The sequence below is a fragment of the Malania oleifera genome, chromosome 6 (assembly GCF_029873635.1).
Source record: "Malania oleifera isolate guangnan ecotype guangnan chromosome 6, ASM2987363v1, whole genome shotgun sequence".
Taxonomy (NCBI): domain Eukaryota; kingdom Viridiplantae; phylum Streptophyta; class Magnoliopsida; order Santalales; family Ximeniaceae; genus Malania; species Malania oleifera.
In genome coordinates this window covers 44,733,627-44,846,981 of record NC_080422.1, presented here as the reverse complement: position 1 = coordinate 44,846,981, position 113,355 = coordinate 44,733,627, and the positions used below count along the sequence as shown (strand labels likewise).

The following is a 113,355-nucleotide window of genomic DNA, read 5'->3' as shown; positions in this document are numbered from 1 at the left end:
CCGTAACGTGTGTGCAATGGAGATGCATAGTATTTGATTTAATCAACAAAAATTTTCACTATTATAACACCTATCTACAATGGGATATTATAATGCCGTTGTGTCGCGGTCTGACTATTTCCACACCCCTGTGAAGGGCCGTGTGGCACTAGTTAAAGCACTCTTGCTTAACTAGCTAGTCTATCGTTTACCAACATTCATCCACGAAATACTTTCATTAGCATTCATTCAAACAGCAGCAGAAACTGTAATCAATTCATGAAAGTCGTGGCAAGCAAGCAGTAAACATTGAAGCAAACGTAATTCATTAACAACACCTCTGTTGATATTGTGTGCTTAGCGAGGGAGCAAGTAAGCTAAACACGTTGACAAAAGCTAGTGAGTTTTACAATGACTAATGAACACTTACCCTCCCCTAAGGAGGCTTTTATGTAATTATCATCCTGACACTAAGAAACATCAAAGTGACCGAAGAGTCATATTGCCCTATTTGGCATACAAAGACACTACTAGCAGAAAATAACCCTACACTAGTATTTACATGATGGAAACTCATCCCAAGCACACGAGATGAACAAGCTTAGCTCGTGACATTCTTCCCCACTTATGCGGTCGACATCCTCGTAGACTTTGGCGGTAGGTACACTTCAAATTTGTCCACGAACAGTTGAATATCTTCCGTAGAAATCCAGCTGATTTCTTTGTCTTCAAGGAATTTCCACTTCACTAGGAACTTCTGCCGCTTCTTCCTTGAGGATATGAACTTTCTATCTGCAAGGATCTCTTCAACTTCACGTTTGTCAAGTTGCTTCAACTCTGCTATGTTGAACTGACTTCTACTCAGGTCATTGCTGTTGGCGTTGAACAGATTGAGGCAGCTAACGTGAAACTGCGGTCTTCTCCCCTGATCTGCCCACTTCTTCATCTTCTTAGAAGCTTTCTCTAGATTGGCTCGGGCAAACTCTGTATTTTGTCTCCATTCTCTGGTGAAGATGTACACCCTGGGACTCTTTCGTCTGTATGGCTCGCCCACTATGCGAGGTAATAGTGGCATCTGGCCTGTAACAAGCTCAAAAGGGCTCTTGTTGGTTGTTGAGCTCCTTTGGGCATTGTCATAGAATGGACCCACATCAAGTAGTTGCATGTCATTCTTCTGGTTGTTATTGACAAAATGGCGCAAGTACTCATCTAGCAGCTCTCTGAATCTCTTCATCTGTTCGTCTTTCTGTCGGTGATAACTCAAAGAGATGTTAAGATGTGACCTGAATATCCTGAAAAATTATGTTAAGAAGTTGTCAGTGAACATTAAATTTCAGTCACAAATAATAACTTAGGGAACACCCCAATGTTTCACAACAGTTATAAGGAACAATTGTGTCGTCTCCTCTGCCGAACAATACTTTGGTGCAGCCATGAAAGTACTATACTTCTTCCGCTCCCCCTTGTCTTGTTGGCAAGCGAGACAAGTTTTGGTATAATCAACCACATCATCCCGCGTGTGCGGCCAATAATACCTCCCCAGTAGTCTTGTCATTGGAGTCATTCTCCGTGAATACCCCTCAACGAACTTCCTGCAATATCTCGTAAGGCCAAGAAAGGAACGCAACTCTTTCACTGTCTTGGGGATCTTCCGCTCTTGAATCATCTTTACCTTCTCCATACCCCTCCGGATACAACCTTGTTCGACCACATGACCAAGGAATTTGTTGCTCTGCTGAGCAAAAGAGACCTTACCTTTCTTCACATATAGATTATTTCCCCTCAACCTATCGAACACCTTCGATTAATGCTCTTCATGTTTCTTCTGAAACAACACCGATGCTCCCAAAGGTGTTTTGGAAGGCGAACACATCCCGCTTCCAATTCATCAAGTTGTTTCCTCAACTCTACTATCTCAAGAGGCGCAATCTGACATGGCCCTTTAGCAGGTGGTTTCACTCCTGATAACAACTCGATCTTATGCTCCACAGTCCATTGTGAAGGCAAATTGTGAGGAAGCTTATCTAGCAACACCTCCTTATCCTCATCCAACACCGCTTGGATGGTCATAGGCTCCAACTCCAAGCCTACTTCTTCGTCTACCACCACCATGGCTAGACATGTCTGCTCACCCTGACCCAATCCCTCATTGAGTTGTATGGCTTAAAGGGACTTCCCGTCGTCTCCTTTCATCATAACGACTTGCACCATGCACGAGTGATCTCCCATTAGGCACAGGGAACCAGCCAAAGGCATCAGCACTGCCCTCGTCCCCCTTAGGAACTCCATTCCTAGAATAACTGGAAAGTCATCTAATGGCACCGCTCTGAAATTCGCATGACCTTCCCATTGTCCAAGCTTTACAACCACTTGCTTGGCTACTCCCAGAGTAGGTTGGGCTATAGAGTTAACTGGTTTCATGCGTCATGTATCCTTCTCTAAGGATAAGTTAAGTCTCCATGCTTCCAACTGCGAAACAAAATTATGAGTAGCCCTCGTATCCACCATAGTGCGGGTACTCTTCCCATTGATCCTCAAGTCCACAAACATTAACCCTTTTGCTCATGTAACTTTCGATGCTTTTGCCTGCTTTTCCAATGCCCTCACCAACCGCACTAAACCTACCCTCGGGGCGTCGTTCTCTTCCTCCTCACTTTCCACCACTTTTCCTGAAGTGGAAGCTTGTAAGGCATTGAGTAATCCTTTGTGTTGAAACTCACTCACTCTGTGAGATCCACCACACAAGTAGCACAAAATTTTACTCTTCCCCTACACAAAATTTTTCTCTTCCCCTTTCCATTAGGTGTGTTGAACCCTTGAGACGACGAAGCTTCCATTGAGGTTGATGATTTAGAGTTAGCTCCCCCACTCTTGGGTTTGCCTTTCTTGAAAGACTTTCCACTATTACCCTCTCTGCCAAACTGTTTGGACAAAGCAATATCATTACCAGCATAGTCAGTCAAGCGTTCTGCAGCAGCTTGTGCAGTTGACAAGTCTTGAACCCTTTGCCTATGAAGTTCACTTCTTGCCCATGGTTTCATCCCCTCTAGAAAATAGAACAACTTGTCCTTCTCCGACATATCCCGAATATCCAACATCAAAGTAGAAAATTGTTTCACATATTCCCTGATCGACCCAGTATGCTTGAGGTCTCTAAGCTTTTTCCTTGCATTGTACTCAACATTCTCAGGAAAAAATTGGGTCTTGAGCTTTCTCTTCAAGTTTTCCCAACTATCAATTACACAGCTTTTGTTTTCAATGTCATTGTACTTAGCACGCCACCACAATTTGGCGTCGTCAACCAAGAACGTGGTTGCAGTATCCACTTTCACCTATTCTGAGGCCATCCTCACAGCGCGAAAATAATGTTCCATATTAAACAAGAAGTTCTCTAACTCCTTAGCATCACGGAGGCACCCCCATACGTCTTGGGTTCTGGTACCTTGGTCTTGCTAACTCCCAAAGTGTTGGAGTTCCCTATAGCAAGAACCATTAGATTCACCTTTGCATCCAGATCAGCCATTCGGGTCTGCAAAGTTTCCACAGTGTGGTGAAAGTCCTTTGACATTTCACTTATCAAACTTGCTTGATGCTGGTGTGATCCCATCACTTCATCAACAAGTCCCCTCAGTTGGGCCATCTCGTTGGCCATATTGTTGGTTGTCTCTTCAACTTGTGCTTCCAGTGCACTGATTCTTTCAGCATTGTTTGGTGCCATGGTCACTTACCAAAGCTTCCCAAATCCCACAACAAAGGTAACTGAATTCTCGTAGCAACTGAGCCTTGGCTTTGATACCCAGTGTCACAATTCGACTATTTTCACACCCTTGTGAAGGGCCGTGCGATGCTAGTTAAAGCACTCTTGTTTAACTAGCCAGCCTATTGTTTACCAATATTCATCCACGAAACACTTTCATTAGCATTCATTCAAATAGCAGTGGAAACTGTAATCAATTCATGAAAGTTGTGGCAAGCAAGTAGTAAACATTAAAGCAAACGTAATTCATTAACAACACCTCCGTTGACATTGTGTGCTTAGTGAGGGAAGCTAGTAGGCTAAACACATTGACAAAAGCTAGTGAGTTTTACAGTGACTGATGAACACTCACCCTTCCATAAAGAGGTTTTTATGTAATTATCATCCTGGCACTAGGAAACATCAAAGTGACCGAGGAGTCATATTGCCTTATTTGACATACAAAGACACTACTAGCAGAAAATAACCCACTAGTGTTTACATGATGGAAACTCGTCCCAAGCACACGAGATAAGCAGTCGCAGGCAAGCATAATGACCTGAACAAGCTTAGCTTGTGACATTGCGCTGCTTTTGCTTCTGCTGCTCCCTCCAACTCTACGACAACTACTACTACTACTACTATAAAACTAGCATGTAACCACTACTACTAATAAAGTTGATACTTGTCTTAAATGACTCATTTTTTATTACTTTGAAATGAAAGGTAAGTAAAATGAGCCAAACCATTGGTTCCTTTACTTACCTTTGTTCATAAATGTTCACCACTTCATTTTAATTTTTGAAAAGATAAAGTAAAATAAAATAAAACCTTTTTTAGAAAAGATCTAGTTCGAGAGTATCATTGTGAATAAGAAAGGTAGATTTTTGAATTTTCTTGGAATGAGGCCTAAAAAACATAACACCATAAAGAACATTTCAAGAATAATTATTGCACTTACCTTATGTCAGAGTGTGTGCATCTCTCATTTTAAAGTTTAAATTTTGAAAAAAAAAAAAAAAGAATTGAAAATTACTTTAAAAAAAAAAAAAAAACTCTATATGTTTTGTTGGTTGACCACTTGCCGAGGGTGGTTGACCGCTTATTGCAATTTCTTTTTTTATTTATTTTTAAAAATTAAATTTCTGACCCTTAATCCCTTTTGAAAAGGTCTTCATAAAGTTTGTGTAGGGACATTTGTCCCATCAAAACTCTATTGCTTTTAATACATTTTTAAAAACCTCAAACAATGCACACAAAACAAAAAAGTGAAAGAAGAAGGGAGGAAAAACTTAATGTTTAAAGTTGGGACTGAATCTACTAAAGTAAATGATGTTGAAATATTTTCTAAATATATTTAAAGTTATGTGGGTTTGTCCCACATTGGAAAGAGTGAAAAAAGAAAAGTCATTAATAAATGATAAGGTGGAATATTCTTTTAAAATTGATTAAAAGAAAGTGCTAGTGTGTAACCGTCCACATGCGCGCGTGCCTGCGGTGTGGGCTATAAGGCGATAGTGGCACATTTAGATGGCGCACAAACACTTAGCACTTAGCAGGCTTGTATCGTTGCGAGATTGTAATCGTTAATCATGATCGGATGGCTTAAAATTAATCTTATATTTTTATAAGATCAATTGGTGCGATCGAAACCGTATAAATAATCTAACGGTCATAATAGTTGACTTTCCAAAATGTTTCGACCAAGGCATGACCACGAGGCCTTGGAAGTGCAACCAGGTCTTTTGAACATAAAGAAATAATTGGTTTTCCAGAAATTTTCAACCAAGGTTCGACCAGGGCGCGACCAGGTTGACGCTTGGTGCGACCAGGTCGACGTCTAATGCGATTTTAGAAATCTGTTTCGCAAATGAACAGATGTAACCTTCTGGAAAAGAGTTTTTTCCCGTTTTATCTTTAATTTTAAGTAATATATTCATTAATACCCTATTTGGGAAAATATTTCCTAGAATGACGCTCACGTAATCTCGTTGCTTGGTCTAGCGAGATTTAAACAAATCTCGCTGGAGAGCTAGGAAAATCGGGTGTTGACGCGTGTTCAAGGCAAATCTCATTGGACCAAGCAGCGGGATTTGCCTGGGGAAATGAAATGACGGATCAGTTTGTGACGTGTGGCAAATCTCATTGCTTGGTCCAATGAGATTTGCCTTGACTGCCTTCAACTCCTCCTTTCTCCTTCGCTTCACTCGTGAACACAGGGAAGGCACAGAGAGTAGGGTTTGGCAAGGAGGAGGACGGTAGCAACAGAAGGTGACCGTTCGGGGAGTTTTGCAGGTGACCGTTCGAGTAGGCTATAAAAGGGTAGAAATGGGGTATGTATTTTACCCTAAATCTATTTTATTTGCATTGAATCTTGTTAATTTTTTCGTGGCCATTTGTATTGAAGATTTGTTATACTATATTCACAATATAGTATTTTGCATTTCGATTTGTTGTTTAGAAGGTGCATTCGGAACCCCTGTCTGAGGTAACACTTTTATTTCATTATTTGTATTTTATGAAATTAAAATTGTTATATATTTATTTATTATATATTGTTGAGTAAATTCATCTCCATCTCCATGAATATTACACTGCCTATAAAATTTTCAAAAAAAAAAAAATATTTTATCATCTCAAATTTTGAATATGGCAGATTGAATTCGGCTATTTGAATATGCTTGAGCTTTACATTTATTCTCAATATATAAATTTCATTAGGGTTGAAAATTTTATATGTATATTTTTAATTAACAATCAATCACAGATATTTTAATATTAATTGTAATAAATATTTATTCTTAAATTATGTTCAATTAAGGTATAAACTAAGACAAGATAAGCTTTTGCTTCGGACTTTGAAGTAGTTAAAATATTAAAAATTTATTATTTTTATTGTGATTAATGGAGTCATAAAATTTGACACGGATATATGGAAATACTACAAAAATAAATAAATAAATAAATAAGCAATGTATAATGAAGTAATTTGTTGTCTTGGAACCCACTTGTTGTGTTTTGGAACATGTCTTTTTCAGATTTGAATTCTTTTGAGTTCATACACAATTTATTTCAACATATATAGTATATATATATATATATATATATATATATATATTATATGTTATTCAACTTTACGTAAAATTAAATTTAAGATCTGAATTTTAACAATTATACTATCACATATTTGTTTGATTTGTAAGTATAGAATTAAATTGTATAATTATATATATTATATAGTTTTTCATTTTATTTCACTCCCAATTTATTTTATTGTAAAGTATTAAATATTATGTTAAGATTATAGGAGCATAGGCAGCAACTATTAGGTAGGAGGGAGTGAAAGATGTGGATGTAAATAGTTACAAATAAATTGCAAGTGTTAAGGCTGAGATAAATCTATAATATATATATATAAATAGAAAACCTAGCTGCTCTAAATAAATTTAAACAAAAAATAAATAACTATTTGAAAAACTAATTCTTAAATAAATTGACTAATAAATATTAGTTAAATTTTTTTACAAGCATACTTATACATGTTTACAAATATACATATGCGAACTCACATTCACGTGCACATATATGTATTGTTGTTAATTAGAAAGTAATAACAAAAATTAATAACAAATATACAGTTGAATATACTGTGTGGGCATGATTAATCTGGAACGTCAACTTCATGATTGATGCAATATTGTGAAATGCATGCTGGTTGGGGATTAGGAGTGCATGCTGATTGAACTGAATTCCACTTACATGGCAGTTTCAGTGACTTGTGAATTGCATACAGTCGAAACTCATTAGATATTTGGTGCATGATTTGTGATATGCAGGATGGGAAAATGTTTTTTTTATAGAAGGTATGCTGCCGAATTTTTTATAAATTTTTTCCCACCCAAAATATTCAAAGTGTATAAATCATATGTCGAATAATTAACAAATGTTGCATGCTAGAACTGTTATGTGGAAGCCTCAACTAAAAAGGCGCAAAAAGCGTTCTTTTTTGTAAAAATGCATTGGAATATGGTATTTTAGATTGAGCCTCAATGTGTTTTAAACATGCCTTGCGTGCGTTGAGGCGAGCCTTGATTGAACCTTTTAAACAATAAAAAATACGATTAACAAAAATGAATAACAAATATACAGTTGAATATAATGTGTTCTGATGATAGTGTTTGGTGCATGGTTTGTGATATGTAGGATGAGAAAATGTTTTGTTTATAGACAATATGCTACCGAATTTTGTATAAATTTTTTCCCATCCAAAATATTCAAAGTGTATAAACCATGTGTGCCGAATGATTAACAAATGTTGCATGCTAGACTTTATTTTAAAGGATTACTGCATAATTAATGCAGTCATGATTATACTTGATTAGCTTACCATGAATGAAAATAGTTGTTATGTCATGCGCTTACATATATAATTTTATTTTTTGTAGGTCTTCTATATTTCTTGAGGGTCGATCTAAATGGCAGGAAGCTCAAGCAGTGTTCCGATAATGATGTTGTTGTATAAAAGGAGAAATTATCACCAGAGTAAAAGGTGTTAGTTATAGTACTCAACCGGTTCGACCAATTCGAATTGGCCATAGGTGTAAATTAAATAAACTATATTTGAAGATATACAAATATTTGCATATTGATCCAGATCAATATGCATTGCGGGTGACCGCAAGATACCCTATGTAAGCGTTCAATGGTACAGTCTTCTATGAGGTTGTTCCCGTAACTAATGATTACGATATGCGCATTGTGTTGGTTGCACACTGCATAGGTCCGACTTATTTAACTGTGCAGTTATATGTCGAAGTCATTCCTCAAATGGGTGTCGCCCTGAATAGGCAGCCAGGGGCGCCCCTGGAGCATTTGGTTGAAGTGGAAGAAGAGACCCAACAAACACGTCATATTGATATGCGTGCAGAGGTTGGTGGTATGCCTACAGTGGATTTCAACAAATTTTTGGGATCGTCGTTCGAGCCGCCGACGTACGAAACACCTATTCTTGACACGGATGATCGGGGAGGCTGTGAAGAAGTTCCGATAGAGGGTCCAGGATCATTGTTCGCCATTACAGACGACGCATTAGACGAGGGGATGAACATTATGAACGATGTTAATCTTCAAGATGATGACACGTATGATCAAGAAATGGGTGAAGGGTTAAATGAGTTCCCCAATGATGTGAACCCACCCACCCTTCCGGTGAAAGGAATGATGCCATGTACGACGCCCAGTTTATGGACGAACCTCTGATGTACGGTTACATTGACATAGATGCTGAAGATTTAATTGCAAAAGAGGAACTTCCTATATGGGTGACTCGTTGGGATGAATCCTCTAAGCTGAGTAAGGGGATGCTATTCATGTCGAAGGATCAGTTGATAGCGGCAGTGCGAATCTATCATGCTTGAACCCACCATGACTTTCATGTTGTGCGATTTACCCCAATGTTATGGGTTGTTAGGTTTAAGGAGTTCAATTACTAATAGAGAGTGTGTGCAATGTATCAGATGAAACATCGATTATTCGAAATCACCCAATATGGTGGTCCGCACATGTATTTGAATGAACTTCTCTCGCAAGACCATAACCAAATCACATCGCTCCTCATTACTAAGGAGAGAGTGAATATGATAAGGGTAGATGCATCGACATCAATCATCACATTGAAAGAGTTCATAGATCGTCACTTCGGCTATTCAATCTCGTATAAGAAGGTTTGGTTAGGCAAATAGAAGGCAATTGCCCAAGTATTCGGCGGTTGGGAGATGTCCTACCTAACATTGCCGAAGTGGATGGAAGCGATGTGCGCGTACAATCCTGGGACTATAGTCAAGAGTAGGTGGACTTTTGTTCCAGGTAGAGGGAACATTGCAACATTTGTATCCGTATTTTGGTTGTTTGTAACATCTATTCAGGGTTTTCGTCACTACCTTCCCGTCATATGTGTGGACGGGACACACTTGTATGGTAAGTACAAGGGCAAACTCCTAATTGCGATGTGCCCGGATGCAAATAGGAAAATATTTCCCCTTGCATTTGCTATTGTCCAAAAGGAAAGCCTGGACACATGGAATTGGTTTCTATGTTGTCTTTGTTCCATTACCGATAGGAACGACATTTGCCTTATGTAAGAACGACATCCAGGAATTCTCGCTGCAGTGCAACGCAATCCTGATTGGCAACCACCACGTGCCCACCACTGATTCTGCCTTCGACACATGGTCGACAAATTTAATATGAAAGTACGGAGTGTCAATCTTAAGCGTATGACTGAGCGAGCGGGAAGGGGACATCAGATAAGAAAATTTGACAAGTGGATGGAGAGGATATTCGATGAGGGTGGAGAACTAGAAAAGTCATTTTCGATCAGATCCCTCCTTATATGTGAACTCAGTGCCACGATGGTGGAAGAAGGTATGGGAATATGACCACTAACCTTGTGGAATGTTTCAACGCTGTCTTGAAAGGCGCTCGTAGCCTCCCAATAACAGCCCTTGTGCAACCAACATTTTATCGTGTTGCACATTATTTCAATATCCGACGGGAGGCTGCTCGTAACACAATATCTAGAGGATTAGCATTCACTCCACATATCCTGCTAACGATGGAATGAAGGAAGCTGTAGTCAACCGGACATCAAGTCACAATGTTCAATCGGTCTAGGGGTAGTTTTAGTATCACAACCACGCAATTGGGGCCACATAAAGGAAGCAACCTCCAAACTTTGAGCATTCATGGTAGACATGAATGCTCATGTGGGAAGTGGCAAGCGTTACACTTTCCCTGCTCCCACCTTCTCGTTACATGTGAAGAGACACGGCTGAACGTTGTCTAGTATGTTGAGTCATATTGGAGCACTGTCAAGCACTATGTGACACATGCCGTAATTTTCATCAGATTATGCATGAGGCATATTGGTCAGCATCCTCGTTGCTGACTTTACAAGAAAATCCTGCATATGATCGACATAAATGTTGGCCTAAAAGCTTATGTATACACAATGAGATGGATGCAATGGAAGGTAGGAAGAATATCACGTGCAATATATGTCATCAAGAAGGACATAACCGCACAAGGTGTCCGATAAGGACACAACCTGGGGATGCAGTTAGGCTTTCGCACTGACTTGTCACTTATAGGGGTTCGTGTAGATGTCATATTATTATTATTTATTGATTGTATTTCACTGGTACCTTTTGCAGGATCGATCTAGGACCATCTGATGTCAGTGTCCTGACGATGGGCGATCAGCACCGGTCCAGCCAAGCGTGAGTTGATTCTCACGCAGACCCTTTATACTGCCGAGGGGGCATGCAGTTAGTGCACAACTAGATAGAAGTAGACGCCTGCATCATTAGATGGATACGATATGCGGGCTTCTATGGGATATATCAGATTGGCCATATCCAGTTGGACTAGCATCTGGTGACTACCTTTTTGGAGTGATGGAGACCAGACACGCACACGTTCCATCTACCGCACGGGGAGGCGACTATCACCCTCCAAGACGTTGTGGTTTTGTTCGGGTTTCCGATTGATGGGAGGCCCGTCACTGGTTGTATAGCTGGACCAGTAGAGCAGGGGGCAATTGGTCAGGGAGGAGCACTGCATAGTATGTGCGAGCAATTGTTAGGGGTGGTGCCACTTGATAGCGAGATGGTTGGTGTCCGTATCCGCATTCAGTTTCTTGAGGGGGAGATGTTTCGCTAGCTCCCGAAAAATGCAGATGTGCATACTGTAGCATGCCACGCATGAGCCTACTCGTTGCATTTGTTATGTGGGACACTATTTTGCGACCTTTAGGGGAGTTATGCGTATATGACGTTCCTCACACTCCATGTAGAGCTGATAGAGATACGCTCGTACAGTTGGGTGTCTGCGACATTAGCATAGCTTTACAGGGAGATGTGTCGCGCTGCTGACTAGTCGCGGCGGGAGATCTCTAGCCCACTCCACTTAATACAAGTTTGGGCCTGGGAGAGATTCACTTCTTTGGCTCTTATGCATCGTGGTGTACTGCGTATTAAGAGGGATAAGGACAGTCGTCCGATTGACCCAGTCCCACTCGCATTCCGGTTAGTAACTTCATTCATAATGCATTTGTGGTATGACTACTATGAATACTAATTCATAGTACGTACTAGTCGTTACACCTATTAAAATTACTTATTATTTTGTACAGATGGAGGGATGAGTTGAGGGCGCCGTTGGTTGCACAATATACATTGCCCTAGTATAGATTCGAGTTGGACATGCACTAGGAGCATAAGGTATAGTCCGATTCAAGCGTAGCACATCATAATCATTTTCTATCAGATACATGACCCACCTCTTACATTTTACTTATGTTTAAGTGCAGTTCTTATGGACGTCCTACACAAATGATATTCTAGTCGACCTACCCACTGATTATACAGTAGCGAGGGACTTGTGGGTAGCCCGAGTGCCACTTATATGCTTTCATATTATTGAGTGGTATCTTCTTAACCGAGTTATGTGTCAGTTTGGTTATCCGCACGGCATTCTCGACCGCTTTTTGACCTCGAGGGTAGATGTACATGGGGATAACCTACATGAGATTGATGGACACGGTCGAGGGGTCATGGATTGGGCTACCGAGCACCAGATGTACATAACTACATGATCATCATCAAGAGTACATTATATAGAGAGTGGCGGAGGCCGCTCTGATGCGTCCAGATGACCCATACTATACGTGGTATAGGTCCATCACATGACGATTCATGGATAGGACCGCTGTTGTCTACATGAGCCTCGTAAGAATACTTTAATGCACACCTACTTTTTTTACTTTCTACGTTATGATGTTAATGTGGTAACCAATTTTTTTTGTATGATGTAGGCGGACGTACTATACGAGGTTGATCTACTATCTTTAGATCCCACTATTCAGAGTCTAGCGAGAGCTGGATTGGACCTTGTTGATGAGGACACCCGACGGATCCCTATACCTCGACAGGCCCTGCCTCCACGAGAAGGTTGACCAACTCTTGTATGAGGAGGTTGAGTAGCTTCCTCCAGTCGTCCATCAAGTCCAACCTTCTCGCCGCTCGTTGTACAGGCGGAGTATGTATTCGGCTCGTCCGCACCATATGTGTCTTCGACAGGGGCCGATATTACGAGTCCATCTAGTAGACATGCAAACACCCTGTTTGAATCTGCTACTACCCCCTCGATGTCATACCTATTAGACGACCTTCTCGATGTAGTGGAGGTGGATGCACTTGCTATGCCACCTCGATCTTGTCTAGAGCCTTCATATGCGTTATCTCCCCATCCGCTTTGCATTAATGTAAATGATGCAGTTCCTATTGGCAGAAATTCTAGACATACATCACGTCGATGGGACAGGACACCAAACGTGGATGAGGTGCTAGGAGAGGGCAGACGCAGACAGCAACCACCCCGAAACTAGAGACGACCTCCATGCGGCACGGAGTAGTAAGATCGATTATTTTCATTTCACTTGTACAACATCTATTTTTTTATTTTTTCATTGGTATAAATCGTTGTATTATTTATGTATATAAATAGGAATATTTATTCATTTTTCACAGCGTGTATATGTGAATGAAAGTTGTATATGACATGTGTGAATAAAAGTTGTAAATGAATGTTGTGACCATTCCCACCTTCTCGATTAAAATTATTTTCTTTTAGTAGTTGCATGGATTTGAACAGGTACTCTTTAAACATGTGCATGGATGAATATGATCATTTTTATAATAAATACAACCAAAATTTTTACATTAATTTGATACTTTGAATGTGTATGAAAGTTGGGAATGAAATTTATGAACATACTGGTATCGATTGTCTAGGAAAAATGTTTTCTTTGAACATGTGCATGGATGAGATATAGTCATTTTTTTAAAAGGAGACTCTGTCGAAATTTTTACAGTAATTTGATACATTGAATGTGTATGAAAGTTGTGAATGAAATTTGTGAACATACTGGTATCGATTGTCTAGGAAAACGTTTTCTTTGAATAGGTGCATGGATGGGATATAGTCATTTTTTAAAAGGAAACTCTAACGAAATTTTTACAATAATTTGATACGTTGAATGTGTATGAAAGTTTTGAATGAAATTTATGAACATATTGGTATCGATTGTTTAGGAAAAATGTTTTCTTTGAACGGGTGCATGGATGGGATATAGTCATTTTTTAAAAGGAGACTCTGTCGCAATTTTTACAATAATTTGATACGTTGAATGTGTATGAAAGTTGTGAATGAAATTTGTGAACATACTAGTTTCAATTGTTTAGGAAAAATGTTTTCTTTCAAAAGGTGCATTAAAATGAGACTCTGTCGAAATTTTTACAGTAATTGATATGTTGAATGTGTATGAAAGTTGTGAATGAAATTCGTGAACATACTGGTATTGATTATTTAGGAAAAATATTTTCTTTGAACAGGTGCGTGGATGGGATATGGTCATTTTTTAAAAGGAGACTGCTGAAATTTTTACAGTAATGATTCTTTATATAATTGGACGCCCACACCACGCTAAATGATATTATTCATATTATAGAATGTTGGTTCAACAACAAATAAAAATTATAATTTAAGTTTTGTAACAACAAATGATAAATTTATAATTTAATTTTCATACATTAATGATAAATTAATTATATTTTAAGAATTAGTTAACTAGAACATGACCTTGTAAGTTGTAAGGTGAATATGTGTATCAAATTTTGACATAAATTCTTACTTGATATTATTTATATTATAGAATATTAGTTCAACAACAAATAAACAACTCAAAGTGCATGACTGAATATGGGCAATGGGAGTCACTAGTCAACAATATAATAGTCATACGTTATAAATATACACTAATAACAAGTTTATTTTTAATTAAAACTATTTAATAATCATCATTTTAGTAGCTACAATGGCCCAAATCTACTTACACATATGACAAAGAATGAACAAGATCCCGCAGGTCATCTGTAGAAAAACCAACCTCATCTAACAACACATGGTAATGTGTTGGCATTGTGGTCCCTTATAAATTAAAGCAAGCAGTAAAATAATTACAATTAGAATATAAGGTTGAAAGGCATAAATAACTCTAATTATCCCACCTGAATAACATGTGAAAACGTAATTGGGATTCTGGATCGTTAATGTAACGACCTCAAAATTTACATCATTATATATATATATATATAAACTGTTATGATACCTCCTGCTATGGAATTTGAGCCTCGGAATGCACCGGGGTAAATCTGAATATAAAATCATACCTGCAGCGAAAACGTAATCCATACATCCATACACATCATACAATACCAGGAATCTATATTTCTAAACCATAACTATATAATACATCTCTCTCCAAAATATATGTCCCAAAATACAAGACCCTACACAAACTTACCCTCTAAACCAGGGTAACCAACATACTCTCTATCCGCGAGCCTGATCTGCTCACCCAACTGGCTCACCTAAAAAATGTTAAAGTCATGGGGTGAGTCAACGCTCAGTAAGTGGAAATATGCTATTACTAGTGTGTGGCAACTAAGTTAGGAATACTGTTTAAATAACAACTGAACTATAATACAATAGTAAATCTATAAAGCATATCTTTCTTTTCACAATTTAAAATATACTGTATCATCTATATTTTTCTACTTTTCATACTGCTAATATCATACTATACTCATCAAATACTGTAAAGCTGTATACATATACATAACTGTGATTTATCCCTGGAACTCTGTATGTCATGATTCGACCCCTCATGACAGGGTTGCATCGTCCGTAGGCAGGACTTAATCTGGTCAGCCCTCCAGATAAGTCAATATACTCTACACTACCTCAGCCCGGCCAAACTCCAAACTCTCCTAGGCGCGGGACTGGCTGCAATCTCGTCAAACCGGACCCCTCAACCCAGTGAACTGGGGAGCTGCATACTCTCCAAGCACAATTGACGGTACCCACACACTATCTAAGATATGTGGTTGCACTCTATCTGTATCTAGCAATGGTACCATGTTCTGTATTATTTATCTGTATTTGTTTGTAATCAATCCTCAGGGATCTGATACTATATATATACATATATACTCTTTTACTATTTTCATCATGTTTCCAAAATTACCATAACGCTATCTTTCTGTACTGTAAATTATGTAATCTCTATATTCTATATCAGTAGCATCTTGAAGCTATCTCTATATATATGTCTGTATACTCTGTATGTTATAATAATAGGAAACATGGCAAACTATAAATACTGTATATACTGTTCTGAATAAAGTTGTAATATACTGATCTGAGTAAAACTGTAATATACTATTCTGGATAAATATCTGTGATATACTAATTTGTATAAAACTATAACATATTGATTTGAGTAAAATTGTAATATACTATTCTGGATAAATATCTGTGATATATTGATCTGTATAAAACTATAACTAACTGATCTGAGTAAAACTGTAATATACTATTCAGGATAAATATCTGTAATATACTGTTTATATCTGTGTAATCGGTATAATATGATATACTGTAAAAACTATAAAAGATTTTCATCACATAAATATCTACTCATGCCACACAAGCATTTAAAACTCATATTCTGTAAACTCAGTAATATGCTGGTATATACATATGTGTAAAATCTCTATTAACATTATAAAAATTCCTAGCATAACATATTTCCCTTACCTTATCTTTGAAAAGTCCCTACTGTACTCTAGCCTTATACTCGCAGGGTTCTCCACTCAACACCCTGAAAATCACATCCCCCAGAACAAAACATTAGTATTTCTTCGTGTATTGTATTTCTTATAACAGAGGGAAAGACAAATACCAAATAAAATGTCTTACCCTGAGATTGGAATGAAATCCAAACCAACTCCACCAACGATCAGTTCCAGCAGACTTGCAGAGAACTTCGCCAGGAGCATTGTGGTGGCTTCAGATCGTCGATCCGGCGTGAAATAGACCCAGAATCAAAGAGAGAAGGAAGCAGATGCGTTTTAGAGAGAGAAAGGGGTAATTTGCTCTAAAAATCTGATAAAAATTCGAGTTTTCACTATTTGTAGGGCTGAATTCGTCGATGAGACATGTCACCTCGTCGATAAGTCTTTTAATAATTTCGTTGACAAACTTCCCCCCTCGTCGACGAATTTCAGACTGTCCCAAAAACTTTTTTCGGTATCTTCTCGTCGATGAGGCGTGGCTTCGTCGACGAGGTCCCCTTGTGCGCTCATCGACGAACTCCCTGTGTTCGTCTACAAGGCCTTGTGTGTTACCTCCGGGTTATTCCATCCAAAGTTCACGTTCGTCGATAAAGTCTACTGCCTCCTTCTGTTTTTGTTTCCATTTCCCTCTCTCTTTATTATTTAAATACCATTATTCTTCGGGTCGTTACAGTTAAATAGTCAGTTTAAGAATTTGTTTATATCTCCCAACCCACAGGACCTCAGAAGACGGAAGAAGAAAGAAATAGCGGTGTTTTAGTTAGGCACTACTTCACATTTGAAAACATGGTCTCTACAGCTACAACATTCCTTTGGACTATAGCAGAGTCCTCCCGAGTACATCTTATATGGAGATGACCTAGTTGATCTCACAGATTAAACATGGAAGGGATTAAAATGCATTGATTTTAGTATTAATTAGAACCAATCCAACCAATAGGTCAATATGATAGGGGAAGATAAATGAAAACTGAAGAGATAGAACCAATCCATTCCAGCATGTGTGCTTACCAGGAGGAACATTGTCTAGACACCCACCAGCTTGGAAGGACTTAGTGTGATGATTCTTCTAAGCAACAATTACCACAAATTTGGGACACCACTTCTCATCAAGGAACTTACATGCCTACACATATGAAACATTGTTAAAAAAATTTATGCGAGCAGATCTATTTCAAATTAATCCAAGGAAATAGTGGGGGTAACAAATGTAAAAAAAAAAAAGGACTTGGATAAGCACAAACACCTCTATAATTGGATCCAACTCAATGTTCAAAACCTGGTTGAATCGGGATTCATTAACCCCATCCCTAAATCAAACAATTAATTAACTAATGAGTGAAGATTAATCTAAGATAAATGAAGAAAATAATTGGTAAGCAAATCATCCTTTTAATACTTGATAACATTAATATTTTGGATCCAAAGGATATGGATATTGATATTATTAAGTATTAAAAGCCATATTTTTGTTTCTATTTAGGCGAATGATTCAAGAAACAAACTTGATTTTTTGGGGGGGTTTCAACATGCTAGTAAGGCCCAAAGATTATCTTTGTACAATGCTGCAACTTCTCTAATATCTGCAAGATAGTTAATGAACCGTACAAGCCAAAGAGAAAATAAACAAATCTCATACACACATGGCGTACAAATCTAGAAGACCACATCAAATGAGAGATGCAGTTTCAGGACTTCCAAAATGTATAGTCTAAAGTAGGTTGGAGCTTTTAGCTTTTCTAAATAATTATGAGAAGAGAAGCATATATATATATATATAAGTGCTAAAAACGACGAATAAAACAAGATCAAAGCTGAATGTAATTACTTGAACAAGACAGATCAAGCACCCAAAAAATGCTCTAATCAAAGCCACTTTTGATGATCTCCCCTAGTACACTTTAGCCATTAATTAATTATATCTTCAGAAGAAAGAAGAAGGGAAACGATAGTTAGGAAAGAAGCATATAGTGACTGCTATGTGGCTCATTCCTATTGAAGGTTGGTCATTGTACTTGAATAAGGATCAACCAATGCAAAATATATTAAAGCAAAAGAATCCATTCATCTATTGCCTCTTACTGTTACAAGTTCACATTTTAGAAATTTCATTAAGACATTATTTGACAAATAAATAATGCTTGCATGAAAGCAAATGTTATCGATAACGAATATGAAACTACTAAATTTGTTCTTTCTTTTACTAGTGATGCATGCTTTAAAAATTATTAGGTGATAGTTAGCATCCTCGTTTCACATGTTTCCCAATAGAGATTGGTTTCCTCATATGAATCAAGCTTTAGTGGGATTGCATTGATAGTCAATAATATAGTTTGTAAAACTGTTGGGATTGGAATGGTATGAATAAAAATGCATGATGGTGTTGTGAGAACTCTCACTGAAGTATGACACATTCCATATTTGAAGAAGAATCTTATTTTATCTTTGAAATGACACATTCCATATTTGAAGAAGAATCTTATTTTATCTTTGAAGTCTCTGAATCCAAAGGTACAAGTACTCTACTAAAGGTGGAGTTATGAAGTGCAGCAAAGGTGCCCTTGTTATTCAAAAAGCAAAGAAATTACCTCCTATTTTATAAGTGACATTTGATTGTATTTAAATAAGTGTTATTATTATTTTTAAATATAATTTAAATTAGAATTATTAAGATTTTTAATTTTCAATTTCAATAATAATTATTTTCAATTAAAAATAATCTTGTTATTAGTATACATTTATAACCTATGACTGTTATATTAATTTATGATAAAATAATATTTTTATTAAATTAAAATTTTTAATTTGTTCTATGTGAAAATTTAAATTAATAAATGATTCTTAGCTCCAAAAATTTAATTTATTATTATTATAATAAATAAATAAATAAGGAGAACATAAAGAATCAAAACAATCCATGTTTTAATTGTAGTTAAATGGATTTTTGAAAATGACATACTTTGGATTATTAATAAAAAAAATGAGTGCACGGTAAATCTCGCTACTTGGTCCAGCGGGATTTGTTTAAATCCTGCTGGACCAAGCAGCGAGATTTAAATGGTAGTCCAAATAATTGAGTGACATATGGCAAGCAAATTCACTGCTTGGTCAAGCGAGATTTGCCTCGGAGATAAGTTGGGGTTGACGCGTGGCAAATCTCACTGCTTGGTCCAGCGAGATTACATGAGCGTTATTTAGGAAAATATTTTCCTGAACAAGGTATTAGTTAATATATTATTTTAAATTAAAGATAAAACGGGAAAAAACTCTTTTGGAAAAGGTATAATTATGTCTATTTAAAGACAGAATTCACTCCATGAAATACATAGAAATTTCATCACTCTCTCCTTCTCTTTCTCACATAAAACTACAATAACTTATATCTTTTTCAAATCTGGGTTCTGTTTTCTACAGAAATAGAATACCATAAATTTATTTCAAATTCTTTTAAGGGTGTTTGTGATCAGTTTTCATTTGTGTATAACACAAACTGATATCAGAATTATATTTTGGGCTTTATTGTATCCTGGAAATGTATTTGTTGACTCAATACACACTGATCTAGTGGGGGCAAATAACGTTTCAAGGAAAACGATATTGTAACGTGCCTTGAAGCATATTCTATTCTGCAATATTTTCTCTATTTAATTTCTTACAAATGACCAACATATCCTCCATAGAAAGAATCTCGCCATTTGTAGTTTGTTGACCCCATGGGTCATACCTTGTTTTGATTATGACAAATACTCAGGTATTTAATGATTTCCAAGTTTGTGTGTAGGTTCTTATTGGCAAATACTTATATAATGGCATGCGGCAACCTGAAATGAAGCCTGAAGACCCTGAAGATTCTATTTCATGTTGTAAAGTCAATTAATGTAATATTGGTCTCTAATAGTAACTAGGGATATGGTCTATAATAATCTTTGCATGTCATGCATGCAGGTTTGCAAGCTCAGAAATGTCATAAATTGACCATAGGGACCGAATGACCTTAGGTTCGGTCGACCAACGCTGGATTTTTGGGACTATCTCAAAATGGCCCTTGAAAAGACCTTAATGAGATTTTAGGTCCCCACACTCATGTACATATATTATACAAATTTGAGGAGTGTTAAAAATGAATAAAATTGAATAATATAGGGAAAATTAAGAGAGCTCAGACGACCGAACCCCAGGTGTTCGTTTCACCTCGAGCACTTAAACTATTGAGAAGTGAATAGTTTGACCATGCTTCGGGTAACCGAACACATTTTGACCATACCTTCCCCAGGCGACCGAATCCCTGACTTGACACCTTTTCACCAACCTGGGCGCCCGAACATTACGTTCAAATATGCCTCAGGTGACCAAATTGGCAAGTTTAGGCTACCAAACTTAGTTTCGGGCACCCGAACCGCGAACAGAAACATTCTATCTTTTGTTCAGCCGACCAACCCCAAACTCAGGCACCCAAACTTCGAAAAAGCACCTTTTTGGTTGAGTTTGTTCGGGCGACTGAACCTTGAGTCGGGCACCCGAACCACGCCGGTTAAATTAATTTTTACTGAAGTTAAAAATAGTTAAACAGGGTTAATTTTGCTAAACATTTTTAACAAATTTAAGAATGCCCTATGTGTCCCCCAACGGTTATAATTTTGCCATTCTCTATATATAAGGGCTCATTTGCAAAATTAAGAGGTGATTAGCAAAAATCATTGGTGGAAAATCCTCTCTTTTTCAAAAACTCATATTGCCCAAAATACTCTCAAATACTTATTCCCTTGATACATATTAGCATTGTAAGAGCTTATTGAGTGGGCTGGTGCTTATTAGAGGTTGCTTCTACTCCCATTGTTTTTCTTGATTGATTGTCACCGTTTTTGGGGAGCCAAGTAAGAGTTTTCCCACAAATTTTTATTTGATAAATCTAGTGTTGGGAAAAACTCATTAGCTTAAGGATCTTTGCATTGTCATTGCAAAGATTCCTATAGCTTGATTTTGTTGTGCAAAAATATTTTTCTACAAGTTATATTATTCTTTCAAACAACTCTTGAGCATATTACACTGAAGAAAATATTTTGAGTTGTTCTAAATATTTGCAGCATCTTTGAAACCTTGATTTATTATTGAGATTTGATATATACTGTTTCAAAAAAATAGCTTGATTAGAACACTCTTGAGCATATTAGTGATAATACCTTGTTGAGTGTTGCTTGCACAAAATCACATCACTGAACTTACATTTCCTATATTGTTGATGTGTGATTGATTAAGTATATTGTGCGTATGGGGTACATATCTACTTTACTTAAGAAGCATAATCACTGTACCAGTTATGTTGTGAAAAATACTGTTGTATTTCCAGGCGTAGCCTGAGGGGGTTTGATCTAGCCCGAAAGGATCAGATTGGGATCAGCCCTGTGAATTTGACCTAGGGTCTTCTCTACCCCACAAGGAGAATTTGTAAAGGTCAAGTTAGCCCTGTACTAATTGACCTGGTTGTAATCGGTACCACTCCACCCGTTAAGTAAGCATTAGTGGAATTCTCGGGCTTGGGAGTTAGAGGCGGGGACGTAGGCACAGTTGGTTGAACCCCGATAACATATTGTGTGTATTCTTTACATTTTCGCAATATATTTACTGCATGTATATGTTTTATTGTGAATGATTGGGTTTATTTTTGCATAGATAGACCCTAGGTTGAGTAATACTATTGATCTGGTTTAACCTAGGCAATAATTTTTAAATACCCAATTCACCCCCCCCCCTCTCTTGGGAATACACTAAGGCTAAATAGTTCACTAAAATATTTTCAAAAAAAAAAATTAGCAAACATTTTGATGATTTTAGAAAACACTCGAATCCTTTTGAAACTACTTGAAGCTAACGTTAAAAAAACCATTTATTTTTTATTAGAAAATCAAGTGTTCAATGAAAATTCTATAAAACGGATATTAAAATCAAGTAAAACTTTCAAGAAAAAAATTTATTTTTTCACCCTCAAGCCACTTCAAAGGTGATTGCTTTGAAAAATATTGTTTTACTTGTTTAAACTTAAAAAAGAGTGATTTTTTTTGTGGAAGAACCAAAAACCCATCTTATAATTTAGTTTGAAAAAGTTTTGAAGAACATCCGAAAACTATATCATAAATGTATGATCCAAAATTTTGGTTTGAAACTTTGTAAAACTTAAAAACCTTTTGAAAATTTATAAGAATACACTTTTGAAATGAAAACTTGATTTTATATGAAAAAACCTTGAAAACTCTCAGTAAAACATCTAACCAATGTTGGATAATTTAGGAATAGATAAATTTTGATAGTTGTCATTTTTTATCTATTTCATATTTGTTGGAATGATATCATTTTTTTTTTATGTAGTCAATTTACCTTAGAATAACATCTTAGTTTTTTCTTTTTTCTTTTTTTTTTGTGGCAAACTATTATGTTTCTTTACAATTGCTATGCATCATATTGTGTTTCATTTTTTAGGGCAAAAGACAACAACCTCCTCTGAGGTTTCAAAAATCTCATGGACCTTCATTAAGGTTTTAAAATTTCAACAAATCTTCTTTGATATTTGGTTTTTGGAACTCTTACGCTTTTCTAAAATCTTATCCTTTTGTAAAATATAAGGGAAGGTTAGTGTCTTTTTGAGAAATTTCAAGGGAGGCTTGTCGAATTCTTCAAACTTCAGGAAAGGTACTTGAGATTTTTGAAATCTCAGGAGAGGTCAGTGTCTTTTATCTTTCTTTTTTTTTTTTAATACACTTTACGAACCAACGAAGATAAAATTATTATATAATAAATTATATAAATATTATTAAAATAAGTAGCAAAATTCAATGTACTATGATAAAAAAAATATGAATTTAAATTCTATAGAACATGAAACATACATATACCCCAAATAATATTTCATGTGACACACGTAGAGAATCAAGTTCTCACCCTATAAGTAGAGCTTAATTATAAAATATAATTATTAAGAGTTGTAGATAATTCATTATTAAATTTTCCAAAATAAAAGAATGAATAGAAATTCGCTTAAACAGGATTACTAGATCACAAGTTTGAGTAAATTCCGTTACACACACAATTAAAAATTAGCATTTGTTTTAGCTATAATAGCAAATATTATTATATAACTTTTTAAAATTAAGAAATTATTATTTGGCTTACACTGTCATAAAGTTCGATTAAATTTTTTAAAAAAGGTATAGGTATATCCATACATATGCTTCAATTCTCTCCTCCTTAAAAATATTACTATATAAATTTTAAAAGTTAACAAATTATTATTATTCAACTATACTTTTATAAAAGTAACTAATTTTTTAAGAGAAAACAAAGGCATAGCACATATACTACACGTGTATTGTAACGCCCCAACCTAGGTCTGTCAGGGAGCACTGCGTCTCTCCTCCTCCACCTGGATCAGACAATAGGGGACGTACATGTATATGAGCATCTTTATACTTGAAAAAATAATAATAATGCATGTTCATATTTAGTCATAAATTAATGCTCTATTTTTTAGTAGAATTTCTTCCTTACAATGGGAGAAAGTATTGAGTATTAGCTATGATTGTGAATTAGATCAATGGTAGTTTTTTTAGCTATTATATTTAGTTAATGGACTGACTAAATGTAGTCATTCCTATACAAAGGAAAAAAAAAATGGAAAAAGTGTAACATGTCCTCTACCTCTACCATTGGTTAAGAAGGGAATATATTATAAATGATATTATATTATTGGTAAAAATATACGAACTCGACTCTTCTAATGAAGATAATTGAAGTACTCTATGGCTCGGCTTATACACGAAGAACTTGGGTATTTGGTTATATGCTTTTTAATGTTTTTCTTATTCTTGATTATTATAATTTATGTGATGTTTATAATTGAAATTTTCAAATGAGCAGTATAAAATATCTCATTGGTATCTCAACGATGATTATTGGCATTATATTAGAAGTAAAGTGTAATGTATTAATATTTTATTAGACTTTGACTTAACTTCAAAGTTTTAATGATATTAGTGATGCTATACTTTTATAATTGAATTCTTATATTACACATAAAGTGAAGATCATCATATTAATTGTGATTTTAAGACAATTTATCCTTACATGAACTTTGGAAATTTTTGATGTATTTATAACATTGTTTGACAAAAATTGTTAATTTGATTATAAATTATTTATTTTCATATAATTTCATATAATCATATGAGCATTCTGATAATTCTAAATTAGTTATGAAAAGTCTAATGCATGCATAAAACTATATCAAGTTATAGGCACATGTATAATAATCCTACTAATGTTAAAAATAAAAATAATAAGTTGTCCAACCTAGAACTCCTCATGGTAATTGTCTAATTCATTGGAGTGAGGCATAGGTATATCTAGTCCTTGAGCACATGGGACCTTATAATTCTTGCCTCTACACAATTTCTAAGTAGAAGAGCCCAATGAGGTTCGAACAATGGTTCCTTCCCTCTCCAAGATTCTAAGACTTAGCCAAGCACTTTTGGCCTACTCAATGAATAGATTTGTTGTACTATATCAGTATTGGCATTGAAACTGGCGAACTCCCATGGTTGGTGGTATAAATTGGAAGTTGACATAGAACTAAGGTGTGCTTGTAGCTAATGCACCCCTTAACTCAAAAAAGTGTCTAGGTCATATCTTAACACCTTAAAAGCATGGATAACATAATTATCCACTTAGCTAACCATTTGAATTACTTCCCTTCCAAGCTTTCCAAAGTAGTTGTTATGTTCATCTTTTGATGTTTGATTGCACAATCTAGCAAAGTGTTTCTTCATCTCATAAAGGCACTTCAGAACAATTTAGGTGCTACATTTCTGAGGAACCACGCGTACAAGAGTTGAGAACAACATAGGAAAGCCCCTTTTCCTTTCTCCCAACAAAAGGTAAGTGAGGACAATGATGGTTAGAACCAATGTTTGCTCCTGCCGCTCCATCTCTGCAAATACCATAGTAGCTTCACAGTCACGTATGAAACTAAAGGAAGGAGGAAAAGTCCACACATTGCTCAAGCCAATAGTTGAAGTCTAAACTTGGAGTCTAGTTAATCAAAATGCTTCTTGAAAAGTTTCTCTATCTCATTCCAATGCCATCTCTTAATCTCACATCCAACTCCTCTGTTTTTCCCCCTCATAGTTTGAATCAATGCTTACACCAGATCAGTGTTAAGGTCATATATGAAGACTTTGCCATGTGTGAACTTAGGAACTTGTAGCAATTCTTTATATTCTTAATAAGTGGGACCGTGTTAGTTATTCCAAAGGTGAAGCATTGGTAGGTTGGATCCAATGTTGGATCATGAAATCTAGGACCTTCCAATCTACATCCACTCTAAGAACATCAATAATACGACCATAGACATCCCTTTTTATTACATGTTGTCTCTAAAAATTATGTCTCTTCTATTACATTTATTGGTCTCACTGGCATATTGTATACCTATGTAATTCAATTCTACATAAGTCAATATGCAATGTTGTGATATGTTAACATGCCCCTAAGGATTATGTTTATGGCCCTTTGTGTCTTAACATGCTATTCATCACCAAACATTAGGTAAAAGCCCTATCCTAGGGTATAAGATAAATTTTTCTAGTATATGGTTAGGCTTTATATTTCACAAATGTTAAAGGCTCTTGAATTGTCTTAAAAAAGAACAAATCGAGTGAAGGAATTTTTAGATGACCTATATAGAGGACAAAGTCCCACGAAGGACCTCATTATTTCTTTTTTCTCCTACAACCTTTAAAGGAAGGAGTTCTAGTATAGGGCTCAGCATGGTAGTGAATTATGTGAATAGAGCACTTATGAATATGTGAAGAATGCATGGACATGGCAAGACATTCATAACATGGAATGCCACTCCACAAACACAACAAACATTACAAAACATAAAGAAAAACAAATGCAAGCACACTTAAAAATAAAAACCACTCACACATAAACACATAGGAGGCGGCCTAACTCTCAAACGTCCCCGATGGAGTCTCCAAAGTTGTTGATACTAGATTTTGATAACCTATTGTTTGCAAACATTCAGTGACTTAACAAAATCAATGTAAGTAAAATGAACCATTATTTAGTTCCTTTACTCACCTTTTTATTTATAAACAAGTTGCTTTATCTTGGTTTTCAAAAAGGAAAATTAAAAGAAAGTATCTCTTAGAAAAAAGATTTAGTTCAAGAGTGCCATTATGAATAGGGAAATACTTTTAAATCTTTCTAGTTTTTGATTTAAAAGGTCTAGCACCCATTCTTGGAATGTGTGTGAGTGAGTGTGTGTGTGTGTGTGTGTGTGTGTTTCACTTAAAATTTTGAAAATTTTAGGAAAAGGTTGAAAAAAACCCCTAAAATTAGGCTTATAGATGTTAATTTAGGTGTAATCCTAAGAGGGGGGGGGGGGTGAATTGGGTATTTAAAAATATTTTGGTATTTCAATCCTTACTTGAAAAGCCAACCATACAAGCACAAATTTGGATATACACCGATTTTAGTATTATACAACTTAATTGATTTAATCAGTGAATATCTCAATTAATTCAGTATTACCCAATTATTCTCACGTATTTTAGATATTCATATATACCAATATTTAAAACATGCAAAGCAGATATAATATGAATATAAGGGCGGAAATATAAAGAGAGATAAAGAGAGATCACAGACATCAGATTTAATGAGGTTCGGCCAAACTCAGCCTACGTCCTCGCCTTGGGCAAAACGCCCAAGGATTCAACTAATCTGCTCCTTAAACCTGGGCAGAGCTTCCTATTACAAACCCGCCGCTGACAAGAGGCAAAGTTTCCTCCTACTCCGCTGCTTACAAGATGCACAACTTCCTCCTACTCTGCTGCTTACAAGAGGCGTAGTTTCCTCCTTCCCAGTTCACAACCCGAACTGTTAATACAATAGTTGAATGAAATTCCTGGACACTCAGATGCTTCTCAACAAGTTAGTGAGTACAATAAACTTCCTAAAACACATTCATATGATATAATTTGAAGTTCAATGAATGTATGTGATGATTTCAACAATAATCAAATATATGATTTTTGTATATAAAAATATGTATAATGAGTTTTCTCAAAGATCTACACCCAATGCAATATATCTCTAAAAATTAATTTTTCAAATAATATGTGTTGGAGATCTAAGTTTTTCTCAAATAACTTTTGGTACGAATAAAAGAATATTAAATCTTTGAATAAAAATAATATCAAGAATGCTTCAAATATTTAAAGTCCTAGAGTGAACTTCTCCCACAAGATTTTTAAAACAAAAATATGAAACTTAGGATTCTTACTCTCTTAATAAAATATTAAATAAAAATATGAGAGAAGAAAAACTTTTACAATGAAGATTAAGTGCAAAATATAAAACCTTGTATGCCAAACCTCAATATCAAGCGTACTTAGCAAGATGTGTGCGTGAATGCCATTTGTGAAGCTGAGAGAATGCTCAAAAGATGTTTGAACTTGATAAATTGTTGGCAAGGAAGCAAAAGTTCTCAAAAGTATGCTAAAAGTGATCTCTTCTAGTCTTGTTGTATTCTCCTAGGGTTTTGGGAGTGTTTAAATGTGTATTCTCGACATTGGATCAATTCATAGCCATTGGATCATTTAAAATAAACTATTTATGTCCGTCTCCGCACTGAACCGTAGTTTTGTGCCAAGAACTCATTGACGAGAGCACACATTCATCGACGAGTGCTTAACACTTGTTCGTCGACTGAACCATGAATTCGTCGACGAGAAACCTATCTGAAATTTTTGAGCTCTCGGTATTTTTTCATCGACGAGAACAAAGTGTTCGTCACTGAGTGGCCATATGATTTCGTCGACGAGGCCAACAGGTTCGTCGACGAGCTGCCTGTTATCTAGCTCGATTCAACCTAGGTTAATGTATATGAATATGTCAAGAACAACATGCATCCTAAGGTCAATCTATATGTCATTTTGAGCTTCCAAGTATATCTAATGAAATATGTAAATACAAGTGAGACTAAATACACATTATAACTAAAAATCTGAGGTGTCTTCATCCTTTTACTCTTTTAATTTCATGGAATGTTCCAAGTCATATGCGCTTCAAGTTCCTCATGGCTTCCATAGCATTCGTACCATCCGTGTGTGCTAAATAATGATCTTGCTAAAAAGTTCAATGCACAAATGAGATAATTGTGTTTTGTCATTATCAAAGTGAGATTGGACTCAAAAAGTCAACAATCTCCCCCTTTTTGATGATGACAAATACAAAAGTAAAATGCATAAATTTCAAAGTAGATATTGTAATTCAAATATATCTAAAGAAAAGACATTGAGATATTTCAAGTTGAGAATTTTAAGTTCAACTCAATATGTATCAATAAAGCACATGCATATTAATTCCCCCCCCCCCCCTCAACACAAGGAGTATATCATTTTGCTCATTAATCCTCTCCCCATTTTGGCATCAGCAAAAAGGTTAAGTGTAAAAAATAAAAACTCTTAGCTTTAGAAAGGATGACTCCTTTTTTTAAACAATTTTTATTTTAGCTTAGAAAAAAAAAAACACTCCCCCTTTTAAAAAAAAAAAAAAAAAACTTTCCTCTTTTCTTTTTCATTTAAGCTCATACACATTGTAGACTATGCAATTTTAAAAAATATCTCTTCCCCTTTTGATTTGAAAAAAAAATAAAAAAAATTTCTCCCCCTTTAGATCTCAAAAAAAAATTTGCTCTAGTACGTATCTCTCACCTTTTGGGACAAAAAATGTGCTCTAATTTTTTTTTTTGTGCTTTAAGTACATTCCAAAAATGAACTATAAACAGAAAGATTAACCATACATATGCTAATTATATCAATGCATTTTAAAATAAGATCATATGGTTAACTCAAGGAACTTGTGACAAAGCAATATATTTTTCATTTAGAGTATTCAATAAGATTTGAGTGCATGCCACAAAAAGTTCAATATACATCTAAGCAAAAAAATATATTGATGAGCATAATAAGAGAGGAAATAATTTCCCAATGCTCCCCCTATGAGTTTGAAATCTTGGTTAGATGAAATGTAATGCTTATACTTGTCAAGGATTAATTTCACTGATAATTTCAAGCCGTATAAGCAATCATTTTAATATATCTTAGACCAACTATTGCAATACCATGATACACATGAGTTCTTTATGCTTTTTCCTAGAAATGGAGCTTAGCTCCCCTAAATATTTTCAGACATGCAACAAGTTTAGTTCAGTATAGTTTAAAAAAATTCATGTGGTTAATAAGTTGCATCAAATATGCATACAAGAATTTACACATACCATTCATTATTTGATACCAAATGTAAATACAAAATATGATACCAAATGTGATTATGCTTATTTTTTAGAATCATAGTATTTTCAAGTTAATTTGCTCCCCCTCGGTTATGCACTTATCATCGTCTTATGTCTTTTTTCTTTTAATCATTCTACACTAGTTTAGCCGAATGTTCTATGATTTTCAATGATTTATACTTGGCTTTACCTACTTTAGCTTAGAGGACCAAAAAGTTATAAACAATTCTTCTTCAGGGTCATAAGCCTATATTGCTTCTTTTCTTATGGATCTCAATGCATAGGTTTCCTAGTCACTTGCATTTTCATATAGATTGAAACCTATTGCAAATAACTTAGCCATTTGACATATTCAAAAGTTTCTAATCGAATATATTCAACTACTTAGGCAAAGAGCAATTTGGAAGAATATTGATTTTTGAATACTACTCTTTAGGTGTTTTGATTATCCCACCATTGGACGGTATCTTATAAGTATGTCTTCAATTTTAAGCAAGGATATGAGCCTAGGAAGACGAATTTTTTACCGGATATGATCATGATATGGTAAATATTTCTTATGGAAGAGATAGCTTTTGCGTAAATCAAAATTAGGACATTTTATATTTTAAGCTATTTATTAAAATGTCTTGATAAACCATTTGGATCCCTTAGAGAATTCCACTGATTTGATTATAACAAGATACCTTTTAATGAGCACTTGATAGATATAAAATTTTTGATTTATCAGTGCTTAATCCTAGTGAAGTGACTTATTTTTTATCAAGGCTTTTTATATTCAGAGATGAGTTTAGGGATAAATGAAATATAACAAGATCAATATTCTAAAACTCGAATTTCCGCAATGGACAACTACGCTTAGGATTTTAATCATGGATTAAGCATGGAGAATTTTTTACAAGGCACAGTTACCTTATCCATTTGGAAGTGAATTTCATAGAGCATGCTTCTGAGATTTTCTTGAAAATGTGATCTATGTTTTTCATTTTATAGAGCAAGGTTTCTGATATTTTAGACAGTTAATCTCTCAACCTTCACTTTGAATAAATCAAGGTTTGCATGCTATCCAATATTTTAACATTTTACCCCATCATTATGATATAAAAGCATTAGGTAGTCAGATTGGATATATTACTTAGAGGAATCATATTGACTTAACTTTCTTGTAGGATTCTTAGTATAATAAAAGTGTAGTAAATACATAGACTAAGATTTTATATTTTAAGCATATACTATTCCTCAAGCCTATTAGTCATCACAACCCCTTTTTGTTTATGTGGCTGACTCCACTAAATTCTCAATCCTAAAGTCTAAGGAGGAGTTTTTGGGGTTCGTTTTTAGTATCCATTTTTCTTTGACTCTCCAAACCTGTTTGAGTTTCACACCTTTCCTTTTAAATAGACAATCAAATTTAATGTGCCCTTTATTTTTACATAACACGCAAGTGGTGTGAGCATATGGACCAGAGAAGGTACAAGCATAGAATTTTGATCCTTGAACAAAGTACCCCATGTATAGGTTCTTTCTTCTCCTATTTTCAATTCCATTGTAACCTATACCTTCCTTACCTAAGGTCATCCTTTGAGAACCCAAGAGTTTATCAAGATTTTCTTTGCCTGTAAATGTGTGGATGGTCTTAGTTTGATCCTCTATCCTTTTCTCTAGGTCTTGAATTTTTAAATTCTTTAAACTTTTGCAAACATCTTGTAATTTTACAAATTCATCGATCATTTTGTTTGCTTTACATTCAAGTTCAGAAATTTGAAGATCTTTTGCATTATCACTCGAAATCTTGGATCTTAACTCTTTTAGCTCTTTTGCCATCATATCATTCTTGTTTTCTAATTTCATGATTTTCAAATCCTTTTCTTTTTCAACATTAATTTTTGATTTTAAATCTTTCAGTGATGCCTCATTTTTGTTTACTAATCTCTTAATTTCTAAGTTTTTTCAATCTTTTCTTTTTCCCAAGAAGTATGAGACTCTTTAAAATCTTCTAATTGTTTTGCTAAGTTTTCATTTTCATTTTTCAAAATTGTTTTCTTTTTAGAGCTCTTTGTTAGAATCTTATAGGCCCTAACAAATCCCTTTTGTAATTCCTCATAAGATGGCATGTTATCATTATCTGATTCATCATAAGATTCACTACCAGAATTATCACAATATGTATCACAAGATTTATCACAATCATTGCATGAATCATTTTGAGAATCATTATGAGAAGTAGAAAGAGATGAGTGTACCTCTTCGTTGATTAATGCAACTAGGCTACAATTTTCCACTACCTGATCATTTGAGCATGAATCTTCCCAAGTGGTGGACTTCTTTTCTTTGGTCTCTCCAAATCTCCTATCGAGTTTGTCCCACATCTCCTTAGCACTTTGACACGGCTTAATTTCATGAAAAGCATTAGCATCTAAAGAAAGAAATAGAATATTCATGGCACTGAAATTTACTTGCATTAATTTCATGTCATTTTTATTAAACTCATTTTCTAACTTTGGAATTTCAACATTATTGAAAATTTTCATGGGTACAAAATTCTCTTGAGCAATTACTCTCCAAGTTCTCCAGTCCATTGATTTGATAAAAACAGTCATTCTTAGTTCCAATCGGCAAAATGTTCACCATAAAACATTGGAGGCCTTGCAGAGATTTGTCCCACACCAAATGGGGATACACCAAAATAAGTCATCGTGATCTTTTTACAAAAACGTTTAAGTCTATGCAACGAGATTCTAATACCAAATGTTAATTTAGGTGTAATCCCAAGAGGAGGGGTGAATTGGGTATTTAAAAATATTTTGGTATTTCAGTGCTTACTTGAAAACCCAAACATATAAGTACAAATTTGGATATACATCGATTTTAGTATTATACAAATTAATTGATTTAATAGTGAACATCTCAATTAATTCAGTATTATCCAATTATTCTAGCGCATTTTAGATATTCATATATACCAATATTTAAAACATGCACAACAGATATAATATGAATATAAGTGTGGAAATATAAAAAGAGATAGAGAGAGAGAGAGAGAGAGAGAGAGAGCGCAGACACCGGATTTTTAACGAGGTTCGATCAAACTTTGGCAAAACACCCAAGAATTCTACTAATCTGCTCCTTAAACCCGGGTGGAGCTTCCCATTACAAACCCACTACTTACAAGAGGCGCAGCTTCCTCCTACTCCGCTGCTTACAAGAGACACAGCTTCCTCCTACTCCGCTGCTTACAAAAGGGGTAGCTTCCTCCTTCCCGGTTCACAACCCAGACCGTTAATACAATAGTTGAATGAAATTCTTGAACACTCAGATGCTTCTCAACAAGCTAACGAGTACAATAAACTTGCTAAAACACATTCATAGGATATAACTTGAAGCTCAATGAATGTATGTGATGATTTCAATAATAATCAAATATATGATTTTTGTATATAAAAATATGTATGATGAGTTTTCTCAAAGATCTACACCCAATGCAATATATCTCCAAAAATTAATTTTTCAAATAATATGTGTTGGAGATATAGGGTTTTCTCAAATAACTTTTGGCACGAATAAAAGAATATTAAATCTTTGAATAAAAATAATATCAAGAATGCTTCAAAGATTTAAAGTCCTAGAGTGAACTTCTCCCACAAGATTTTTAAAACAAAAATATGAAACTTAGGATTCTTACTCTCTTAATAAAATATTAAATAAAAATATGAGAGAAGAAAAACTTTTACAATGAAGATTAAGTGCAAAATATAAAACCTTGTATGCCAAACCTCAATATCAAACATGCTTAGCAAGATGTGTGCGTGAATGCCCTTTGTGAAACTGAGAGAATGCTCAAAAGATGTTTGAACTTGATAGATTGTTGGCAAGGAAGCAAAAGTTCTCAAAAGTATGCCAAAAGTGATCTCTTCTAGTCTTGTTGTATTCTCCTAGGGTTTTGGGAGTGTTTAAATATGTATTCTCGACATTGGATCAATTCTTGGCCGTTGGATCATTTAAAATAAACTATTTATGCCTGTGTCCGCGCTGAACCGCTGTTCTGCGCTAGGAACTCGTCGACAAGAGCACACATTCATCGACGAGTGCTCAACACTTGTTCGTCGACTGGACCATGAATTCATCAACAAGAGACCTGTCTGAAATTTTTGAGCCCTCAGTTTTTTCTCGTCAACGAGAACAAAGTGTTCGTCGCTGAGTGGTCATATGAATTCGTCAACGAGTTGCTTGTTATCCAGCCCGATTCAACCTAGGTTAATGCATATGAATATGACAAAAGCAACATGCATCCTAAGGTCAATCTATATGTCATTTTGAGCTTCCAACTATATCTTATGAAATATGTAAATACAAGTGAGACAAAATACACATTACAACTGAAAATTTGAGGAGTCTTCATCCTTTTGCTCTTTTAATTTCATGGAATGTGCCAGGTCAAATGCGCTTCAAGTTTCTCATGACTTCCATAGCATTCGTACCATCCGTGTGTGCTAAATGACGATCCTACTAAAAAGCTCAATGCATAGATGAGATAATTGTGTTTTGTCATTATCAAAACGAGATCGGACTCAAAAAGTCAACATAGTGTCTAACGATTGATCGCTTCCTACTATTTTATGCTTTGCTTGTTTGTTGAAATTCAAACTTCCTACACTTTACCCCATCTATAAAAGCTTTCATGGAATTTATACAAAGGTATTTACCTCATAGGAGCTCCACTACTTGGGTTCCCTATCAAATTATTTAAACAAATCATGCAACAATAAAGAGAAAAGAGGAGGAAACAAAGAAAAACACTAAGGTTTCTTCGTTTTGCCTAAATATACAAAGGTATAATTCCTACAAAACCTCCATTGGAGGAATTAAGCCACTTGTGTTTCAGAAATATTAAAAAAATGATTTTAAAAAAAATATTTTGATGATTTTTTTAAGAAAACACTTGAAAACCCTTGAAAACATTTGAAGTCTTATTGAAAAATCATTTGTTCTTTATTATAAAACTAATTTTTTAATAAAATATATGTAGAATAAAGAATAAAATCAAGTTAAAACATTAAGAAAACCCATTTTTCCACTCTCAAGCCACTTCACTTTGAAAAATGGTTTTTCATGATTTAAAATATAAAAAAAAATTGTGGATTTTTTGTGGGAGAACCACAAACCTGACTTGAAATCTAGGTTTAAAGAATTAGAGAACACCTAAAAGTCACTTCATGGATGTAATGGATGTATGACTCCAAGAAAGTTTTGAAAACTATGTAAAAACTTGAGAACTTCGAGAAATTTTAAGTAAAATTCATTTCTTTAGAAAATTTCGCTTAATTTATCATTATCATTTAGTTTGACAAGAGAAGTTTGGTTTTTATGGGTAAAAAAAAAACATGAAAACCTCCAACCAAACAACACTTAGGCTCGACAATCTACACACTCTAATGAGTGCAAAGACTCAAAAACACTAAGAACCTAGAGAAAAACATAAAAAGTGCAAAAATACGCACTCCCAAGATTCGATAGTTAACCACTTGTAGAGGGTGGTCGACCACCTAGTAGCCCATGACTACTTTTTTAAAAGGCAGGGGGTAGTCAACCGCTTAAATGGACCTATCGACTACCTACAAACTAATTTCATGAAAACATTGCATTTTTTTTATTCTTAGAACATGATTTTATTGTATGAAATAAAATCATCCTAACACCATTAACATGTAGATATTGATATGAAACGATAACAAAAACATAACACATCTAATCATAAGCATTCAAAATCCCTCATACATCTTGTTAACTTTGGTGTATTACCAAGCGGAGGGTGAATTGGATATTTAAATTTTCTCCTAGATTCAACTAATTTAACAACAGTATTACTCAACCTTGGGTCTGTCTATGCAATTATAAATTCAATCATTCACAATAGTAAAATACAAACATTCATGTGTTGAAATTTAAAATGCGGAAATTAAAAGCACGCACAAGAAATATCATCGAGGTTCGGCCAAAGTGCCTACATCCCCGCCTTGGCTCACCAGCACAAGGATTCCACTATAAGCTTACTTCACGGGTGGAGCGGCACCGGTTACAACCAGGTCAATTAGCGGGGCTAACCTTAACCTACACTTTACCAGGATGGTGCACCTAACTTTCCTAACCGAGTTTAAGTCAATCCACGACTATTCAATAAGGCTAGTCTTCCTCTTCAGGCCCACTCTTGGAATACAACCAATATAAAACTTTGTGTATAAATAAATGCTTATTAACTAAGTAGACTATGTACCATTAAGCACAAGCAATAATCGATACACATCAATATGATAAGAACTATAAGTTCAGTGATGTATATGTGCAATTTACACTCAATACAATGTCTATATCTAATGAAGCGCAATGAATGTACTAACAACCTTATCTTTGAAACAAAGTATAAAATATCTCAATCACAGTTTACAGTTTCAAAGACTTTCAACAAATGAAATCAAACAATCTCTAAAAACATTTTCTTAAGATACTAGCACAAGAGATGTTTGAAAATAAGCTTAGAAAAAGTATTTTTGCTCACACAAAAATCTAAACTTTAGGTGTCTTGCAATGTAAGTGCAAAGACCCACAAGCTACAAAGTTTCCCACATAATGGATTTATTGAATTAAACAAGGGGAAAACTTTGGTAGACTCTCAAATCAAAATCAAACACATAATGAATAATGAGAGTTTTGGTTAAGTGGAAATAATATGAAATCACTCAACAGCCCCTTGATTTTGCAAGGGAAGAGCAAATGGATGAGTGTATGGGATTAGTATTGAAAAAATAAGTTTTGAAAATTTCAGAGGATTTTTCTCCTAATCCTTATGCTAATCACCCACTAATTGAGCAAATGATCTCATATATATAGACATGGGGAAATTATAGTCGTTTGGGGACACAAGGGGTATTTTTGAAAAATATTAATCATGTTTAATAAAAAATAACCCTGTTTAACTACGGTAAAAAATTCCACAGCCCGAGAGGTTCGGTCGACCATTTTTAAGGTTCAGTAGACCGTATTGCCCAATTTGGTCGACCAGGCCATTTTTGAACTACAAGTTCGGTTGACCAGACTTGAGGCGATTTCTGATCTCCAAGGTTCAGTCGACCAAGGTCTTTTAAACTTGAAGGTTCAGTCAACCAGGGCGTTGGGACTTCCCCTGAGGTCGTTCGGTTGACCAGAGCATTGTAGCTCATTTCTAGTCAGTCGACCGAAAAGTCAACTTGTTGACCCCAGGGAGGTTCGATCAACCGAAGATTTATGCGTGTTCTGGTTCGGTCAACCAAGTGGTCAACAGTCAACCCTGGTGAGGTTCGGTTGACCGAAGGTGTTCCTTATGTTTTGATTCGGTCGACCGAACATGCAAAAATTGTGCATTTAAGTTCTGATTTCTATATAGAGTCACTTATTCTCACATAATTCTCATTTCTAAGTTATAGGGGACTTTTTATATGATATTTTGGAGTCCTAAAGTCAATCTATGGTTTTTGAGAGATAACCCCAAAAATCTGTCGTCGATCGATTGCCCTAAGGTCATTCGGATCTCTATGGTCATTTGAGCTTATCAGTCCTATTATGCATGCAATGCATTAATTATTAGAGACCATATAATATTACAGATCCAAAATGATAAATATAAAAATATAATACAACTTGAAATATAAATTGATCTTCATGCACGACTCCTTTTCAATTCCATGGAATACATCAGGATATGCTCGTTCAGGTACTCTTACAGCTTTCACATTACATCATCATCTGTGCTAACTAAAACATAAATCTGCTTAAATACTCAAAGCACGCAGATGAGATACTATCGATCTTCATGCGCAGCTCCTTTGCAATTCCATGGAATACACCGGGATATGCTCGTTCAGGTGCTCTTACGGCTTCCACATTGCATCATCATCTATGTTAGCTAAAACATAAAAATGCTCAAATACTCAAAGCACATAGATGAGATACTCTGGTTTGTCATAATCAAAACATGGATCTGACAAAAAAGTCAACACATCTTACATGCAACAACTTATGAAAATGAAAGAAAACCAATGAAGAGAAGGGTTAGGCAGTGACCTTAATGAAGGATTCGCTTCTTTAGATCAAATAGAGGACCTCTGTCTTTCAAATTCACTCCCCAAGTGCCCCAAAACCAAAGATGATATGTAATTATTTCTCTTTCTTTCCTTCAACAAATCTCCCAATTTAATCCACTTTGAACTCTTAGAATACCACTTCTTACCCCCACTTCGGCATGCCTATTTCTCTTTACCATATGGTCCTTATATGGACCTCCAATGAAAAAGAGGGAAAAACTACTTTGAATTTGAATTTAACTACAAACCACCAACTACGAACGTCGTTGCATGACATGTGGCATCATCGGGACACATGGCATGCCCAAATTTTCTAGCCGATTACAATAGGAGAACATAAAATTTTGAATTTTACCAGGGCCGGTCAACTGCCTGTTTGGTCAACCACCTATTAGGGCACCAAACATAAATGTGGGGAATGGGGCCGATCGACTGCCAAAAGTGGTCAGTTAACTGCCTCAGTTGCTTTTTTTTTTTCTTTTATATTTTTTCCTTAAATTTTCTCATATGTTCAACTTGACCATTTTCTTATTGGGTAAAAAATGACTATTAACAAGCCACTAGAGAGTCATCAGGTTGAAATTGTTTTAGGGTCCTTGCTGATAAAATAACTATCGAAATAGTACAATAATTTCTAGAACAACAATAATAATTTCCCAAATCAACTTCTAAAGGCTCGCGAATTGTCTTCAAAGAGAACAAACCAAGTGAAATATTTTTCATAAGACCTATATAAAACATAAAGCCCCATTAAGGTCTAACTAATTCTTCCTTCTTCTACAACCTAGAAGGGTAGGAATCTGCATATAAAACTTGTAATGACCCGAAAATCTATACCATTTTTTTTCAATCAAACTTTACTATATACTGAAACTTAATTTACTTAGATACCCTTGGATTATCTACTATAACATGTCAGGCACCAAATAAGCACTGAGGAAACCATGTTCATTTGCACACCTACGTAGCAGAAAAAATAAAATTGTACATCCATATTTATAATACCAAAATTCAATAATTCCCTAAAATATACATACACAAAATCACATCTCCCAATAACATCCATCAGCACATCTCCCTGAAAACACTTACCCTACAACTAGGGTAGTGCAACAATCCCTCTATCGGTGAGCCTGATCTGCTTGTCTAACTGGATCACCTGAAAAATGTTAAATCACTAGGATAAGATAATGTTCAATAAGAGGAAATATGTTATTACTAGATTGTGGCAACTAAGTTCCATAAATATTATACTGATAAATATCAGAAACTGTAAAAACTGGTAAAACAATATATAGTACAACTTGCATCTATTATAGTTTAAAAAACAACTGTAATATCTGAGTTTTCTACTTTTTCATACTTCTAGTATCATAATATATCTGCTGATATTCTGTAAATCTATATACATATACATAATTGTGATATTTACCCTGAAAAACTATACGTCATGATTTAACCCCTCATGACAGGGTTGTGCGGCCCGTAGGCGGGACTTAACTCTGGTTGGCATACCAGGATAAGTCAACTGTAACTCTACAAATCCTCATCGCGGCCATCTACAATCCTCCAAGGCACGGTACTAGTATCTAGCTCGTCAAACTGACCACCTCAACCTAATCTTCTGGGGAGCCTGCAATCTCTTCAGGCATGGTTGATGGAATAATCCACACACTATCTGAGATATGTGATTGCACTCTGATCTATAATAGCAACGGTACCGTGCTCTGTTAATATCTGAACTGATTCATTAGGGTCTGATACTGTATAATACTATTTTCTATATATACATCTTACTGTCTCATCATGATTCCAAAATAACCATAACACCGTAAACTATTTTGAAAATACTGTAATATCTAAATTGTAATAGTTGTAGTAATTGATCTGTAATATCTGAACTATATAAACTGTAATATCATAGTGTTATGTCTTTAAAATTCTGGGAATCATGGTAATCTGTAAATGCTATAAAATATTTGTCTGTATATACACTCTAATTCATAATTCTATAAAATTTGATAAAACATATTTCTACATAAATACTGTAAATTATAGTAATCTGAAAATTGTAGGATTTATCTACTGATCTGATAATGTCTCATGCCACACAACTAAGTATATAAATATTCCATTTTCTGAAAACTGTATCTTCTAATATACAAATAATTTGCGTATTGGATAATACTCTAGAAAAACATATAATTTACTAATAAACCTTCCAAAATTCCTATCATAGCATATTTCCCTTACTTATCTGACTAAGAGGCTTGCCTTCAATTCAACCCTTACGCTCTTTGCGTAGCAACCTCAAAATCCTGTAATTACATATATACAAATTCCCCAGTAAAACACTGAATTTCCCAGAAAATCATCATACTTACATTTCTTGAATCTACCTATTCGTAATTTCCTAAACTATAATTTACCTGGGTTCCTGAAAAAATAACTGTTGAGGTCCTCAACCTATGCCTGCAGGGTCCCAAAAATAACGTAACCCTAAAATCATAACACCCTAATTTTACTCCACAAAACACCAGTATATTCTCATACTACACAAAATCTGGGTTCAAATGAACCTGATAATACTGAAAATGCCAAAATAATCTACTTACCCTAAAATTGGGATGGTGCCCAAACTTATCAAATCAACATTCTACTTTGGTTAGGTTGAAGAGAATCTCCCCAAGATCACCGTGGTAGCTTATGATCGTCGAATCGGGGGAAAATGGAGCTGGAATTCTAAAGAGAAGGAGAGAACACCGAATTCTAGTGATAGAAAGGGGAAGACGAATTTTTCGCTGAAAAGTGAATTTTTGGCTATATATAGATGGCTGGTCACGTGGTCTCGTCGACGAGCCACATCGCCTCGTCAACGAGACCAAGAAGGAGGTTCGTCGACAAACACATAACTCTCGTTGATGAATATTAGGCCCTGAAATCAGCCCTCTCGGTAAGTTCTCGTCGAAGAGACCCTGCTAACTCCCCCCCTTTGAAATTTCCTTTTCTCTCCTTCTTTTTATTATTTAATTGCAATAATTCTTCAGGTCTCTACAAAACTCATGTAGTGTAATGTAAATATGTGAATTAGAACATTTACGGAATGCACATATGCATGAACATGACAAAGCGTAGAAGGCATGACATATCATTTCACTTTTATAACATACATAACATAAATACAAAAAAAAACATATATAGTTACAACCACACAAAAAAAAACATACCCACTTACACAAAAGGTGGCACGACTCTCGAAGTCCCCTTCGAAATCGCCAAAACTATCAACACTAGGCACAAATGGTCCATTTTGATTGTCAACATATTTGGTGACTAATGAAAATTAAATTAAAAAAAAAAAAAACAAACAAACAAACCAATGGTTCCCTTACTTATCATTTTATTTTAGAAATATGGATTCACCACTTCATTTTAGTTTTGAAAAGGCAAGACAAAGGAAAATCTTTTAAAAGAGATTTAGGTTCAAGAGCTCCATTGTGATTAAGGAAGGTAGACCTTTAAGCTTTCTTTAGATGAAATTTAAAAGCCTAGTACACTAAAACACCCACTCTAAGAATAGTACATGTGTCTACTTTATGTGTCTCCCAATTTGAAGTTCCATTTCTAAAGAAAAGATTGAAAAATGGGAGAAAACCAAGTTATAGTAGTGGTCGGTCGACCACGTGTAGAAGGTCGGGCAATTGCTTGCTATAACTTTCCTTTTTTTGGTTTGGTTTTTGCAAAAAGAGTTTCTAACCTTTCACCCCTTTTGATAAAATTTTCATAGAGTTTATGCAAAGAACTTAACCTCATGGAAACTCTACTACTTTATGTCATTACAGAAACCACATATATTCAAACAATCAAGAAAAGAAATGAAGAAAAATGAGAGAAATGAATGATATTTTTATAGTTATGGTTGAGTTTATATGTATAGATTGCCTACATATCCTTTAGAAATGAATCAAGTCATCTGTAGTTTATCAAAATATTTTCAAAAATAATTTTAGAAAAAAATTTGATAAATTTTTTGAAAACCACTTGAAAATATTTTATTATTATTATTGAAAAACCTTTGTTTTTGGTTGAAAACTTTGATTTTCCAATGATTACTCTATAAAACAGAGATTTAAAACCAAGTTTAAGTTTAAGAAAACACATTTTTCCACCTTTAAGCCACTTCATAGATGATTACTTTGAAAAATGATATTTATTTGTCTAAACTTCGAGAAAGTATGGGTTTTTTATTTTATTTTATTGGAGAACCACAAACCTACCTTCGAATCTTGTTTTTGGAAATCTAGGAAGTTTTGGAGAACATCCGAAAACCACATCATGGGTGTTGACTCCAACTTTTTTTATGTAAAACTTTGCAAATACTTGAAAACCATTTTGAAATCCCTTTTGAAAATGAAATTGTGGTTTTTCATGGAAAAGACATGAAAAGCTTGATATTTCAACATTTAAACTCGACAAACACTCCCGAAAGAGTGTTTCGACTCGAATATAGCATGAAAATCCAAAGAAAATCTAGAAAAAATAGACAAAATCATGGCCTCTAGATCAATCAATTGTCAAGCATGCAGAGGTCGGTCGACCATCTTCTATAGCCTAACGGCTACTATTTCAAACACAAAAAAGGGTTGTCTACCATGCCTGCAATTCGGTTGGCTGTCTACATGCCCAGTTTTAAAAATATGCAATTTTTCATCATTTTGATCAATTTTTTCACAAATTCTAAACATTATTAAATCCTAACACTCTTAGATAACATGAAACATTATAGACCTTTCATGGGACAAAAGAAAACATCACTCGAATTTGAATTTCAAAAATTCAAATTCAAGCCACCAAGTACCAACACACAACTACTAACTACCCTAGCGACATATGACAACTTTTATGACAATTGGTCAATCAAATAAAAACAACTCAAATTTTTAAATTTTCACTAAATCAATTGATTATCTGAAAAGGTCTATCAACCACTATTTGAGAGAACCAAACTAAAGAAAGGGAAAAGCATCAACCGACTGCCAAAAAGTGGCCGATTGATTGTCCTATGCTACAACATTTTCCTTTATTTTTTCAATTTCATTTTTCATATACTTAGTTAGGTCTAGTTATTTTATTGTGTAAAAAATAACTATCAACAATAAGCATGAAAATAAACTCTTTCATATTTTCCTCTCCTTTTTCTCAATATTTTCTAAGTTTCAAACGAGTCTAAAAATAAGAGGAAATGTGAAAAAAAAAAATGTAGTATAGTTTTCAATAGAAAATTAAATATATAGTAAAATAATGAAAAAAAATTGATTTTATACATCATCAATATTTAATTATTTTTAATTTTTAATCAAATTAGAACAAGTTTTATTTTGAACAAAAATAAATAAATAAATTTCCTTCTCACCTTCTTTTCCTTTATTTTGTTCTAACAAAATCCTTAATTCAAATGGAGTGTTAATAATCACTCCTTTCATTATGTGTGCGTCTTATGAACTATCTCGTTTATTTTTTTCATAATTATTTTTTAAACCTTTCGAAAAATAAAATATTGATAAATTTACAGTCACTCCTTTCGTGTGTTTTTCCTTGTAAAGTTAAAATTGAAAATTTAAATTATCATTCAATATATTAAAAAATAAATATAAAGTGTCAATGACATTTTTTTAGAGTGTTAAATGCCTCTCTTTTTATAAAAATAATAACAATAATAAATTTTTACTTTAAGAATTATCAAATTAAAAATATATATATATATATATATATATTTTTATAATTTATTTACTCACGATGCCAAATGGAAACTTAATTTGTTTTAGTTCCAACCTGTCTTTTTAACTTATGGGGCTCACATATTTTTATATTATTCATATATATATATTCCATTTGGCATCGTGAGTAAATAAATTATAAAAATATATTTTCTTATGTTGCCAAATTTATATTTCTAACTATTGTCAAAAACAAAAATTAAAAACTAAATTTTATTTTCAATCGTTATTTTTGCAATTATTGCTCAAAACACTGTCAAAAGTCGTGAAAACAAAATCAAAAATTAAAAATTATAACAGAAACTAAAAAGTGAAAATAGGCAACCTATTTATTGAAATTTATAAAATTAAAACAAATTACAAACTTGATTAAATAAATGCTTATTTTTGTCATTAAATAAAATAACAATTAAAAATATAATTATTTTAATAAAAGTACAAAATAATACAGACTAAAAATACTATAATAAAAATAAAGTTATTATAATTTTTTTATTAACTATTATATTTCAAAAATTATTTTACAAGGACAACCTTTTGTACATAACAATTGGAAAATAGTAAAATTATTTTTCATGGACTTATTTTCAAATTTTTATAGATACTTTTATTTAATTATATTTTAAATTCATATAATCATTTTTTTTTTAAAAAAGTATGTATAATAAATTATTTAGTCCAAAAGAAATTAATTTTAGATATTAAAAATACTTGGACAACTAAATCATTAAATCTGATTTTTAATTTTTTGACAATTAAAAACCAACATCAAAAACAAAAACAAAAAACTAAAAGGATAAATATTTTTTTCATAATATACTTCTTCATTATACAAAAACAAGAACAAAAAATAGAAGACGGGCGCAATGCCAAACATTCCCTTAATCTTTGGAATTAACATTTATACATAATTGTAAATTAAAGCTAAAATAAAATGATCATACGACTTTAAATATAATTAAATAAAATATTTATAAAATTTCAGTTTAAAAAAAAATAAGTTTTTTAGAAAGCATTTTTACTATAAATTTACGTAAAATAACTATAATAAATTTTATTTTTATCATAATATTTTGAATTTATATTCTTTTGCACTTCTATGATTTGATCATATCTTTTAATTACATTATTTAATTCAAGGGCAAAAATGAACATTTGTTCAATTAAAATTTTAATTTGTTTAAATTTCAAAAATATTAATCAAATGGGTTGTTGATTTATTATTTTTTAATTAGGCTTTTGCTTTTAATTTCTATTTCTATTCTTTTTGTTTTTATAATTTTGATAATAATATCAAACAATTCACAAACCAAACATAACAACAACAAAATCAAGCCTTAGTCCCACTAAATGGGGTCGGCTATATGAATTTTTTCCGCCAATTTATGCGATTATGGACCATTTCTTTTGATAGCTACACCTAACTTACCATGAATATGTTCATCTAAGCATGCCAATATAATTTAAAATAAAATTTAAAAAAAAAAAAAGAAGAAGCATCCCTTGATGTTGTCCCACATCAAATGTGCATCACAAAGATCTTAGGTTTACGAAGAATGTTGAGTCTCCAACTACACGAAGTGTCTTTCATAGAACAAAATCATGAAGCTTAGTTAAAGCAAATAATGTTTAACTAGAGTTGGGTCCAAGATCATTACATTTCACGAATCCTACACAAAGATGTAAGTCCCTCTACGAAGGCATCAAAGATCATACAAGGAAGCACGTCACAATCCCACATCATATGTGTCTTAGAAAATGTTAGGTTTACAATAATAAAGTTCCAACTATGCGAAACACCTTTTATAGAAAAAAAACCGTGAAATCAGTGGACCAAAATAGACAATGCGGTTTGGGCATAAGACCACTAAACTAAGCCATAAAACTCTCCGCTTTGTGAGAATAGAGAGAGAGTCGTCACAATATACACAACTTTACTCCTATCTTTTTATAAAGAGAGGTTATTTACTCGGAATCAAACCTCCATGACCTGCCATCTCAACACTCCAATATGATATTCTCAAAAGCCTGTCAAGCAACTCAAAAGCGTCAATCCAAATTTCCCAATAAAATCATTCTTTTTTCTTTTCCTTTCTTTAGTTCATTGAACACGTACTAGACTTTAAATTTTAAAACTACACAAGAAGAAATAGTTCATCTATCTCCCTTTTCATGCTCCATTCACAACCCTCTCATGACATAAAACTTGAAACCTTCTAACATAAGAGAGTGAGACTATACCACACTTTTAACCAATGTATCCTAGACTGCAGAATCCTAGGAAACATATAATCACATTCTCGACATCACATCCTAATGGACTGAACGCTGCATTCTAGGAGCCTCTTTTGCTATGACCCTACACTACCGTAGCTACTTCCAAATGAACCAAACAGTGTTCAAAGCTTAACTGAACTTTTACATATTACCTTGACACATTTAACAAGTTTGAACATGATTTTTTTTGGTTAGCTAAACTTCGCATAAATGAGGCAAGACCAATATCATCCAAATTCATCCCATTTGTTAAATAAACTTTATAGTCAAGCTCGGAATTACTCATATAAGTAAATTTTAAAAAAAAAATCACTTTTATCAAGCTGTCTTTTCCTTCCTTCTTTTTTTCTTTTTTTTTTTTTTTTTTTGGGCAAGCAAGGCAATAGAACCACCAAACAGAACAAAGGGCTAAAAGAAACAAGGAACTCACTCAACTGGCCCAAAGATCAGGCATCTGAGTATAGCAGCTGACACCCAGGGAGGGAAACCTTAAGGGGCTGGAAGGAGATCACATTGCTTATGCTCGTAGAAGCATCCCAGAGTTACTCCCCTGGGAAAAAAGGTAACTGTGCTTTGATTTTGTTTAAATTCATCCCATTTGTTAAATAAACTGTACAATCATTCCTGGAACACTCGTTAATGTAACTTGAAAAAAAAAAAAAAAAATTAATGCACTCTATTCAAGCTGAGTCCTTCAAGTTATTGAAAAATAGCTTATTTTGTGTTTGGGAGCTTTGAGTTCAAATTTTGAATTTGGATTTGTGCAAGTAAAGAGTAAAACACTTATTAACTTGTATAACATTTCGACTAAATCCACAAAATCTAAATTCAATACCTAAAATCCATACTTCCAAACACACCCTCAGAAAGTAGGACAAAGAATAAATGAGCAAAAGAAACACCCAACGAACCAATGAGCAAACCAATAATTGAGCCCAAACAAACTACTTAAAAGGTAAAACAAGCCAAGCTTTGCCTAGTTCAAGTCTATTATTTATGATTATTATTAAATGAACTTCAAAATTACGCATGAAATCGGTCATTTGCTTTTTACCTAACCAAGCTAGTGAGCTATTCACCATGGTTGAGTTCATAATGACCTTTTAATTTCAGTATATGCTTATGTGTATTCCCATGATTTTACAGTCCACCAAAATTTTTCTCATGTAACTGACTCATCCTCATTGGATCCAAATTTTCAAAACCCAAATAATGGGTGTCACCACTTAGCCAAAATTCCCAATCTAATCACAACATTGAAGCAGCAAAATCATAAGCAGATGAAAATATAAATGTTCAAATTAAGAAACTAAAAACAACTTTGAGAGAATCAACCCCTTAAATAGCACTCTTGAACAATTAAAGATAACAAGAAAAGAAAAAACTCCCTAATGTATTCTGATACCTTTCTTCTTGGTCATAACAGAACCACTTGGTCTTTTCTAACAATGCATAATAAACGAATGCACAACACAACCCAGAAGAGGAGATGTGTGAGCAAACAAAAACAGCATTTATGCTTAAGTTAAAATCACAGAAATATAACCATAAAGTTTCAATAAGTGAACTCACATTCAAGAATCAACAAAATAAAGAAAACTAGTCTCATTCCATCTCTGAGTTTTGAAAATTAACCCATAAACCACAATTTATGAAAGGATATTCAAATGTGTCCGACCATGAAAACTGAAAACTGTCACATATATTCAACAGATCATCATCCGTCCATCAAAGAATCGACCTCATGACTCATGAGCCTTTTCTTTCAGTTTTCAAATATTGGCATAACATAGAAAGATTCAAATTTAAGTATTGCAATATCAAAGGATCTTTAAAAATAATTAGTGAAAAAATAAAATCACGTGGAGGTATACAGATACCAGCAAAGCCATCATAGAAATCAATGTAATGGGAGAATTTCACGTCATTGGAACTGCAAAAGACCTTTGAAAACTCAAATACAAAACATATCGTTGAAAAGATTCAAATAAGCTATAAACTGATCCAACCATGTAAGCTTAAGCGAAAATTCTAACAAGAAACACTAGCTGATAACTAGTAGATTCAACAAATACGAAATACCCCCATGAAGAAGATTTCACATGAGGCACCAAAATAAGGATCTGGACACGGCGGGATCGTGCTTAAACGGGGCTCAAAAGCTGGTAAAGATGTGGTTTTGGCTCGGAGTTCATACCGATGATGATGACCATAGGGATGAAGCCGTAGTGAGTGATGACTTTTGCTTTCTTCAAAGCCCACGAGCTCCATTCCTTGAAGCGTTTAGCGGCGGATTGGTCCTCGGAAGAGGCCTTTGCGCCCTTGCCGCCCTTGCCTTTGCTGGTCGCTAAAACCCTAGACGCCATTGATTTAGCTCCCAATTCCCTACAAGAGCCTTTGCCAGTTGCCTCAAGATTCAAGAACAACCCTAACCCTCCGGGTGGCTGCAATTTATTCAATAGGAACCCATCCAAACGCAAAGGGGCAAATTAGGGTGTGCAATTTTTATTTTTCGTAGTTAGCCTATTCCCGACCTTCAGTCCTGTTGGGATAATGAATTTTAAAATTTAGATTTAAATTTATGTAAATTTAAATAAAACTAAATCAATTTTATATTACATTTTGTTTTAATTTTTTATATAAATTTAAATTTGTATTGTCAAATATAAAATTAATTTATTTATTTATTTATTTTTACTTTTTATAAGAGACTTCTTTTTTGGAAATCTCAAAGTCTAACTGCTAATTTGTTTTTTTCTATAAAATACATTAGTTTGGGTGAAATTGAACCAAACAAGTAAAGGGAATAAGAAGAGAAAAATAGTATTAAAAAAGTTGAGGGTTACAAAATGAGTACCTCCCGACCAATCCAAAATGCCAACTAGAGATCATAGTAATCCAACAATCATGACAACCTAAATGGAAGAAACAGTTCCTTTACACTCTTTTTTATTCCTCTCTTTCTATTGCCTAAAAAATAGTAGGGGAGTGAAGGTTAGAAATTGTCTTCCCTCCCTAGTTTATCTAATCCATTGTCAAGCCCACACTTCACCTTCAACTGTAGCAATAGTGATCCACTTTTGTTTGACTATGAAGATGGCTAAGTTCTGCCTACTCTAGGCATAAAAAGCATATATTGACAAAAGAAAAATCGTCTTTTTGAAGATTGTCCATGACAATGATCCTCCCAAGAGTTGCTTTGCATGTGAAAAAAGCAACCTTAGTAAGAACTGTTGTTTTTCCAAATAAGTTTCCAGGGGAAGTTGGTGTTGCTTTCAACCTGGAGCTAATGTATTTGTCAAGTGAGTTGACCGTGAAGTTTCCATTCCCCCTTAAAATCTATTTGGGCTCATTGGAAATGGCATGGCATTGAATCTTATGGAGGCTGCTCAAAAAATCTTTAGGAGTATCAAACTCCCAATCAAAAGCATTCCTATTCAAGAGAATATTCCAAACTATTACCTGACTGGTGAACTCCATGTGTTAACTAATAAGGGTACCTTTGCCACAAAGCTAGCCTAAAGATGGATAGGAAAGAGGAGTTGAGTTGGGATTTGCCACAGCAGATATCATGCCAGGAGAACACATCCTCATTCCCCGCATGAAAGTAAATAAGATATTAGAACTTCTCCCATCCTCCTTTAGCATACCTCCAAACACCTGTAGATAAGCTTCCTTCGGTTCTTTTGAGCTCCAACCATGATGATGGAGACCATACTTGATAGCAATGGCATCACTCTATAAATGATTTTTTTTTCTCTGTTATGGATCTCCAAAGTTATTTCCCCAAATTTATTAAAGAAAATATAGGATTTGAGGCCGACGTTGCACTTTTTGCAAAGGTTGTTTAAGCACCTCCTATTTTTTGACAGTGTTTTCCTTAAGTAATCTTCTTTGGATACCCACAATCTCCTAGCAACCATATTGGGGCTACGGGAAAAGGTAAATATACGTGAAGTAAATTGGGAGATTAGACAAAGTACTTTTAAAAATAGCAATTATATCGCCTTTAAATGAGAAGTTCCTTTCCCAATAAGCAAGTTTCTTTTCAAACTTTCCAACAATAGGTTCCAAACACCCTTATCCTTAAACTTGGACCTTTGCCACGATTAGTAGTCTCCATTGGAACGATTTCACTTTTGCATAAATCCACTTTTAAGCCTAAAACCACTTTTAAAATGAGGATAATGCATACATAAGATTAAGAATTTATTCACTTTTGTCCTTTAAAAAAGATGATACTGTCATCTGTAAAAAGGAGATGGGTGATTTTCTGTAGTCATTGTTCCTTCCGATGCTAATTCTCTTGAGGAGGTTGCCTTCATTTCCATTAGTTATTATATGACTCAAAGCTTCCATGCCCATGATAAAGGAAAAAGGTAGAAAGGGAATTCACCTTGTCTTAGACCACGAGACAAATTGAAGAAATCAATAGGGAGCCATTTACTAGCATTGAGAAAGTTAGGGTAGAGATACACCGATGGATCCATCCACACCAAGATTCCCTAATCGTAAGATTGTATAGTAGAAAATTCTAGTTTACACGGTCAAAAGCCTTTTCCACACCCAGTTCTCACACCACTCCTCTTTCCCGCCCTTAATGTTGGCATCCACAACGTCATTGGCAATCAAAGCAACATCCATAATTTGCCTACTTGCAATGAAGGTATGCTTAGGCTTTTCGGCAACTTTTGAAATTGCATTTTTTAGCCTAGCTATAATGACTTTGGAAAATATTTTGTACAAATTTCCAACTAAGATGATTGGGAAAAAGTCCCAAGAAGATAAAGGTTGAGTTGATATTTGATAGAAATATCCTATTTCCTTTAGAAGAAAGTCATGTTAAAGCCATCAGGATTGGAAGCTTTGTCCTCGTTGCAACTTTGAAGAGCTTGAATAATTTTCTCTTTCTCAAAAGGCCGCTCAAGCCATTGTGTTGTGGAGAAGCTTAAGTTTTTAAACATAATGCCATCTTGATTTCTATGACTTTGGTTGTACACATGGCTTTGAAGAAATTGCAAATGTCTCTTATAATTTCCTTTTTCTTATCCACCAACATCTTTCCCTCCACTTCTGTGCTAGTTGTCATATTGAACCTATGGTGCTCATTAGCTACTTGGTGGAAGAAACTAGTATTTTATCCCCCTTCTTCAACCAAAGACTCTAAGACTTTTGCCTCCAAGCAATTTCCTCTAAGGCATGACTTGGGGGCAAGATCTTTTTTGAAAGCAAGCCTTCAAGATATTTTTTGAGAGCTCGTACACCACTCCTCCTTCCCACCCTTAATGTTGGCATCCAAAACTTCATTGGCATTCGAAGCAACATCCATGATTTGTCTACTTGCAATGAGGGCATGCTAATGCTTTTTGTCAATTTCTGAAATTGCATTTTTGAGCCTAGCTACAAGGACTTTGGAAAAGGATTTCATACAAATTGTCAACCAAGATGATTGGGCAAAAGTCTCGGGAAGATAAAGGTTGAGTTGATGCATGGAAAAAAGGTCTTAGTTCCTTTAGAAGAAAGCCATATTAAAGCCATTGGGACTTCAATCTTTATCCTCTTCGAAACTTTTAAGAGCTTGAACAATTTCCTCTTCCTCAAAAGGCCTCCCAAGCCATTATGTTGTGGAGAGGCTTAGGTTTCTAAACATAATGCCATAAATTGTTGATCTCTGACTTTGATTTGGTACACTTGACTTTAAAGGAATTGCACATGTCTCTTATAATTTCCCTCTTATTGGTCAACATCATTCCCTCCCCTTTTACACTAGTTGTCATATAATTGAACCTAAGGTGCTCATTAGTTCCTTGATGGAAGAAACTAGTATTTTTATCCCTCTCCTTCAACCAAAGACTCCTAGATATTTGCCTCTAAGCAATTTCCTCTAAGGCAATGGCTTGGGGGCAATATATTTTTTGAGAGCAAACCTTCAAGACTTGTTCTTCGCATTAAGTCCCTCCTTGATTTCCTTCTCATCCAATTACTTAATTTTGTAACAAAAAAAAAAAAAAAATCCTTTTTTCCCCTCAAAGTGATGTTGCTAAAAATATTTTTGCTCCACCACTTCAATTTTTCTTTAAGAAATTTCAACTAAAGGCAACCACATAACTAGCCTTCCCTTCTATTTGTAGCTTAAGCACCCAATTCTTGACTTGTTCATCAAATCCATTGTGTTTAAACAACATATTCTTAAAATAGGAAAGGCAAGCACAGTTGACCTCCATGAGAGAAAAAATTGCAGCTCTTTTGGGATCAATAAGGAACTTTAATTGGCATGGTTTGAGCAACAACCTCGATCACTCCTTAGAGTGAGATAGAAGGCTAGCGATCACTCCATGACCTAGATTCTTATGACAAACTTGGCCCAACCTATTGACACTGAGCTTGGGTGGTCTGTTTGGTTGCCAATTAATTTGGTGACTGTTTTGAAAACTGAGCAAGTATAGATAATCAAACCATTGATTATCTAACTCACTATTTTTATTTTAGAAAACAGAATCAACACTTTATTTTAGTTTCCAAAAAGGAAAAATAAAAGAAAACCTTTTAAATAGATTTAGGTTCGTGAGTACAATTGTGAATAGGGGAGGTAATCCTTTTAATTCCTTTTGATGGACTTTAAAGAACTAGCCCCCCATTGCACCTATTCAATGAATGGTTACCATACTTACCTTTTGTGTATGTATATCTCCCTCAAGAAAAAACCAATTTTCTACGAAAAAAAAAGAACCTTTTAAAATCACGAGAATAAAATGAAACAGTTGTTGGTCAACTGTGCCTGTAGAGGCCAATCAACCACCTGCAATGGATTCCTCTCTTTTTATTGTTTTTATAGAAAACCTTTCATACCCAAACCCACTTTCGAAAAAGGCTTTCGTAAATTACATGCAGAGAACTTAATCTCATAGAGACCCTAATACTTTATGCCTTCTCAAAATGAATAAACACTCGCACAAAACTTAACAAGAAAGAAAAGAAGAAGGAAATGGCTTTTTTTTTTTTTTTTTTTAAGCTAAATCTACAAAATGTAGACCGGCTACATATCCTCTAGAGATGAATCAACCCATCTATAGCACATCAAAATATTTTCAAATTCAAAACTTATAAAATATTGATGATTTTTGACATTCTTGAAAACACTTGAATTCTTCGATTGAAAAATATCCATTTATATGTAAATTTTAATTTTTCTAATTAACTCAAGCAAAACTTTGAAACCAAGTTAAAGTTGAAAGACAAAACACTTTTCCACTTTCATGGCACTTCATAGGTGATTAGGTTGAACAATGTATTTTTTTTTTCTTTAACTTTGAAAAGTTGGTTTTCTGGTAGAAGAACCACAAATTTGCTTTGAAAACTCATTGAAAAGAAACTTGAAACCTTTGAAAAATGTCGAGAAGTCATATCATGGGCACCCACTCCATTTTTTGTTTTAAAAACTTTAAAAAAGTGGTTTTTTCTTTTTTGTTTTTAATGAAAATATCATGAAACCACATGAAGAAATCAGAAGCAGACTTAACATACACTTTTACATAAGTATTTTGACCCATAAACATCGTTAAAAAACTATAAAAAGTTGAGAGAAAATGACCAAAAACATTATCTTTGGACAAGGCGGTTGACCACGCCTATAGGTCAGTTGATTATCAAAAATAGCCAATGACTACATTTTTTAACACAGGGAGCGGCAATTGACCACCCTTATAGGGCGGTTAATAATCTGCATGTGTTTTTTTTTCTCTCTAAAAATATGCAATTTTAGGTAAATTTCAAGCAACATTTTACAAATTCAAAACATGATTTTACTCTAAATAAGTCCTAGATGATTTATCCACAACAACAAACATGATTTCATACAAAAGCGAACACACACAACAACACATGATCTTATGCATAAACCATAATGAAACTTGAAAAGTTGAAAATAATAAAGTAGGGTGGTACGATTGACCTTGAATTAACACAATATTGGTATTTCAAATGAGGAAAATTCTCTCTTTGAATGTACACCCAAAGAAAGTTCAAAGACAATACAAGAAGAAGGATGAGATCTATTCATAAATTCCCAAAGTGATTTTTTTTATACCCCCAAAACTCATGAACTCTCTATATTTCTCCTCCTTACCCCCGCTTGGATGTGTAGAAAAAAACCTACCACATGGTGTGTTTATATACGATACAAAAGTGGAAGGAAAAAATTTGAAATTTGAGCTTAAAAAAAATTCAAAATAAAATAATCAACAACCAACAACTACTAACAACCTTAGTCATTGTCTAACACGTGGCAACGGTTAGGACACTTAACACACCTACATCCACAAGTTAATCAAATTGAAACAATTAAAAAATTTAAAATTCACTGAACCAATTGACCGCCCCAAGGGAACTAGCCGATTGTTATGAGGTGGCAACAAAAACAAGGAAGGAGAAAGGGGTCGGTCGATTGCCATTAAATGACTAGTTGACCGTCTTATACAACATCCCTTTACTATCTGTCTTTGGCTCAAAATTTTATACATATTTAGCTAGGTTATAAAGTTGTTTCGATAAAAAATGACTATTAACACAACCTTTCAAGTCGGGCCTCTTTTAGGATTGCAACAATGCTTCAACTTCTTTTGTAGATTTGACATGAGGATTAGAAGCGCATACACATGTTCGTTGCCTAACAACTTTACTTCATAAATTCTCTTATCTATATTGGATTTAGCATTGAAGAAATCTCCTGAAGGTAACTCTAGGTCTCTGAAGATACTCCTTTATTGACTAGGAGCTCTATATTTGTCATATAGTTGGAAATTGGTAGCAATCGACATGACGATTCACTTAAAATTAAATGCCAAAAAATACCTACGGGAAACAAAAAACAAAAAATATGAATGGACACAACCAGTTATTGATTTGATCCATGATAATAAATTAGGAAAAATAACAAAAAATTGTTAATTTGAATTATAATTAATTCATTAGCCTGCAAATAATATAGTTGTCTATGCAACACCACGAAACAACATTCATAGCAACTCCACAAGTAAATTTGTCCTCTTGCATGCCATTTTAATCAAGTTATCCCTAATTTTCGTACTAGTTTGAAATGCCACAAAGATAATTAAAGGCATTATGTAAAACAAATAATGGGACGACAAATAATGTAAGCCAATGTAGTAAACATGCCTTGATGTCCAACCATGTAAAGGAAATCAAACCGCTAGATGAAATTATTAAATGAATTTTAGAAATAACAAGGAAAATATTAATTGAAAATTATTTCTTCTCTAGTTGATTAATAGTAGAGATCAAGTCAAATGAATAGTTTTTATATTCAATATTTAATATATTAAAAATAGAATAATTAATATTTTAAAATAATAATTGAATAAATAATGTTATTGTGTGAATTGTGCATGGAATTGCACTAAATAATATCTGGAAGATTAAATTTTGTAACTTGAATTTGAATTTGTGTAAATTTTTTAAATATATATATATTATAAAACTAGGTTTTGCTTAAACTCTCATAAATTGATATTCAAAATCTGAATTTGATAATAATTTTATTATTATTATTACATAGTTCTATTTTTTTTTTTAGAAAAAATGATTGAAAATGAAAAAAATTAATACTGTTTTCAGCGGCAACATCTCTTCAAAAACCCTTCCCGCCAGTAGCCTTTCTCAGACTTCTCAGTCTGTATAAGTAAAAACCGTTCCTCTCTCTCCCTCTTTTCCTTGCTTTGCAACTTGTTGAAGTAAGCGGTTCTACCATCAGAGTTCAGGTGAGACTAGGAATTTCCAATTCATGCCTTTCCTTTCCTTCCGCCTCCACTATGGATTCTAGGGCTTCTCGTAGGCTTTTATCTTTTCAATTTTCCATTTTTAACGGCACAAATGGCGCATCTCTTCAGATTTCAATAGCAGAATAATGAAATTTACGGGTTTAGAGTTTTGTCCTATGTTCGTATTTGAAATCAACCATTTGATTTTATATAATCCCGCACTATCATTCGAAATGAATGCTTATTGAGGAACGGGTATGACTTTTACGAATTGGTTCCACTCCAGTACCTGAACGTTTCATGTTTTCAATTTTAAGCAATTATATTATGTTTTCTTTTCCAATCCTACACTTCGAGTGCTTCAATGCGATAGGATTTATGAAGAAGGATGGAAATCATGGCTTCAATAGTCTAAATGACTCTTGCTGAATCCTTTCTTGCTCCCTTCGAAATCATGTTTACTTTTTCTTGGGGTACTGAAATCATTTTTTACTTAAATGCTGTCTCTTTCACGTATGGTTTTTCTTCTCTTTCAACTTCATCAATTGTTAATTATTATAATATTTACTCATTTTTGGTCACTGTAATTATCACTCCCATAAACCATTAGACTTCATATCTCAAAATGAAAATCAAGTCCCAGTTTCATAATCTGCAATTCTAATCAAGCGAGACTCTACCTGGGTGGGACCAATATCATTTTTGTAACTTGGATGTGAGAATTTATTTATTTTCACAATTGTTTGAGTTTGAGGAGTTTGTTTTTTTTTTTTTTTGTTCACAAATGATTGTGAGCTTTGACGGATGATAGCAATTGCTCTATTTCTCTTTGCCCTCCTTTTGTTATAGCTATTGATGTATGGATCTATATATTTGTGGTAAGTTAGGTGTAGCTCCTATAGAAGATAAGATAAGGGAGGGATGACTCAGATGGTATGGACACTTGCAACGTAGGCCTTATAGTGCACCTGTGAGGAAAAGTGACTTAGTTACTGTGAGGGGCAGTAGAAGGGGTAGGGGTAGACCTAAAATAACTTGGGAGGAGATAGTGAGTAAGGATTTAATATCCTTGAATCTATCAAAAGAAATGGTCCATGATCGCATAAATTGGCGGAAAATGATTCATATAGCCGACCCCACTTAGTGGGACTAAGGCTTGGTTTTGTTGTTGTTGTATTGATGTATGGATCTATGATAGCAATTGCCGATTTAAATTAATTTCAAATTAATTGATTTTGCACATGTACACATACAAAAGACATATTTAAAGTTAATTAAGGTATAGTGTCCCTAGGCATTGTCAAATTAACCATAAGTGCAAGGCACTGATGTGTTTGATGCACAATTGTTTCATTTTAGGAATTATATATATGTATATTCACGGTGTTATATATAAAATTACAAATGATGTAAATGATATATCTGTACTCTCCTTGGGACCACATCTCGATGCAATCATCCTCATCATCTTTTTTATCTGCAATAGCCATGACTTGATTAGGGCATTGTCTAGATCAATGCCCAAAACCTTGACATTTAAAGCGTTTGAGTGATGGTTGGCCCTTAGTGGTTTTTTTAGAATGCTCAAGAGTCTTCCAAGGGGTATTGGTTTGAATTCTTTTACACAAATGCTCAACTGTCTTCTCTTGTACAACTTCATCGGTGCTTTTCTCAAACCGAAGCATTTATGTAACTTCAGGAGGATTATGCTGCATATCCTCCTCAATCTAAGTGGCAACTTGTACTACATCTCCTTTTAATGAGACAACATGCAGCAAGCTTGGAGGCAATAGCTGGCTTCAACCCTTTCCTATAAAAGGCTATCATCACATCCTCTTTTTAGTCTATGTCGACACGAGTAGCCAAATGGTAGAATTTACTGATGTATACTATTAGACTGTTGTTGGGGTTATCCCACATTGTAGAATGTGGATGGGGCTGGGTCAGTTATTAAGTATGAGGGAAAGTCTCATCCCATGAGCTAACTTTTGGGGTTGAAAAGACCTTGAACCGCCCAACACTGGTATTAGAGCCATGGTTCAACATTCTCCCCAAGATGCCGGGTATGTGGTGCTGCCGGTTTGGAGCCCGATGTGTGAGGGGGAGATTGTTGGGGTTATCCCACATCGGAAAATGTGGATGGGGCTGGGTCAGTTATTAAGTATGAGGGAAAGCCTCATCCCCTAAGCTAGCTTTTGGGGTTGAGAAGGCCTTGAACTGCCCAACAACTATCACTATATTTTTTTTTCTTGCTTTGAATCCAAGAGTTGGAGATGAATATGCCGCTGATAATTGGGATGCTTAAATTGCTCTTGCATGGCTCACTTATCTCATCCCATGTTGTAATCTCACCAAATCTCCATCTAAAGATCTCATTTAATACACCAAATTCGAGTAGTTTCCTTCAATTTTGATTCAGCCAAATACAGCCTCATTCATCACTTAATTATCAAATTCATCAGTAGAATCGTCACCATTAAAATTTGAGACTTCTAGTTTAATTCCCTTCTCAAATGATCGTTCCGACCTTCACACAACTCAAAGGTATGAGGGACAGCTGCTATTCCACCTTGTTTGTCAGGAAAATCCATGGGCTTTTTACTTAAGGCTGCAACTTTAGTTGTTAGCCTATTCAAAGCATTGGTAATAGCCTCTAAAGCATTTTCCATGTTTTATACTCTATCAAACAATAGTTCCACCTTCGCAGATAATTCAACAGTGTTCACCATATTGTAATTATACATCATCAAGGATTCTTAGACAGTTTACTAACAATCCTCAATTTTTCATGCAAACCACAAACTTCACTATCAATTTCTTAAGAACAATCTTCAAGTAAAAACCTCATAAACAACTTACAAATGGCAACAATTTGGTCTGATTCTTGATGTTGGCAAGAAAATTTCTATCCTTTCAAATCAAATCATCATGCTTGCTTGCAAAATATCGTGCCACAATCAAAATATCTCATTGCAGATCAAAATATCATGGAGAAAACCAAAAATATCATGGCTGGAGGAAATATCTTGGCAAAGTGGAAAATGCAGAAAGTTTGGATGCAGTCCTATGCGCATTGCTGGCACTTGAGGCGCATGTGCCACTAATGATGACCTTTCATTGATGAAACTTTATGTGAGTATAGGTTTGGGGGTGAGGATTACAGTGTTGGTGGTGGCGTGACGAGAAAAACACAGGGAGTTGGGGATTTCGAAGGGGGGGTTGGCTGAAAATGTTTCATTGGGAATTGGGGGCCCTTTGATGGTCATACGGTGATGAAATTTTAGGGGAAAGGGTTCTGTGGGGTTATGAATGTGATGGTGTTGGAGGTGTTTCAAAATTTCAAGGATGAGGTGTTCCAAAAAAGAGGACAAATAAAGTTCAAAATTGATTTTTTTTTAAATAGAAAAGAAATTTCATTAATAGGAAGAGTATTTACATGAGGGAGAAAGAGACATCTCTCGAAAAAAGGCCTAGAACAATCCAGAAAAAAAAACAACTAATAAATACCGAAAAAGAAAAGATCAACATGCAATAGATTCCTGCAATTTCTTTGTGACTCATGGAAACTAATTCCTTTGAAAAATCCCAAATTAGTGCACCACAATGAGGCCAAATATTGAATTTAATCCCAAACCAACACCCAATTTAATTTCTCCCTAGTGGTAGACTAGGGGGGAGGGGGTAGTTAGAAGTATATAAGTTGGTCGTTTTAGGGATTGGGAATTTCTATCCTCACATGATGCCTCTGATGGTATCATTGTCATGTGGGATTTTTGGATTGCACCTAGAGTGGACGCATTAGTGGGGATTTTTTCCCTTTCGGTGTTAATTGAAGTAAGAGGGACTGGTCAGTGGTAGGTTTCTTTAGTGTATGGGCTAGGGGTGTAAGTGAGTCAAGTTTACTTGCAAGTTACTTGGACTTGACTCGCCCCCTAACTCGACTTGATTCGATTCTGTTTGAGTCGAGTTCGAGCTACTTGAGTATTTTAAGGAGTCGAGTTCTAGCTCAGTAATAGTACTCGAGTTGAGTTTCAAGCCTAATGGAGGTTTTTAATTTTATTATTTTTATATTATATATGTCATATAATATATATTTTATAAATATATTTAATATTATATGTACATTACATATATTTATATATGTATTTCATTTATAATCAAGTCTAGCTCGAGTTTTATGAACTTGTAGTTGATACGAGTTTGAGTTTAACAATTATGAAATCGATCAAGTTTGAGTCGAATTTCGAGCTTAACATTTTCGAGTCGAGTCGAGCTTGAGTATTTTACTATGTTGACTCGACTCGACTCGAATGCACTGCTATTATGGGCCTTTTAGACTTACACTCTAGGAGTGTTTTTTGGGAAGAACTTAACTCTGTTTATGGTTTTTGTGCTCCTAGGTAGATAGTGGGACTTTAATGTGGCGAGATTTATTATTGAGAAAGGGGGGTAGGGTTTCTACTAGTATGTAGAACTTTGACACGCTAATTAGGGATTGTGTTTTGAGAGACCCTTGTGTCATGAGCTAAATATTTCACACCTTGTGAAGAGCCATGCGACACTAATTAAAACACTCTTGCTTAGCTAGTTAGCCAAAGATTATCGTAATTTACCACAAGAACACATGCACAACAGTTTAATGAAATGTAAGCAGAAGTAGTAAGCAATTCATGAAATGGAAAGCAAGTAGTAAACATTTAAGCCATGTAATTCATTAACAACACCTCTGTAAGCAACACGTGTTTAGTGACAGATGCAAGTAGGCTAAACATGTTTAACAAATGCTAGTGAATATTACAAGACTGATGAAAACTTACACTCTACTAAAGCGCTTTATATGCTGTTTTAGCTTTGACACTAGGAAACATCAAATTGTCTAAAGAGTCATACGTCCTTTTTACACTAAGTCTTTCACTTACTCAAAACGTAAAACCTATACTGCTATTTACATGATGGTAGCCCATCCCATGCACAAAACAAGTGGTTATAGGCAAGCATAATGCCCTGAACAAGTTGGGCTCGTGACATTCTCCTTGACTTATGCTGTCAACGCCCTCGTAGACTTTGATGCTAGTTACTATTCAACTTTGTCCATGATCGGTTGCATGTCTCCCATTAAAATTCAGCTAATTTCTTCGTCTACAAGGCCTTTCCACTTCACTAAGAACTCATGCCACTTCTTCCTTGAAGATGTGAACTCTCTTTCTGGGAGGATGATTTCAACTTCTTTCCTATTAGGTTGCGCTATTTTCAATGGTTCTTTGGTTGATTGACTTCTGCTTGGGTCTTCAATGTCGGTGTTGATAGTTAACGTGAAACATAGGATGCACTTTCATGCAAACCAGAGGATCAACATTAGCCAAGATAGGGACTGGTCCATTATATTTGTAAATTAGTCTCCTATCTTAACCTTGTAGTGACTTGATCTGTTCCGAATGGAGCTTAACAAGCACCAAGTCACCCACGTTGAAGTGCAATGGTCTTCTCTCTTGATCTACTCACTTCTTCATCTATTTGGAAGTTTTCTTTAGGAAGGTTTGGGCAATCTTTGCATTTTGTCTTCATTCTTTGGTGAAGATGTATGTTTTTGGAATCTTTCCCTTGTACGACTCATCCACTATGTGAGGTGATAGCGGTTGCTGGCCTGTAACAAGATCAAAAAGACTCTTGTTGGTTGTTGAGCTCTTTTGGGCATTGAAATAGAACTAAGACACATTAAGTAGTTGCTCGTACTCTTACAGTAGCCTGCTAAATCTTTTTGTCTATCCATCTGTCTTTGGGCAGTAACTCGAAGAGATGTCAAGCTGTGAATTGAGGATTCTAAAATTTTTTTTCTAGAAGTTGCTCAATTAGTTCTCAATCATTGAATATCTTGGGGAACACCCTAATACTTCACAATATATTTGCCTAATAGTACTTTGGTGCAGGCATGAAGGTACTGTTTGTTGAAAACTTGTCTATAGCCATAAGTATAGACACTACGTCTCCCACTTTGGGTAGGCTGGCTAGTGATAAAGTCAAGTGAGACACTCTCCCTTAGTCAAGTTATTACTTGAAGGGTCTTTAGCACTTGTAGTCTTCTTCTACTCCACCTTGTCTTGCCGGAAGGTGAGACAAGTTCGAGTATACTCAACCACATCATCACGCATGCATGGCCAGTAATACCTTTGCTTAAATAGTGCAAAGTGTGATGCCATCTTGGATGACTTGCTCACATGGTGTCACGACACTCTCTCAGCAGTGTCTTCCTTAGATCTCTAGCTCAAGGCACAAAGAGCCGGTTACCATGTGTCATCAACAATCCATCTTTTAACCATAACTGGTGCACTTTGCCCTCTTTTGTTAACTTTATGAGGTTTTGGGCAATTGGATCTTTGGCAAGGTTTTCCTTAATGTGCTCCTACTTTGTCGTGGTAACCTTATTTATTATGAAGTGATTACCATTTGTAAGGTTGTAAGCTCGACGTTCTTGCTCAGTACATCTACGACTTGGTTTATCTGCTCCACCTTGTGCTCAAATAGGAAATCAAACTTCCCTATGCGATGGAAGCTTGTAAGGCATTGAGTGATGACTTGTGAGGGCACTCGACAACACTATGAGGTTCTTGACATAAGAAACATGCTATCTTATCCTTACATTGTGTGTTGAATGATCGAGATGACAAAGCTTCTTTTGAAGTTGATGCTTTGGTGTCAACTTCTCCATTTTTGGGTTTGCCCTTCTTGAAATACTTTTTGCTGTTTCCACATGCGCCACTCTTTTTGGATGTTGTGAAACTCTCTCTAGAGTAGTCAATCAAGCGTTCTGTGGTATCTTATGCGGTATGCAAGCCTCGAATTCTTTGTTGATAAAGTTCTGTCTTTGACTCTTTGCCCACGACTTCAACCTCTCAAGAAAATAAAACAACTTGTCTTTCTCTTACATGTCTTGGTTATCCAATATCAAAGTAGAAAATTGTTTCACATACTTCCTGATTGAACCATTGTGCTTAAGGCCTCTTAGCTTACGCTGAGCATTGTTCTCTATATTCTCAGGAAAGAATTGGGCCTTGAGCTTTTTGTTCAAGTCTACCCAACAATCAATAACACAACGCCCATTTTTAATTTCATTTAACTTGGAATACCACCACAACTTAGCGTCACCAAATAAGTACATTGTTGTAGTGGTTACTTTCACCTGTTTTAAGTTAGTTCTCTTCGCATGAAAAATATTGTTCCATATCAAATAAGTTCTCCAACTCCTTAGCATCATAGGCACTGCCAAATGTTTTGGGTTCTGGCATCGGGAAATATTTTCGGTTTTGGCACCTCGGTTCCTTTATACTCCATAGAATTGGAGTTTCCATAGCAAGAACCATCAGGTTCATTTTGGCAGTTGTCTCCACCATTTGAGTCTGTAAAATTTCTACCATATGGTGGAGGTTCTCTGACATCTCCACCATGGAACTCTGTTGATGTTTTTGTGATCCCTCCAAAGCATCAACATGTACAACAAGTTTGACCATCTCCATGGAAACACTGTTGGTTGTATTGACTTACGCCTCTAGTGCTTCAATTCTGTTTGTATTGGTTGGCATGGTCTCTTACCAATGCTTAACACAATCCCACAAGGAAGGCAGCTGAATTTATTTAGCAAGTAACGAGGATTTGATATCAATTGTCACGGGCCAAATATTTCACATAACACTAGCTAAAGCGCTGTTGCTTAACTAGTCAGCCAAAGATTACCATATTTTACTACAAGAACACATTCACAATAGTTCAATGAAATGTAAGCGGAAGCAGTAAGCCATTCATGGAAGTAAATGGCAAGCAAGCGGTAAACATTGAAACAACATAATTCATTGACAACACCTTCGTAAGAAATGCTTGTTTAGCAAGGGAAGCAAGTAGGCTAAACATGTACAAATGCTAGTGAGTTTACAAGATTAACGAGCACTCAACCTCCCCTAAAGAGCTTTATATGCTATTTTAGCTTTGACACAAGGAAGCATCTAATTGTCTGAGGAGTCATACTCCCCTTTTACACTAAGTCTTACACCTACTCAAAGCATAAAAACTATACTACTTACATGGTAGTAACTCATCCCATGCACACAAGACAAGTGGTCATAGGCAAGCAAAATGCCCTAAACAAGCTTGGGTCAACACCTTGGGAAACACTTTTTTTACTTGGTCAATATAAGGGCTAGAGCAGTTGCCAGTAGATTGGATAGATTCTTATTTTTGCAAGAAGTAGGAGGACACATCTGTTTAGATTCTTATTTTGCAAGGAGTGGGAGGGCGCGTTTCAAAATCTCATTCAGTATACTCTGCCTAGGAACACATCTGATCATTTTCCTGTCTTGTTGGAATCTGGTAGGGTGGCATGGGGCCCCACTCCTTTTAGGTTTGAGAACACGTGGCTGCAAGCCTTTGGTCAGAGAGTTTTGGTGCTTGTTGATACTATTTCTAGTGCTTAGAGTGTGTTTGTGGGGCGTCCCCCGGGGGGGGGGGTAAATAGTGGATGCTATTCCAGTGGTCAATGAGGTGGTGGAGGATGTTCATAGGAATAAGAAGAGGGGGTTTGTGTTTAAATTAGGTTTCGAGAAAGGCTATGATAGAGTGAGTTGGAGCTTCTTGGATAAAGTCCTTGAGAGAAAGTGTTTTGGCAAGCGTTGGCGGCGATGGATTAGGCGCCTATTGTATAATATGTGGTTCTTTGTGATTGTTAATACTGAGTCGGAATCTTAATGTGTGGTTCTCAGTGATTGTTAATATTGAGTTGAAATCTTGGTTTATTGCTTCTAGGGGCATTAGGCAAGATGACCCTTTATTCCCCTTTTTATTTGTCCTTACAGCTGACGTGTTGAGCAAGATTGTGGAGAGGGGCTTGTTAAAGGTCTAGAAGTAGGGAGAGAAGGGGTGGTGGTTTCCCATCTTTAATTTGCCATTTTTCCTTGACGATCATAGCCCTTTCTTTAGGATAATTTTGGGTATTCTTTAAATTTTTGAGTGGGTCTCTAGGATTAAAAAATTGATATGGAGAAGAGTGGTTTAGCAGTTTTGAATGTGCCTAAGGAGCGAGTAATGGAAAGGGCTAGTGAAGTGGGGTGTGGCATTCTAGATTGGCCATTGACTTTGGGGTTTTTCAAAGGGGGGGGGGGGGGGGGAAACCTAGATCAATGGATTTTTGGAATCCAGTAGTGGAAAGGGTAACAAAGAGGCTAGAAAGCTAGAAGGGGGCTTTTTTCTCTTTAAGGGGGAAGAATAACCCTAATTGAGGCTTGTATTTCTAGCATTTTGTTATACTTGTTTGATTTTAAGATTCCGATGGGGATTGCTAGCAAGGTTGAGATAATTATGGGAAAATTTTTGTGGTTGGGTGAGTGGGGGGTGGGGATCATAGGGACCACTTAGTAAGCTGGATGAGGTTTGTACGTCAAAAAAGGAGGGAGGGTGGGGTCTAGGGAAGCTGTTTTCTAAAAAGTCAACTCTTTTAGCTAAATTGCTCTGGTGCTACCCTCTAGAAGAATCATCCCTTTTGTATAAAGTAATAAGAAGCAAATTTGGGTTGGATGAGAATGGGTGGGATACCAATGTTAATTTAACATGTCTCTGAGGAGGCTTTGGAGGTCCATATCTTAATTTTCATCCCTCACACTAAACTTGAGATGGGAAGGGGTTCCTGGATCCGTTTTTGGAAAGATCCTTGGCTGGGTAATGCATCCTTATTTACTTCTTTCCCTCATCTATTTCAATTGAGCTTTGAGCAAAATAGAGCCATATCATTCTTTGATCATTCTTTGTTAGGGATTTGAGTAGCCCATTGTTTTCTTGGAATCTCCATTTTAGGTGATATCTTAATAGGGAGTTGGTGGAGTTGTCTTCTTTGTTATCTTAATGAATGGGAGTAATCTTTCTTTGGGGAGGGATGTTCAGTCATGGTCTTTGGATCAATTGGGAGTGTATTCTTGTAAATCTTTTGTTGAGTTCTTCAGTCACTCCAATTCTTATCCCCCACTCTATTATTTCATTTGGAAGGCCAAGGTTCCCCTATTTAACTTGCTTGGTTGTGCTAAATAAAATTAATACTAATAACTTGCTGCAAATCAGGAGACCTTGGAAGGCTTTCTCTCTTGATGCAGGTGAGCTAATTTTTTTTTTTTTATAAAGACTAAAATTTCAGGGCAGAGAGGATGGTTGAAGGGGATGGATTCTGGGATTGAGATTTGGAGTAACAAAGAGAGAGAGAAACAGAGAAAGAAAGAAGAAGAGAGGAAGAGGAAGAAGAAGAGAAGAAATCAGAAATAAAGAGAGAATTGAAAAAATTAGAAGAGAAGGAGGTAAGAACAGGGCAGAGGAGAAGAGAGAAGGGGATGCTGGCAGCAGGGATAGAAGAAGAGAAGAAGAGAAGGAGGTAAGAACAGGGCAGAAGAGAACAGAGAAGGGGATGCTGGCAGCAGGGATGGAACAGAGAGGAGAAAGTTCAGATCAGGAGGAGGGCAGGGAGGGAGAGAGAAGTCACAGAACAGAGGAGAGTGCAAAAAGATTTAAAAAAGGAAAAAGGCATAGAAGAGCTCTTGGAATAAAGGCCACATTCCGACAACTGAACTTTGTCCAGAACCTCTCTTTTTTTTTTTTTTCGTTTTGTTTTTAGCTTTTGCTTTTTTTTTTTGTTTTTGCTTTTTTTTGCCTTTTTTGTTTTTTTTTTGTTTTTTATTTTTTTTATTTTTATTTTTTGGTGCATGGCAGAGGGAGGGGGTGATTTTCAATTTTCATAACAAAATAACACTCTAGAAGTTACAACAACCTTCATTGCAACAGCTAGAGATACGTTGGTCTCCATTTATTCCCCAATATGTTTGTATAGGTACAATGAAAAAAACATATGAACCTAAAAAGTGTGTCCACGGGCCACAAGGCTCCCTGCTTTTGGAAGGGTTGGGGGAGGGTTGTCAGTGTATGCAGCCTTACCACTGCTTTTTATATAGACAGGCTGTTTCCTTGGACTAGAACCTGTGACCAGTCAATCATAAAGGAGCAACCTAATTGTCAATCCAAGTCCCACCCTCGAAATAATATGAACCAACCAATTAGTAAATTTCACATTGTTAGAAAATAGTATATTGAATTCGAGCTAGTTTCCATGACAAAATTTACTAATGACACTCAATATAGAGTCTAAGACACCCAATTTAGTTAACCTAACCCTTTGTCTTGTCCTACTTTATCTAAGGTAGAGTACAGTTGTAGTATAAACTGGGTAGGAATGAAATAATATTTAATGAGTTGTGATGCAAGTGGTGCAATATCTAACCTTAATTTGTAAATTAAACAAAAAATGAACACCTTAAAAAAATAAGCTAGACTAAAACCATGTCACAATTAGTTGTGCTTCCGCTTATACTTTCAATGAACAAACACACTGTGAAGGTTGTACATATTGTAAGGGGATTCTAAAAATTAAAATTTGTTTATTCTTAATTATACAGCAAATATCAAAATTCTTAGCTACATTGTAATTCAAAGAAATCAAAATATATTTATAACTCACTAACTTATGTTAATGATTAATCAATTTTCAGCAAGGGGTATATCTTCTGAAGCCTAAAGTCAATTCCCGTGATAAGTTTTCATCCATCTCTTTTTTTAAGAGCTTTATCTTTCTTTTATTAATTCTTTTAAGAGACTGATAGTTTTATTTCTTACTTGTGATCACTCATGTGTAATACATGTGGAAAAATGACTGTGTTTGTGTGAGTACAAATAGCGTAAATCATTTCATGGACAGAAATAATCCTATCTTTTAAAAGTAAGACAAAACATCCTTAAAACATTAATATATGCTTTCAAATTTTGTTGAGACCTAACACATTGATAGTAGAAAATGTAACACAAATTAGCAGTATTTTACAACTAAAACTTTGACATATATTAGCTGATTAACATACACTAAACCGTAAAAAATTCAATGAAAATACCCCTCAAGAAACATCGTAATGCCATGACATTAAGAAATGAGATGAGAAAAGTGATAGCTATTCTAAACCAGAAATTAAGCGAAAAATCTTCTGTTTTCCCCTAGCATGAATGTCCAAGCTTGATAACCAAGTTTGGATATTTGACTTATTTATTGAATTTTATATAGCATGCTATTGAATATTCACTATAATTAGGTTATAATTTATAAATTTATAGAATGGAAGAATGTGCATGTGAATTGATGAACAGAACACATGAAAAACATGGGTAATAAAAATTTATGGATACATATACGAATTCAGAAAATTATGTCTTGGTGTTCATTATAAATCAATTTTTTCTATGAAAAAGTAAGTCTATATTTATGTATGAAGAAATAATATTTGAAAAATTGCAATTATGAAAGCTTTTCCTGACTACCAAATTTCTTCTATAAAAAAAAGCAAGTCTGTATCACTTTTTGAAGTTATGAGTTCTGTATGTGATAATTTTGGAATATCTCTCAGCTTTTCCTAATCACAAATTTTCTTCTATAAAAAGCAAGTCTCTTTTTGAAGTTAATGAGTTTTGTTTATGATAATTTTAGAATATTTTCCATTACTAATTTTCTTACAAGTTATTTTAAACATTATTTTTTGACTTATATGTTGCATATTTCTTAATAAATTTTAATATCGTTTTCATTAGTATTTTCTACTACAGCTGCCTCTTTGAGGATATACATGCATACATAAAACAAACAATAACCATCGAGTTCAAATACTTCCAACTTCAAAAAAAATGGTACAAATTTGTACGTTTTGGTTTTTCTCTCAATATTTTAAAACAGAAATTAAAAAAATGCAATGAATTCAATGACTTATAGTATTATCCACTTAAAGTCACATGCAATATGCTTGTGAAAAACACACACAGACACGCACATACACACATATCAGAAAGTTTGCCATGCATAGGAGCCATTATTTGTATCTGGGATAAGGGATATAGTCTCTTCGCAACAACATTTTCTTTGCAAAGTGGAGCATGACAAAGTTCTTCTAATTCCCTCCACCCTATATATATACAAACCCTAGTGCTGTGGTTGGCGAATGGCACTGCTCTCACTCCTTGTCCAAAAGGAAAAAAGAGAGAAAAAGAAAGAAAAAGCAATACCATCTAATTTTGGTTGAGTTTGATCAGTATAAAGTTGTTGAACCAAAAGAAGTAGCTTAATAGTGTTTTGCTTGCCACTGCTTGTTCCCTGCTTTTACTTTGGCTAATTAATCTTCCTGATAAATATCATCTCTGCCAACATGTGTAAATGTTAGATTCTGTTTCATAATAATTGAAATACAAACACTAACATAAAAATTAAAAGGGAAAGAAATATATTGGGCTTGTTCCATGAAAGGTGATTGAAATTTGTTCCTTCTCTAACAATATTATTTTGCCAATTTCCTCTGATTGTTTTAGCAGGATATAAATGGTATATATTGTCAGCTTTTGAGTAGAATACAATTGCCCAATCATTTAGCAATGGGCACTGCTATCAGTACAGCAGCACATGGTGTTGGAGCTGTTCTTGGAAGTGCTTTTGCAGCACCATTTAAAATTGTTTTTGGTGGATCATGCGAGTAAGAATATTGTACTCTTAATTATGCTCCTTTCTTTATATTTGTTTCTAATAATTCTTTGTTTCATCCTTAATTTACTCTTATCTAGCTATTCACTTTTTTGTCAAATAAAATTGACTCTTTAGGCAATGTTCTACATAAATTTTTATACATATTATAGGGCATTAGAATCTAAACAATAACAAAATTCACTAGCTATAATCTATGAGACTTGGTCTTAGAATTGGTCCTAGATCCTGTTTAAGGCAGGCCAATTCTGCCTCTGGAGTTGATAAAACAATAAGCAAATGGTGAAAGGAGTAGTTGAGAAAACTCTGTATTGACTGAGTTCTTCAATGTCTAAAAGAAATATTGGACAAGTAGATTTATGACTAGTGGAGATGGTAGTTCCTAATGCCTAGAGTCTTTAAGAATAGAAAGAGGTTAAACTTTGCCATGGCGTGTTGAATTTGGGTTAGGTGTAACATCCGAACCCGCTGCCACAATATTATCCTCTTGACCGCTCACGGTTTTTAAAACGCATTGTAACAAGCGGAGGTTCCAAACCCATGCATATAGTCAAGGTCCTTCTCCACATTGAGTGATTTGGGACTCCTCTTCACCCTAATATAACACTCCTGAGTCTTACCCAATTCAGCAGGTTTGTTGACATATTGGGTACCACCCACCTACTGAACTTCTTGTTCTTAGTAAGTGTTGTCATTGCACTTCTAGTCGAGATCCAGCGTGGATATCATACTGTAATGCCTGGACCCACTGCCATGACATTGTCCACTTGGGGGCAAACCTATCACGGTTTTTAGAATGTGTTGTGACAAGTGGGGGTGCCGAACCCCCACATTTAGCTGAGGCCCTTCTCCTTCCTAAGCAATGTGGGACTTCTCCGTACTCCAAGATAACACTACTAGGCTGTCAGTGTCACCTGACTGAGCAGTCTGTTTACAAAGTGGGCACCACCCACCTACCAAGACTTGCCGTCCTCTACAAGTGTCTTCACTACACTTCCAGTTGGGATACAACTCTGATTCCATACTATAACATCCAACCCACTACCACGATATTGTCTGCTTTGGAGCAAACCCTCATGGTTTTTAAAATGTGTCATAACAACTTTGATACCATACTTCAATGCTGGGACCAACTGCCATGATATTGTCTGCTTAGGGGGCAAACCCCTCATGGTTTTTAGAATGCGTCATGATACGTGGAAGTGCCCAACCCACACATATAGCCGAGACTCTTTCTCCTCCGCAAGCAATGTGGGACTTCTCCATACCCCAAGATGACACTACTATGCTGTCAGCGTCACCCGACTCAGCGGTCTGTTGACATTGTAGGCACCACTCACCCACTCAGACTTGCTATCCTCTGTAAGTGTCTTCACCACACTTCCAGTTGGGATAAAAGTTTGATACCATACTGTAACTCTCAATCCCCTACCACGATATTGTCTGCTTTGGGGCAAACCCTCATGGTTTTTAAAATACGTCATAACAGGTGGAGGTCTCATACTCACAAATATAGCTGAGGCCCATCTCCTCCCTGAGTAATGTGGGATTCTTCCCTACCCCAATTTAGTACTCTTGGGCTGTATGCCTCACCCGACCTCGGCTATATGTGTGGGGTTGGGACCTCCACCTGTTGCGATGCATTTTTAAAACAGTGAGGGGTTTCCTCCAGGGTGGACAATATTATGACAGTGGGTTGGGCATTACAGTATGGTATCAGAGTTGGATCCTAACTGGAAGTATGTTGATGACACTTGCAGAGGAAGGCAACTCTTGATAGGTGGGTGGTATCCACTATGTCAACAAACCGCCGAGTTGGGTGAGATAGGCAACCCAAGGGTGTTATCTTGGGGTGGGAGGAGTCTCATTCACTCAGGGAGGAGAATGGCCTTGTTTGTATGTGTGGGTTTGGCTGTCATGACGTGTTTTAGAAACCATGAGGAGTTTACCCCAAAACCGACAAAATCGAAGCAGTGGGTCTGTGCTTTACCTTAGGAATTCCCTCTGTATTCCTTTCAGATTTAGTATGTGCTTCAATCAGAGCTCACAATGCATAGAACCTACAGTTTTGTGCTTCCTGTCTTGCAAAATTTTCGTCTCGCAACCTAAAGAACTCCCATTTTAGTACAAATTGTCAAGTTGTCACAGTATAGTCATGGCAGCCCTCCAGCACAGCATGGTCCACACTATGTTTGTTTTGTTTATTCCCTTAACTATTGTTAACATTTGCATGTAGCAAGAATTATTTAAAAACGTGAAGGAAAGTTAATAAAGTATAAAATGTATGTTGAACAACAGTATCCATGAAATATAGTATGACAAGCATGCTGAAACCTGTGGTCCTTAATTAAGTGTGGCAAGTATACGGCAGTTTGGGAACAACAGTGGCGGCTAATGTCATGGAGAACATTGCCCTTGGCCAACAGATGATATCAAATGCAGCATACCGCTATTTGGATATACTTGGTTCATCTTATGCATTTCTGGCAATTGCATTCTTATATTCAGTTATGCTATCAGATAACAATCTGTACATCAAAAATGATATTTTGAATCTTCTAAAATTTACAGTAAGATCAACGGATAAATTTTTTTGAATATGTTCCTATGTTTTATCTTTGCGCTGATATTTTAAAGCAATGTTTTTTTTTAAAATTTTTATAGGTAACAGAAACTCCTTCATAATGACCAATTTTTGGATATTAATGCATACTTGAGTACAAGATTGTTTTAGCAATTATCTTTCTAGAAAATATTTTTTACCATCAAACCACTTTTTTTTTTTCATCAAACCACTTGTGTGTGGCTAGACCTGTCTTATGTTTTGTGTAAATGTTCTTTCATAGTTTGTAAACTGTCCCTTTATTTCAGTCTTTATTTTTATATTATTTTCCCCTTCATTTGCATCATTGCACCACTATTTCCCCTTAGCTTTCTATCTTAGTTTTAAGGTATAAGGAAGATTTTAAATTTCAGTTTCAACTAAAATGTCGAAGCTTCAAATATGGAAGTTTTGACTTGGACTTGATTTCACTTCCAAAAAGAAAAAAAAGAAAAGAAAAAAAAAAGACAGATTAAGAGGAGGTCACGTAGTCATAAATTGAAATTTACAGCAAGTGCATGCATAATAATCTAGCAAATATGATTATGGTTTTTAATGTATTTTTTTATTATTGAGGAGCAATTTTGTTTACATGATAATAGGTATCAAATTATTTAATAAACCAAAAAATTTAGTACTAGTTTAATAGATATTTTGCAACAGAACTACAACAAACAACAAAGCAAGCCTTATGTCCCACTAGGTGGGGTCAACTACATGAATCCTTTTTTGTCAATTTACGTGATCATGAGCAATTTCCTCCGACAAATTCAGGGCTGTTAAATCCTTAGTCACTATCTCATTCCAAATTATTTTAAGTCTACCTCTACCCCTTCTATCACTCTTCACAGTAACTAGTTCACTCTTCCTCACTAGTGCATTATTTGGTCTATTTTGTAAGTGCTCAAACCATCTGAGTCATCCCTCTCCTATCTTATCTTTTACAGGAGTTACACCTAACTTACTGCAAATATGTTCGCTCCTTAATTTATCTTTTAATGTTATACCACTCATCCATCGTAGCGTTCTCATCTTGGTAACTTTTACTTTTTCGATATGTTGTTTCTTAGTTGCCCAACATTCTAATTCATATAACATAGCTGATCTTACAACCATCCGATAGAACTTCCTTTTTAATATATTTTGTAATATAAATAAATCAAAATAATATTTTTGGTGGTTTATAAATTTAGTACTAGTATTATAATATTTTGTAATATAAATAAATCAAAATAATATTTTTGGTCAAAATCAACTCAATACGAGTAACTTCTTCTTGCTTATACTTATACCCTGTCATTGGGACTTGGTATTCAATGGGCTGCACATACCCATTTATAGAGAGATTCAACAATTTTTGACACTGGTAATCAGCAAGTCAACTATGCATGGCGAGTTCATTCCCAGGCCTTGGGTATAGTGCATGTCACATAATGGGAGCTGCCCATGCCCAATGTCAAGTTCTTACATGTTCGTTAGGTCAGTTACACAACTGGGCTGAAAAGACTTTGGGTCTGTTCTTCCCTGAGGCTTCGGTTTCATGGCCTTGTCTCAATTTAGCAGTAACATAAGTAAATCCCAATTGTCTTAAAGAGATAGCATAATCCACACAAATTAAGCCATTGATTAAATCACGTGATGGTAACCCACTCTTATCAGTGTGATGGGTTAGTAATTATCCCTCAGTGATGCCAGTTTCGTGCTTTGACAAGAATTTGATATTCTGTAGTATGACTAAAAGCCCATTCTGAGGTTGATTTTGGAGAGATGGTGCCGAAAGACCACATGTTGCAGGGGATTGTGTGGAAAGGTTTGACGGCCCTACTAACTAAGGTAAAAGTGATGCCTCAAATTGATGTAGGTTTTTTAGAGGTTTACGCTGGGATTTGGGTGAGAAAATAGTGCATAATCCAGAAGAGAGGGTGACTAAGAGAAGAAGATATATGTGGAATGAAATCAGTTAATTTCCAATTCAGTTTCAAATTAACCAACCTCCTTTAAACAATACAACATAGTGACATACTAATATTAACATACAGGGAAATCAAAATTACGAACTAACTCCCAAACACATGTTTACAAACAAATGCCCCACATAAACATATGCCTACCAATGAAGTAAACTTAATGTATTAGGGTTTAGGATCTACCAGACCATTGACCTTATTGTTTGGATTTAGCATCCAAATAGGGTCAAAGAGATCCATCCAACTCCAACGACAAGGTTTTCGCCTTACATCCTCCATCCTGTAAAGACCTTGACTAATTAAAGTTAGGAAAAGCATTGAAGAGTCCATCACTGTGTGAGGAAACATCCTATTTAATAAGAAAAGGGTTGGCTGTGCAATTTGGCTTGGTTGGTGTAAAATCTCAAGATGACATCAACTTGTACCAAATTTAAGGCAGGAATTGAACATGGATGGATCATTTTGACCCTATTTGAAGGTCAATTCCACTAAATTGGTCAATGGTTTGTGGGAAGGCAGCATTATCAGTTTTATATGGATTACGATGTAACTTGACTTCAAAGTCAACTTCATAATTTTTTTAGAAACTACATTTGTACAAGTGCCATGATGAGTAACCAAACTGCAAAGTTGCTTTTGACAAATCACTTTTATCAGAAAAAATATACGTTCTTCTCCAATCTTTGTTACCTTCAACTTTGCAGGAAAAAGCACAGATTGGAGGACTAAATAATCTTCTATGTTGTGATTTCATCTAGATCACTTGAGACTTCTTTATCCACTTCAATTATTTGGGTTTCCTCATCGTATTTTTTTTTGGCAATTGACATTACTTGGTTAGGACACTATGCATTTCGATGCCCAAATCCTTGGCATTTGAAACACTTAATTGCAAGTTAAACCTTAGAGGTTGACCTCACATGCTATTGAGTCTTCCCTAGTAGCATTTTGAACACCCTTACCGAACTGCTCAAGTGACTTCTTTCACACATCACTAGTAGGTCTCTCAAACCGAAAGGTCAATGTAGCTCTTAGATGATTATGCGGCATATTCTCCTTTATCTGAGTAGCAATCTTTAACTGCATCTTGAGCTGTATTAAAGGCAAGATGCAAAAAGCTTGGATGCAATAGGCTTCCATCCTTTTCTGTACAGAAGAATCTTCTTTCTGTTTCATGTCTGCAGGAGAAGACAAATGATATATCCACTATTATAATTGTCTACTATCTTGTCCTCTTGCTTCTAAACAAAAAGAAAAGTTGTGTATGGCGCTGGTTAGGAGTGCAAACTGTTCTCACAGGGCTTGCTTCATCTTATCCAATGTTCTCATCTCACTATATTTTCTCCTTTTAATTGTTTTTCAATCCACCAAACTCTAGCTGTTCCCTTCAATTTAGATTCATCTAGATACAACTCACACAGCCTTCACTTCAAACCATCTAACATAGTTCTCCATTGAGTACACCCTGTCATCAAATTCATCAAGAGGGCCATCTCCATTAAATTTTGAAAATTTCAAATTTAATTTCCCTATTCAAAAGACCAATTTTGTGTTCATGCAGCTCCAAAAAATTTTGGGAATGACAGTAGTTTTACCACTTTCCTGTTTGGTAGGAGTGTCAATCTGCCTTTACCTGATGCTGCAACTTCAGTTGTTGGCGTATTCAAAGTATTAATGAGATTCTCCAAAGTATTCTCAATGTTCTGCATCCTACCAGATAATTATTCTACCTTTGCAGACAATTCAACCTTAAGTCACTATGTTCTTGTCTTTTTTTCACTAAAGCTGTTTTTTATGGCTGCTAGTCCAAGTCAGGCCACAATTCAAGGGGCAATTTTCTCTGGAACAATATGCTGACATGCCAGTCTGATGATCAGGCAGCTCTATTTGTGGCTGATGATGGGGCAGAAGGGTGCAACTTACATGGTAGCTGATATGTGAAGATGTGGCACTGTGAATCTGTGATGGGTTTAATGACCTTGTTCTGGGTATGGTGAAGGAAAAGACAAGGGCCAAGCACCCTAGTGGATGTTGGACATTTTTTCTTTTTTTGGTTAGGCTGGATTTGGCAAAACAGAAAACCCAGTGCACAAAGCTCCCAGGTCATACAGGGGTCTGGGAAGGGGATGAGAGGTGATGATCTAAACAGCCGTATCCCCACAATTGAAGAGGCTGTTTACTTGGCTTTAATCTATGAGGCTATGACCTTCTGATTTGAATGTAACATTTTTGCATTGGGCTAGGCTCAGCAGTGAAGATAAAAAGAAAAGGCTAGGTTAAAGAAATTGAGTGGGAATTGTGTGGAATAAGCTGGGGAAAAGGAAAATATAGCAAGTATATGGAAGCAGGACGTAGGGGTTATAAACTAATTGTAGAAATGATAGAAAGAGAATTAAACTGGGAGAGCAAAGTCTGCAATGACAACATACAGGTTGCCAGTGCATACAATGCACGAAGCATTTTCTGGTGGATTCAGGCAACGATAGTTGGTCATTTTATAGACTGGTGGTTAGGGCTTCCAATGATGCTGTTGGTATGGACTGACAAGACCATGAAGATGGAGACTCAAGAATGGCAGCAAATGAAAGATTTTAGATGATGCGTGCCTGAATGCTGGCTGAAAAAGAAGGAATTTTTGCAATTGTCATGCTGTGGCCATGGTATTAAATTTCCACAAAATGTCAAAATTTCCGTCTAAATTTCTAGTTTCCACCATCCTTGAAATCGACATTGCAATCAGTTTTCGTTTTACAAAATTTCCATTTATCGCCTGAAACTTATCGAATTCCGGTGAAATTTGTTGAAATTTTAACTGTAGAGTCAATTTTCCTTGAAATTCAAATTTGAGATCCAAAACACACGTTGAAATTTCTCTCTTAACTTTTCTTTTTTATTCAAACTGAAGACTATTACACGAAAGAGGAATAGCTTTCAGATGTTGAAAATTATATGAAAATTAAACTTAGATATTAGCTGTAACATTTAATTTGACTACTTATTTCTAACTTATCTGTGCTTGTGTAATAAATAATATTTAACTGATTTATTGATCTAATTTATATTAATTGAATACTGAATATGATTATTATTTTATAGTTATTGCACCTTATACACCAAATACTTGACCTTGATGTATATTATTTATAGTATTTTAGTCCTAAATCTAGTATTGTTATTATCTCTATTAGTGATTTATGAAGTTCCATAAAAAAATCCATGCATTACTATTAATATCCATCATTTTTTTAAATCATTATAAAAATTGACATTGACATCAGAACTTCCATAGAATTTTTTCATACTTTTGAAGTCTTGACATTTTGGTCGAAATCAAATTTAGAACCTTGGTGATGGTGTGGCTATTTGATTGACGACTTGTGTTGCTTCCTTTAACACAAAAGCTAAGTGGGAAGAATGAAACTAACCAAGAGAAGGTAAGTGTGCAAAGCATCGTGGAATTGAAAAGGGAGAAAGAATATGAATGGAATGGTGCTTTGATACTAAATGATGCAGAATCAAGGAGAGAAGGAAGAAGAAGATAAATAGGGGCAAAACTCACATACTTCCAATTCAATTTCAAAGACAACAATAAAACCTACTAATATGTATAGGGAAAATAAAATTAATGAATACAAACTAGATTCTAAACACATATACAAACAATTCTCTATATAAACACAAGCCTAATATTAGTTAAATTGAACATATTTAGGTTTAGGACCCAACAAACCATCGACCCTCGTCTTTGAAATTGATTCCCATGCCATACTCCCAGGAAAAGCTTCAATGATCTTCAACAAAAGGGTACCTGTACCTGAAACTTACACTGGTGAGTAGGTAGAGAATACCTAGGGGTGCCAAAAATGACCAGGTAGATTCATATATATCGGTCCACTTTTTTGGAGCTGAGGGACTGAGGGGGGACCAACTTCCATTATAAATTTTTTTAATTTGTTGGAGATTGATGCCGGCATAAATGCACAATTGCACATGAGTACATGCACATTTTTAAGGTTCTCATCTTTCATTCATGTTAACTATGAATGTATTACTTAATTTAATGCATGTTCATTCTTGCACATAGATTTGTTATGTAAATGTTTTGTCCTGAGTGTGGGTTTGATCTGGTTGATCCTGCAGGGGAATTTGCTCAGGAACATGGGATGTGACTTGTTTCATTGAGCATTTATGCATATCTGATCTGGTGAAATTATTGATGGTTTTTGGCCTTTGCTACATCAGTAATATCCTAATTTTTTTAATTCTATATTTTACTACATTAATTCTGTTAGAAATACCTGAATCTGTATCTGTTCCCTTGAGCTTGATGTGGTTCATGTGCAAGCATTTGTCTGCCACTTTTTTGAGGCTCACCTTGAGTCCACATCCTTTTCTTGTACTGCAGTTCAATTCATTTTAACGATGACATGGTTTTGCATGTGCACAATTTCTGTTTTTGGTTTGCTTCACTTTTATTTTGTAATTTGATGTGTATCTGCACTAGGTTTTCTTTTGTAAACAATCATCTTATTAGCTTCCTTCTGTTCATTGTTTTAGACTCATCTTTTGGGTACTTCAATCCACAAAAAATAAAATTCATTGATATGCATCTTACTGTCTGTATTCTAGATATTGATTCGTATACCATTTCAGGATAGAAAATGTTATAAGTTCTTCAGTTTGTACACATAATTTTAACCATAAAAAACTTTTTATGGACATAAGAAATGTTTGTGTCATAAACAATACGACACGAGTGCGGCTGGACTGTTTTACATGTGTCAAAGTCATGACTATTCATGAACATTTGATTATTCATTGTGCATCTTGTATGAAAATCTTGAAGATGAGATTCCTGTACTCATGTAAGGAAGTGAAAGATTGCTTCTCTACTGTGAGAGGTTCTTCTCTTTCCAACTTTTTTTGGTTGGATGTGGGGAGAGTGCGGAGGAAGTGTGGTAAGAACATGCAATTATGAGTGGTTTTCTTTGCTTTGTTGTGAATTTTTTCTTCTTTAAGCTTAAAGCACAGTTATGAGTATCCATGATCATTTTTGGGTTTATGACCCATTGAGGACAGATCAAGTTTGAGGGTATGGATATTTTTCTGTTCTGTTATAATTAAAGCTTTCTACATTCTGGACATTGATGATTGAAATACAAAATAAAATTAATTAGAAAGCTGTTTAATTGATGAGTTAATGGTACCATTTCTTTTCCTCTTTGCACCAGCTATAATGTTCTTATACCTCTTGCTCAAGGTGGGGATCATTCAGTGCATAGGAAAAAGTCTCTGCAAGATGTGTTGGGCTGCATGTGAGACATACTGGTTTATTTTAGAAGACATTACCTGTTTTCTATGGCACAAGCTAACCAATGTTAAGCGGGTAAACCGTCGTCGCCGCCGCCGCTTTCAGGACATTGAATTAGGATCCAGTTCAAGCGGCGAAAGTGAGTCCTTGGACAATTTTTATAGTTGGAGTGCTGACAGAAAGCAGAAGCCAGTTAGAAGAAAGAATCAGTTGCAAAACTCTCTCCATTTTGCACGGCAGCATCCAAAATGCAGATCTGGTAGTCACCATCACCACCACCACCACCACCACCACCACGAAAGGTTGAAAACAGGAGCATCATTATCTGTTCGTGTTAAGGGCAGCTCTCAACGTGTCAGGAGCTTGAAAAAGCTGCAAATACGGAGGGTGCATAATCCTCGAAGAAAGAGAGTAACATTTAAGAGGCGGCTCAGGTGAACATATAATAAATGTAGTTAAGATTTTTTGGGGGTTCATAGGAATTACTGTTAGCAGAAGGTAAGAGGAAGTATTGTTTTTGAAATTGCATCTGATTAAGGTCAAAAGAGTATTCACTAATTATATAGATCATATGGTATTTTACTCCAAGACTTGCACAGAATATCATGACGTATCTGGTTGGGTTGAAATCCTTTTTAGATGAATAGAATGGCCTAGGACACAATATTGTTGTCTTCAACACAGGCTAATTTACAGTTCAAGGCTAAGAGACGGTGAATCTAAAAATTGAAGCGGTGAATTCTTGCTGGTTTTTTATGCCTTTTGAGTTTGGAGATCTTGTCATAAGCCCTCCCAAAAAGGGGATAATAGCAGAGAAAACAAGCCCAAGTTGAAGGTAGGTGAGCGTAGTGGGTATCCTAATCCGTGATTGCAATTTCACATTGCAAAGAGCTGAGAGGAAGAATATGATGAACTGATTACTAGGGAACTTCAACCCAAGTCCTGCCCCGCATGCATGCACACTTCAATTAATTAAAGCAAGAGACAGTTTTCAGTCAACGAATTATCTCATTATTCCTACACTGCTGTCAACCTTAAAAATAAGCTACCTATGCATAAGTAATTTGATAAAATAGATCTAATTTTAAAATATTTTATAACTTTCTCATTATATCCATCGACGCCCTAATGTGCATTGCTACATATTTTAAGAATAGCTATTATTATTCTCAAAGAAAGGGTGCTAGAGATGCAAAAAAACGAGGAAGCAATATTTGCCAATGGACTAGAAGTAAATTCCTTTGTGAGTCATAGACGCTTGTGCAAGAAGGTTACAAAAACAAGGGCATAACATAACAATATACTCTAAGCATAAAGTCAATCATTTTCATTAGTATCTTTAGGACACTCTTAGCAAACCAATTTAAATTTAACTAGCATTGTTGCAGTGGAATTGCAGTATCTGCAATTTGTTATACATAGTTCACAGTTTCTCTTCTTTGTCCCTTTTTGGTCCGCTGATAAAACCACTACTATGTGGCCAATAATTATAATTCCTTCGTCCATATCAAATCTAGAACCCACCATCATGTATTGCGTTATTAAGTGAGATGTCTTAGTAAAGAAGGATAGTTCAGCATGGATCGAAATAGAGGTCCAGTTAAATCATTATTTGATGAAGGTGAGAAAATTCCTTTGGCCCCGACATGGCTCAATGTCACAGTTTGACTATTTTCACACCCTTGTAAAGGGTCGTGCGGTGCTAGCTAAAACACTCATAACTAGCCAGTCTATCATTTACCAACATTCATTCACGAAACACTTTCATTAGCATTCATTCAAATAGTAGCGGAAACAGTATCAATTCATGAAAGTTGTGGCAAGCAAGCAATAAACATTGAAACAAACGTAATTCATTAACAACACCTTTGTTGACATTGTGTGCTTAGCGAGGGAGGCAAGTAGGCTAAATACGTTGACAAAAGCTAGTGAGTTTTACAATGACTGATGAACACTCACCCTCCCCTAAAGAGGTTTTTATGTAATTATCATCTTGACACTAGGAAACATCAAAGTGACCGAGGAGTCATACTGTCTTATTTGGTATATAAAGACACTACTGGTAGAAAATAATCCTACACTAGTATTTACATGATGGAAACCCATCCCAAACACACGAGACAAGCAGTCACAGGCAAGCATAATGCCCTGAACAAGCTTAGCTCGTGACATTCTCCCCCACTTATGTGGTCAACGTCCTCATAGATTTTGGTGCTAGGTACACTTAAACTTTGTCCACGAATGGTTTCATATCTCCCGCAGAATTCCAGTTGATTTCTTTGTCATCAAGGCATTTCCACTTCACTAAGAACTTCTGCCGCTTTTTCCTTGAGTATATGAACTTTCTGTCTGCAAGGATCTCTTCAACTTCACGTCTGTCAGGTTGCACTGTCTTTAACTCCACTATGTTGGATTGACTTCTGCTCAAGTCATTGGTATCGGCATTTAACGACTTGAGGCAGCTGACATGAAACTACGGTGTTCTCCCCTGATTTGCCCACTTCTTCATTTGCTTAGAAGCTTTCTCCAGATAGACTCGGGCAAACTCTGCATTCTGTCTCCATTCTTTGGTGAAGATGTACACCCTGGGACTCTTTCTTTTGTACGGCTCGCCCATTGTGTGAGGTAACAGCGGCTGCTGGCCTGTAACAATCTCAAATGTGCTCTTGTTGGTTGTTGAGCTCCTTTGGGCATTGCCATAGAACGGAGCCACATCAAGTAGTTGCATGCCATTCTTCTGGTTGTCGTTGACAAAATGGCGCAAGTATTCATCTGGCAGCTCTCTGAATCTCTTTATTTGTCCATCTGTCTGCCGGTGATAACGTGAAGAGATGTCAATATGTGACCTGGATATCTTGAAAAATTTTGTCAAGAATTTGTGAGTGAACATTAAGTCTCGGTCACAAATAATAACTTGGGGAACACCCCAGTGTTTCACAACAGTCACAAGGAACAATGGTGTCATCTCCTTTGCCGAACAGTACTCTGGTGCGATCATAAAAGTACCATACTTCTTCCACTCTCCTTTGTCTTGTTGGCAAGTGAGACTAGTTTTAGTATAATCAACCACATCATCTCGTGTGTGGGGCCAACAATACCTCCCAAGTAGTCCTGTCATTGGAATCATTCTTCACGAATACCCCTCAACGAACTTCCTGCAATATCTAGTAAGGCCAAGAAAGGAACGCAACTCCTTCACTGTCGTGGGGATCTTCCATTCTTGAATCATCCTTACCTTCTCCATACCCCTCCAGATACGACCTTGTTCAATCACATGACCAAGGAATTTGTTGCTCCACTGAGTAAAAGAGAACTTCCCTTTCTTCACATCCAGACTATTTCCCCTCAGCTTGTCGAACACCTTTTGTAGATGCTCTTCATGTTTCCTCTGAAACAATACTGATGCTCCCAACGGTGCTTTGGAAGGGCGAACACATCCCACTTCCAATTCATCAAGCTGTTTTCCTAACTTTATTATCTTAAGAGGCGCTATCTAACATGGCCCTTTAGTAGGTGGTTTTACTCTTGATAACAACTCGATCTCATGCTTCACAGTTCGTCGTGAAGGAAAATTGTGAGGCAGCTTATCTGACAACACCTCCTTGTACTCATCCAACACCGCTTGGATGGTCGTAGACTCCAGATCTTGGCCTACTTCTTTGTCTACCACCACCGTGGCTAGACGTGTCTGCTCACCTTGGCCCAATCCCTTATTGAGTTGTATGGCTGAAAGGGATTTCCCGTCGTATCCTTTCCTCGTAACGACTTGCACCTTGCACGAGTGATCTCCCATCAGACATCGAGAACCAGCCGAAGGCATTAGCATTGCCCTCGTACCCCTTAGGAACTCCATTCCTAGAATGATTGGAAAATCATCCAATGGCAGCGCTGTGAAATTCGCATGACCTTCCCACTATCCAAGCTTCATAGTTACTTGCTTGGCTACTCCTAGAGTAGGCTGGGCTATAGAATTAACTACTTTCATGTGTCCTGTATCCTTCTATATGGATAAGTTGAGTCTCCATGCTTCCAATTGCGAAACAAAATTATGAGTAGCCGCCGTATCCACCATAGCGTGGGTACTCTTCCCATTTATCCTCAAGTCCACAGACATTAACCCTTTTGCTTATGTGACTTTCGGTGCTTTTGCCTGCTTTTCCAATGTGCTCACCAGCCGCATTGAACCTACCCTTGGGGCATCATCCTCTTCCTCCTCGTTTTCCACCACTTTTCCCAAAGTGGAATCTTGCAAGGCATTGAGTAATCCCTTGTGTTGACACTCACTCACTCTGTGAGATCCACCACACAAGTAGCATGAAATTTTACTTTTCCCATTTCCATTGGGTGTGTTGAACCCTTGAGACGACGAAGTTTCGTTTGAGGTTGATGATTTAGAGTCGGCTCCCTCACTTTTGCGTTTGCCTTTCTTGAAAGACTTTCCACTGTTTCCCTCTTCGCCAAACCGTTTGGACAAAGTGGTATCATCACCAGTGTAGTCAGTCAAGCATTTTGCAGCAGCCTGTGCAGTTGACAAGGCTTGAACTCTTTGCCTATGAAGTTCTGTCCTTGCCCACGGTTTCATCCCCTCAAGAAAATAGAACAACTTGTCCTTCTCCGACATATCCTGAATATCGAACATCAAAGAAGAAAATTGTTTCACATATTCCCTGATTGACCCTGTATGCTTGAGATCTCTCAGCTTTCTCCTTGCATTATACTAAACATTCTCACGAAAGAATTGGGCCTTGATCTCTCTCTTCAAGTCTGCCCAACTATCGATTACACAACTTCCATTGTCAATATCTTTGTACTTGGTACGCCACCACAGTTTGGCGTCACCAGCCAACTACATGGTCACAGTATCCACCTTTGCCTATTCTAAGGCCATCATTACAGCGCGAAAGTACTGCTCCACATCAAACAAGAAGTTCTCTAACTCCTTGGCATCATGGGCACCCCCATATGTACAGGGTTCTAGTACCTTGGTCTTGCTAACTCCTGGAGTGTTGGAGTTCCCCATAGCAAGAACCATCAGATTTAGCTTTGCATCTAGATCCACCATCCGAGATTGCACAATTTCCACTATATGGCGAAAGTCCTTTGACATCTCACCTAGCAAACTTGCTTGATGCTTTTGTGATCCAATCACTTCATCAACAAATTCTCTCATTTGGGCCACCTCTACGGCCACAATATTGGTTGTTGCCTCAACCTGTGCTTCCAGCACGCTGATCCTCTCAGCATTGTTTGGTGCCATGGTCACTTACCAAAGCTTTCCAAATCCCACAATGAAGGTAACTGAATTCTCGTAGCAACTCAACTTTGGCTCTGATACCAAGTGTCATGGTCCGACTATTTTCACACCCTTGTGAAGGGTCGTGCGGCGCTAGCTAAAGCACTCTTGCTTAATTAGCCAGCCTATCGTTTACCAACATTCATCCATGAAACACTTTCATTAGCATTCATTCAAATAGCAGCGGAAACAGTAATCAATTCATGAAAGTCATGGCAAGCAAGCAGTAAACATTGAAGCAAACGTAATTCATTAATAACACCTCCGTTGACATTGTGTGCTTAGCGAGGGAGGCAAGTAGGCTAAACACGTTGAAAAAAGCTAGTGAGTTTTACAATGACTGATGAACACTCACCCTCCCCTAAAGAGGTTTTTATGTAATTATCATCCTGACACTAGGAAATATCAAAGTGACCGAGGAGTCATACTGCCTTATTTGGCATACAAAGACACTACTAGCAGAAAATAACCCTAGTATTTACGTGATGGAAACCCATCCCAAGCACACGAGACAAGCGGTCATAGGCAAGCATAATGCCCTGAACAAGCTTAGCTTATGACATTCAGCACCCCTATTTTGTAACCATAAGCCCGCCATTGGCAATTGATCTCCATTGATGTTGCAAGAAAAACCTTGTTATAATTGGTATTGTGAAATAACGTCTCTTCAAACAATGCACAACAGAATAACAATATTGTTGTAAATGATCAAACATACACTTGCAACAATATAAATGGTGAATACAAAATACTTCCACAACCATAGCAATATAAAGAAAACAATAATAAGAGCAACAACACCAGGAATTGCGTGGTTCAGCAAAGCCTACATCCACGGGAGCAATCGACAAGAGTTTCACTATGAAAATCAAAGATACACACTACAATGGTATACAATAACCTTCTCTCCTTCTCACCCTCCTTCTCTTCACAATATGCCCAGAAAGACATATTTAACAACCCCTCAGAGGCTTCCCTCCAAATATCCAACTGTCCCAACGTTCACATTCAAAATCTGAAATCTTTCTCGCACCCCCGAGAGGCCCACTGGTCGACGAGTCACTACTGCATAACACAAAGACTTCAACACATGCTTTTCTTCCTTTGTTTATGGACTCCACTAAGTATAAGAGCCGCACAAATACAACAATCTCCACCTAGGCGATTATACGCCCCTTAGGAGAACCTGGAAAAACATATTTAATTGCTCCACCTTGAACTTAGAACATTTAGCTGGGACCATCTCCTTTCTAGCACTTGGAGACATGCACCAAGTCCAAGCAACGCCGCTTGAACTTGCCGATTGCAGCTTCAGCTTCTACCATCAACCCTGATACAGTTGTAGATGCAATACCCAAAAAATTCACCCTAGGCTTCCAAGAAGACCTTTCCATAACAGTAAACACAAAAGTTGTTGCAAGCCTTATATCACCAAAGCCTCCTGCATAGTCTTCAGCAAATCTAATAACTGACGGTTCACTCTATTGCTTGCTGAAACACCACATTGCACAAAATTAGGGGACCTTTGACATATCCCAGACATCACAGCTTGTCCTTGGGTATCAAGCGGCAGACATTCCATATTGATTCTCCACAGAACCCCCTTGAGACAGCAAACAAAGTCTCTCTGCAATTCCATCCATAAAGCCATCCCATAAATAACACCAATCTCCGTATAGCACTGTCCACAAAATCACCCTGAGATAACACTAATCTCCCTGTAGTTTTGTACATGCGAATCAGAAAACCAAGACCCATCTTGGCTGTACCCAACACATTCATGTTAAAAACTTTCAATAGAATTCTCAACTGATTAGCCTCAGTTAAAGCATTTTCAACAAATAACATGTCATTCATACACAACAGATACATCATTCCACTGCATCCTATCACCCTCTTCCAAACTGGAAGCCTCACTAACTCACACACCTGGTATATATGCAATATCTCCATTTTCTCTACCATAGCACTCATCCACCTATTTTGCCCTTTGCCATGCATTGCAACTTGAAAGATAGTAGAAACTTTTCTGATAGTAGTAATGGATACATGAAGAATCAGAATGCCAAATTTATACCTAGGTGGTGGTCTGATTGTCACGCCTTGAACTTGAAAATGGGCCCCAGGGTGTGATTTAGTAACCTAACCCGTCCCTATATCATACGACTATCCATGATACTATACAATATAAAGGTCTGACCCCGTAGGGTTCCCGTATACCCTATCCACAATCACATACACAATATACGCAGCAGACTAATTCAACCTATTACATCATATTACCATATCAGAGTCTATATAAAATCAAGAATTAATTCCCAAAATACATAACATACCCTGGGTGTCTATATAACCCAAAATGACAACTTGGCCAAAGATCAGGACTACACAAGTACTTCTACAAAGCTAACTAACAACCACGCTCCTGAAATGCTAGGATGCTAGTGTCGGCTATTCGAAGGACCTGAAAAACATTTGTATGATAGGGGTGAGACACCACTCAATGAGGGAGAAACATGTTATATTAGTGTGTGGATACATAAGTGTTATTTCAATAGCAAACATACATTTCACAATTCTAGTATTTTCACAAATATAGTTCCAGTATATATATGATACAAAAGCAATACGATCTGGTGTCATCACACCCTTCGGCCTAAGCTGGACTGTCTGGCGGTATTTCACACCCTTTGGCAAAAGTCGGTGCCCTTGGTAACTTGGCATAACATAATCCCCCACAGTGTTGAACCGATGTAGGTCTGGTGTTCTCACACCCTTTGGTAAAAACCGACCGATCTAGTGGTATTGCACACTCTTCAGCAAAAGCGGGACATCAAAGTCGGCGGTCTTATTCCTACTCGGTTCAATACCTCAGCCTACGTCATTTTAATTCAGCCCACTTTGATATATCCCCATTGGTATTATCCCGCAACAACATTTTCACAAAACTTGGAACATTTTGGAACTCACATCCCTATATCTCATTTGAATAATTCACAGCCTACGGTAGTTAACCGGTACACTTTACTACAAAATACATAATTCAAATTCACCATCTCATTTGGGTAAACAAACAATCACATGTCAGGTATTCCAAAAATACAGTTTAAAAATAATCAAAGGCACGATCATCTCTATATCATAGTTTATACCAATATAAAGTTTTCCAACAAAAACAGAGATGATACCCCAAACCCCCAATTTTCCCAAAAATGGTAAACCGAAAAACCCATAATTTCACCTGATAGATTTTTCCAAATAAGTAACCAAAATATCCGTAGAATCGTAAACTACAATTTTACCGATTCAGATTAGAAAAAACAACTGATATAAACAGAAACCCCTACCTTTCCCGAAAATCGAAACACGAACTTAATTGGTCCAAAACAACGACACGGGACCCCCAAAACCTAAAAATCGAAGAACAATACTTCAGTATATTCAAAACTACTACAGATCTACCGAACCAGAAATGAAATTGGACTCTTACCTAAATTTTGGATCAAAACCCAAAAATCCTCGACACAAAATTCTGATCCATTATAAACGTAGAGATTCCCCTTTTGATCCACGTGGTAACGTCAGATCATTGATTTGGGTAACAGATGACCCGAAACCCTAGAGAGAGAGAGAGAGGTTCGAGTTCTAGAGAGAGAAAGAGAGAGAGAGAGAGAGAGTTCTGGTTTCTTCTTCATTAAGAAAGTGATTTAGATATTTATAAACCTTTGACCTGACCAACCTCATTGACAAGACGGCATCCTCATCGACAAGCATAAGAAGGGAGTTCATCGACGATGGAGTGGCCTCGTCGATAAGCCTGAGATTTCAGAATTCTCAAAACCTTTCAGCATCCTCTCGTTGACGAACTTTTGAATTCTGTTGCCGATATGGAGAAAGGACTTCGTTGACGAGCCTTGCTGATTTCCCCTTTTTAAATTTCCTTCCCTTTTCTTATTTATTTAATTCAAAATTCTCAGCTCAAGTTCTTACAACCTCGCCTCCTTACAAAAATTTCGTCCTCGAAATTTGTAGTCTCTCACTAGATAACTCACCCACATACCAAAACGTATACCCGACTCTAGAAAGAGTCGGCGGCCACCCACTTAATAGCCCCGTCCCAAATATATAACATACCCTCACTTATGGCGGATGAATACCGTGGTTACATACAAAGGGTATCGGGAATTCACAATATCAGAAAACCCTCCCAGAGACTAACTACACATTAATACTCTAAACAAATACATAAAATACTTACCCAAACCATAACTGTAAACATTACCTTCAAAACAAATGTGGATATTTCCGGCGTATTTTCGTCTCCAATTCCCAAGAAGCCTCCTCAATCGTGTGATTCCGCCATAACACTTTCACTAATGGTATCTCCTTAGTATGCAGCTTTTGAACTTTTTGGTCCAGAATCTGAACGGGTATCTCCTCATACGCCAAAGCATCCCTAATCTCTAAGGATTTGTAACTAATTACATGTGACAGATTCAGCATGTACCTCCTAAACATAGATACGTAGAATACATCGTGGATCCGAGAGAGCGCTGGAGGTAGTGCAATCCTGTAGGCTACTGGACCCACTCGTTCAAGTATCTCGAATGGCCCAATAAACCTCAGGCTTAGTTTTCCCTTCTTCTCAAACCTCATCACCCTTTTCATTGGAGCGATTCTCAGGAATATCTTACCCCTACCTTGAATTCCAACTCACGACGGCAAACATCTGCGTAATTTTTCTGCCGACTTTGAGTTGATTTAATTATATCCTTGATCAACCTGACCTTCTCAGAAGCTTGTTGTACGAGTTCGAGACCGAATATTTGCCGTTCACTGACCTCATCCTAGTATAGAGGAGACCGACATCTCTGACCATACAATGTTTCGAATGGTGCCATACCAATATTAGCTTGGAAGTTATTGTTATAGGCAAATTTCACTAACGGTAGAAACTGAATCCAACTACCTCTGAAATCTAACACGCGAGCCCGTAACATATCCTCCAAGATTTGTATCGTCCTCTCTGACTGTTCGTCAGTCTGGGGGTGGAACGCTGTACTAAAAGTAAGTTTCGTCCCCAGTGCCTCATGTAAGCTCTTCTAGAATCGAGAAGTGGATCTTAGGTCTCGATCTGAAACAATGGACACCGACATCCCATGCATTCTGACTATCTCCTGCATGTATAGATCTGCTAGCCTACTCAAGGAGTAGCTAACCTTCATCGGGACAAAGTGAGTAGATTTAGTCAACCTGTCCACAATCACCTAGATTGCATTCTTCCCATGAAGTGCTAGCGGTAATCCGGTGACAAAGTTCATAGAGATATGCCCCCATTTCCACTCCAGGATACTCAATGGCTGTAACGGCCTTGCCGGTCTTTGATGTTCATCCTTTACCTGCTAACACGTCAAACATTGCTCCACAAATCAATCAATCTCCCTTTTTATGCCACTCCACTAGAAAGATTCGTGTAAATCTTAATACATCTTCGTGCTACCCGGATATACCGTATATAAAGAATGATGTGCCTCCTCCAGAATTGTCCTCCTTATCCCCTCGTCATTTGAAACACACAGTCTGGTTCCAAACCTCAACACACCTCCCTCGGAGATGTTAAAACCTACAGCCAGCCTCTGCTGCACTTTCTCTACCACATCAACTAACTCCTCATCATTAGCCTGCTTGACTTTAATCCTCTTTAATAATGTCGGCTAGATCACCAAGCTAGTAATAAAAGCCTGATTATTAGCATCCACCAACTTTACGCCAAGGCTTTTAAGATCCCTTCTAATATGATGTTGAGTTATCACTGTTGATATCGTTGCATGCTCTGAGTTCCGACTCAACGCATCAGCTATCATGTTAACTTTCTCCGGATGATAGTTGTAGTGACCCGAAGAATAATAGCATTTTAATAATAATAAGAGGAAGAGAAAATAGATATAGAAACAGAAGGAGGCCTCTGCGTTCGTCGATGACATTGCATTTTGAGAGAAATAAAAATTTCAGAAAATTTTTAGGGCTTCGTCGACAAACACAGGATTTCATCGACGAACATAAGGTTTCGTCGATGAAGGTTTAAAGAATTTCGTCGATGAATATAAGGCTTCGTCGACGAGAACATATCGAGAGACGATTTGGACTTCTCTGAATTTCGTCGACGAATACAGGGCTTCGTCGACGAATTTACTGAAGGATTCGTCGACAAAGTGACGTGTCTCGTCGACGAACCTAGCCCTATAAATAGTGGAAACCAGGGATTTTTATCATTTTCACCGCGTCTCTCTCTCTCCTCTCTCTCTCTCTCTCTCTACGTCTCCCTCTCCCTTCTCTCTTCGATTTCGGCCCCACCAGTCGCTAGATCAACGATTCGAAGCTACTACGACACTCTTGGCGGAGTTCTCTGCAAATCTGCCGGAGCAGATCGTCGGGAAAACAAAGTTGAATTTCATCCCAAATTCAGGGTAAGGCCTTTTAGCCCCTTTTTGGCCTTATGTTATACGAAATAATGTAGGCAGAAAAATATTGATATTATGTTCTGGCATATGTTGGTTTCAGGGTGTTTGGTAGGAGGTCCTGCAGGTGTTAGGCTTGTATTCCCTAGGGGCTTTCCAGAAGTCAGGTAAGGGAAATATGCTATGCTAGGTATTTCTTAAATACTATACAACTTATTTAATTATGAAAATTATGTATTTATATATGGTGTGACTTGTGATTATGATTATGGTACGGGTATATGTTTTACGAATGCTAGTTTCATGATTTTACAAATATCAGTACCATAATTATGTGAATTTCAGTACTATGATTTTATGGATTTTAGTACCACGATTATACGGATTTTAGTACCATGATTACACGAATATCAGTATTATGATTATGCAGTTTCAGTGTTATGATTATTCAGTTCTCAGTATTATGATATATGAATTACAGTATAGTTTATGCAGCATCATGGTTATTACGATTACTTCAGAATCATGGTAAATTAGATAGATATGTATAGAAATATATTATATGATATCAGACCCTGTTGGACTTATAGCTACAGAGTACGGTATCGTTGCTATATATATTATGTTAGTTTATGAGTGCAACCACTTATTCAGATAATACGTGGTAAGGTCGACCACCTAGGCTCTTTAAGAGGTTAAGCTCCCTATCCAGATATGGGTTGAGGTGGGCAGGTCGACTGGCGGAGTTCAGTGATTTATTCCTGGTTGGCCAGTTAGGGTAAATCCAGCCTACTGGCCGCACAACCTTGTCATGAGGGGGCAAGTCATGACACACAGATAGCCACAAGGAACAGTTTCAGTTACTATTACATACGTACGGATTTACAGAAACAGGGACCATACTTATGTACACTAGAAGTACTTTGAATTATAACCATAATACTATTATGTTAAGTAATAGGGAAAAAGGGTGGTGTATTTTATTATTTGTATGATACTTTTGTACTCAGTTATTCATGTTTATATGAAAACAGATTTCATGATATATTGTAGCTCATTTGCCATACACTAGTAATAATATATTTTTTCTTACTAAACATTGGCTCATCCTAGTGTTGAAATATTTTTCAGGTGATCCAGGTAGGTGAGCAGACCAAGCTCGCAGATAAAGGGGTGTCTGTAGTGCCCTGTCAGAGAGTGAGTACATTTTTGGGGAGTGTTTTTGTATATCCCAGTATAGTTGAGGGAGTTTTTTTTGAAAAATAGATATATGTGTATATTTTGGGGAACATGATAGTACTATGGTATTGGTTTTGTATTGTATATAATGGTTTATGGTTATGTTTATTTAGTTTCTGCTTCTTGCTGTTTAGGTTTATGGTTGGGTTTATTCCTAGCATGCTATCAGAGTATGTTGAATGTTATGGTATATATATATAAAAAATAGTTTATTTAGCAAGTTGTTACAATAGCTAATGATGCAATCGTAGTACCTGATCATTCCAGCCACCTCCACTGCCTCATATTCAACTCCTTCTACGTGAAAAAGTATTTGAGGGTCTTGGGGTCCGTGAAGATCTCACACTGTTCACCGTATAAGTAGTGTCTCTAGATCTTCAATGCATATACTAGTTTTGCCAACTCCAGATCATGCATTGGGTAATTATTCTCGTACTCCTTGAGTTGCTGAGAAGCATAAGCAATTACTTTCCCCTATTGCATCAGTACACATCCCAAACTCTTCAGCGATGCATCGCTGTCAATCACAAAACCACCGTCCCCAGATGGGATGGTTAAAGTCGGAGCAGTGACCAGTCAGCGTTTCAACTCCTGGAAACTCTGATCGCACTTGTCGATCTAATCGAATCTCACATCCTTCCTTATCAACCGTATCAAAGGGTCAGACAATCTAGAGAATCCCTCCACAAATCGCCGGTAGTACCCAGCGAGTCCTAGGAAACTCCAAACTTCTTGAACGTTCTTCGATTTCACCTAGTCAACCACTGCTTCTATCTTACCTGGATGAATAGAGATACCCCATCCCGACACGACATGGCCAAGAAACACGACTTGCTTCAACCAAAACTCACATTTCTTTTACTTGGTTTACAACTTCTTTTCTCGTAGTAGTTGAAGTACTAACCTCAAATAGTTTTCGTGCTCTTCCAAACTTTTAGAATATACTAGAATATCGTCGATGAATACCACTATGAACTGATCCATGTACTCATAGAAAATCCTGTTCATTAGGTCCATAAATGCCGCTGAAATGTTAGTCAACCCAAATGGCATGACCAAAAACTCGTAGTGACCATATTTGGTTTGAAAAGTAGTCTTTGCAACATCCTTAGTCCTAACTCTCACCTGATGATATCTTGATCGTAGATCAATTTTTGAAAAGACATACGTTCCCTATAGCTAGTTAAACAGATCATCTATATAAGGCAACGAGTATCAATTCTTCACTGTTACCTTGTTCATCTCGCGGTAATCAATGCACATTCGCATTGACCCATACTTGTTCTTCACAAACAATACTAGAGCTCTTTAGGGAGAAACAAAGCCCTTATCCAGTAGTCCCTGTAACTGCTCCTTCAATTCTCTAAGTTCAGCTGGAGTCATCTGGTATGGAGCTTTAGAAATTGGTGCCTTGCTTGGCAGCTTTTCTATAGCGAACTCCACCTCACGATCAGGAGGTAAACCGGATAAGTCTTCCGGGAATACATCTGGACATTTGTTAACCACTCAGATATCTTCAAGTTTCAGATCATCATGAGGTGGTTCTTTCACGCAAGCTAAATACCCCTGACATCCGTCCAAGAGTAACCTTCTCGCCTGCATGGCCGGCAGAATCTGTGGTGTCGAATGCACACACAATCCCACAAACTCATATTCCTGCTCCCCAAGAGGTCTAAACACCACCACTTTCGTACGATAGTCAATCACCACAAAACTGGAAGATAATCAATCCATCCTCAGTATAGCATCAAACCCATACATGTCGTATACTACTAGATTCACTGGTAGCAACCTTCCCTAAATTACTACTGGACAGTTCTCTAACATCTTCCTACAGATCAACACACTCCCAGACGGTATAGCCACAGACAACCCCTCATCCATCACTTGGGTTTCAGCCCCACACAGTTTCATAAAATTTGGAGATATAAAGGAGTGGGTTGCTCCTGAATCGAATAAAACAACAACTTTATTTAAAAGTAGTAACATGATACCTATCATCACGTTGTCAGCGTGTTTTGAATCCACTGGAGTACGCGAGTACACTCTCGCCTGAGTTGTGTTTCCCCGAGGCACCTGGTTCTGTCCCCATTTCTGAGTTGGTGCAGTCGTACCAGTGATCGGCGTAGGACAGTTTTGGGATACATGGCCCGGTTCGCCACAACGGTAACAGTTACCCATGTATGGTTGACACTCCCCATCATGCCACTTACGAAACTTAGCATAATGCATGCGAGATGGATCCCCCTGCAGACCTTGCCGTTCCATATTCTGGCGATTTCTTGAACAATAGTTCCTCTTCTGCCATTGTCCCTGTCTAGAACCAGTCTGAGAACCAGAAGGTACAGGCCTCTTCTTCTAATCCTATGCCACCTCATCATCCCGAAGACCAACCTCAACTACGATGACTTTCTCCACTAGAACCAGAAACTCTCAAATCTATAGTATTCCTACCAGTCTACAGATGTCTTTCCTCAGACCCTTCTTGAACCTCTGAGCCTTTTCATACTCATTTAAGATCATACACGGTGCAAAGCAAGACAACTCAGTGTCTCTAGCTGCGTAACTCTGCACCGCCAGGGTCCCCTGAGTCAGACTCGAGAACTCATTTGCCTTTGCATCACGGATGGAAGTTGGGAAGTATCTTTCAAAGAACACCTCCTTAAAATGGCCCCACATCATCCCTGATGAATTAATCCTCTGTTTCTCAAGCAGACTCACCGCCATCCACCATCTCTTAGCTTCCCCTGCTAGTTGAAACATAGCATATAAAACTTTCTACTCATTGGTGCAGTGCAGAACTTTTAGTATCTTTTCTGTCTTTTGCACTCACTTCTCCGCTACAATCAGGTCGGGTCCTCTAGTAAACGTCGGAGGATGTATGCCGGCGAACTTCTCAATGGTGCAACCCACAACTGTAGGTGGACGCTCCCGTCCCCTAACACTTCGCCTGATTCTCGCATAATATGCCTGGTCAAACCCTGAGGCACGGAAGGTGACCTTTCATGCGCAGTCCCCTCCGAACTACTATCCCAATTGCTATCTTTGGGCTCCATACTGAAAATAGTATATGACTAGATTAGCATTCCTATATCATTGCACAGTTAACACAATCATTTGCAGAATATTTATGTTAAACTCTAGACTCTTAGGCCTAGGTTTGCCCTACTGCACAAATACGAAACCATCAATGCTTTGCCGTGATTTTACTGAAATTGTCATTCCAAGAAAAACACAGAACACCATCAATGAATCCCTGTCTAACTACAAGACAACCCTCGACCTAATCTACCCATTTCCTACATCCTATACTCTGGTATGTTCACATAATTACGCCTAACCAAGTCTACAAGACCTAACAACCTCGTTAGCTCTGATACCAAGTTGTGACACCCCGAACCCAAAAATGGGCCCCAGGGTATGATTTAGCAATGTAACGCCCCGGACCCGTTATGCGGGGCCCGGTGCCTTAAGAGACCGACATGAGTCTCTGATTCCATTCAAGCAGCGGAAATAATAAATAATCTCAAAAGAAAATACCAGAGTGCTATATTTACATACGTTGGTCCATAATAATTACAACCTAATCCTTCTTATTACAAAACCAGAATATATATATATATATATATATATATATATATTAACATAAACTAAAAAAAAACATATCCGATTTGCTATATTTAACTCACAAAACTACCCCCGCCCTAGAGCTATTTAAGCTCGATCACCGGGATAACCTGAAAAGATTTAGCATATGTCGGGGTGAGACACCTCTCAGTAAGGAAGAAATAGTTTATAATAGTGTGTGGCTGAAGTGTTTATAATACGATTAAAATATCCTTCTAAAATGTACACACAGTCCACAAGTAACCCAGATGTCATGCACACAATCACACAAAATCAATGTTATTATCGTCCTTTCGCATATTCACAACCATCAGTATTTTATTGTTAATTTTTTGGAATAGGCAAATCTACCCGCCCATACAAGCAGGTTCCCTCTGCTCTAGTGCTAACATCAGGGCACTCACCTTTCTTAGTAAGCCCTCGGGTTATGTATTCAGGTAAAGACACCGAGAATGGGGAAGATCACTCGCCCATACAAGTGGCTTCCCTCTACCCTAGTATCCATGAATTACTAGCAGAGTACTCGCCTTCCTCACCTAGCTCTCAGGTGGAATAATATACTTTACCCAAAATACTTAATTTATTATCATTCGTACAAAGCCAACACAATCGCTTCACAAAATTTCATGCATACGCTCATATCATAATTAATCCACACAGGATCCAATCACACAACATCAGTGTCCACAAAGGACTAATCAACACACAACATCAGTGTCCACACAGGACTAATCATCACATAGCATCAGTGTCCACACAGGACTAATCAAACACACAATGTTAGTGTCCACACAAGACTGGTCCACACAGGACTAATCAAACACATAGTATCATTGTCCACATCGGACTGGTCCACACGGGACTAATCATCACACAACATTAGGGTCCACACAGGATTGGTCCACACAGGACAAACTAACCAACCTGTTCATGGTAAATAGGTAAACAAACTCCTAATACCACTGCCAATGTTTACCTCCCAGTATAAATGCCCATATAACGACCTCCTCATACCACTGCCAACGTTATATGACGGTTATACCAAGTACAATATAACGACCTCCTTATACCACTGCCAACGTTATATCTTCATTTACATGAACCACACCAAAGATCAATAACACACTTGACTAATCAACCATGTCCACGCAATTACCACAGTATACTCAACCATCCAGTATTTTCGGCCAAACAAAGTTCACAATCCAACCAGTATATTCAACCAAACAAGATTTATAGCCAAATAACATTCACAATCTCAATGAATTAATCATTCCACTATGCTCATATTCATTTAATTGTCAAAATGGTCTCAACCACACAATTTTTCCCAATTTAATACATATATAATTAAAACAATATTTTCAATATTAGTTTGGCTCAGAAAAATTATACTTGTATATGTAGGACTTTTACCCAAAATTAGTCATTTTAACAATTACTAAAAGCTATTATAAAATATTTTCCCTTACCTAATTCCCAAAAAGTCCCTTAAAATGATCAGTCCTATACCCGCAGGGTTCCCTGCTCAACACCATGAAATCCACATCCCCTAGAACAAAACTTTAGTATTTCTTCGCATATAATATTTCTTATAACTAGGGTAAAGCCAAATTTTACATAAAAGTCTTACCTTAAATTTGGGATGAATCCCCAACTAGCTCCACCGACGATCCACTCCAGTAGATTTGTAGAGAACTCTTCCAGGAGCGTTGTGGTAGCTTCAGATTGTTGAATCAGCGGAAATCCGGCCCAAAATCGAAGAGAGAAGGGAGGATGGCTAAATTTCTAGAGAGAGAAGGTGAGCATGCAAGAATTCTGTGCTAAAATAAAAGAAAAGTCCTTTTTATACCCAAGGATTTGTCAACGAGACATGTTGATTCGTCGACGAGTCCTATACACAGTTCGTCGACGAGACAGCCAACTCGTCGACAAATTTTAGTCTATAAAAACTCCTCTCAGTTATTCCTCGTCAACGAGCCACATAACCACGTCGACGAGCTAAGTAGAACATTCGTCGACGAGACCAATTCATTCGTTGACGAATGCTTGCTGCTTCCAACTTATTCCTCCTCCCCTTTTATCCTCTTATAATTTTAAATTATTTAAAATTTTTCGGGTTGTTACATTCTCCCTCTCTTAAAAGAATTTCGCCCTCAAAATTCGTTAGTCATCCATTTACACACCATTAAAATTAATCCACTAAATCCACAAATTCCAACAATTCAAACATATACAACAACAAATTATGCCGAACCAAACAATATTAATACACATACTAATATAAACACATTACTCATAAGCATATTACCTAGGTCCTTAGTCTTTCCCTCCTCAGGCGTACCCAACATGTAGACGCGCGTCGGGCCCCCGCCGCAGCGAGGTGTCGGGTTGTTCCTTTGGTTCTGATTTTGGTTTGGGGCTGGAGCATTACTCGGCGATTCTTGACATTCTCGAGCAATGTGACCCTGTTTGCCGCACTTGTAGCATATAACACTCCCGCCTCGGCATTCCCCCCAATGCTGCTGATTACACCTAGGGTAGTGGGGACATGACGAATCACCCTGCCATCCATGTCCTTCCTCTCTGACCCCTGGCCCAAAACATCTATATCTCCCCTCCACAACCCTTGTCTGACATTTGATTGGGATCGAGGAGACGCGGGTCTCTTCCTTCATTCTGATGCCTCGGTACCCCTCTGCAAACTTGACTCTACCACCGTAGCTTTCTCCACCACTCTGTGAAATCCTGAATATGCAGACACACCATATGCTCGTGGATCCTCTGATTCAGGCCCCTCTCAAGCCACCTTGCCTTCTGATATTCATTTGGAACCACAAAAGGTGCAAAACGAGACAACTCCAGGAATCTAGCGGCATACTACTAAATAGTGAGGCGTCCCTAGGTCAGGCTGAAAAATTTTTCCGCCTTTGCATTTCTAGTGGTGGCAGGGAAATATCGATCGTAGAAGACCTGCTTGAAAAGACCCCAGGTCATCGCAGTTGATGCCACCCGCTGTTCCTCTAACAATTTCATTGCATGCCACCACCGTTTAGCTTCTCCAGCTAGTTTGAAAGTGGCGAAGAGGACCTTCTGCTCCTCGGTACAATTCAACACAGCAAGAATTTTCTCCATTTCTTGCATCCACATCTCAGCCTTAATTGGATCGGTGCCACCCTCAAAAGACGAGGGTTTCAGATGTGTAAACTGATCAATGGTGCAACCCTGGTGCACTGGTGGATAGCTTGTTACCCCAAAATCCCATCTCATTTCTTCCCTAACTTGACGAGCTATTCCTCTTAATAGCTGAGGGGTGTCAATCTCATCCCCACTGGAAGCTCCCATTTCGCTTCCTCCTCCTTCATCCACACCCTTGCCTCTAGGATCCATCCCTGAATATAAATGTACAACAAAGCAATTTAAAAAAAATCTCCACATCCTTATATATACCATAATCACATAATACAAAACTAAATTAATATCCATATCCTTAATTAAACATCCACGTCAATTTATCCACAAACTTTTTAACCTTCAAAATCAAATTCCAAATTTTAGTTCCACAACTCAGAAACATTACCATCGATGGATTTACCGTGGTTTTCTGAAACCATCGACTAATTTAGAAAATCATAGAAGTCCATCAAAGGATTTCTGCCTCCAAGCTAGGAAACAACTCAAACTCCTATCAACACCCTAATCTACCCATTCCTACCCCTATTCAACTTAACTTATACTCTGGTATTAGTCTTCCTAAGTCCGCAAGACTGTTACGCTTTGTTACCGACTGTAAAGCCCTCGTTAAGAGACCGACACGAGTCTTTGATACCATTCACGTAGCGACAATAATAAATAATCTCAAAAGAAAATACCAGAGTGCTATATTTACATACGTTGCTCCATAATAATTACAACCTAATCCTTCTTAGTACAAAACCAAACTTTATATATATATATATATATTAACATAAACTAAAAAAAACATATCCAATATGCTATATTAAACTCACAAAACTACCCCCGCCCTAGAGCTATCTAAGCTCGATCACCAGGATAACCTGAAAAGATTTAGCATATGTCGGGGTGAGACACCTCTCAGTAAGGAAGAAATAGTTTATAATAGTATGTGGCTAAAGTGTTTATAATACAATTAAAATATCCTTCTAAAATGTACACACAGTCCACAAGTAACCTAGATGTCATGCCGACAATCACACAAAATCAACGTCATTATCGTCATTTCGCATATTCACAACCATCAGTATTTTATTGTTAATTTTCGAGAATAGGGAAATCTACCCACCCATACAAGTAGGTTCCCTCTGCTCTAGTACTAACACCAGGACACTCACCTTTCTCAGTAAATCCTCGAGTTATGTATTCAGGTAAAGACACGGAGAATGGGGAAGATCACCCGCCCATACAAGTGGCTTCCCTCTACCCTAGTATCCATGAATTACTAGCAGAGTACTCGCCTTCCTCACCTAGCTCTCAGGTGGAATAATATACTTTACCCAAAATACTTAATTTATTATCATTCGTACAAAGCCAACACAATCGCTTCACAAAATTTCATGCATACGCTCATATCATAATTAATCCACACAGGATCCAATCACACAACATCAGTGTCCACAAAGGACTAATCAACACACAACATCAGTGTCCACACAGGACTAATCATCACATAGCATCAGTGTCCACACAGGACTAATCAAACACACAATGTTAGTGTCCACACAAGACTGGTCCACACAGGACTAATCAAACACATAGTATCATTGTCCACACCGGACTGGTCCACACGGGACTAATCATCACACAACATTAGTGTCCACACAGGATTGGTCCACACAGGACAAACTAACCAACCTGTTTATGGTAAATAGGTAAACAAACTCCTAATACCACTGCCAATGTTTACCTCCCAGTATAAATGCCCATATAACGACCTCCTCATACCACTGCCAACGTTATATGACGGTTATACCATGTACGATATAACGACCTCCTTATACCACTGCCAACGTTATATCGTCTTTTACATGAATCACACCAAAGATCAATAACACACTTGACTAATCAACCATGTCCACACAATTACCATAGTATACTCAACCATCTAGTATTTTCAGCCAAACAAAGTTCACAATCCAACCAGCTTATTAAATTAAACAAGATTTATAGCCAAATAACATTCACAATCTCAATGAATTCATCACTCCACTATGCTCATATTCATTTAATTGTCAAAATGGTCTCAACCACACAATTTTTCCCAATTTAATACATAAATAATTAAAACAGTATTTTTAATATCAGTTTTGTTCAGAAAAATTATACCTGTATATGTAGGCTTTTTACCCAAAATTAGTCATTTTAACAATTACTAAAAGCTATTATAAAATATTTCCCCTTACCTAATTCCCAAAAAGTCCCTTAAAATGATTAGTCCTGCACTCGCAGGGTTCCCTGCTCAACACCCGAAAATCCACATCCCCCAGAACAAAACTTTAGTATTTCTTTGCATATAATATTTCCTACAACTAGGGTAAAGCCAAATTTTACATAAAAGCCTTACCTTAAATCTGGGATGAATCCCCAACTAGCTCCACCGACGATCCACTCCAGTAGATTTGTAGAGAACTCTTCTAGGAGCGTCGTGGTAGCTTCAGATTGTTGAACCGGCGAAAATCCGGCCCGAAATCGAAGAGAGAAGGGAGGATGGCCGAATTTCTAGAGAGAGAAGGTGAGCATGCAAGAATTCTACGCTAAAATGAAAGAAAAGTCCTTTTTATACCCAAGGATTCATTGACGAGACACGTCGATTCGTCGATGAGTCCTATACATAGTTTGTCGACGAAATAGCCAACTCGTCGGCAAATTTTAGTCTATAAAAACCTCTCTCGGTTATTCCTCGTTGACGAGACACGTAACCTCATTGACGAGCTAAGTAAAACATTCGTCGACGAATGCTTGCTGCTTCCAACTTATTCCTCCTCCCCTTTTATCCTCTTATAATTTTAAATTATTTAAAATTTTTCGGGTTGTTACAAGTAACCTAACCTGTCCCTGTATCATACAACTGTCCATGATACTACACAATATAAGGGTCTAACCCCGTAGGGTTCACATATACCCTATTCACAATCACATACACAATATACGCAGTGGAATAATTCAACCTATTACATCATATTACCATACCAGAGTCTATACAAAATTAGGAACTAATTCCCAAAATACATAACATACCTCGAGTGTCTATATAGCCCAAAATGAAAACCTAGCCAAAGATCAATACTTACACAAGTACTTCTACAAAGCTAACCAACAACCACGCTCCTAAAACGCTAGGACGCTAGTGTCGGCTACTTGAAGGACCTAAAAAACATTTGTATGATAGGGGTGAGACACCTCTCAGTAAGGGAGAAACATGTTATATCAGTGTGTGGATACATGAGTGTTATTTCAATAGCAAACATATATTTCACAATGCTAGTATTTTCACAAATACAGTTCTAGTATACATATGATACAAAAGCAATACGATTTAGTGTCGTCACACCTTTTGGCCTAAGCCGGATTGTCTGGCGGTATTTCACACCCTTCGGCAAAAGTCAGTGCCCCCGGTAACCTGGTATAGCATAAGCCCCCACAACATTGAACCAGTGTAGGTCATTTATTCTCACATCCTTCGGTAAAAACCAATCGATCTAGTGGTATTGCACACTCTTCGGCAAAGGCCGGACATTAAATCCTGCGGTCTTATTCTGACTCGGTTCAATACCTCAGCCTACGACATTTTATTCTAGCCTTGCTTTGATATATCCCCATCAGTATTATCCCGCCACGACATTTTCACAAAACCTGGAACATTTTGGAAGTCACATCCCTATATCTCATTTGAATAATTCACAGCCTATGGTAGTTAATCGACAGGCTTTACTAAAAAAATACATCATTCAAATTCACCATCTCATTCCACACTCATTTGGGTAAACAAACAATCATATATTAGGTATTCCAAAAATACAGTTTAAAAATAATCAAAGGCACAGTCATCTCTATATCACAATTTATACCAATATAAAGTTTTCCAACAAAAATAGAGATGATACTCGAAACACCCAATTTTTCCAAAAACGGTAAATCAAAAAACCCATAATTTCACCTGATAGATTTTTCCAAATAAGTAACCAAAACATCCGTAGAATCCTAAACTACAGTTTTACCGATTCGGTGGATTCAAGCAAGATTGAGGTGGTAGTAGACTGGGTGTGACCTAAGAATGTGTAGAAAATCAGAAGTTTCCTGGAATTGGCTAGGTACTACCACTGATTTGTTGAAGGCTTCTCTAAATTATTGGGTCCTTTGACGAGATTGACTAGGAAAGGTGTGAAGTTTAAGTGGTCTGATGAATGTGAATGGAGTTTCCAGGAGTTGAAGTAGCGACTCATCATTGCACCAATTTTGATGAATCCTTTAGGAGAAGAGGGTTTCGTAATTTACAGTGATGCATCACATAAAGGGCTCAGATGTGTTCTGATGCAGTAGGGGAGAGTTGTAGTGTATGCCTCTCGACAGATGAAAGAATATGAGAAGAATTACCCTACCCATGATTTGGAGTTTGCAGTGGTAGTCTATACACTGAAAATTTGGAGACACTATCTATATGGGGGTAGGTGTGAGATTTTTACTAACCATAAAAGCTTGAAGTACTTCTTCACATAGAAAGAATTAAACATGAGCCAGAGGAGATGGCTGGAGCTGATAAAAGATTATGACTGCACCATCAGTTACCACCCAGGAAAAGCTAATATGGTGGCTGATGCTTTGAGCCAAAAATCAGTAGGTTCATCAGTATCTGTAGTGGTGATGCAGCATCCGATCCAGATGGATTTAGAAAGGCTCGGTGTAGAACTTGTAGAGGGCGATTATCAGGTATTTATTACCAATTTGGTATTATAACCGACCCTATAAGAAAGAATTAAAGTGACTCAGAGGAGTAATATAGAGTTAGTAGAGCTTATAGATCAAGTACAAAATAGTCAAGAAGCAGAATTCAGCATCTGAGATGACGGGACTTTGAGGTTTTGTACTCGGTTGTGTGTGCCTGCTAATACCGAGATTAAGAGGATTATTCTAGAGAAAGCGCACCGATCCTTGTATACTGTACACCCTGGTAACACTAAAATGTACATGGATCTTTGGGAATCCTTTTGGTGGAGCAATACGAAAAGAGAGATCCCTGAGTTTGTGAATCAGTGTTTGACATGCCAGCAGATGAAAGTTGAACATCAAAGACCGGCGGGATCATTACAGTCACTTCACATCCCTGAGTGGAAGTGGGAACATATAGCAATGGATTTTGACACAGGGTTACTGTTGGCATTACATGGACAGAACGCAATTTGGGTAGTCATAAATCAATTGATAAAAACTGCCTATTTCCTTCCTATTAGGGTTAACTACTCCATGAGTAGACTGCTAAAATTATATATGTAAAAACCCCAAAAAAGAGATATAAAAGATTAATAGAATGATTCAAAAAAAAAATAAAAAAAAATAAATAATAAAATTAAAAATTAAAAAATTAAAATTAAAAAAAATTAATTAATTAAAATTTATTTTTATTTTATTTATAAAATATAATATTATTAATATTAATTAAATTTATTATTATTATTAATATTATTATATATATATATATATGTTAACCACCTGAAGCTTCTTTGAAGCTTCAGGTGGCTTGTTAAATTCAATTCACGCCCCCCCCCCCCATATTCTTCTTCTTCTTCTTCTTTTCTTTTCTTTTATCTTCTCTGCAACTCTCTGTAATTTCTCTCTCTCCTCACGTTCTCTCTTCCTCTCTCCTTGATTTCGTGACGGATTTTTGCCCAATCGAAAATCCGAAGATACCACTGGACTCCATTCGCTGCTGCCGTCATTTCTACCGAAACGGATCGGTGATAGGAGCGGCGTAAGCGTATTCCTTGGGGTAAGCCATTTTTCCCTTTTTCTTTAATTTCTTGCAAAATATAAGCCCAATTGACGAACGGACGCCACCACGAGAATCTAGAGATGATTCTCTACAAGTCTAGTGGGACGGAATTCTCGTGGGGGTGTCAGGCCAAAACTCCAAATTTGGGGTGCAGCGATTGTTAAGGGGCTTATTTTTAATTAATTAGCATTAATTTACAAATGCTAAAATATTAAGCATCTAGGACTGAAGTAGGATTTCTGAAATTAAGGCTCAGGTGAGTGCCGCGGGTGTAATTTTGGGACCCGCAGGTAAAATTTGGAAAATTAAGTATGGATATTAAATAATAGTTTAAATATTAATTTGAGGTATATGGAGACTAAGGAAGGCTAGATGAGTATTATTTTGGAGAAATAGATTAATTAATCTGGGGAAAATGTAAATTGCAGGAATTAGATTTCGGGCGCCAAGGGCGTGAAATTTTGGGTCCTAAGGAATTTCTCAATAGTCAGGTAAGGGAATAAACTAAAGCAGTAATTTTCCATACAAATTATTATTGATTATGACTAAATTTATTTTCAGAAAAACATATGTTATATTGTGTATTACGAATGAAATGTACGATTGGGAAAAATACTGCTATGATGATTAAAATGTATATGTATGTATGAGATGTAAGTAATTCACGATTTTAGAATATGAAGTATGACTTTTAACAGCATATGTGTGGCATGGATATTATTTTATGTGAAATGTATTATGATGTGAAAGATTTTACGAACAAAGCATGATTTCAGGTATTATGAAAATATGAGTTATGTTGTGATGGTTTTGACGATTATGTGATAAATGATGTGTTTTCAGTATATATATACCTGAAACAATTTTGGCGTGAGGCCATATATTTATGTTATCGACACGAGACCATATTTATGTTTTTAGCGCGAGGCCATATATTTATGTTATCGGCACGAGGCCGTATTTATGTTATTGGCGCGAGGCCATGTATTTATGTTATCGGAACGAGGCCGTATTTATGTTATCGGCACGAGGCTGTATTTATATTATTGGTGCGAGACCATATTTACTATGATTTTGGCGCGAGGCCATAGGTATGATTTCGGCGCGAGGCCGTATCTATGTTTTCGGCACGAGGCCGTAATGATGTTACGTATGATCATGTATTATATGTTTTCACAACCAGGATGTTAGTTTAGTTCAGACCAGGAGCTCGGTACCGTAGCTATGGGTTAATTTTGGCACGAGGCCTTATTAGTGCTACCGTCCCACGAGGGGATGGGAGATGGATAGTCGATGTGGCTTTCAGTGGAGTGTGGACGTCCATCTGGCAGTCCGGACCAGGGTGTGGCGGGCTCATCGTACTTACAGACATATTTGATTCGGCAGTGGCCAGCCAGCCATTGTCGGGTCCCGCCTTCGGGTTGCACAACCCGTCATGGGGGGTAATACATGACACCAGCTAGCTATTCATCCTGTGTTTGTTTTCAGTACTACAGTTATAATAGTTGATTTTATATATGTTATGATTTATTAACAGATGTGAAAATATATGTTTACCCAGTACGATATGATGATGTTTATAGATTTATGAAATGTACTATATACGTATAAATGCATTAAATATTCATGTTGCCACACAGCTGTATTTAGTTTATTTTCCCTTACTGAGAAGTGTCTCACCCCCGAACATTAAATGATTTTCAGGAAATCCAGTGAGACCGGCGGGCTAGAGCCGCCATTGAGTGATTGGAGCTTCCCTACTAGAAGGGTAAGCATTGAACTAGGATCGGGAGTTTTTGTTTTTAATCCTAGTGTTATTTTGACTTTTGGAGGTTGTATATAATAACAGTATTTTGATGTTATAGAAAGCTCTGGTATTATGTTTTATGATTGGATGTTTGAGATTTTATGTTTACTGCTGCTAGGTTTTTCGCTGTATTTGACAGGTGTCCCCGCTACCCACGGGTTCGGGTTGACCATTTTATTTATTATGTGATATTTTGTGTTAAGAAATTGAGAGGCGTTACAATATATGCAGGAGATAGTTAGACTGCATGGCGTCCTAGTGTCCATAGTTTCAAATTGAGACCCATGGTTCATATCTCATTTCTAGAAGAGTTTGTAAGGAGTCATGGGTTCTCAGTTGTTGTTCAGCACCGCATTTCAACCATAAAAAGATGGGCAAACAGAGAGAACGATACAGATATTGGACGATATGCTGCAAGCATGTGTGCTGGGCTTCGGAGGCTATTGGATACAGTTCATATCACTGGTCAAGTTTGCTTATAATAACAGCTACGATGCCAGCATTGGGATGACACCATATGAAGCATTGTACGGTAGGAGGTGCCGATCCCCATTGTATTGGTAAGAGATTGGGGAAAGACATATTTTGGGGCCGGATATGATACAGTAGACTTAAGATAAAGTCAGACTCACCAGAGACAAAATCATAACAACATAGAGACGACAAAAGAGCTATGTAGATACTCACCGGCGAGAGTTAGAGTTTGACGCAGGGGATCATGTGTTTTTGGAAAAGGCACCAATGAAAGGAGTTATGAGATTTGGGAAGAAGGGTAAACTGATCCCTAGGTATATTGGACCATTCGAAATTCTTAAAAGAGTAGGTCCAATTGCCTACAGGTAGGCGTTACCACTTGTCCAGAATTCACGACATATTTCACGTTTCCATGTTAAGTAAATACGTCCTAGATCCCCCCCATGTGATTACTTATGAGGCGCTAGAGCGTAGTGATGCCTTGTCTTACGAAGAAGTGCTAGTGTGGATTCTAGACCGAAAGGAACAAAAGCTGCATATAAAGAGGATTCCGCTCGTAAATGTGTTATGACGGAATCATGCAGTTGAGGAAGTTTCATGGGAATTAGAGGAACAGATGCGCCAAAGATACCCATACTTGTTTAGTGGGACCTAGGGTTGAACTGGGAAAAAGAAAAGTGAATAACAAGGTATGTATTTTGATTTGTATAGTGTAGTGTAGTATAGATAGTGTTTTTGGTTTTGGTTATGAATGGTTTTTGGGGAGTTTTCTTTTGATGTACATGATTATAATCTCCTAGAACCCTTTTTTTTGTAACCACGGTAGTCCTCCGCCATAAGTGAGGACAATTAATAAAATGGTGGTGTTTCTCCTTAAGGATGGAAAATATGAGAGATAGAAAATTTTGAGGACAAAATTTTATAAGGAGGGAAGAATGTAGAGACTCAGAAAATATAATAATAAAAATAATTAAAAAAGAAGGAAATTTGGTTTGGGGAAGACCAAATCGTCGACGGTTTGTAGAGGGGCGTAGAAAACCGTCGACAGTTTTGTATTTACTGCGAGTTAGTTACAGGTGAAACGATAAAAACGGGCGGGTTAAAGCCCAAATCGTCAACAGTTTTGTGAGAGTGCATAAAACCGTCAATGGTTTACTCTGCAGTGCAAAAATAAAAGGGGATCCGACGGGCATTTGTTAAATTAAAAATAAAATCTCTCTCTCTCTCAAACCCTACGACACCCCTTCCCTTCTCTCTTCGGTTCTGGCCCCATTTTAGCCCGAATCAACAATCAGGAACCACCACAAGGTTTGTGGGGAGATCCTCTACAGCTTAATCGGAGCGGATCATTGAGTTGAGGTTCCGAGGCACCATCCCAAAGTCAGGGTAAATGAGGTATTTTAGGATATAATTGTTAAATTGGAGTATTTGGGGCCTATGGAATACTAAATGATAATATTTTGGAGGTTGATTGATTAATTTGGGGAAAATATGAATTTCAGGGTTTTGAGTTTCGAACGCTAGAGGCGTTGGAGTTGGGATTTAGCGGGCCTCTCAATAAACTAGGTAAGGGGAATAAATTATAACAACTATTCTGGGAAATGAATTGTTCAATTAAAGTATGTGAAAATGAAATATGATATTTTACTTGTGGTTATTATATTATGAGTATCAGGTGAAAATTTGTGTCGCATGAGGAAATATGAAATGATTGTTTATATTGGAAATGTGATTGAAATTGAAATATGTGAACTGTACTGAGAAATGGGATTATGATATGATTATATCGAAATATTTTATACAGAAATGAAGAAATGGAAACCGAATAATATTTGCATATATATAAGTATGATGATACGAGGTTTATATATTGAATCGATGAAATGTGAAGAATAAATATATTTTTACTGGGAAATGATGAAACATGTTATACAAACATATTTTTATAGTGATATGATAAAATATGAGATACATATGTTTTTTTATTGAAAGAATGATATATGTGATAGAAAGATATGTTGGTACATAAATATTAATACGGAAATATTGAATTGAGTTTATACTGATATGAGATTAAATGTGTACTAAAATGATGAAAATGATATGGAAAATGATGAGAATATTTCTGATGTGATGAAATGTACCAACACATTGAAATGTGAGTATTGATATTTGAATACTATAATGTGAATATTGTAATGTGAATATGAAATGTGGAAATGAGAACCCTAATGGACTGGAGTATTTCTGAAAGCACGGTACCGATGCTAGTGGGATGATAAGTGCAACCACACGGTCTCATTGAGAGTGTGACGTTATAGTTGATTGTGCCATTGAGAAGGGTAATTTTGCCACATGGCGTATAGACTAGGAGTGGGCAGGCCAATCATACTACAGACGGGTAGTTTCATTATTTTGATTTAACTGGGTAGGCCAACCGCGATTTAAATCTAGCCTTTGGGCCGCACAACCCTGATCATGGGGGGAAGCATGACGTGGTGAATATCCTTAGGGCAGTCATGAGTTACAAACGGCACATGGATGGGTTACCGTGGACACTCATGGGCTAAATTGTGAGAATGAGGAGCGCTACATGTATGAGCGTGTAATCTCCCCTATTCTCAGGAACTTTGTTGATAAATATTGGTTGTAAATGTATGAGTATGAGAAATAGTATCAAAATTTATAAAATTATGTTTTATATCTATATGATTATGATTACATATCTGTATATTTTCTCAAATGATATAATCACTTAAAATGAGTGTATTATGATATAACTAAACTCATGTGCCACACACTGTAAATAATTTATTCCGTCTTACTGAAAGGTGTCTCACCCCAATATCTAAATATTTCAAGAAACTGTGACGGACAAGTAGATAGAGCTCTGAGATAGAGGGAGCTGATACCCTGATAGACAAGGTGAGTATTATGAGGTAGGGATGTTTGATTCCCCTAAAGTAGTTTTTTGATTGTTTAGACATGTATATATATATATGGTTAGAACTATGGTTATTTGTATTCTGGATGGTTTTTAAATATTGATTTCCACTGTTAGGGTTGTTTTTATTAAAATGATTGTTTACCCAATACCCCATATCGGGTCAGGGTATGTTTGAAAATGTATCAGAGGTTGTTATGTGGCAGATGATTGATTGATTATTATTGATAGAAAAAAAAAATGAAATTGAAATTAGGGTGTCACACAATAAGTGAGATTAAGATGAAAATTTAGGGTTTTGTCTCGCAACTTGGAGGCAAAGACTTCGGGGTGGTTTATGTGATTTTCCTGGAATGATGATTTTAGGAAAACTATGGTAAACTATCGTCGGTTTTTGTTTTTGAGTGGTAAGACTAAACTTTAAATTAGTTGATTGGTGGTATGAGAATATTTTGTGGTTCTTAGATAGATTAATGTATTAGTTGTGTTATGAACTTAGGAACCTTAGACTATTTTAGTTCTATTCCAGGATGGACCCTTGGAATGACAATATGAACGCTGGTGGTGGTAATGATGCAGGACCCTCCAATGTGGGCGGCAGTGATTTTGATGCAATACTGCATACTGTCGCTCAGCAAGTAATGGCAAAAATAGCACGGAATTCTAAAGAACAGTACTGCCCACCTGTTGATTAGGGCTGTACGATCAGACAATTCACTTGTATGAATCCTCCGATTTTCTTAGGGGGAGCCGAACCAGCTATAACGGAGAATTGGATTTAGGATATTGAGAAAATACTGACAGTGTTGCACTACACTGATGAACAGAGAATTCTCTATGCTACATTCAGGTTGACTGGTGAGGCTGAACGGTGGTGGACACCTATGAAATTATTAGAGGAGCAGAGACTAGCAGCAGTAGCCATGACCTGGAGCCGGTTTAAGGAAATATTATTCAATCGATACTTCCTCGAACAATGTTCCATATGAGACAAAGAAAGTAAGAAAATTCGAGAGAAGCTTGAGGTAGGAAACTTATGAACAGGTGGCAGTTTTGAAGGTGTAGGATTTTACATAACTGGTGGATAGGGCCGCCATAGCGGAGGTGAGCAGGCAGAGGAGTGCTGGTGTGCATATCTAGAGGAAGAGGCCCACGCCTCCTGATTTTTGAGCGGATGCCAACTAGGGCCCTCTGAAAGGAGTCAAATATAGCGAGGCTCCGAGATAGGAGATGGGGAACCATGGGTATTAGGGAGAGCAGACTTATCCTATTTGCTCTAGATGTGGTAGGAGGCATGTGGGAGGATGCCGAGCATGAATGAATGTCTGCTATCAGTGTGGTAGAGCAGGTCACATGGCATGAGACTGTCGTACGCAGTCGAGCAATGCTCCCACTCCCAAACAATTCCGAGGGAATAACCAAGCACCCCGAGGCAGCCAGCAGAGGAATACTGTGCAGGTGCAGGTCTATGCACTGACACCAAGAGACACCGAGGCAACCGACGATGTAGTGACAGGTACGGTTCCTATGTTTTCAATTAAAGCTACTATTTTATTTGATATAGGGGCCATGCATTCATTTATTTCTCTAGAATATATTAGATTATGTGGGATAGAACCTCAAGCATTGGATGCCAAATTGCCTGTAGCTATACCAACAAGAGTAGTAGTGGTTTGTAGGAAAGTGCTCAATGGCTATCTAGTAGATATGCAGGGGAGAGTGCTACCAACCAACCTTGTAGTGTTGGATATGCATGGGTTCAACGTGATTTTGAGGATGGACTGGCTAGCTGCTAATCATGCCAGCATCAATTGTCATCAGAAGAAGGTAGTATTCAGACCTCCTAGGGAGCAGGAGTACAGATTTGTGGGGTCATGTGTGCGCTCCTCACCACAATTATTGTCGGCTATTCAAGCAAGGAGGCTACTGCTGGACAAGTGCCTGGGGTACATAGCTTGTATAAAGGAAATGCCAGAAGGAGAATGGAAACTTTTTGATATACTAGTAGTGAGGGAATTTTCAGATGTCTTTCTAGAGGAGTTACTCAGATTACCTTTTGATCATGAAATTGATTTTTCCGTTGATTTACTTTTAGGGATGGCACCGATTTCTAAAGCACCCTACAGAATGGCTCCAATAGACTTAAAAGAACCAAAAAATCAGTTGCAGGAATTATTAAACAAGGGGTTTATCAGACCTAGTGTATCGCCCTGGGGAGCACTAGTTCTATTTGTAAAGAAAAAGGACGGGATGATAAAGACGTGTATCGACTATAGAGAGATAAATAAAGTGACAGTTAAGAATAAATATCATTTTCCCTATATTGATGACTTGTTCAATCAACTCCAGGGAATACAAGTTTACTCTAAGATTGATCTTCGATCCTTGTACCATCAAGTGAAGGTCAAGGCAGATGATGTTCCAAAGATAGCATTCTGAACTCGGTATGGCCATTGTGAGTTTCTGGTTATGCCATTCGGACTAACGAATTCTTCTACTGCATTTATGGACCTGATGAATAGAGTTATCCATCAGTACCTAGATCAGTTTGTTGTGGTTTTCATTGATGATATTCTAGTCTGTTCAAAGAATTTTGAGGAGCACGAACATTATTTGAAGATGGTGTTACAGGAGTTAAGAGAAAGGAAATTGTATGCTAAACTTAAAAAGTGTGAATTCTGGTTAGGGAAAGTTACCTTCCTTAGGCATGTGTTATATGGGGATGGTATCTTTATATACTCGAGCAAGATAGAAGCGGTAGTGAATTGGGTGAGACTGAGGAGTATTCAAGAGATCAGAAGTTTCTTGGGTTTGGCAAGATACTATTACCGGTTCGTAGAGGGATTTTCTAGGCTATCAGGGCCTCTGACACGACTAACAAGGAAGATTGTTAAGCTTGAGTGGAATGACGATTGTGAGCAGAACTTCTAGGAATTGAAGCAGAGACTCGTCATTGCACTGGTTTTGACTATTCCATCAGGAGATGGTGGATTTGTGATTTACAATGACGCGTCTCAAAAAGGGCTGGGGTGTGTTTTGATGCAGCAGGGAAGAGTTGTAGCATATGCTTCTCGTCAACTTAAAGAGTATGAAAAGAACTACCCTACACATGATTTAGAGTTGGCTATAGTGGTGTACACATTAAAGATCTAAAGGCATTATCTGTATAGTGGAAAATGTGAGATCTTTACAAATCATAAAAGTTTGAAGTATTTCTTCACATAGAAGGAGTTGAATATGAGGCAGAAGAGGTGGCTGGAATTGATTAAAGAC

The 113,355-nt window shown here is 36.5% G+C and overlaps 2 protein-coding genes across 5 annotated transcripts; one reads left to right on the top strand and one right to left on the bottom strand.

Annotated features, from left to right (window-relative positions):
* Positions 1–47,901: 47,901 nt before the first annotated feature.
* Positions 47,902–48,480, bottom strand: LOC131158009 (mitochondrial import receptor subunit TOM7-1-like). The gene has a single exon (XM_058112555.1). The coding sequence runs from the start codon at positions 48,356–48,358 to the stop codon at positions 48,137–48,139; it is 222 nt and encodes a 73-aa protein (XP_057968538.1). The 5' UTR covers positions 48,359–48,480; the 3' UTR covers positions 47,902–48,136.
* Positions 48,481–55,663: 7,183 nt separating this feature from the next.
* On the top strand, positions 55,664–92,336 carry LOC131158007 (uncharacterized). 4 transcript variants are annotated; one of them, XM_058112551.1, is made up of 5 exons: positions 55,664–55,768; positions 67,336–67,372; positions 69,191–69,348; positions 78,066–78,166; positions 79,157–79,824. In XM_058112551.1, the coding sequence occupies exons 3-5, from the start codon at positions 69,251–69,253 to the stop codon at positions 79,672–79,674; spliced, it is 717 nt and encodes a 238-aa protein (XP_057968534.1). In that variant the 5' UTR covers positions 55,664–55,768; positions 67,336–67,372; positions 69,191–69,250; the 3' UTR covers positions 79,675–79,824. The 4 variants fall into 4 exon arrangements, with proteins under 4 accessions (XP_057968534.1, XP_057968536.1, XP_057968535.1 ...); XM_058112552.1 differs by lacking the exon at positions 67,336–67,372 and adding an exon at positions 92,119–92,336 and having other exon boundaries at positions 55,669–55,768; positions 79,157–79,670; XM_058112553.1 differs by lacking the exon at positions 78,066–78,166.
* Positions 92,337–113,355: the final 21,019 nt, after the last annotated feature.

Bases quoted from the DNA above. Each gene is read 5' to 3' on its own strand.
- LOC131158009 (XM_058112555.1), bottom strand. From the start codon at position 48,358: ATGGCGTCTAGGGTTTTAGCGACCAGCAAAGGCAAGGGCGGCAAGGGC.
- LOC131158007 (XM_058112552.1), top strand. From the start codon at position 69,251: ATGGGCACTGCTATCAGTACAGCAGCACATGGTGTTGGAGCTGTTCTT. The intron at 69,349-78,065 runs GTAAGAATATTG...TTGATCCTGCAG, and splicing joins GTTTTTGGTGGATCATGCGA to GGGAATTTGCTCAGGAACAT. The intron at 78,167-79,156 runs GTAATATCCTAA...TCTTTGCACCAG, and splicing joins TTTTGGCCTTTGCTACATCA to CTATAATGTTCTTATACCTC.